General features: G+C 49.8%; 1 protein-coding gene and 1 long non-coding RNA gene across 4 annotated transcripts; one reads left to right on the top strand and one right to left on the bottom strand.

The window, feature by feature from the left end:
• Positions 1-830: 830 nt before the first annotated feature.
• TCF20 (transcription factor 20) lies at positions 831-94,173 on the bottom strand. Of its 3 annotated transcripts, XM_027540617.1 has the most exons (6): positions 94,090-94,173; positions 45,094-50,796; positions 16,250-16,343; positions 8,966-9,015; positions 7,831-7,958; positions 831-2,132 (listed from the first exon to the last, which is right to left on the bottom strand). In XM_027540617.1, the coding sequence occupies exons 2-5, from the start codon at positions 50,758-50,760 to the stop codon at positions 7,875-7,877; spliced, it is 5,895 nt and encodes a 1,964-aa protein (XP_027396418.1). In that variant the 5' UTR covers positions 50,761-50,796; positions 94,090-94,173; the 3' UTR covers positions 831-2,132; positions 7,831-7,874. The 3 variants fall into 3 exon arrangements, with proteins under 3 accessions (XP_027396418.1, XP_027396417.1, XP_027396416.1); XM_027540615.1 differs by lacking the exon at positions 94,090-94,173 and having other exon boundaries at positions 2,045-2,132; positions 7,831-7,925; XM_027540616.1 differs by lacking the exons at positions 7,831-7,958; positions 94,090-94,173.
• Positions 93,551-100,725, top strand: LOC113892152. The gene is made up of 3 exons (XR_003510979.1): positions 93,551-93,729; positions 97,146-97,257; positions 98,119-100,725. It is a non-coding gene; the product is annotated as an uncharacterized LOC113892152 (long non-coding RNA).
• The last annotated feature ends 21,171 nt before the right edge of the window (positions 100,726-121,896 follow it).

Raw genomic sequence — 121,896 nt, 5'->3', positions numbered from 1 at the left:
CAGTTGAGGCTTCTTACAGAAGCCGGAAAGCTAGAGTTGGGAGTGAGGCGTGGAATAGGGCCACTCCCCAGTGAATGGTCATTTCAGGAGCCAGTTTGAGGAACCATCACCAGTGTTTTACTCAAAGTATCATCAGCCCAGTCAAAAGAATTTAAAAAAGGCAAAATGAAGAACCAACCATCTGCTGTCAGGAAAGTATTTTCCTGAAGATATGTTCAAGGTTTGTGGTTTAAGCCCAACACCTGCAATCTCTCAATCTCATCTGAACTGTGTTAATGCCAAGACCAGACAGGATGCCAAGGAAATAAAGAACCATAATTCCTATGCAGGTTCCGTGGCCCACACAGCATACCCACCCACACCTCCATCCTGGTGGAGCAAAATGAGAATTGGACCACACTGCTGGATGGAGCCATTGTAACAAAATTAATCTGCCATTTCTGCAGCCTCAAACTGATAAGCACACCAGAACTCATTTATAATTGCTTATTTCTACTTCACAGCATTCCTTCCAGTGTTTCTGTTCTTTAAAACAAAGTCCATTAACATTGCATTATTTTTTAATAAGCTTTAAAATTCACATTGATTGGAATTTTGTCCTCCTCTCAAGTAATCTGGCCATCTTCACACACGGCTGAGTTCGACCCACCAGGCTGAGCGGCTAGAACTGTCCTTGGTTGGGATCATTCCAGGGTCTGCTGCAAGGGCCCTGGGCCTGCGGGAGGCCTAGGTGGCTGGGCCAGTCTGATGGCAGCCACCTCCGCAGCAGAATCAGAGCCAGCCTGACGGCTGGAATGGGAGGAGAAAGAGACACGTTTGCTTCAAACAAAAAAGGAAACAAGGTTAAAATGAAGTTTATTATTTTTTTGATTTTTTTTGTTTTGTTTTTTAAATAAAACTGTTTGTGAAACAGCTATTTTATCCCCACGGCAGAGTGACCCCTGAAAGATGCACTAACCCCTTCTTAAGGCCTTAACAAGATTTTTTTTTGTACTTTTTTCTTTTTTTAAAACTCAGATATTTAAAAATTATACAATTTACAAAACAAAACAAAACAACACAACATAGAGAATCATGTAGCGGGGGGCTGCTCAACTGGCAGGCTCCCTTATCCTTTATAAAAGTGAAAGCAAAGAAGAAAGGGTGGAGTGGGTGCTCCTGGTCAGCTTACCCCCCCCCCACCCATGAGCACATGACACCGTCCTTCCCTGTGTCCACTCCTACGGCCTAGGTTTGTCCATCCGCCCTGGGGGTCAGGGCACAACAGCTGCCTGGAATGTGCCCAGGGGCAGCCATCCCTTGATCCTGCCGGCCAAGCCGCTTTGGTGGGACCCTCGGGGCTCTCACCGGCCAAGGACCCAGGACACAGTTGTGACCGTGGGGCCTCCGCCTTGGGGCATCCGCCAATGTCCCCTCCCCCGAAAAAAAAAAATTTTTTTTAAATAATAAATAAATAGTGTTTCTGGAAATGAAAAAGATTTATTTTTGTGTTTAAACATCATTCTCCCATTCTTGAAAACACGGACCATCCCCCACTTCCCTCCCCCTTGACCTTCCCACTTTTGAGACAAATTACTGACAAAGACATGGTTTGGTGTGGTTCGTCTGTTCCTCTGACCCTGGGTCTAGAGTCTCTGAATTGTGTGAGCTGGGCCAAGGATCTAAGCCACCCCTGTCCTTGTGAGATCAGAGTTTGTTCAGTTCAATTTCACATTTAAATTTCACGTTATTGGAACAAATTTGGAGTTCTTTAACTAGATAATTTTAAAATAGAATCAAAAGGGATAGCGCACCTTTCATTTAAACAAAGTCTTTCCAGACTAAAAATAGATTTATATATATATATTTTTATCCCTCCCTTTTAATTCCCCCCACCCTTTCCCATCATCCCACCCCTCCCCCCTCCCCCCACACGGTCACTATGGAGATTGTGTCCATGGAAACAGCCATTCCAACGTCTTGGGTCTTTCTTTCCTGTGGTGTCACCGGTTTGAGAGTGATGTAAGAACTTAGGAAGGAAGTGCTGGCGCGGGCAGGCACGCGGGGTGGGGCGGGGTGGGGTGTGGCTGCACAGGAGGACCGTTTCCATTCCATCACGAGTATCCACCACCTTCTCATCTCCACAGTCTCACCTGCAAGACAAGCAGACACTGGGTGCTGGGAACCTCTTCATGGTGCTGCAGCCCACAGCCCCTGCTCTGTGGTGGCGCGACTCTGCAGGGACTGGCAGCCGGGACCGGAGACACCCAGGGCCCGTGGTAGAGCCGGCTGTGTGGCTCTGGGCCTGAAACAGGGTAAAGGCAGCAATGACCTGGCCAGCTGCACTGGGTATGGACTCGGAGTGCCCCTCCCCAGTGTGTGGAGGGAGCCGAGACCAGGAGAGACTCCCCTGACCCCCGAGGTGGGGCTGCCTGCAGTGGGGCAGCTCTTGGGGTGACCCTTGCTCAGGATGCTGCCCCCTGGGGCCTATAGCAGGACTCAGCACGTGGGCCTGGGGACCTGTCCTCACAGAGGTGGCTGAGCACCCAGCTGATGTGGAAAAACCGGCTCAGGACCACAGGACCATGCCCCGGTCCCCTCCAGCCACAGGCGGCGCTCTCACAGCTAACAGAGAACACTCCCGGGAGCTCCAAGGGGAGGGCGGCTCTCAGGTCACCCTCTGGGGCTCCCCAGGCCCTGCCACTGGCGTCTGTCTCTCCTTCTGGCCTGGGCCCCAGGTTTACGAAGACTCTCCTGGTGGCCACCGAGGGTACGCGGGCTTGTACCAAGGGCCTCCTCAGGATACTTCATGGGTCCTTACGTGTGCAAGGATCTCAGAGACACAGCAATTTCCGGGAATTCAGTCCAGAAAAATTAGGCCAAGAGCCACGTGTGGTGACACCCCTGTGTGTGTGTGTGTGTGTGTGTGTGCGCGGGGGTTCACCTGGCTTCTTCCTCAAACCCTTTCCAGTTCCCTCCACCAACCAATAGACCTCAGGAAAACCCAGGCATCACCAGTCCCTTTTCTGCTTCTGTAAAACTTACTAATACACAAACTAGTTAAGGCTAGCCTGTGTATACAAGCTAAGAACAGACATTCCCGCCAGCCCTTGCCAGAAAGAGATTCCTAGCTGCTTGGCAGAAAACATGAATAACAGTAAGGGGCTTGCAGGGCAGCAGGACAGCATCGTCGCCCTCAGGCAAAAGCAGACCCTGGGCCTCCAGCTGCCGGGGCCAGGAGCTGAGCCACCCTGCCATGGGCCACAGAGTGGCTTCCCCCGCACCCAGGGGGTCACCCCAGCACCCCCTCCCCCAGCACGGACTCTCTCCACTCTGGTTTCCTGATGCTAAGGCTGCCAGGAAAGGGGGAGAAGCAGCATCCTTCTCTGGTGTCGCCCCAGAAACCAAAGGTCCTCTATCAAGGCGATGCCAGGGCAGGGCTGCCAGGGGGCCTCAAACAAGGACCAAAGGGGTCAAATCTTGCCGGGGATGTGGGCCATGGGCGGGAACAGAGGACAAGTGCCCGCACATCCTGCAAAGCTCAGCTCATGGACCGAGGGCCAGGAGCAGGGTCTGCCCTCTCCCCAGCACTTGGCAGTCTCCAGCCTGCACCCTCTAGAATGCAGGTGGTCTCGGCACCAGGGTCTGCCTGGCCGGAGGGCTCCGCAGGCTGCTGGCCTGGGCTCCTTCCCTTGGTGCCACTGGGGGGCCTGGGCATATCCGTCCATATCCGCTGCCAGTGGCCGGCCTTCCGGCGTTCCCCGCAGGGACCTCCCCAGGGTCTGATACCTGACTGACCCTGAATATAATGGAGCCTTAACTTCTCCATTATTCCTAAAAACTATTCCTTTAGTAAGAAGAATGGGAAGAAAACTCTCGAAACATCTAGTAGGGGCCAGGCACTATGCCAGGAGCCCTACAGACACTTCTTCACTGGAACACTGCGAGGCCTGACCACCACCCCCCCCCCAACCCCCATCATCTTGGAGACAAAGCCCTGAGGGAGGGGACCTGTGCAGCCCAAAGCCCTGGGCTGGTTAGACTTGGGACTGGGGCTCACGGTCAGCAAAGCTCTTCTGACTGGGCCCCTGGGACTCTGCCTTGGAGCCTCCATTGCTCAGGTCTGTCCAAAGGCGCCGGAGGTGGCTGAGGAGACAGCACCAGGGCAGAGCCGTGGCCCGTGAGTGAGCGGGCGGCCCTCTGTGCTGAGGCCGCTCTCTTCTCTGTAGTAAGGCACCGGTGTGTTCGGCTGTTGGCGAACAATCGGGCCTTCATCCCAGGCCAAAGCATTCCCATCAGCCTCTTTCTGCTGCCATTCAGCTTCACCTCGGCCGCCTGGACCTGGGGGGGACCTCAATCTGGCTGAGGCTGCCCTCGCCTTTGTAAGCTGAGACCTGAGCCTGCTGGGGAGCACGTGAGGAGCCTGCACCCGCCCGACGCCATCAGGTCAGCGCCCTCCTCCCTGGGCCGCCCCATGAGGACAGGAACTACCCTGCATGCCCTCCTCCCCCCAAATCCTGGGCCAGTGCATGAAGAGGCCAAGACAGCCGCCCCGTCCTTGTGGGAGGACAGTCTAGTGGAGATGCAGACGGTTTGTGAACATACCAGTGACTCGAAACCGTGGTGACGCCAGGGAGGTGGCAGAGTGGGGACAAGGGGACTGGGAAGGCTGCTCTGAGGACGTGCCCTGAAGCTGAGACCCAAAGCGGAGACAAGGCACAGCACCACGGCCCAGGGAGCCGAGTGTGGGCACAGGACCCCTGAGGGAGGCGGCCAGGTGCTGAGGAGTCAGAGGAGGTGACCCCAGGGCCCTCGGAGGTGAGCTGAGGAGCTGCACTTGGCCCTACAGGTGGCGGGAACCTCAAGTCGAGGAGAGACAGGAGCTGGTGCAGAGCGGCAGTGCATGTGGGGCCGCGGGGTGGGCGGGAAGGAGGACCCGGGACATGACCCTGGGCACTAACCTTGCACCCAGGACAAGGCAGAGCTGGACGGAGGTCACGGCTTCCCGCCACTGGGTGGGCCGGGTGGGAATGGGGCCTCCATGTCTACAGCCAATGAGAACGAGGGACGGGCGAGGAGCCTCGTCCACTAGCTGCCTCGAGCCGGGGAGAGGGCGGAAGTGGCTGGCCAAAGCTCCCGCACCTGCAGACCCGGGAGGGGGCCGCCCACTGACCTTTCCTCCTGGGCACAGCTGGCCTGGCCAGGTACCTCACGTGGCAGTGGGAGATGAGAACTCGCATCTCCATGCCCTCAGCCCTGGCGTTTTCTGCCAGACACGGCTGCGCCGGGCACGGTGGAGACATTTCTTAACTGCATCCTCACAAGGCCGGCCACCGTTAGTCCTCTTTTCACAGAAGGAGGAACTGAAGCACAGAGATGCTAAGTGGGCTGACGCTGTCACACAGCACTCTCCACACCACAGGAATAATCGCTGCCCCTTCCCCACCTTGTGATGGTAGACCTGCGCCCCCAGCACAGACCCCAAGGTGAATGCTCCCTGAAGGGAGGGGCTGCGTCCGCCCCTCACGCTGGGGCTTCCCACCACCTGCAGAGGGCGGGCGAACCCAGGAGAAGGGCCCTGCCTTGACAAGCACTTCAGGGGCACGAGACGGCGCTCTGTCCCTCCCTTCCCTCCAAGAGGGAAAGGTCTGACCTCAACAGACTTGAAACAACCCCAAACGGAGGGACAGGCCACTCGATCACTCAGCGCCTCGTTTCTTTGGTATAAACATGACAGCAACACCCACCCTGTGAGGATGAACCATGAGGCTTGTCGTCCTGTGAGAGCGGAGGGCTCTGGCAGCTGGCAGAGCCCAAGAATGGGCAGAGAGGAAGGCGAGGATGAACAAAATTAAAATTTCCAAGAGGAAACTGGGCCCAGACTTCCTATTTTTCTCAAACACAGCCTGGGATTCCAGGACAAGAACAAAAGGCCCCAAGTAACTCATGGTTCTTCCCCAACCGGCTCTTGCCAGACACTTCCGGGAACACTCCCCATGGCCTCCGTTCCAAGCGGCTCTAAACACCAGGGCTGGGAAGGTGGCAGAGCTGCTCAGAAACAGTGACACCATCAAGCCCAGGGACATGCGGAAGGGCCAACAGAAATGGGCCTGGAAATCCCCCAGACTGCTGCTGGCCTGAGGGTCACTGGACCCTGCAGGTTCTAGACTCGGAGAGCTCCTCGTGGTGGCCAGCTTTCCGCCCCCACCCCCGTGCCCTCCATTCCCACCCCCACCCGTGGAAGAGCAGGAGAGAAAAGAGAGAGTGCGGAGTCCTCACTGGACACCTTCATGAGAGCACTGTAACCCCCACGGGCTCATCACCCAGCCGAGGGCCTTCTCTGGAGGCTGGTACTGGGACCCACCTAAGAAACAAGTGACTTGCCAGATGAAAACTGCCACGTCCCGGGATGAATTTTAGGCAGACTCCCACCCCTTGTAACACAGATGCTCAGTCGTGTCTGACTTTTTGCGACCCCATGGACTGTAGCCCTCTAGGCTCCTCTGTCCATGGGATTTTTCAGGTAAGAATACTGGAGTTGGGTAGCCATGCCCTCCTCCAGGGGATCTTCCTGACCCAGGGATCAAACCCAGGTCTCCTGTCTCCTGCACTGCACTGCAGGTGGATTCTTTACCTGCTGAGGCCCCGGGGAAGATTCGTAACAAGGGGGAGGGAACATTCCAGAGACTCAGGCACACAGTGCTGCCCCAGAGAGCCAGGCCTTGCACACCAGTGTGTGGGTCGCAGACGCCTGGAGTAAACACAGATGCTCTCACCTGAAGAGAAATAATCCCTTAATGAACATTTCTGAGACAACTGGCTGCCTGCCCCATCCTGTAGAAGCAAGTGCTCCAGGTTAGTTACATTTTGCTTCTTCTTCTCATAATCTGTTTTGCTTTTCCCTCAGTGACTCAGTACGGACGGGGAGGATGTGGAAGGCCGGGTGGAGGTGGGCACTGCGGGCCCATTGCTTCAAGAGACCCAAGTCATATAATCCTGCTCTCACAGGCACACGCTACCAGCCCCGACCACGAACCCACAGACACACTCATGGAAAGCACAACTCAATCTCCTGAGAATTTTAAAAGTAAAATTAAATGTGCTAAAGTCTGCTGAATCTTTGAGGGGATTTTCCTTCCCTTTGCACTTATATGAAAGGAATCTTTCATAGCACCGGGAGGCAGGGGAAGATTTCACATAACAAAACTTGGGGAATTTTTGTTTTTCAAAGGAGAACTCACTCAAAGGTTTAGAGCTGTGGTGGTGGTGTAGTCGTTAAGTCGTGACTCTTTGCGACCCCATGGACTGTAGCCCACCAGGCTCCTCTGTCCACGGGATTTCCTAGGCAAGAATACTGGAGTGGGTTGCCATTTCCTTCTCCAGGGGATGTTCCCGACCCAGGGATGGAACCTGCATTTCATACACTGCAGGCAGATTCTTTCTGTCTGAGCCACCAGGGAAGCCCAAGCTTTAGAGACATCAAGCAAACTAAAAAAGAAAAGATCTCTGGTGAGAAGCCTTTCTGAGACGGGGAAAGAGCGAGGGCTGCAGGCAAAAGCAGCCCCACCTTAGAGGCTCCATCCCGGAAGCCAGCTGCCCCCAGGAGCCCCACCCAAGGCCTGCCTTCAGTAACAGCCCCCTGATCCCTAGTGGACGATGGAACCATTTTAAAGCCCCACATTATCTTTCTACACGTATTCTGGGGGGCTAAGCAACAAACAGAGAAGTGCTTTATCCACCGGTTGTTGGCCTCATGCAATTAGATACCCAGGTGCCGCCTGGCCAGGGCGAGCAGGAGGCAGAGGCCACGACACCCCATCGCAGTCCGCAGGGGCGGTGGCCCCGACTCACCTGTGCTTGCTGTACTTTCCATTCCCACGAGCACACTGCCCCCCTCACCCCCGCTCCGACTGCTCTGTGCTGAGGCTGCCTTTCGCTGTCTTGTTCTGCAAGGGGGGGACAGGGCATGGGAGGGGAGGCTGACGCCGGCAAAGCCAAGGAGACGAGACAGGAGGGACAGAGAACGAGCGTGCGGGTCAGGGCGGGCGGAGGTGAGGCAAGGAACGCACATGGAAAAGGAAAGAAAAAGCAGAGAGTCAGTACTGCACGACATACAGGAGATACTCAAGACAGGGTTTGCTGACGCAAAATGTGACCCTTCAAAAAGGGAAGTTTAAAAAAAAGTACAAATGAAGTAAAAAATAAAGAGAAAATTCTAAGATCCAAGGATCCATCTTGGGAAATAATTTTTAAAGAAAAGCATCAGTAAGCATCCTTGAGAAGCAATTTGAGGGCAGACTGTCAAGATGACCTCTTTCTAGTACCTTCTGGCCCCACTGAGTGGAGACTGAAGACTGTGAGCACGAGTGGCCACCAGGGGTCAGTGTGGCCTCAGCCGGAGGAGAGCCGCCGCTGCAGGAGCGCCAGGTGGAGGCCTCCACAGCCCAGCCCTTCCTGGGGGTCCCTTCTCCACACCCTCCCCTCCCCACACCCGTGAGTGGTGTTTTGGAAATAGGCCATTCACACACTCCGCCCGCATCTTCCTTCCCTTCCTAAATTTGAGAGGCGACCAAAAGACCAACTCTTGAACCAAATGCAGACACCATGGGCTGCACCTGTGGAAGCAGAACCTGGCGGGGATGGCGTTTCCCCGAGAGCCGGGCGTCAGCTCTCTCTAATCGGGGAAGACGCCTCTGCTCTGCATCCAGGCCTACAGCCAACCTCACCCCACGCCAGTCTGTGGTCTGGGGTTCCACTAAACTAAGGCGGAAACCAGGAGTTACGTGCATTTCTCTGAACAGACAAACACCTTCTCCCCAGCTCCGCCACCACATGGTGCTGACCCCACATCACAGGGCTCCCTCCTGTTTGCCCCTCCACCCACTAAGCCCTGGCCTGAGACTGAATATCAGGTCTCCAGGTCTTTCAGGAGGAGCCCCCGACCCCCTAGTCCTGCAGGGAGCACCGGCTCTGCAGGCTGACTCACCTTGTGCTTGGGGCACCTCACCGAGAAGTTCTCCTCGTGGAGCAAACAATCTGCAAGACAGAGGGGACAGTCAGGAGGAGCCTGGCGTGGGGCACAGCCTGAGGGGCGTGGGGTGGGGGTCACACATGGAGGTAGAGGACCGCGCACTGTGATTTCTAATAGCAGAACATGAGAGACACTCCCAAATAGCCTATGGCACCTCACCATGGTGGACTATCAGTCGGTTAGACAAGGTTTCAGAATAGGTAACAGCATGGGGAAACGCGATGCACGCTGCTCGGATACACGCGTGTGCAAGTACAATCCCGTTTGTCACAATGTCTCTACGCATAAAGGACAAAGGAGATCTACCAAAATATGACAGTATCCGAAATCTTACTCTTTGGATAGTAAGATTATCAGATCAGATCAGATCAGTCGTCAGTCGTGTCCGACTCTTTGCGACCCCATGAATCCCAGCACGCCAGGCCTCCCTGTCCATCACCAACTCCCAGAGATCACTCAGACTCACGTCCATCGAGTCAGTGATGCCATCCAGCCATCTCATCCTCTGTCGTCCCCTTCTCCTCTTGCCCCCAATCCCTCCCAGCATCAGAGTCTTTTCCAATGAGTCCGCTCTTCGCATGAGGTGGCCAAAGTACTGGAGTTTCAGCTTTAGCATCATTCCTTCCAAAGAAATCCCAGGGCTGATCTTTAGAATGGACTGGTTGGATCTCCCTGCAGTCCAAGGGACTCTCAAGAGTCTTCTCCAACACCACAGTTCAAAAGCATCAATTCTTCGGTGCTCAGCCTTCTTCACAGTCCAACTCTCACATTCATACATGACCACAGGAAAAACCATAGCCTTGACTAGACGAACCTTTGTTGGCAAAGTAGACACTAATTTTATTTTTTCTGTATTCCCATGATCATATCCTGTTGTTTTAACAATCTCCAGTAAATGTTCTTTTTAGAATTTCTTATCCTAGGCTAAGCCCACTCCACAGGCCCACGCCAAGGCTTCCTTGTGAAAACACTGAATCCGCAGGCCTCTTTTCTCCTGTCAAGTCACAGGTCAGAGGCAGAAAGGAGGCCAGGCCCAGCCCTGCTGCCGCCCTCTCCCCCGAACCATGGAGATGCTGGAGAAGCTCCTCAAGCCACGCTAAAGGCTGCAGGGGAAAGTGAAACCCCACGAGGGGCTGTGAATCCTCAGCCCCAGAGCCAGAGGTGGTGGCAGGATGTTAATACTGGTCACACGTTCTCAGAGAGCTCCCAGACACCATGGCAGGGGGCGGCATGGTACTTAGCCTTGTTAAATTTACAATTTAACTCAGCTTTAAAGCGAGGTCCAGATGAGTGGCCTGTGTAGCCACAGATTTCAAGTGAAATAATAATAAGCAAGGGGATACGCAAATGGAAACTTCTGAGACTCTCTACATTTTATACAAACCAACAGAGACCCTCTCACAATCTGGCTGAGCCACCTCCCCTCTGGAGTCCCAGGATCCTCGGACTGGGTTGATTTAGTCCTCTCAGCCCCAGGCAAGCCTGAGGGCTCGGGCAACAGCAAGTGCTGCTCATCTGTGCCTCACCTCACACCCTCAAGCAAACAGCACAGCAGTAAATGAAATGAGCTAATTTACAACCCACAAGTACACAGTGTGACCCAGGCTCCTGCCGCTCCAGTTAGCCGGAGAGCTCCCGGACAGCAGGGGTGGACAGCTGGAGCCTGAAGGAGGCGCCTTCGCCTCACCTGGGCAGTGGCCACAGCATGCCAGCAGAGATGGCACAGACCATGCGGGGCGAGGCCACCCTCCCACCCCAGGGGTTTACAGAAATGAGGAGGGGGTGCGTGAGTTGGAAAAGATACCATCAGGAAGGCAGAGGTCTGAGATGGCCCTCACACAGCCATGAAACAGTGACCAGCAGCGATGAACCATTAGTAAAATGTGCTTCTAGTTAGGAAACATGTTCCCTCGAAGTTAAAAAGCAGAAAAGAAATAAAACAATAGAAGTGAACGCTAAAGGCAATTTGGAACTAGTCCCTGGTACTTCTGGAAACGGAGTGTCCTTAACCAATCTACGAAACCTTCTCACAAGGCCTCCCACGCGGGCAAAGGCGCTCCTCATTCTGGTGAGGTCACAGGCCCGCAGGACATGCACTTCCCCCTCCTGGCAGGACGAGAAGCACAGCTGAAGAGCGCAGACACCTGCAGGGGCCGGGGAGCCTCTTCTAGACCGCCTCCCGCCAGCCTCCCCAGGGGAGAGTGAGGAGGGGCGGGAGGCTCGCAGCAGGCACGGCGGCTCGCTGGCTTCCGTGAGCCCCTGGCCTACCCAGTGCAGAGGGCCCGGTCAGCACTTTCCCACGGTGAAGTCAGAGCACCACACAGGCCAGCAGAGACTCACCAGGCTGCCGAGTCGGCAGGGTGGCTTCCAGACACAGACGCCAACAAGCGCTCCGCTTTGAGAGTCCTCTCTAGGCGTAGGGGTGGAGGACTCTGCTGAGCTTCTCGCCACAAGCTATGTGGAGCCTCAGATACCCACACGCACCCACATACGCTCCAGCTAGGGTGGTGAGCCCAGGGAGGGATAAAACAGAAGGCCATCTCGTGTCCTTGGGGTCTACTGAACCCCAGCAGCCTCCAGCTCAGCTACGGTCTCTCAGGGCTACACCGAGTGCTCACACTGGCAAAACCAGGCTGGGACTGGGGGGTCCGCCAGCCTCACCCCGCCTCACTGAGCAGCCTCACACCAAGCAGCAGTCTCCTGGGGCCGGAGGAAGTGGGAAGAGGGCAGAGGAAGGCCTTGAACTGGCTTCTGTGACGCAGACAGCTCCTTTCCAGGGAGTGGCCAGACCACCAGTCATTTTACAGAGCCCATCAGGGACTCTAAACCCCCTGCCAAGATCAAAGTCGGCAGAGAGAGCAGCTTTAAAATGCTGCAGGAAGGGGGGCCGCAGGTGAAATTCCCAGCTGTGTTTCCTCTTGAAGCCCCTTTAGGCAAGACCGCTAACGCACAGTGGGATTACTGCCGAGCCACCGCAGGCCTTCTGTCTCTGGCCTCTGTGTCGTGGCTCGCTGCAGTAAATACGTTTCATCTTTTTCTGTTTTAACTGGTGCTCATGCTCTTATTACTGCCTCTTCCTCTGGGAGATAAATCTCGTGTCTGTGACGTAACGAGCAGCACAAAAGAGTGAACCACGACGTCACGAGTGTGTGACCGCGGTTAGCTGGAGCCACAGATCCTCAGGTTTCCATGGAGACGTGCCCAGAAGTAAAAGTTTTCCTTTCACTACCAACGGCTCTCTAAGGTTTGGGCAGCTGGCAAGAAGGCAGAGATGAAAATGCTAAACTGTTCCTTAGTCTACACAGAGACGGGGGACTTGACTAGAGGACTTATTTTTATTATAATTAGAAAGAAAAGAAATCAATGAAGGCTTTTCCAGACACAAAAACTCACCACTTACAGAATTCCTGGGAGGACTGTGAATAAATCCAGGCATCAGTCCGCAGAGTGACACAGGCTCTGAGTCACTATGACTCAGGTCATCAGAGAGACCAACACGTGCCCCAGACATGGTCACCCTGCGAGGCTGCTGCTCTGGGGCCAGTCCCATGTTGAGGAGCAGTATGTGCAGCAGCTGGGGCAGCAAAGCCAGAGGGCCAGGGCCCCGACCCAGACGGCCCCCCTCTGCCTGGACACTCGGCCACCAACTTCTGCCAAACAGAGATGTTACCAGTTTACCTGGCAGGCCACACCAGACAGGCTCAAAGAGAGCGACGAGGAAGTCATTGACTTCCTAACCCTCAGCTGGCGAGGGAGCTCCCATCAGAGGGAGGAGAGCCCAGGGCCCTTCCCAAAGAACCCCCACCGCCCGTCTTGACCAAGGCGGCTGGGCCTGTGCTGCCAGCCACCAAGGGAAGTAAGACAAAATAAAACCTCAGTCTCTCCCTTCCACTAGCTATCTTCCAAGTGCTCACACATGGCTTGTGGCTGCTGCATTGGACAGTACAGGTCTAGAACATTCCCCCACCGCAGCAAGTTTATCGCGCAGCACTGCTCAATCCCTGGAGGCGCTGCCTGGAGGCAGGTGCCCGAGTGCACCGGGAGCATGCCTGCAGGGGTGAGGCGGCCCACCTGGTGCTCCTGCGCAGAGCCCTGTGCAGGGGACCTCCGGTCACTGGCCACTAACGGGAGAGGTAATTCCTGCTGCCTCTCCCCCATAAAACTTACAAACCACTGCCCAAAACCCGAGACTTAAAAATCTTCATTTAAAGACCACGAAGCTTAAACTGGAAAAAGAAGCAAAACATTCTGACAGAACCCTGACTGCATCATGAAAATGAGCAAAGGCAGTGGTTGGCCCCGAGAGAGAAGGGTTTAGCGGCTGTTCTACAGAACACCCTAGACCATGGTCCAGGTGAATTACAGCTCAGATTCAACCTGGAAACATGCAGAGGAGGACAGGACGGAAGGGACGGACTGGAACCCAAACTCCCTGAGCTGACATTTCAAGGCTGTCTTCTCATGCCCACTTTCCCCTCTGGCCACACGGGGTCCTGGCCACCGGCTGCCCTTCAGCGTGTGCAAACACACTTTCACCAGAATCTAACTTCAGCATAAAGTTAGAGCATTATCTTTCTTGTTTTTTGGCTGTGCCATGTGGCTCGTGGGGTCTTAGCTCCCAACCAAGGACTGAACCTGGGCGCCCGGCAGTAAAAACCCAGACTCCTAACTCCTGGACTGCCAGGGAATTCCCTTTCTTATTCTTTTCAGCTGCAGCCCCTACAGAAACCTGGAAAGGAGAGAAAAGGGAGGGGGAAAGGAGGGACGATGAGAGGCAGGGGGGCGCGCTTCAGCAAGTATAGGTGAGCGGGGTGAAGGGTGGTCGAGAGGAACTTGGACTCCTTGCCTGCCAGATCCGACTCCAAGTGCTCTGCGTTCTGCATGGCTGTTACCTGCTCAGCCCCCAGGCTCCGTCAGCACTCTCATCTGTCTGCCCCTTTTCTCTTCCTCCATCCTGACTGCCGGCATTATGAGCAACCTGCCAGGTGAAGGTGTCAGACCCATCTAACACTCAAAAAGTAATTGGTGAAGACAATCAACAAAGAGCTATGAGTCAGGAGAAAGAAAGAGGATTCTCCCAGGCACTGAAGCTCTGAGTCAGACTCGAGTCTCCTGCACTGCTCACCGGATGGCACTTCTCAGACAGAAGGGATCCTTCTTCCAACACCTGTCACAGTGCAAAACACCACTCTGATTACCTCAGAGAACTGGAAAAATGTCTGACAAAATCCAACACCAGTTCATGATAAAAACACACATCAAACTAGGAGCAGAAGGGAACCTCCTCAGCCATATCAAGAACGTCTCTGAAAATCCCACCGCTATCATCATAAGGGGTCAGAAACAAGGCAAGCGCACCAGTTCTTGTCACTTCTACCCAATGTCATGTGGAAGATCCAGCCAGAGAACTAAGGCATCTATCTGACCCGAAAAAAAGTAAAACGACCTATTTGCAGGTGACGTATCTTGTCTATAGAAATCCACTAAACCACTATTAGAACTAATCAATGAGTTGAGCAGAGTTCCAAGATCCATGATCAATACATATACCTCAATCAATTATACTTCTATACACTCACAGTGAACAACCTGAAAACTGACTTAAAAAAACAATTCTATTTATAATTGTACTAAAAATAATAAAAATACTTAGGAATAAATTTAACAAAGAAAGTGCAAAACGTCTACTCTGAAAATTATAAAACAGTATTGAAAGAAATTAAAAACTGAAATAAATGGAAAGACAGATACCTCATGATCATGGATTGGAGGATACATTATTACCAAGATGGCAGCACTCCCTAATTGATTTTCAGAATCAGTGTAATCACTATCCAAGTTTCAATGGCTGTTTCCTCTCTCACCCACAGGAATGGACAAGCTGATCCTAAAATTCATCACTGAACAGCAAAAGATCCAGAACAGCCAAAACAATCTTGAAAGAAAGGAACAAACTTGGAGGACTGACACTTTTCACTTTCAAAGTCTACTACAGCCACCATAGCCAAGACGTGAGGTGCTGGGGAGTCCAGAGAGAAGCCTATGCATCTACAGGCAACTGGTTTTCGACAAAGGTGACAAGGTCAGTGAATGAGCAAAGAGTAGCCTTTCCCACAAATGGTGCTGGGACAACTGGGATCCATGTGGAAAGGAAGGAATGAACTGGATACCATATACAAAAATAGCCAGAACGGATCAAAGACTCGAGTAAGGGCTAAAACGAAAACATAGATATAAGTCTTTGTGATTTTGGATTATGCAATGGTTCTCAAATGTAAGAAAAGCAACAAACAGCATAAGCAGGAAAAGAAAAATAGACTGGATTTGCTTAGCGTCATTAGCCACCAGGGATGTGCAAAGCCAAATCCAAAATGAGATGCCACTTCATGCCCACGGGGATGGCCACGGTGAAAAAGAAGATAAAACAGGTGCTGGTGATGACGGAGGAGCCGGAACCCTCACACACTGCTGGAGGGATGTAAAATGACTCAGCCACCTTGAAGAATGGTCTGATCAGTCCTCAGGTGGGTAAACAGAGTTACCACGTGACCCAAGCATTCCACCCCTAGGTGTATGCCCAAGAGAAACGGAAACACTAGGTATACACAAAGACTCGTCTGTGAAAGTTCACAGCACCACTGCTCACAGTAACACAACAGCGGAGAACCTAAATGCGCATCAATGGAGTGATGGAATATGGTGTAGCCTTACAATCAAATACTGTTTGAAAATAAAATGAAGTACTGACACATGCTGCCATGTGGATAAATCTGAGAATCATGAAGCGGAGTCACGCAGAAGCCCGTCACGAAGACCACATACTGTGTGATTCCACGCACATGAAATGTCCACAACAGACAAGTCCACGGAGACAGAAAGTAGACTCGTGGTTGCCGGTGGGCAGAAGGTAAGAGAGACCGCCAGTGGGCAGGAGTTTAAGAGGTGAGGAAAATGCTCTAAAATTCACTGCGATTTGTGCCTGCACCACTATGTGAATGCGATGGTAAAAATCACTGAACTGTACACTTAAATAGTTGAATCTGTTACGAATTACAAAACCTATATATAAAAAAAAATCACCCCATTTAATTCATTTTTAGTACCTTCTCTGCGTTCCTTCAGCATTTACAAATAGAACAGGGTTAGATGAGACAAAACAAACAATAAAGAAGACAGAGAGTCACAGTGCATGTCCTACCCTTCAGATGTTCTGAACAAGGGTCCGTGGTCCCACCTTACCTGCATCAATGGCACACGGGTAATGGTATCGGAAGGAGCAGCCTTTGTTGTAGCAGCCCAAGGTGGCGCCTGCCTCCTGGCAGTGGGAACATTTCTGCAAGGGAGGAAGAAGTCAGGCGTGTCAGCATCCCAGACACCCTCTTTTCCAGGCCTGCCCCAGACCCCGTCGGTCAGACCTCAGCGCGTGTCTCTGCGGTTACTGGAGTCTGGCGGCAGGACGGGCTGTCAATTTCTAACCGCCACTCGCTGACCACATCGTGGACGCCATCCAGCAGCAGCGTTTCAGGCCAGGCCTCCCGAACGTCCACAAATAAATCAAACAGAATGCACAGGCCCCCAGCCCTGCCTCTGGTGTTCCTGCTGCCCGCCCGCCCATGAGTCTGCCTGCCCTCCCCTCCATCCTCACCGCTTCGGTGAGCTGCTTACAGATCCTGCCTGTCTATTTCTGCTGTGGAAGTCTGGGGTAGGAGGAGAGGGTGAGATAGTAGAGTTATATATAAGTCTTTTAGAATTAAAAGTGGAATTTGGTTTCTAGTTCCTATTTTTGTAAGAAGAATTTATTTTTATTCTGCTTATCCCAAATGCCCAATACAAGTATATTTCTCTTTTCAGAAAATGCGGGCTCCTGTGTGCACACGGTATTTTTATACCCAAATCCTATTTTAAAGGCACTAGGAAACCTGCCATGAATTTCTGGCTGAGACATGATCCTATAATTGAGACGTTCCTCCTCCTATGTTCAGGTTTTCATGAAGTGGGGCACACCTCTAGCGTGTGATGCAGCTGCCCGTGCGTGCTCGTTCTGTGTCAACAAGAATCACATTTGTGAAATGAGCCCCACTGGCCCCACTGAGCAAAGGCGCAGACTCTTCTGGTGGCTGAGGCCACATAGATGAGGCTACCTGAACAGGTGGACGCTTGTTCTTGATTCTAGGAAAAATAAAAGTGCTCCATAAGCAGTTACACTTGTGGAAAATGGCCCCCCCGCCCCAACACACACCGCACCCCTCCAGGGACAAAGGGGACCAGAGGGCACCCTTCCATCTTTGCTCTGTTGCCTGGGATGGCAGCCCGTCAGGGTCCACGTGGCTCACAGGCCTGCAGCAGTCGGGAACGCCTCACAGAGCGGGGCTCGTGAAGCCCGCCTGGACAGAGCCATGGGGTGGACGCCCCTAACCCACAGCGGCAGCAATAGGGTGACAGTGAGCTGGATCGAGCGCCCTGATGCTGATGCCGACGGAGAACTACACGGATGCAGCCACAGCGCGGCCCAAGTCGCCCTGCACCGTGCGGCGGCCATCGCTGGATGTGCCCCGTCTGGTCGTAGCCAGCCTGTGACAGCCCCGATCTCAGACGAGGTGCCTAGAGCCTCAGAAGGGGAGAAACCCTCGCCCAGTCAGAGCCAGTCCTGGCTGACCACACCTGGCCTCCTCCAGAGGCAACCGGGGCAGGAACAGGGTGCTGAGAGAGCCCTGGAAGAGCGACATCCTTCCGGGTGCTGACAACCACGTGCCCTCACTCCCTTGCCAAGAAATAAGACTTCCTGGCCCAGGGTAAACCAAGGGCGGTTGGCAGCGTCTCAGGCAGCCCTTGTCAGTGCCACAGGGTCCCTTCAGAACAGAGGTCTCAATCATCAGCCGGAGAGAAGGAACGTGGCTAACTCCTCCATGGCCACCCACAGGCCTTTCTGCCACACCCCTTCTCCTAAAGGAGCCCTGAGGAGTCAGCCACCCAGGGGGCTCACGCTCCGGGCCCTCCCTGCCCTGGTGGCCATTGAGGAATGGGTGTGTCAAACATTTCTGGCAGTAAAGTCTGAAGAGAACAATTTCTGAGCAAGTTTAGGCCTCTACCCAGGGACAGGAAGCAGGACAGTCAGTCGCCGTCTCACTCGGCCTCTGTGAGGAGGGGATGGTGAGATCTGTCACAACCATCTCGTTACCACAAGGAAACAGCCCGGGAGACAGAGCCCAGCGTGCTGAGCACCATAGCACAACAGAGCGGGCGGGGTCTGGATTTCTGGGACATAATTGAGCACAGGACCACCTTGTGTCCAGACCTGTTGAGGAGGAGGACACTTTTCTTAAAACACACACACACACACACACACACACACACACACACACACTCTTTAGTTTAACTCTGTAACTTGCAGTCCAAATATCCTGACAAGCAGGAAGGGACCCAGTACTCGAGGTCTGGCTGTATTTGGCTACAGGTGTGGACTCTGGAATCCAAGTCATTCCTTAGTTAAGTGACTCCACTGCTGCCCATCTTTGTGCTGTTCTTGGTCAAAGTCCTAACCTTCGTCTCTTCAGTCTGCAGACGTGGACCTGCTGGTATGATCTCCCTCACAGAGATGTTGGGAAGGTTGAATGTGTTAATCCAGGCTTTTAACAGTGGCTGGATCAAAAGTGCTCAGCAAACCTGACCCAAGACACCCATGCGCCAGACATAGGCCGACAATGAGCCACCAGCGGAGGAGCCTTGTCATCCCCTTGGGTCTGAACACTGTCCATTTCCTTCCCACCTCAACACATGCCCCAGTGTCCCTGGCAGGGCTTCACAAAACTTCTTGCCCAGACAGAACCAGCCCACAGGCCCCATTTTTCTCATTTAAAAAAAAAAAAAGCAAACTCCCTCACCAGGAAATGACACCAGTAAAATGATGCTTCTTCTAATTAAAAAACAAAACAAACAAACAAACAAAAACATGCAATTAATTTACTGTATTACTTCCAGAGGAGAAAGATCCTGCAGGGCCTATTCGGGCCTTAGAGAAAGGACCTTATAGCATTTAGTTCAGGGCTTCTTAAAGTGTGGTCCCTGGACCAGCAGCGTTGGCATCACCTGGAAACGTGTTAAAAATGCAGATTTTGGGATTCTGGGCAGACTGTAGAGCAGGTAGCACCGGGAACCTGTCTCCACGCCCAGACAGTTACTGCACTGGTGGAATCTATCTGGCCTAACAGCTCCAGAGCCCTGGAGTCTGCTGAAGGCCTGCGACTCCCAGGGAGGCATGGACGGAAAATGGCAGTGGGTTCTGCCCACCTCCCGCTCCCAGCCAAGGGCAGGCAGCCTAACTTTATAGCTTTGTAAGTTAAGGAACCACAAAAAGAACACACTAAACCCAAAGCTAGCAGAAGGAAGAGGATAATAAGGATTGAAACAAAGATGAAAGAAACAGAGAAGAACAGACTATGAACAGAGAAAGACCAAACTGAGGATGTCACTACTGATTCTACAGAAATAAAAGGATTAAAGAGAGTACTGTGAGCAACTGTGCACCGGTAAGCTGGATAATACATGAAATGGACAAATTTCCAGAAACACAAAATCTACCAAGGCTAAATCACAAAACTCCCGAAAAAGAAACGCCCTGGACCTGATGATGGCTTCACTGGTAAATTTCACCCAGTGTTTAAGAAAGAACTAATACCTGTCCTTGTGAAACTTCTCCCAAAAACTAAAGGGAAGGGGATATTTTCAAAATCATTCTAATGAGGCCAGCACTAGCAGATACCAAAGCCAGAAAAAGACAAACACACACACAGAGTCACACAAACCCTACAGACGAATATCCTTTATAAACACGGATGCAAAAATCCTCAACAGAACACTAGCAAACAGAATTTAACAGCACATGGAAAGATTATATATCCTGACCAAGTGGGGCTCATTCCTGGACTGCAAGGATGGTCCGACAGACAGAAATGGATCAGTGTACACGCTACATGCCGTCTATGGGGTCGCACAGAGTTGGACATGACTGAAGTGACTTAGCAGCAGCAGCAGTATGATAAAAACACTCAACAAACTAGGAATAAAAGGATACAAAAGAAACATATGAAAAACCTACAAGGAACATCATATTCAATGGTGAACGACCAGTAGTGTTTCTTCTAAGATGAGGAGCAAAACAAGGACACTGGCTTTCACCACTTCTAATCAACATAGTAAGTTCTAGCCAGAACAATTAAGAAGGAGAAGGAAATAAAAGGGGTTCAAACTGGAAAGAAAAAGGTAAAATTATCTGCTTGAAGATATGAATATTATGTTTATAGAAAACTCTGGAGTTCACACACACACATAAACCCCTAGAACTAATAAATGAAATCAGCAGGATACTAAGTTAACACAGAAAAATCAGTTGCCTTTCTATACATGAACAATCTGAAAAGGAAATAACAAAAACAGTTTGATTCTTGATAGCATCAAAATAATAAAATACTTAAGTATTAACTATGAAAGTGAAAGACTTGTGCAATGAAAACTACAAAACATTGCCAAAAGGAATTAAAGAAGATACGAATGGAAACACAGCCTATGCTCATGGATTAGAAAATTCAGTATTATTAAAATATCTATAGAGTGACCCACAGAGTCAACACAATCAAAATTCCAACAAAGTTTTTTGCAAAAGTCAAAAAAGCTATCCTAAAATTCATGTGGAATCTTTTTTGTTGTTGCTGGGCCTCATATCTTGCAGGATCTTAGTTCTCTGACTAGGCATCGAACCTAGGCCCTCAGCACTGAAAGCATGGAGTCCTAACCACTGGACTGCCAGGAAATTCCCATGTAGAATCTTAAGGAAACCTGAATAGTCAAGACAATCTTGAAAGAAAAAGAACAAAACTGGAGGACTCATGCTTCTAACTTCAAAGCTACAGTAATCAACAGCATGGCACTGGCATTAAAAACAGAGATATTGCCCAACAGAAGAGAATAGAGAGCACAGAAATAAACCCTTCCATATATGATCAAACAATTTTTGACAAGGGTGCCAAGATCATCCAATGGGGAAAGGACAGTCTTTGCAACAAATGGTGCAAGGAAACCTGAATATTCACATGCCAAAGAATGAAGCTGGACCTTTTCCTAACAGCATATAAGGGATTAATATCCAGAATCTATAGAGAACTCCTAAAACTCCACCAAGTAATAACAACAAAACCCCCAAGCAAAGCAAAAAACCCCAACCTATTTCAACAATGGGCCAAGGACTTGAGAAGATACTTCTCCAAACAAGGTAGACAAATGGCCAAAAAACAGGAAAAAATGCTCAACATCACTCATCAGTAACGAAGTGCAAATCAAAACCAAAACGAGATACCACGTCACACTCATAACTACGATCAAACAGGAAACAACAGTGTCGGCAAGGCTGTGGAGAAACTGGAGCACGTGGGCACCGCCGGTGGGCATGTGAAATAGCACAAACACTGGGAGACTTACAGCAGATCCTCAGGAAATTAAACACAGCATCACCATGTGGTCCAGGAGTCCACTTTGGAGTGTATATCTCACCAAAATGAAAGCAAAGTCTAAAAAGTATCTGCACACCCTTGTTTGTAGAGCATTATTCACAACACCTAAATGTGGAAGTAACTCAAGTGTCCACTGATGAATGAACGGACAGTGAGTACAGTATACACATACAATGGGATATTATTTGGTCATAAAAAGGAAGGACATTCTGACACATGCTGCACCTTGCGCACATTGTGCCAAGCGAAGTAAGTCAGTCAGAAAAAATCAAGTAACACATGACTCAACTTATATGAGGTATTTAGAATAATCGTACTATACTGGTGGTTGCCACGGTCTAGAAGGAGGAGAAACTGTGGAGTCTTGTCTAATGGATACAGAGATTCAATTCTATAAGCTGAAAAGAGCTATGGGAATGTATGGTGGTGACCAGTGTGAAGGTATTTAACATGACTGAACTATGTACTTAAAAACAGTTAAACCAGGACTCCCTCGGCCATCCAGTGGTTAAGATTCTGTACTCCCAATGCAAGGGGTGTGGGTTCAATACCTGGTCGGGGAACTAAGAGATCTTGCACGATGTGTGGCACAGCCAAAAACAACAACAAAAAGTGGCTAAACCTACAGCTAACATCAGACTCAGTGATGAACAGCTGAAAACATTTCCTCTAAGATCAGGAACAAGACAACGACCCCCACTCTCTCCACTTTTATTTTAGTTTTGGAAGTCCTAGCCACAGCAATCAGAGAAGAAAAGGAATTCAGGTTGGAAAAGCAGTAAAACTGTCACTGTTTGCAGATGACAAACTAAACATAGAAAATTCTACAGATACTAATGGAAAATTACTAGAGCTCAGCAGTGAATTCAGTAAAGTTGCAGGATACAAAACAAAATTAAGACACAGAAATTTGTTGCATTGCTACAAATACACACTGACAACAAAAGATCAGAAAGAGAAATTAAGAAAATAATCCCACTTATCATCACATCAAAAGGAATAAAATCAGGAATTCCCTGGTGGTACAGTGGTTAGGACTCCATGCTTCCAATGCAGGGGGCATGGGTTTGATCCCTGGTCAGGGAAGATACCACATGCCTCGGGGCAACTAAGCCCAGCATCACAACTACTGAACCTGCACGTAGAGTCTGTAAGCACAACTACTGAAGGCAACTGCAGCGGGGCACAGCCACGAAAAAAAGAGTGAAATCAGAACATTATCTAACTATACACAAAAATAAACTCAAAGTAGATTAAAGACCTAAATGCAAGACTGGATACTATAACTCCTAGAGGAAAACATGGGCAGAACACTCTGTGACATAAATTGCAGCAATATCTTTTTGGATTCGCCTCCAAGAGTAACAGAAATAAACAAATGGGATCAAATTAAACTTAAAAGCTTTTGCACAGCAAAGGAGACCATAAACAAAATGAGAAGAGAACCTACAGAAGAGGAGAAAATATTTGAAAACGATGCAACTGACAAGGGATTAATTTCCAAAATATACAAACAGCTCATGCAGTTCAATATCAAAAAAATAAACCACCCAATCAAAAAATGGACAGAAGATCTAAATAGTCATTTCTCTAAAGAAGACATACAGACAGCCAATAGGCACATGAAAAAATGCTCAACATCGCTAATTACTAGAGACATGCAAATCAAAACTGCAATGAGGTACTAACTCACTCTGGCCAGAATAGCCATCATAAAAAAAAACAAAAAAAACACTGCAAATAGTAAGTGTTAGAGAGGATGTGGAGAAAAAGGAATCATCTGGTGGGAATATAAACGTATAGCACAGGGAATGATGCTTAATATTTTGTAACAATGTGTAAGGGGAAAAAATGTAAGAACATATATATAATGTACACACACACACACACACACACACAATATATAACTGAATCATTGTGCTGGACACCTGAAACTAACATGATATTGTAAATCAACTATACTTCAATAAAAAATAACAAAAATGGTTAGGATGGTAAATTTTATGTTGTCTATTTCACCACAAAACAACAAAAATTCAAATTCTCAAGCCCCGTGTCAAGCCTCCAGGCAATTCTGATGCTCCAATACAGTTTGAGAATCACTGGTCCAATTTCAACTCCCAAACTTTTTAGATGAGGGAAAACAAAGATGCTATGACTGGCTGAGGTAGAGTTCCAGGTTTCCTGGGTGCCAGTGAGTGCTTTTTCCATTATGCTTCTGCCCCTCGCAGACTCACGCAGACATGGGCCACAAGAGGTGGACCGGACGCCCACAGATGTCCGGCCTCATCCTCAGAAGCTCTGCCTCATGGCCACGGACCCTGCAGATGTGGTTCAGTCAAGGACCTCAGATGGGGAGTGTTTGGTGGATTATCCAGGTGGCCCCAATCTAATCACGTGGGTCCATAGATGGAAAGAACCTCTCCCAGAAGAATCAGCATCACAGGCGCCAGGGAGATGGCGGTGACGAGAGCAGGACCAGAGAGATGCAGCGCTGCTGGTTTTAACAGTGGAGGAAGGGGCCGTGAGCCAAGACGCGGCCGGCCTTCAGAAACTGGAAAAGACGAGAAAAACTCTGGAGCCTCCAGAAAGGAGCGCAACCCTGCCAACAGCTTCACACGAACCTAGTGAGAGCGTGTGGGACTCGTCACCTACGGAGCTGCAAGATAACACGTGTGTTCACCACTGCGGTTGTGGCAGTACACTGCAGGAGTGACGGAAACCAGTGAGGGGCTCTCCTGAGAAACTCACAGCAAGACAAGTGACTGCTGATTTTCCTCTTACGTTCCTCGATGGAACAAAGTTTCACTCACGTTTTCTTAGGCAAATTCTGGCGTCAGATCAGTGACACTGGAACTATAAGGGGCCCGGGTCTGTCTTCAATGACTTTTTTTTTTCCTGGTTCAAGAAACAGACTAGAAGCAAGATGACCTGCTGCGGATCACATAACTAGAAGTACCAGACTCAGAACTGAAGATTCTCTTCTTCTGAACTCCAAGTTCAACCACTCTTTACACCACACAGTCTGCCTTCTAGTCCCCTTCATTTACTCAACTACCTAGCATTTGAAAAGTGCTTCCTACATGCCAGGTGCTGAAGACAGAAGCTAAAAAATTTCTCTAACAGCTTCTATGTCTGATCACCCTTTCTATCCTAAAATCAATACCCAAGCCAATACTGCTTCCAACTGGATTTCTATTCTTCACTTTTTACCTGAAGAAGTTAGGATACCACTCTCCCATAGTGCAGATAGTGTGATAACATCAGTGCACAGCTGAATGTCCCTGTTTCTGCTGCCACCGTTGTTACAAGTTGGATAATATTCATTCCAGGAGAGTTAAGTCCACACAGTACCACTCCCCACGCAGGGCAGACACGCAGCGGGACTTTTCAGTCATGGTTGCTATTAATAACTCAAAGTACTTTTTCAAACAAGCCATGGTCCAATTATTTCAACAGTGAACCTTTCATTTATTTAGCGGGTAGAATAAAGGTTATTTTTTAAGCAATTCTGCATTTTGTGATACTGTAAATCTTGGGAAATAAACTATAAAATATGTCCTTAGCTTTAGGACATGTTAAGCAAGAGCAAGTGGCCAAACACCCTCCCTAACCCTTTCGCCAGCCCTTGTCACTGCCCAGAGGCAGGGCTCATTGACTGGAGGTGGCAAAATGCAGGGGCAGAATCTCAGAGGGAGAATTTTACATGCCTCTTCACTCACAGAAACGTCTTTCCTGTGAGATGTAGCAGTGACCTGAATAACTGCTTTGTTTTAATGAGCATCTCTGAGCAGCCTCTGTGCACCAAAGCATTTGGGTCAGGGTCTTATTAGTGCTGACGACAATCAGTTCTATTAGAGCTTCAAAGATCACATAGGTTGTCAGGGTCTTATTAGTGCTGACGACAATCGGCTCTACTAGAGCTTCAAAGATCACATAGGTTGCCACTACTGTGCCCAAATGGCTTCTACCCAGCACTGCACATACTTCTGCTCGTGCTTACAGCATTAACCTCTTCATATCCGCCCACCTCCCAGAAACTGCGAGACTCATTCTTGTATCCCCAGGGCCTGGCACACTGCAGGAACCGTGAATGCGGCCGGACGGAATGAACACGACGCCTGACACACTTGAGCATGGAGAAGACCAACGGGGCTACTCTTCAACGTGAACTAAAAAGCTGCTGCTGGTAGAGCTGGGGACATGTGGAACATGGTACATGTTAATTTCTGGCCACCAGTGAGAGCTTCCTTTCCTCTTAATTCCACCTTCTGTATCTAGGACAGACGTCTCTGCCCCCAGCGGTCAACTCCAGCCACGTGGCAGGACAGAGTCCACCTGCAAGGAGCTGCCCTCTGTGTTTTGGGTTCTTGCTTCTTCGGAGTTAGATAATCTCTTTATGTTCCCCGAAAGCCCATGAGACGAGCTGGGAAGTTCTGCGGCCACTCACCATTCTCACAGACATGGATGGAGGGCGCGGCACCAGCACCTGGAGCTCACCCCATGGCCCAGAGCGCCATCAAGGCTTCTGCCCGCCTCCGAGGGGAGAGACACTGGGTCTTTCCATGTGCACTTACTCCATGCTACGAAGAGGTGTATATTACAAAGTAGCATCTATGTCTCATGCGTGTTCCAGCAAAACCATTACATCCTGAAAAAATTATGGCAATACTAGTTTAAATGCCATCGTTCATGTCAGCAGCGTGCACTGGCTAAACAGCTAACTGTGTGCACTAAGACGAGAGCTTCAGGTCCGTCTGGCTTTTTAGAATAAACACAGATGGTCTGATGAAAACACTACCCACGTGTGAAGCAGCACAGGGGCCAAAGGTGTAAAAAGCCAAAAAAAGTTACCACCTCAATTTCATCATCTGCAAAGTGGGGATAACAACACCGCTGACCCTTGAACAAGTCAGGTTTGAACTGCTGGCGATTATATGTGGATGGTTTCGACAGTAAACACTACAGAACTACACGGGCCACGGCTGGTTGAATCTGCAGAAGTGAAGACACCAAGGATGTGGAGAACTGACCATCAGCTACACTGAGGTTAACCCCTGTGCTCCTCAAGGGTCTACTTGTCTTCCTTTTCATAAAGTTGTTCAAAGTAACTGTGAGAGTGTTTCATAAACTAGAAAGAGTTTATATAATTGTTAGGGCTTATAAAAACAAGTCGTCTCTAACGTGTCATGTTTTTGGTAGTTACATCAAAAATAGACATAACACAAACCAAGTAGATCCTATTAAATTAAGACAAATTAAGTTTAAAAACTGCTTTTTGGAACGAATTTTTTCCTTTAGAATACTGCCTGAAACATGCAGACCCTGGGTGGTCCTGAGTGTCTGCTGTCAGTCTTTCTGTAACTTGATTTGCTGTGTGTCTGTTTCCATAGTATTTCACCTCTGAGCGTGTGTATGAGCAGCTGTTGGCCAAATCTCTGAACACTGCATCTCTTAGCTACTGTTAGCTATTGGTGGAGGGTTAGTTGCTAAGTCGTGTCTGACTCTGTGTGATCCCATGGAGTTACCTACCAGGATCCTCTGTCCAGGGGATTTTCCAGGCAAAAATGCTGGAGTGGGTTGCCACGCCCTGCTCCAGGGGATCTTCCCGACCCAGGAATAGAACCCAGGTCTCCTGCATTGGCAGGCAGATTCTTTACCACCAGCAGGGACTCTCACTATCAGCTATTATTTTCATTTCATTTCTCTTTCTACTTCTATCCTTGAACAATACAGATTCTTGGGAATTTTAATGTTTTGTGAAGCACTTCTGCACTGGAAGGGAAGGTGTAAATAAACAAGGAATAAGGCAATCAAGTACAAATTAAACAGTAGCAGGAGGCCAGTGTCATAGCCGAGCACAAGCTCAGTGAGGCAAGGGCCCCTCAGGCTGGCCCGCTGCCTGTGCCAGTGTCACCGGCTAGCCCCCTGCCACGGTTCTCCAAGACTGTCCCCGCCCTTGCTATGCAACTCCCTCACTCACGTTAGAATAATCTCATTCCCGCCACTGCTTCTGGACCCCTCACTAGGATGGGCTGAGGCCCAGCGGGCAGTCCTGCTCCTCCTCAGGACGCACCTGGGCTGGCGGTTCACCCCCCACCCCCAGGACAGAGTCCTCTGCCTCGCCTGGAAACCAGGAGTGAAAACACACACGCACAACTCTCTCTAACCCGACTGTGATCCTTCAGATAGAAAAATCTGGACTGAAACTATTCATTCAGATTCCCATTCCCCTCCCATACAAATCCAAGTCAAAATGAATGGTTCTGCTGCTGCAAATAATAGTTTCTGAAAAATATGAGTTTCTCTGAGAAAGCTTTTTAAACCACATTATAAACCTATAAAACATGTGGCTGAACGGGGGTTGGAGGTGGGGTGACTGGCCTCAGAAGTGGAGCCCAACACAGACAGTGTGGCCACGGTCAAAAGCAAAGTGCGGCTGTTGAGGCAGCGTCTCCCAGGACCGCCTGGCCCCTGTTCCCTGGGTTCCCTTCCTGCTGTCTCTGCACTTGCAGATGGGTTTACCCCGAAGTTACGATGCTTTGGATCATGGCACGAGGTGTGAGATTTAAGGACTGTTTTTCTGTCCTTTCTTATTTTTTTGCACTTCATCTGCTGAACAGAAGAGGCCAGAATTTACCCTCAACCTTGAGCACATGAAAAATATTACAGTGCACACGCTTTTCTATGACGGATTTGTTCACTTTATCATTCAGCAAGCAAATAATGAAAACATTAGGGTGCAGCTGGGGAAGGATGTCTTTTCTCTAGAAGATTCTATCACACACCTATCTTTTCTCATGCTTGCTGTTTCACAAGTCCGAATCTCATGTGTCAGGTGTGTAGAAGTAAGGCACACCTGTTGTACTTCCATCAGATGCAAAGGTCAGTAACCACTGGCTGACAATAAAAACCCAGGCTGGTGCTTCTTTACAGAATCATGAAGTACAAGTCACTCTACTAAAAATGAAGAAAGGATTCTGACTTCCTAATGAGCTGCTCTTGGGACTTTTAATTTGCCTTATTAACATGTCAATTCTGCATCTACAGCGTAAAACTGCAAAGCCGAGAAACTGGAAACACGGGTTAGAAGAAAATTAGTAAGAACCCAATTAGTTTAGTCTTTACTGGCTCAAATGTTCTCTATTCCTTATCTTTCCCTCTAATATTCCAATTGCTCTACAGGTTGAAAGAGACTCTCAAGGTGCCTTTGATTATCAGTGGCCTTTGCTTTGATATTCTTCTTAAATGGTATGAGCTTCAGAAATATAATCATTTTTCCTTTCTATTCTTTCAACAAATTTTACCTGCCTGCGTGCCAGGGAAGGGGGCTGAACAGAATATCAAAAGCCTGCCCTCAGGGGGACTTACAGAAGGGCTTGCAGGTAAGACTCCAAAATTGTAATGTGTCAAGATATAAATAGTACTTTAGAGCTTAGAATTGGGGTCCCTGACTTAGTGAGGCAGGTCAGGAAAGCACTCAGATGTCAGGGCAGAAGGAACAAGCTGCCTTGTAGGAACAAGCACTTTCGTGTGTGGAGGGCTGACACAGTGGAGCAGGTTCTGAAGGGGTGGAGAGCTGATGAGCAGAAAGGTGGGATCAAAGATGGCCCACTGTTGAGTTAGGGGTGTCATGGAAGAGTCTGGGGATGGGGGATGGGGGTGGAAATGCATTCAAGAGGCTGCATTTGGAGATTTTGAGATAAAACCAATAGGATTTGGTGATAAGTGACAGCCATGGAGGTCTGAGACAGGGGTCTGAGATGTGTCTCGTGGGTCCTAGGTGTGTGTGGAGAAGTCGGGGGACTCTCCCTGGGCAGGCATGGTGGAAGGGGAGCCCTTCCAGCATCTGTGCAGCTAGATTCTAAGGAGGGGAGGACGCAAGGGGCCTTTGAAAAAGTCCATTTAAGAAGAGAATGCTTTGGACTTTGGAATGATGAGGAAAGGGTTTAATTCCACATGACATTTTCTGGGTAACTGAAGGTAAAACTAGAAACCTTTCTGGAACACATGGGTCTACATTATTTTGAATTAAACTGATTATTCTCTATTGCCCCAGTGACGATTTTATTATTAGGGACAGTCTTGTAAGGTATAAGGTAGAGACTAGGCTTTTTTTTTTTAATCAAAGTGACTCCCAGATATAACTTAAACCTTGCTTTTATAAATAAATCCCTGCTAGTAAGCTTTTTTCCTGATCATTTTCTTATTTATCCTAAAGTGGAAGGAAGAAAAAAAAAACCCAGTTAAAGACATGTTCTGGTTCGTTGCTGACATTTCCTGGATTTGCCTGCCTTACATTCAGCTGGCTCTTTCTCTCCATTCTTGCCTCAAATACAGGCAGCCTAAAGAGAGACAAGACACAAAAAGAGAAAAATGGAGAGACAGCGGGCGAGGAGAGGAAGCTCCGAGCTCCTTCCTGGGCCGAGCTGTGCAGGGAAGCCGCATGGTGGTGGGCTGGCAGGCAGCGAAGGACTCCGCAGGAGAGGAGACCAGGGCCGCCGGCCACCCCCATCCTCCGCAAGACCAGCCTGGGGCCAGGTAATTAGTTTAAGCCTCAATTCCCCACCCCACCCCCAACAGTAAACTGGGAACAATACCCAGATGGGGAAAAAAGGAGGAGGATGGAGAATCTTTCAAGAAAATTAACAAGAAAAACAAACCAGGAGTCTCCCCAATCAACCCAGAACATGGTTGACAATGAAGGGAAAAAAAAAAAAAGAGTTATCTGTTTAAATGACGTGGAGGGGATTTCTAAGACACTGTATAAAAACAGAAGGGAAAAAGAAGGCCCAGCAGCGTTCCTGGGACAGCCCCGAACAGGAGAGCCCTGTGGGCCGGCCGGGAAGGCTGGGCACTCGGCAGTGCAGACGCGGGAGGAGGAAGCCTGTGAAGCACGCGCTGCCAGCGCCTGCACCCGCACTGCTGCCGTGTTCGTGCACTGGTTTTGAACATTTATCTTTTCATTACAATAGCATTTTTTAAAAACCGGCCAGGCACATTCTTTTTCTTAACCACTTTTTTTTCCTCCATCAATAATGTTCTCTAAACATGTACTAGTATTAGTACAGGTCCGAGTAATTATTTCTACCAAGGTGCCCACAAAGTTGAAAGTTTTAATTACCACATGTGGTATGAACTTCAAATGTGGCTGTGGTGGGCACAGTACTGGCTGTTCACTGTGGGTTTTAAATGCTCTATAATTTCCTGTCTAACTCTAATTCTCTTGTGTTTATAGTCTCCAAGTTCAGCAATAACACATTTACAGAGGCAAAGTCAAAGCGATACAAAGCAGGTTTCCTAAGAAAATACATCCACTCACCACGATTTAAGTTAAAACCAGTCTTCATCCCCACCCCCTTCTAGAATATTAAAGTATATAAAAGGCTGGGTTCAACCATTTTTCTCCTGCTCTTGAATTGTATATTGTTACGTTAACATGTATTCTTCATAACTCCACTTAAGAGAAAGTCAATACTGGCCTCACTAATGAAGTTTCTTTGGTTTAACCAGACTTTGGTTTTTTCCTGAAACATAGTTGCATTTTTTCTACCCACAGGTACATATACTCCATTAAAATAATTCTAATCAGAGGCTTTCTTTGATACCTGGAGAAGAAAGCTGTAACTCTGTAGAGAACATTATATAGTTTGTCTAAGGGGAGTCTCCACATGGTAGGAAGAAAAGGGATGTGTGCCCTTTAAGAAGTTAGAAAGGAGGTTTGAGGCAGTAATTAGCACGTTTGCTCTGAACAGCAGCTGAGAACCTGAGAAAGGCCAGCCCAGCGGGAGGAGGAGCACTTGGCAGCCCAGTGAGAAGAAAGACGGGCTTTTCTCTAAGTGCACAGATAAATGCTTATACACAGAGTTTAAAAGAAGACTACATACTAGCTTATTTTTTACCCCTTGCTCAAAGAGTGGATTGGCTCGCAAGGAGAAATGACTGCTTTCTGAATCTAAAAAGACATCTTTTAAAAGAAATTACCTGTTAGGAAAATGACTCCCACTCCTTTCCAAGGCTCCTCCAACCCAGGAGTTGGGTCTATGCATCTAGAGAGGTGCTTGTGTTTAACTGTTTTATCATTTCAGTGCAGGAAAGATGGCTTCCTTTAACAACATCTCAAACCTGCCCAGCTTATCCTGGAACTTCTATCTTCGAAGACCTTCCAGACTCTGGGAGATCTTTCCCCTTATTCATGGCCTCTCTCCCTACTTGCATTTGTTTTATCCCTTCTTGACCAGATCTGCCTCTACCTCATCCATCCCCGACTCCCCAACGGAACAACGGAGTTCTTTCTGCAAGTCCAGATCTTGCCAGGCAAGGCCACCCTATTCCTGGAAGCAGCAGGTTCTTCAAGCAGAGGGCAGCTTGAACAGGCACAGAGGGCAGAGGCACTTGTACACAGGGACACAGTGCCAGCAGAAAGGAATTTTAAAAAATGGGGTCGTCTTGGCATATTTAAGCACATTAAGCCGGTACAATCATGCACAGGGTCACTGGTCTCCACATCCAAGAGCCAGATCCCACCAACCCTGTGAGTGAGCTGCACGGGGCCACTTAGTGAGACAGGGCCTGTTCTTCCCAGAAACCTCACACTGGAAGGGAAAACTTGGTCCACACCTAGCACGGAAACTTCGCGACTGAGTTAGCCGAGCAGCTGACGACCGAGCTTTAGTCAACTAGCTGAACGCTGAGTTTTCAGGGTCGATTCCAGTCTGCCGCCTGCCCTGGCATCACCACCACCCAGAAAGACTGAACGTGCAGCAGCCCCGTGTTTCTTCCACCCAAGGAAGTCCAACAGCTATTGGCTCAATCCACCTTCATGGATGTGGACACTTTTCTTCTGCAAGAGCAGGAAGATACTCAGCAAGAAGCCACTGGTCACTTCAGCAGATGGAAGAAATGGGAACTTGGAAATTATATGGCCAAGGTCACAATTAGTTAAATTCAACAACTACCTTCGCCACCACCATTTTGCCATTTTTTAATGTCAAGTGACTGCTGGACATATTTTATCCCTACAACAATCTGACAAGGTAGCTCAGTTTCTACCTCCACTTCATAGGTTAAGAAATTAGGCTGGCAATGGGAATTTGCAGTATGGCTCAGGAAACTCTGTGTCAACCTAGTGGGGTGGGATGGGGAGGGAGACGGGAGGGAGGTTCAAAAGGGAAGGGATATATGTATACCTATGGCTGATTCATGTTGAGGTTTGACAGAAAAAACAAAATTCTGTAAAGCAATTATCCTTCAATTAAAAAATAAATAAATTTTAAAAAATGAAATGATGGGGGGAAAAGACTAGAAGAATAATTAGGCTGGGATAGGCTAAAGTGACTTGTGTTCTGTTATAATTTTCCAAGAACTCAATCCTTATCAATATTTGGATGAAGGAAAAAATGAGATCTACAAAATTCTGTAACCATTAATGCTCCCCAACAATCTCTTTCCGTGTTTTCAGAGGCATCAGTGGGGTAAATCCGAGAGCCTCTTCCATTCTCCACTGGTCCCTGTTCTCGGGGCAGCCTGTGAAGTGATGTGATGAACAGGGATGCAATGAAACGTGGTTCCACCACATATATGGGTTTTCTTCCATGAGTGAGATTACAAAAGACAACAGAAAATGGGGCTACGCAATTCCCAAGTCAAAGTAAGGAGCTAAAGGCAACAACTGGTATTCAATGCCTGTGTGTATGTGTGTCTCTCTCTCTCAGTGTGCGTTTCTGGATCATTTCCTGGGCTTCGGAGAGTTAAATGGGAAGGTTGTGAATGGAGTGTCTTCCAGAACTGAGCGATGAGATCTTGTTGGCATATTCACCTTAAAAGGAACTCTCTTTTTTCCAAAGTGGGGGTGGGGTAGGAGGAATTCCCCTGCTGGAGAGGCAGCGCGCGGAGGGGAGGGGCTTTCCTGAGGAAGAGGTCTGCAGCGCCGCAGGGCCTTGCCTGCCAGGAGGCAGCAGCAGCTCACAGGGACGCCACCTACTACCACACGGTGGCTTTGCGTACCGTTCCTCAGGGCTGCCTTTACAAGGCATTAATATGTTTTGATTCCTTCCAGAGAGAACTCTATCAAGAAACAAGCAAAGAGAACCATCTGGCAATTATCCTATTCCTTACCTTAATCAGTTTAAAGCAATTTTTGAATGAAAAAATGAAGTCACTCTCAAGTAAACCAAGGACCTACATCTGACACCCGTCTGAACCAAGATTTAAACTTCTTAGACTACTTTCCAAGTCTGGAACCACCTGGCATCTCCATGGAGCCAGTCACAGGGAATATGCCTGACAGTTGTTAAATGAACATACATTTTCCTAAAACTCTTCCACTAGCTGCTTAGTGAAACAGAGAAGAAATTAAATGCCTTCAAAGTTGATGTCACAGGAGAAAAGGTAACCCTCCTACACTGTCTGAAGGAATGTAAACTGGGGCTGCCACTTTGGAGAACAGGATGGAGGTTCCTTAAAAAACTAAAAACAGAGCGACCACATAATTCAGCAATCCCATCCCTGGGCACATACTCAGAGAAGACCGTAACTCGGAAAGATACACGCACCCCAATGTTGACAGCAGTGCGATTTATAACAGCCAAGACACAGAGACAACCAAAGTGTCTACAACAAGACGCCACACACACACACACACACACAGAGACAACCAAAGTGTCCATCAACAGATGAATGGATGGGAAAGACGACACACACACACACACACACAGTGAAATATGACTCAGCCACAAAAAGAACAAAGTAATGCCATTTGCGGCGACACTGATGGACCCAGAGACTGTCGTACTGACTGAAGGAAGTCAGAGAAAGATAAGTACCGTGTGATATCGCTTCTAAGTACAATCTAAAAAAGGGTACAAGTAGACTTCTCTACAAAACAGAAACAGAATTACAGACGTAGGAAAGCAAACTCATGGTTACCAGGGGTGAGCCAGGGAGACACACCAGAGACGGCGTTCGACATACACGCACTGCTATACATAAAACAGATACTAATGAGGACCTCCTGTGGTGGCAGAGGGAATTCTGTTCAGTGTTCCGTAATGACCTATATGGGAAAAGACTCTAAAAAAGTGACTACATATATACACACGTATATGTGTAACGGAGTCACGTGGCTGTACACCTGAAATGAACACAATGTCGTAAATCAACTATATCCCAAAAGAGAGAAAGGCTGGCGTCACTGCAGTCTCCCCTCAGAATGCACCAGCACTTCAGACTCGAAGTCTGTTACTTTGCTGACCCTGGCTCAGGCATCTGCTTCTGCGGCAGCTCCTTACTTCCGTTCCCACGAGGCGCATTGCTTGACAGCAGTGTGCTGTGGATATATTCACATCTAGTGTCAGCTGTAAGCATACACAGACTACCTGGCTTCCTGGGAATTTTCTCTTCAGGCTGACTTCTACCCAATAAGCTTAATGACAGGAACACGTCTTTACTAAAATGACATGGGGGGACACCTCCTAGGACTGACATCAGCCCACAGTACTTGTTTTGTCTAAAAACCACAACTCAAAAGCCTCTAGGAATAGTCTGGAACCCACCAAGGAAGCTACCTGATCTCCAGTGAAGTTAATTTCACCCCAACAGTCCTCTGTCATCTTCCTATTTATAGATGAGAAAACCATCTAAGAGCCCTCCTGATGCCTCACTCAGGTGGCGCTCCTGAAGAAAGGGCTTTCACACATCTGACATTTCCAGGTAACCAAAGTTATTCAGACTGGGAAAAAGATGCACAGAAAAAGGCACCACCCTGAGGAGAAACTTTAAAGTTCTAAATTAAAGATCATCAGGCATAAAGCTTTAAAGCAGGAAACAGCCATACCACCAATACAAGAAATAAAATTAAAAAGAATAAATTAAAAAAATTTAAATATCCAATGTCATGAGACTGCAGTGAAACACACACTCACATGGATGAGCGTAGTTTGGTATGATCCTCTTCAGTTAGACCACAAGATAATGCCTGTCAAAAACCATAAAATGGCCACTTTTTGATTCAGTAGTGGACATCTTAAAAATTTCCCCTAAACAAAACTCTATGAATAGAAATGTATACTCATCTGTTTGCAATAACAGAGGAGCCTGGCACGCTGCAGCCCATGGGGTCACAAAGAGACAGAGAGGACTGAGCGACTGAAGAATACAGACAGGAAACTAACCGGAACCTCCATGTCCAACAAGAACACCTGCAGAAATTACAGTGCATTAAAACAACAAACAGTAACACTGCTATTATTTACCTTTATGTAGATAAGTAGCGCCTTTATAAACGGTATTTCATATGTGCACAACGGGGGAGTAAGGCTGGGAACTTCGACCCCAGGGACCCTGCCAGGTGCCTCCTCCAGGCCCCGAGGCCAGTCTGCCCGGTTCTCTCTCCGGCTGCCCTCCTCCATGTCTCCTGTGAGTGCAGCTGCCTCAGACCCTCAAAAGGCAAGTGTCCGTCCACGGACACAACCTCGGAGCCCAGCGGACCATCTGGTAAAGTGCATGCACTCTGTCTAGTCTCAATTCAATACACAGAAGGCTTAAGCTACATCCTGGAACTCTGAGAATATGGGTGCCTCCGTGCACCACAGGGCCTTTTTCAGACCCACCTATCAACCAGCCCTTCCTCACCGTAACTATATGCAATTCGGTATTCCACTGTGCTGTCCATAATGTCAGTATCTTGGAAAAAATTATTCAAAAACCCAAACCAGCAAATTTCCCCTTCTGCCCCACCCCATCCCTCCACAATCATATTTTAGGCAATGATTACAATGATAAGCTTAATTTCTTTCTTTGACACCTTTTCAGGGTTCGCTACATGAGATTTTTAAAAAATGACACAGATCTCATGATTTCCTATTTCCCCTCCACTTTCTTGCAACTTAGATTTAAAAGTTTTCTAGTTTTCCTATTAACTCAAAAAGCTAAATACAATCAACAAGTCTTCATTAAAGAGGCCTGGAGTGCTGACTCCTGTGAACTGCTCTCGTATGAGCATCTTCGGTCTGCTACGCATCAGCCACAAAACGGGACATGGCCCTTCTCTTTCTCAGCCTCTCTGTGGTTGCTGCCCTGCTCACACTCACACGCCCACTGACCTCACTGGCTCTTACCTGCCAGGCTGGTCAGTTTCTAGATGCTATGAACTTTAAATTCTAAAACGTTGTTAGCATATGCCCACTCCTCTGATTCCTTCACCACCCCTTCTTCAGCCCTTACCATCTCCTGTATAAATTAAAGCCACAGCCTCTCACACCTGGTCAGCTTGCTCATCTCTCCCCACGTCCTTCCTGAATCTCTTTCATACACACACACCTGATCATATGATACACGCTTAGAAACTGTCAGTGGTTTTGCGTTGCCCATAAATTAAAGGCTATGACAGAGGCCTCTGCCATCCATACACAAGACACATATTGACTATTTTTGGTGGGAGACAGAGTGTGGCTGTCCCGAATCATTCCATGAATTATTTTGCGTCTCTGTTTATAGGGCTGACCCGTCAAAAATGCTTATTCAAAGAACCTTATTACTAGGTAGACTCTTTACTGTGGCCTTAGGTAATCACTATCAACACTGACCAACCCACAAGAATATTAATGCTTTTACTGAGTGTGCAGGCAGATTTTATTCTCTTCCTTCTGCTCCTCTCCTTTGAGGAGTCTAACTCCGGAGGGTGTTCATGTGGGCTAAAGCTATTTCATGAGACAGTAATTAATACTTCACCTTACATACCAGAATCCCTGCTCCCCTCAAACGAGAGCCTCCCACAAGAGTAATAAAAATGAGGAGAAACTGTTTGTTTTATGTGCGGGGCCACTTTGCTATCCAGGAGGATATGTTCTGGACACTGCCGGGACGAACCACCAATTGTGCTAGTATGAAACGATACAAACCAGCACTGAGTGAGTTCACAAAGGGATACATCTCCGCCAAAACAACACGCGAGAATGGCGCTCGAGGGCAGACGCCAGCCCACGGCACAGGCCGAGCCCTTCTCCAGGCGCTCTCCAAAGAGCACCTTGTTTCACGCTCAAACTGATTTACGGCAGGTGCCGTCTGCTTCCATACTTCACAGGTGAGGAAAGTCAAGTACAGAGGTCAGTGGCTTGAGCAAGTGACCAGCTAGGAAATTCCCCAGAAGCAACGTGATTCCAGGGCTGACCTAGCCCCCTCCACACAGCCCTCAACACACACGCGCATGCACGGTGGCTGAGCCACACAGCGAAGGCAGGAAGGGGAGGAGGGTCTTTGGGGGCAACCAGTAAGCTGACTGGATTTTCCCTTCTCAGACTTCTTTCCAATACATGGGAAGATGGGAAGAAACTGGCCTGCACCTGTGACCTTCAGGGTCCTGTGAAACTGGCCTTGGCGTAGGGAGGGCAGGGCTGGGGGGCGCGGACGCCGCACCTCCGTCGTGCAGGAGTTGTGTGGGGCGCCGCACTGCTTTCTGCAGGAAGCACGCAGGCCTCCCTGAGGCCAGGAGCCCCTGCACATGCTTCTGTTCGCACCCCAGCCCTGGGGCCGGGCCGAGACCCCCTCACCTGCGAGGGACAGAGGTCCTCAGCTCACCCTAACGTCAGATTCTTGGCTTTCTAACAAGGACTCGGACACCTGCTGAACTGAAATGAATACTTAACTTTTATGTGCTATTTGATCCTGTGAGCTCTTTAACATTAACAATATACCTAGTTTAACCTCTCAGGGATGAATTATTCGGCCTAATATACAGTGACCTGTCAGTATTCTTATTTACGGTCCTTTAGCATTTTCAAAGAATAGTCTGAGCCTTATAAGTTTTATTTAAAAATCAGGGGTAAAACTTCTCTCATCGTCCCTCCACCCCTAAAAGAAATAAAGAAACAGACCGTAGGAAAACTCTTCCAATGTGTAAGGTAATATAAGCAATAAGATTAAAAACTTCCAAGTTTCACAGGAGAGTCCCTAGAATTCAGAAAAGCCAAATTCTGAAAGAAAATTAACCCTTTCTCTGGAGGTTTGGTCTCAAGGCCATCATGTAGGAATAGAAAAAAAGATACCTATCACACGGATAAAATGTTAAGAAGAATAGGAAATAAGATAATTACACAACCTTCCGCTGCGTGATAACACGGCAACAGAGAGATGAACAAACCTTGGTGCCTTAATGTTACCACGGACAGGCTGTGCCAGCTGTGGTGACTGGGGGCTGGGGGTGGTGGTGTGTGAGGAAGACAGAAGAGGAGGAGGAGGACAGAGAGTAATGCAGAGACGAGGGGGATGGAGAGGAGCGTGCGGGGCAGGGCAGGGGCAACGGCAGGCACAGTCATAGGGGAGGCGGGAGGCTGGAGCCAAGGGCAGAGGCCAGGAGTCAAAGGACGGCTCAGGAGGACCCGCGCTGGCGGCCGCGCCCTCGCGAGGCTGCTAGCTTACAGAGCACACAGACGGGATTCAGGGAGAATGTCTTTATTTTAGGGATAACAGGAGAAACTAACCAACCCGTTTTTGACATTTTAACATGCAGTCAGTCACATGTTCAACGTAATCAATGCATTAGTACTTTTACACTTGTCAAATTATGTTTTTTGTCACAGTTTAAAGTAAATTAAGGGGGATGTTAGCCTGTTAGATGTAAGAGGGCAATTGTTACTGCCCCTTATTTAGTTACAGACACTCAGAAATGTAAAGAGAGCGAAAGCCCTTTGTACAGGAATGTTCTAGCTTTCAGCTATTTTCAGGTTAGTGTAACTGAGGCTTACAGGGAGAGGAACAAGTGTGTTTTGAAGACTTTGTATTATTTTGCGAAAATATCACACTTGTCAAAACACCTGATAAATACCTGGGCCAAAATGGGTCTTTAGTCAAACACACGTGGCCTCATCTCACATGGCGGGACTGAGGACACGCCGAGCAGACCGGAGCTGAAGGCGCCACTGAACCTGAGGGGAAACTGGGCCCAAAGTGACCCGACAGACTGAAACAGCGTCCATCAGACTAAAAAAAGGAAGTCAAGTCAGTGTCGCTTTAATTTGTTCTCAAGCACATTATGGAGCATAAAAGCTAGACAAATAAAACTGAAAAGGATCTCGCAGTCATAGTGGAACATCAGTTCCAAGAGCCAAGAAGCATAACTTTTTAAAACAGTTTAAAAACCAACGCATCACTCGGGGCAGCACTTCCCAGGCGTGTGTCACTAAAGCCCAGCCAGCCTGTGTTCTGATGTGACGGACTGGTCTTCTCTCTTCCAACCTAACACTTCCCAGGTGTGTGTCACTAAAGCCCAGCCAGCCTGCATTCTGACGTGATGGACTGTGTCTTCTCTCTTCCTACCTCACTGGGAGGCTCGTGAGAATAACACAGATGTGCAGTGTATTGAAAACCTAAATTCCATATACCAAGCTAGCATTCTGTTCTACAAGAGGGATGGAAAATATAGAATGGGGTCAAGGGAAGAGAAATGTAATATTCTTAAAGGGCACTGGTAGAGTGAGTGAGTACAATACAAGAAGATAAAGCGGCAGTATGAGATTTATTTAAGAGACTGGTCAAGAAAGCAACATAACCTTCAACATGTCAATTACATCTCAATTTTAAAAAACAAAAGTAGGCCAACTGTTATGAAACCTGTTACTAAAGGAGACAGCGGAACCTGCAGTCCTGATGGCGCCACCGTGGAACCTCAAGGTCCAAGTTGGGGTCTCTACTGTAAAGAGAAGTGTAGGGTCAAAAAAACCTGTTTTTGTGCCTTTTACCTTTAAGTGAAACATCCCAACTGAGACAATTAAGGCTGCAATTAATATTTTAAAAATAAAAGCTACTTTCAATGTTCTCTACCTAATGTGCTACGTGTCATTTAAACCATATGAGGGATGGGTTAAAGAAAGAGACTGCTTTCTTACATGCAGTGTATTTGTTTCAATTATAATGTTCCAGATTTTATTTTGGGATCAAAGCTGACAAGTAGAAGACTAAACTGTTCCTTTCCGAAGACAGGATTCCTGACTAGGAGTTCCTCACTCCTGAAGATGGAGGGGCTGTGATTTAGGGTGTAATTAGTACTTTCTTAAGTAGGAAAGGGTACTCTCGACCTTCTATGAATTAGGCTTGAATTGAGACAGAGGATCTAGTGATCTGCTGAGAAGGATTTAGCCTGCTGATTTAGGATTCAGGCCATCACTGGACAGGAACACACACCAAAAACTAACAACAAACCAGCCCACCAAATACTGTAAGCTTCAGAGGAAAGCTGGCCATCAACTGGGCAAGATGATGATTAAGAGGTCACGAAAAGCAAAGGAGAAAACGAAAGATATAAGCATTTGAATGCAGAGTTCCAAAGAATAGCAAGAAGAAATAAGAAAGCCTTCTTCAGCGATCAATGCAAAGAAATAGAGGAAAACAATAGAATGGGAAAGACAAGAGATCTCTTCAAGAAAATTAGAGATACCAAGGGAACATTTCATGCAAAGATGGGCTCAATAAAGGATAGAAATGGTATGAACCTAACAGAAGCAGAAGATATTAAGAAGAGATGGCAAGAATACACAGAAGAACTGTACAAAAAAGATCTTCATGACCAAGAAAATCACGATTCACACAGTCAAAGGCTTTGGCATAGTCAATAAAGCAGAAATAGATGTTTTTCTGGAACTCTCTTGCTTTTTCCATGATCCAGTGGATGTTGGCAATTTGATCTCTGGTTCCTCTGCCTTTTCTAAAACCAGCTTGAACATCAGGAAGTTCACGGTTCACATATTGCTGAAGCCTGGCTTGGAGAATTTTGAGCATTAAGAGACAGGAATACCAGACCACCTGACCTGCCTCTTGAGAAATTTGTATGTAGGTCAGGAAGCAACAGTTAGAACTGGACATGGAACAACAGACTGGTTCCAAATAGGAAAAGGAGTACGTCAAGGCTGTATATTGTCACCCTGCTTATTTAACTTCTATGCAGAGTACATCATGAGAAACGCTGGACTGGAAGAAACACAAGCTGGAATCAAGACTGCCGGGAGAAATATCAATAACCTCAGATATGCAGATGACACCACCCTTATGGCAGAAAGTGGAGGAACTAAAAAGCCTCTTGATGAAAGTGAAAGAGGAGAGTGAAAAAGTTGGCTTAAAGCTCAACATTCAGAAAACGAAGATCATGGCATCTGGTCCCATCACTTCATGGGAAATAGATGGGGAAACAGTGGAAACAGCATCAGACTTTATTTTTTGTGGGCTCCAAAATCACTGCAGATGGTGACTGCAGCCATGAAATTAAAAGATGCTTACTCCTTGGAAGGAAAGTTAGGACCAACCTAGATAGCATATTCAAAAGCAGAGACATTACTCTGCCAACAAAGGTCTGGCTAGTCAAGGCTATGGTTTTTCCTGTGGTCACGTATGGATGTGAGTGTTGGACTGTGAAGAAGGCTGAGTGCCGAAGAATTGATGCTTTTGAACTGTGGTGTTGGAGAAGACTCTTGAGAGTCCCTTGGACTGCAAGGAGATCCAACCAGTCCATTCTGAAGGAGATCAGCCCTGGGATTTCTTTGGAAGGAATGATGCTAAAGCTGAAACTCCAGTACTTTGGCCACCTCATGCGAAGAGTGGACTCATTGGAAAAGACTCTGATGCTGGGAAGGATTAGGGGCAGGAGGAGAAGGGGACAACAGAGGATGAGATGGCTGGATGGCATCACTGACTCAATGGACGTGAGTCTGGGTGAACTCCGGGAGTTGGTGATGACAGGGAGGCCTGGCGTGCTGCGATTCATGGGGTTGCAAAGAGTTGGACATGACTGAGCAACTGAACTGAACTGAACTGAGCTCTCAGAACCAACTAAAGAATTTTGTACTGACTTGGCCAAAAAATTTGTTACAAGAAAACCCATAAGAACTTTCTGGCAACCCAATACTTTAGGGTCTTAAACGTTATGTCCCTTCAGGACTGTCACAAATGCCACTGTGGGGGAGTTCCCTGGTGTCCCAGTGGTTAGGATTCTGGGCTTTCACTGCCAGGACCCACATTCAACCCCTGGTCAGGGAACTGAGATCCTGTAAGCCAAGCAGTGTGATCAGAAAAAAAAAAAAAGCTGCGTGTCTAAGAAGCAAATCTACTTCAAACTTGGGGTTTAGGAATGACACTGATGGTGGAGAGGGGAAAGGGGAGGAAAAATTCCTGCAAGGAAGTAAGGGGATAGGGAAAAGGTCTAAGAGGGGAAGGCAAGATCCTTGTGAGGCAGAATTAGAATGTTCTCATCTAAAATATATGTAAATTTCACACTGATTACATCCTTGACTATAGTTTACGAGTACTTCCTTTTTCTCAGACACTGTTATAAATTCTGGGGATAATGCAGTGATTAAACAGAGCTTTGTGGGGAAGATGTAGTGGGGAGGGAGAGGACAGTATAAAGTGTCCAAGAATACTATGATCTTGGCTGATAAAACACTTACTAAGTATGACTGGAAGTCATCAGTACCTGTGTCAAGTATGTTTTAAATATAAATCAACACAAAAATCTCTCATCTGACTATACATCACAGACTAAACAAACATGTACACATCTGTTTCCTTTCCACACACACAAAAAAAGGAATAAACTTATCAATGGAATAGACAAATTAATGAGGACATGAAGAAAGGGCAGGGAAACAACGCACAGGAGATGTCCAAATTCTAAAAACCAGAACCAGAACAGACAGAACAAGCGCTTCAGCTGACGGAAAGCAAACAGAAAACGCGTGCAGGAGGGGAGCCGCTGAAAGCCAGTTGCCTCGCGGCCTGAGCCTGGGAACTGCAACGCTCAGAAAGTGGGGGTGGGAGACAGGGCTGGAAACCAGAGCATTCACTCCAAGTTTTTATGAGGAGCTAGGTCCCTGGCACCCGACTCCAGGACTCTTGCCTGGAAAATCCCATGGACGGCAGAGCCTGGTCGGCTGCAGTCCATGGGGTCGCTAAGAGTTGGACACGACAGAGCGACTTCCCTTTCACTTTTCACTTTCATGCATTGGAGGAGGAAATGGCAACCCACTCCAGTGTTCTTGCCTGGAGAATCCCAGACGGGGAAGCCTGGTGGGCTGCCATCTATGGGGTCGCCCAGAGTTGGACACGACTGAAGTAACTTAGCAGCAGCAGCAGCAGGTCCCTTACTTACCCCAATTTAACCAGGTAACTGTCCCCTCAGAGAAACAGTCAGAGAAGAAAAAAGTTGTTGAAAATATCAGAAATGACGATAAATAAAGGTTGATCAGATGAAGAAAGCATGGAGAAATCAGAACAAAAGGAGCTAGAACACAGAACGAGAAAGAAAAGATGAAGCCAGAAGGTTAAGCCAGGAGGTACATTCCTAATTAATAAGAATTTCAGCAGAAGGAGAGAATAGAGAAAACATAAATTATCAAAGAAATAACACCTGACAATCTTCCTGATCTAACAGCTATGAGTTACAGATGGCAAGATCTCATAGCAGCCACCCAGTACATGAAAAGGCCAACAAAGGCCTATCGTTTGAGATTTCAGAACTCTAGGGAAATGAGAAGATCCTCAGACTTTCAGAGGAGAAAGACTCAATGCAAAATTAAGGCCTGAAAATGAGAGCAGTTCCAGTCAACTGTAACACCTCCTCTAGGAACTAGAGAACAGGTCAGGAACCACGACTCTAAGACAGTGAGAGACAACTAGATTCTATACCCAAGCAACGTTCTGTTAAACAAGAAGATGGAAAAAAGACATCTGGATTCACGCAATCTCAACATACTGCCTCCCAGGCATCCTTTTTCTCATGAAAATGCTAAAGCATGATGCACACCATTAAATGTGGCCCAGATCAAGTAAGGTGAAGACATGGGTAAGAAAACAGCATTCAACAGAGGAAAGAAGTAGATGATGACGACGATAAAGAATGCCCCAGAAAAACAGACCTGAAGAACAAAAACCCCCTTGGAAAGTCTGCATCCGAAACGTGTGGTCCAAGAAAATAAAAAGCAAATAAAAACACAAATGAGTAATTCTAGGGAAGTAAAAAGTTTTAAAAGAAAGAAGTTATAACCACAGTATTAATTTCATCGATATTACAGAGACAGATGTTGAAAAATGAAAGAAAAGATCCACAGATAACTCAAACAGCAGTAAAAGCTTATTTTGCTCAGAAACAGAGGAATCTGGCAGAGGTCAGGTTTGAGAAGGGGCGTGAAACACTGACGTTTGTTTTAATGAGCCGGAGGAGACTAATATGACCCTGCATAACCTGTGAACACAAATTACTGATGAAAATAAAAGCTAAACAAATGTCTAAATTACTTCATTTTCTGTCCATCATTTAGGCCTAGGGGCTTTATTATTATTGATGTACTTACTGTATAAGTTACAGGTATACAACACAGTGACTCAGTTTTTAAAGGTTACACTCCATTCAGAGTTATTACAAAGCACTAGCTGTATTCCCTGTGCTGTCCATTAGTCTTGGGGCTTTACTGTGGAGGAATTACCGTGCAACGTGCAATTTGTAAGAATAAGAAGTACGGCTGAAACAAATGAAGGTGGAAGAAAAAGAACCCAAAGGAAGTAACCGAGAGCCGCGGCGGGGGGATTTCTCGTACTCACCATCTCTCTGGCTATTTCCAGCGCTTCCTGCAGGCCATAGAGCCGGCCACAGACCAGGTAGATTCCATTGGCCCAGAGAATACAACCCTCGTGGACCCAAAATTCATTGCTGTCGAGAGGTAGTTCAGGGATTTGTAACTCCAACTCGGGGCCACCTTCTGAAGTGGTGGGCACGGAGGGCTTTGAGTCCAAAACAGTCTTTTCGCTGCTGCCCTCGGTGGTGGCTTTTTTACAAGGGAGCCCCCTGGACAGGGACCGGGGGCCTCCGGCACAGTCTTCCGAGCGGTGTCGCCGCTTAAACCTGGGGTGCGCGGCCAGGCTCCTCTGCTCCTTCTGCTGCTGCTGCTCTTCCTCCTCCTCAGTGTCCGTCTTGGAGCCGTTCGAAGCGCTTTTGTGCCGGACCTTCACCTTGCTCTGCGTTTCCGCGGCCCTCTTGGGAGGTGGATTCTTGGGGAGAGTGGCTGCATAATCTTGGGGGTAAAAGGGTCCAAAGAGGTCGCCCATGTTCCGGTAACTGGCCCACTTGCCGCACAGACAGCAAACCAGGTGCCCCATCACAGAAGACTCTGTCACCACGGGGCCCTGCAGCACGAAGGACGAGGCTGGGAGAACCTTGCTCTCGGTGCTGCTGGGCGGAGGCGTCAGGGACCGCTGGCCCTTCCGCCCCCTCACCAATTTGGTCTGCTCCTCCTCCTCGGCGTTGATGATTGTACACACGGCTCCAAGTTCACACTTATTTACTACGTGGATATAAGGGAAAAAAGACTTGTTCTTGGCATCGGTTTTATCCAGGGGCTGGGTGGCGTACTTCAGCTTGATCTCCGGTTCTTGGGGTTCTACGATGGGAACGGCCTGTTTGGTTTTCCGCTTCCTGGGCTGCGCCCCAGGCTTCCTTCGCTCCCTCCGCTGCCTCTGCTTTTTTGGCTTTGGCTCTCCATCAGCAGAACCCTCTGGTATCTGAGGGGGTTGAGGGGGTGGCGGCGGGGGCTGCTGTTGTTTCTTCTGCTTATTTACACTACCAATGGGTCTCCCTTTCTTCTTTCCTGAGGGGAAGTAACCCTTCGGGGGGAAGCCCTCCTGTTTGGGGGAAATCGTCACGGCATCGCTCTCTTTCTCTTCAGCCTTGGGGTTTGCCTCGGGAGCCAACGTGCCCACTGGAGGTACATTCTTTGAGTCAGGAAAGATTAAAGGTGCTGTCCCGCCCAGGGACCCGTCTGGTCTCCCTTGGTTACTCCCAGGCTTCTGTGAGGTTGTGGATGCCATGGCACCAGGGGGCTCCTTCCCAGCGGCGACCGTGTCAGGGTGCGTCTCCGTCTTCACCTTGTCGTCCCCACCACCGCGCCACTCCTCCGAAGACCGGGCCAGAGGCTTTTCTCCGCTCAGCTCCTGGCCTGCGGGACAGGCCAGCTCAGCTATCACCTCGCCTTTTCTCTTCTCCAGCTCAGTGTCTGGAACGGCACCGCTCCCACCTTCCGGAGGGCCGCTTTTCAAAGACAGGATGTCGTCAAGAGTAACTGTGTCTCCCCCAGCCTCTGCGCTGTTCGAGGACGCGCTCCTCCTAATGTTTGGGGATGTGATCTTCTGGACGATAGCTTCCAGTTTCAACCCCCGGCCTTTCCTTGGGGGCAGGATTTTGGTCTTAGCAGGACTTGTAAGGGTGACCGCAGGGCAGTTCCTACTATCTGGACTTGGAAGGTCCTTGGAGGACTCCCTCTTAGGGATGGACTTGATCTCCTGACTGTGAGAAAGATGGGCATAGGAATTGTACGCTTTGTCAGTGCCTTCTTTTGACGGGTGAAGGAGGCGCCCTTTATCTTCAGTGTTACTGTTCTTCACATCCTGTGACTGTCTCTTACTGGGAATGGGAGAGATAAAAGAACGGACACGCCTCCTCATGATTAAGGGGTTTTGAGAAGAATGATCCTCTTGACCTGGAAGTCTCAGCATAACATTACTCGGTTTGGATGACTGCGTAGACTCTGCGAGCCCGTGTCCGTCGGTCTCATGGGGTGGTCCGTACCTTTTCTGATTGGACATTCCTGGGGGGCCGCTGCTTTTGGCTGGAGAAGTCTGCCGAGAGAGATCCCAACAAGATTCTTGCTGTAACTTCTGGGAGCCGTGCTTCAGTTCAATGCCTTTGTTAGAAAGACCATCACTAGACATGAGGCAGCGCCCACCGTCCTGACCGCTGGGGTCATGGTACGTCCCCATCGGTGGGCCATACATCATGCCATCTTTGTCATTCTTCAGGGGGCTCCGGACTCGGTCGAGAAACTGCTGCTGACGTGGACTCTTGCGGGGTCCCTCCTGCCTGTGCTGAGCCGCAGCGATCACTCCCTGAGCAGAACTGCCACCCCAGTCCTTATATTCCTCTTGCTGCTGTTGGTACATCTGTCTCTTGTAATGGAGCTGGGAATTCAAACCTGCACTGGGGTCCCCATAAGCATGAGCACGCGTGTTTGTGTGATAAGCAGAGGCCAGGCTTTCTGAATTGGGAGAAAAGGGAGCGTGCAAAGAACTCCTGTTGGCCCTCTCGGAGAAGGTCATGTGTGGGCTCATGTGATGAGGGTCGCCCCCTGGGCCTCTGCTCCTCCCAGGGGACATCTTCAACTTTTCTGAAAAGTCATGATACTGAGAAGGGGACCGACCCCTCATGCCCTCCCGACTGCCAACTCTGCCGGGGACTCGCCGCATTGGTGTGGGTCTGCTGTCCTGCGGGCCGTAGTCTGAGATGGAATCATGGGTCGCCGCTCCGGGGCTGGCATTGCCTCGGTAAGACTCGTGCTTGATGCTAGCAGGGTGGCAGTGGTCTCCCGATTTCTTGTTGTTGAAACTAGCTTGGGACTTGGACTGTTCAAAGTCTTCCTCTTTTATCTGCCCACTCTGGGATTTCAGCTTTGTTTCCATGGACACCAGCCCACCTGGAAGAATGACTGACTGACTTAAACTGGGATTGAGACGCTCATTCCTCCCAAGTCTGGTGTCGGCGCCCATGTGTCCTAGCGAGTGAGCCCCCGGGTCTCTGACAATCTGTCTTAGTGGAGAAATGTCACAGATGACTGATCTTCTCTCAGAGAGGGAACCCCCGGGCTCATGGGCTGACGATGGAGGCTCTATTTCAAACTTTCTGGGAATTGGGTAGTCGGCCAAATTGATCTGTTTCATCTCAGGAGCTGTGCCACTTGACTTTCTTTCCCAGGGGCCCCAGTGGGGGTTTTCTAACAGGGACCCAATGCTTTTGTTCAGAAGGCCCCTGCTAGCTAACTCATTGGTCTGACTCACTAAGACATTAGGCCTTGTGGCTCCTTCGAGGCTGCCAGCCATGGCCTGGTGCTCCTGAGAACTCCGGGAGTACCTCCTGTCGGGGTGGTGGTGGTAACCCTGAAGCACCTCCTGCAGGAGGCTGGGGAACTTCTCATTTCTACCCTTTCGCTCCCCGTGGCTGGTGAAGTCCCCTTTATCTTGTCCTGTAGGATACTGAGCAAAGCTGCTAATGTTTCTCGGCACAGCTGACCCAAAACTGTCTTTGTAACTATAGCGCAGGCTTCCAGGAGATTTGCTGGGCTCAGTCCTGCCTGTGAAACCAGAGCCCCCTGCAGGGTGCCCAGTCTGGCCATTCCCTTCCCCATTGTGGTTGGAGTTACTGTCTCCACTCTTGTTTCCTTTACTGCCTCCTCCCGGAGGCTCTGGCTGTGGAAGTGATGCGTGGCTGGCTTCCTTTGCCCCCCCGGTGCTGGGTGGCCTCTGTGTGGCTGCAGGATCCTCTTCCTGGGAGCCTTTGTCCTGCCCACCAGGCTTTTCCACCCGGCCTGCCATAGCTTCCCGGGAGACAATCACCCCGACTGTCTTCTCGTTGACTTTTGGGTTGCCCTCAGATGACAGTGGTGTGTCCTTGGCACCCGGCGAGGCGGTCTCTTCTCGGACTGCAGGACTGGTGCTGAGTCGGGGGGCTTCGTTCTGAGCACCCTGTGCTGGTGAGGAGCCTGCCTTTTCCGAGGCCCCGCCCTTGTAGGTGGTGTCCGAGCTTGTGCTCTGGCCACTCAGCTGCCTCACCCTCTCGCCTTGATCCTCAGAACTGCTGGAGCAGCCTCCATCCAGCGACTCTGCCATCGGGGACTTCAGTTGTTCTTCAGCCTGTGAAGAGCCTTCCGAGTTTGGGCAGCTGTCTGTTTTCTTGGATGACGAGGAAGGCCTCTTGGAGGTCTTCTTCTGAGGGGTCAGGGCGTCGGAAAGTAGCATGTGCTGAACCGTATTAGGAAGGTTGGCCACCTGCGTACTCAGGGCACTCAAACTACTCAAGCCGGGATCGGTCAGCCGCTTTTCAGGCACCCCTTCCAGCCCGAACCCTTTGAAGCCCGCAGTGTGAGAGTTGGGACTGGGCATCATCGACGGGGTTGGGCTGAGCTGAGGCATTAACTGCAGGATTCTGTTTCTGGAGCCCATTGGCACATTGCCTTGCCCACACTGGAGGTTCTCCCCGCTCTGTGTGAGAGGAGACGGGGTAGAGCTACAGCTTGGAGACTGAACCACGGAGGCAGCTGGGGAAGGGTTAGAGATGGGGCTGAAGTTCTGGTGAAACTGCATGGGGGACCTCACGGGAACCTCGGGCTGGCTGTACTGCCCGACCTGGCTTTGCAGGGGCAGCTTGGTGGCAGCGTTGGAATACTGCATCACGTGCTGAGGGGGGTGCTGCTGCTGCTGCTGCTGCTGCTGTTGTTGCTGCTGCTGCTGCTGCTGCCCCTGCTGGGTCCCTGGTGGAATCTTGGCCTGTTCGAAATTCTTCATAGATTGAGGCTGATAGCTGTAATTGGATTGTGTTCCATAAGCCTGTGCGTTGGAGCCCACGTTATGCCCTTCGTACTGTGATCCGGCGTTCACACTGTAACTGCCGTCATAGCTCTGCCCAGACTGGCTGAAACGCTGCGGTGATGGGAAGGAGGAGGAGGCGGCGGTGGCAGAAGACTGGTAGTGCTGGCCGAACTGCCCCACTCTCAGCTGGTAGCCGGCGGCCGAGGCCGGCAGAGTTGAGGGCCGCTGCATGGGCTGCAGGTGCGAGGCGCCAGACGCCGGCTGGCTGGCGGCCTGCGGCAGGGGCTGATGGGACTGGTAGAGCTGCTGCCGCAGCTGCTGCACTTGCTGCTGCTGCTGGCTGGAAGGCTGCTGCTGGTACTGAGCGCTCCCCGGAGAGAACGGCCCCGTGTAATCCTGCGAGTAATGAGACACACCGCCAAGGGCAGAGTGCTGTGCTTGAAACTGGCCCACGTGACCCTCACTGCCATACTGATTGCCAAAGCTGCTCCCCTGGGGGGGTCCGTAGCTCTGCACCGGCCCGGAAGGCCTTCGCGGAGGAGGCTGCGGGGTTCCTGTGGCCACGGGGTCCTTGTTGCCTGCCATGTAGTAAAAGTCTCCAGCCTCCTTCCTGAAGCCCTGGTAGCCCTGATGGCCGGAGGTCTCGCTGGCCATCGCGGCCGCCGCCGCCGCCGCTGCTCGTCGTCCACCACCGCCGCCGCCGCCGCTGCCGCTGCTGCCACCACCAGCACCCCCAAAATTCTGGAACATCTGGGCCTGGCGAGGGCTGAACTCCTCTATCCGGGATGAGCCGTGCACCTCCTGGGGGTAGCTCTGCTGGTTCCCGTGGTAACTGCTTTGCTCCCGGAAGGACTGCATACTGCTCAGCAGCGCAGCAGCAGGCCAGCAGCCCTCCTAGAACCAGAAGGAGAAAAGAGAAGCATTAGACACACATCTCCCCAGGACAAACAAAGCCAAGTTTAGAGACGGAGAGGACACGGAAATTCAGATGCCCAGGTGAAGTTAATTATATCTCCTTTATTTCTTATCTGGGCTTCCCTTATGGCCTGAGACTGAACCACGGAGGCAGCTGGGGAAGGGTTAGAGATGCAACTGGTAAAGAATCTGCCTGCAATGTGGGAGACCTGGGTTCGATCCCTGGGTTGGGAAGATCCCCTGGAGAAGGGAAAGGCTACCCACTCCAGTATTCTGGCCTGGAGAATTCCATGGACCGTATAGTTCATGGGGTTGCAAAGAGTCTGACACGACTGAGCGACTTTCACTTTCCTATTTCTTATCCTATCCGTTTCTAAAGACGCAAATACACAGAGAAATGGCCATAAGTGCCAGGCCAAAGTCTGTGGTAGTAGGAAAAGAAAACACTCTGGGTAAACACAAACTACAGTACACTTCACTACAGTAAAGACTTCACTCTTAAACAAAGGAGCCCCATTCAACTGGGTTAAAATATGGGGCTATATTATTATTGTCAATAAAATATCCAGCTATTTTAGAATATGTCTTCCAGTTATGGTGGGGGAGAGGTGAGAAAAAAACACATTCATTTAGTTTGTTCCATATATTATTAGACTGATCACTGAACATCACGTGAGAGCCTCACATAATGACGAGGCAGTCACTCCCCTGGCCTATTCCCTCCCCAACTTAAAACAGAAGTCAGCTTCGTACATCCTAATGCATGATCTTGAAGGTTTACTATAACTACCAACAACCTGTGATGCTGGGTGACCCCAGGACACTCAACTCTTATCACCGCATGGGTGCCTTACTGCTTCAGCCAGACATAAAATCTTAGGGGGTTAACCTCTTCTTGACACTTAAATATGTCCAAGACCCGCCCCCCCACCCCACCCCGTGCCCCCATCCTCAATTCCCATGCAAATGGACTAAGCAGCATCAGCCAAAGTTTCAGTGATGATTCTTCTAGATTTTTCCGGAGGTGTGCAAGAAGTTTTAGCATCTCTGACCTCCATGTGGTTTCTGACTCGCTAATATAGTGTTCACAAAGTTACTACGGCCATTCCTATGAAGGAGGGGATTCAAATAAGTCACACAGGAGGGCAGCAAAAAGATACAGAGGAAAATTAGACTCCACCGAGCTTAGGACCTAGACTCTTCCCAAAGTCATCTGACTCGGTCAACACTGCCTTGCCTTAGTCAATGTAATTTTCATGTAATGTAATAGTCCTCTTACACAATTAATCAAGAGCTCATTTTATTTTGCTTTTCACCTGGGCCTGTCTCCTTCTCAGAGTCAGAGATGAAGAAGACAAGGCCAAACTGCTCCAAAGGATTTTAAAATCAATTATTCAAAACAGAAATTACAAAACACACATGGGTAGGTTAAGACAAAGTTTTCCTACCTTTTAAATTCCCTCTCAGGGGAGCTGAAAAAGGAGTTGCCAGCAGGAAAGGCCGTGGTGCTTTTTAAAGGTTAAGTAGATTCCTCATGTCCAAGCCCTGCGGTAGCTCCCCATCGCATCCCAAGTGGAGCTGGCCTGGGAGGGCTGCCGCCACCTCATAACCTCTCTGACCTCCTCCTCTGCCACTCTCTGCTCTAGTTCTGTTGTCGTCTCCTTGCTTCTGGGACAGGCCACCAGCCTTTCCACATGGAAACTTACTAGCTCTTCCTCCAGGCACCGGCTGGCCCCTTTACGTCCTCCCCAGCCTCTGGACAAACGTTCCCTACTGGTTCGGCCTTCCCCTGGCCAGCCTATTAAAGAACAGCTCCCTCCACACGCTCACCTGGGCCTGCCTAATTCCCATGCTAGTTTCTTAGCATGTTCATTCCCAACAAGCACAGACACACAGCCCCCACCCCAACAGAACGCAAACTTCCAAGGGCAGAGACGTGGCGCCTTGCTGTGGTCCTCCTGTCATGAAAACAGTAAGGAGCACATGGCAGGCGTTCTGTAAGCCTTAGAGAACCAGGCTACAGCTTCCGTACAGTGGCGGCAGAGTGCCACTGATTATGAGAGGAGGGCAGAAAGGGAAGGTAGAATATGATGGATCTGAAAGCTAGATGACGCTTAAGACTCTGCCTATAAAATTCTCCAGTTCCAGGGGGAAAAAACCCAACTCAAGTCCACATGAGGGCTGTGAGGAGAATGCAGAAAGCAAACAGGGATCAGAGCTGAAGACGGTCAGGTAACTCCAAACTCTGAAAAGCTTGAGCCACTTCTTCCTGAAATATCTTAAGTCTAAACAGCTAGACAAGAGTCTACTACTTGGATATTAAGTTTGATGATATGATCACATGACCCAAAGTCACCCTTAAACGTTCAAGTACAAATAATCTCAGCATCTAAAGGAAACTGCTTCTCAACCTCCTAGACTGCTATTCTCTGTGCTGCAGGATCTGCTGGGCACCAGGTAACTCCTACTGGAGAGTCTGCTGCAGTGCCTGACACTGTACCAGCACTTTACAAGCACCAACTCATCGAATCCTCACAAAACCAGTATCCTCATCTTCCAGGAGAGGAAACTGAAGCCCAGAGTTCACAAGTCTGGCCGAGCAGTCTGCCCTTCAGGCCACGTTCTCAGCACCTCAAACCAGAGGACGGAAGACGTGGTCAGTGACAACTGTACTGGTCCAGTCACAGGTCGGCCTGGAAAGGGGGGCCTCCACCTTCTCTGTTTCCCTCTCATAGGAAATAAGCCACCTGGGTAGAAGTTAAGATAATCAGGACCGCTTCTGTCCACACAGGTTATCTTTCCTGTTTGTGGTGTTCTTCTACCCTGGCTCTCAGAGCCAAAGGCCTTCTCTACATAATAAAAGGCAGCTGAAAGGCTGTGGACAGAGGAGCTGGCCAGCTACAGTCCATGGGGTCACAAAAGAGACAACGTCTGTCTGAGTATGCATGGCTTAAACAGAACAAAGAGACTAAATCTGGCAGTTTAATGGAAAGCTTCCTTGAGAGATAATCTCTCCATAAATAAACACCTTACAGGTAGTTTAATTAATCATTCTGCAAATAAAATCAGGCTTCTGAAAACTGAATATATAAACAATGTTGCCACTTGCTCCAAATTTTTCCTAAATAAGCACTGCTAGGAAGCAAAGAACCCTTAGCATCAGCACTCCCCACCCCTGGCTGCCAGGCTCCTTGGAAAATCCCATCTTCAGAGAGGGAGACAGGTGTGGGTGCGGTTCCTTCAGAGGTCTGCTCTTGGCCTTACTTGGAGGTCTCCTGTCCTGTATAACGATGTCATCCTCCCTACTATTATAATTGTGGTTTTTGGACTAGATGAGGGTGAAAAAAATCACTCCCCAGTGTACTAGCAATTGAAAATGTAAACCCAGAATATTTTAGTTTCAGCACTGGCATACAAATAAGCTACTAATTGCCAGTGATAAATGCAGAGACGCAAGAGATACGGGTTCAACCCCTGGGTGGGGAAGATCCCCTGGAGAAGGAAATGGCAACCCACTCCAGTACTCTTGCCTGGAGAATCCCATGGACAGAGGAGCCTGGCGGGCTACAGTCCATGGCATTGCAAAGAGTTGGACACAACTGAAGTGACTTAGCAGGCAGTGGGCAGGCAGGCAAGCTGCTAACACATTGATCCAATACTGTCCCACCATTTAAAAGAAGCAAAGCTGTCAGTGTAATCAGTTTTACGGCATCGTGATTAACAGTGATAAACATCTGAATCTCCTCGTTTGAATGAGTATACATGTGGTAAAGAAAATGAGATACTTTAAAAGGAAACAAGCCACACAACTGAAAAGTTTACTAACGCTACCTCCCCCCCCAGTTCTCCCCTTTCCTGGTTTTCTCCCATTTTCCTAACCTCCTGAATGGTTTCAGGAGGGCTATGGAGGCGCACTGGTGAGGTCCCGAATTAAGCCTTTTTTGTTTCAGGGGCCATGACCCAGAGTCCACGTGAGACCTCAGGACAAGCACTGCTTCCCGCCTGTGCCCACACTCCCCACCCTGCGCCTGCGCCAGCGACCTTGCTATCTAGTAGAAAACCGACACTAATCTCTGTCTTCCTTCCTGTGTCCAACACTGTCCCATTCCCCAAACCATTCTCTTCTCCACAGTTTTCCAAACTCTCTTCAGATAGTTTCCTTGAGGGATCTTTTCAAGTACCTGCTTCCTCTTTTATTTCGGGTTAACCCTTGATTTTCTGCTCATATCATTCCTTGCCTTGAAAAAAATGTTTTAACCCCAAGATGTTAACAACACATAAGGCTCTTGTCTGGTGGATTATTCTGCTTTCTCTCCAACCTTACTCCTCACCCACCTCCATCCTACTCTCTGTTCTGGGAGGGTCACCCACAGGGACTCAGGAGGCTCGACCATCCCTCTGGCTTCTGGTCCAGTTGTCTGGGAAGAGGCAGGAAGGGGTGAGAGGAGGAATTTACCATCCTGGTGCCCCCACTACAGTGGCTGAGATGCCTCCTCTCCAGCCTCCAGAACAGCTTCCTCTTCCTGCCTTCCAGGTGCAGGGGTAGCAAGCCTACTGGTGCCAGCCCAGGAGACGCCGCTTTCTCCACTGGTGTCCCCAGTCCCTGCTCACCCTTGGTAAACAGTCCCAGTCTGCACTGTGGACAACTCAGCAGCACTGTGAACACCCTCTTTCTAAGCTCGCTGCAGATCAGAAGCTGGAAGCTACCTTTCCAGAACCCTTTTCCAGCATAATCCAGACTGGAGTTTACAAAGAGAAGCACAAGAAAGATTTAAAGGCAGAAGAAAACGCAAGGTTTTACACTCCCAGAGGTGGTTGCAGTAGACACGGATTCATGGCAGCTTCCCCATGAGCTCCTGAGAACCACTCACTGGGAGGCTTCAGTTTGAATGGCCAGGAGAGGCTTCCCTGACCATCCCAGTCGTGGTTCTCCCAACAGCCGGGCAGATCCTAGTTCCTCTATCACAACTCTTCATATCTGGAACAGAAGCTTCCGGATGCCTGAAGGAAACAAACGCTCCTGAAATGATTCCGTTTCTGTGTGCCATCTGTTTCCTACCAGGACTCCGACTAGTACTGCTCCTCTCTCAATCCTAGGATTTCAGAGTAACAGTTTTATTTGGGGAGTGAGAGACTTCTATTTCATGCAGTATACCACAAGGTCTAAAAGTTCTCCCATAACAAAACACCTAGAAACGTCAGACACAATGCACAGCCAAGCTGTAAGGAAGAAAGAAATGCCCAGGATTCTAAACTCGTTGGAACCCTGACCACGAGGGATGGGTTGGGTCAGGTCTACAGGCCTTATTAATTGCCATGAACATGGTAATGCTTTTAATGATCACACAGAGACAGCAGACAAGGCCTCCAGCCCTCTTTTGGTGGTGGTGCTGGTGAAACAGAACAGTCCCTTTTGCACATACAGACTCGAGACAGTGCCACTTGTGGCTGGATTAATCTCTATAAAGATGACAAGATACATTTTTAGGCAGTCACCAACTCATTCTCAATGACAAAAATGTTCTTTCCTCAACTGACCCAACTTCCTATTCCCAAGGAGAACCACGAACATCTCTTAGATACTCTAAGGAAGATGCCCTAGAGTGACCCCAAACTCATTTTTTGCTTGAACTCTCTGTCATTAAGGTGTTATCTAATCCTGCAACTTCTCGGCCACCTGTGTTTGCCCTTTACCTCTCCAGCCTTGTCACTGCCGTTTTCGTCTTTCTTGGACTAGAATAACATCTCTCTTCCCCAGGACCAATCTCTTGGAACAGCTTTTCTTCACCAGCTGTTTGGGTAGCACTGTCTCTCCACATGCCTGTGGCCCTCCGGCATCTTCTCCTCCCAGTTTCTGCTCCTCTCTGCCCTTTCAAACAGACCTGCTCAGATCCCTCTGTGCCGTCGCCCTGCCCTCACCTTGAGGCCATCTCTGAAACATCCCTAGGTCCATAGTTCCTTCCTGCTAAGTCAGGTCACATGGTTCCCAGAAAGAGTGCTGGAAATGTGACCTTTTCCACAAGTCTTCCTTAAAGCAGATCATCTGTTGGCTTTTCTCTGTTAATAAAACAAACAGTGATGTGCATTTGCCTTTGTGCTTAGTCGCTCAGTCGTGTCCGACTCTGTGCGACCCTATGGACTGTAGCCCACCGGGCTTCTCTGTCTGTGGCGATTTTCCAGGCAAGAATGTTGCCTGGAGTGGGCTGCCATGCCCCCTCCAGGGATCTTCCCAACCCAGGGATCAAACCCAGGTCTCCTGCATCACAGGCAGATTCTGTACCATTTGAGCCACCAGGGAAGCCCTTTCACCATTTGGGAAGGATTTGCCTTTAACCACTATCTAAGGTATATGCTATTGATGATAATATCTACCATTTATTCTGTGTGTGAGGTGCTGATAGCTTTACATGTATTTCAACTTATGGGGAAAAAAATATATATAAATTATGTTATTTGCCAAAAGTCCCTCTTCTAGGGTAAACTGAAGCTGATAACCTATAGCTCAGGTTCTTTTGGTTCCAAAACCCACTTTCCCTTCTCTCACTGTACCATAAACTGAGCAGGGAGAACTTGTTCTAGGTTTTATAAGTTTCTAATACTTTGGGACTTCCCTGGCGGTCCAGTGGTTAAAACTCCGCACTTCCACTGCAGAAGGTATGTGTCTGCTCCCTGGTCAAGGAACTTAAGACTCCTCACGCCATACAGCATGGCCAAAAACAAAAATCCTAACAGACAATAACTATAGCGATTGCCTATTTTCTTCATGTCTAACACAAGTCACACACTGCACGAGGCACTTTATATAAATATTAATGTATTTAATCCTCACCATGCTCTAAACAAGTATTAGTGCTCCTTTTTGTAAAGTGAGGCTCAGAGAAGTTAGAACAAGCAAAACATTCATAGTAAACGTCCAGGTGGGATATGGAATCCCCACCCCAACGCAGTCTGTACTTCTGGCAGAAGCCTTCCGAGAAACAGCAGCAAGACTGGCACAGATTGGGAAGCATTTGATAAAGGAATCTGACATTTCCTAGAATTGAGTTTACTGTCTGTACCTGGATAGTTCTATGCTATTTGCTCTATGTATGTGCAAACATGGGATCTTAAGTAGATCAGGCAAAAAGATTTGCTTGAAGATTTGACTTGGTATTTCAAATTCTATGTTCTATTTGCCGATGAACAGAGCTTAGATCTTTCTCAGTGGCTTACAGGTGTCTCAGGACAATCAGGCCTTAAGAATAAGATAATGTGCTGATGGTGCTGGCTTGTCCCCTGGTTTGGGAGCCTAGAAAACAGCTTAAGGAACCAACTCAATCAAAATGTGCAAGTCAGTAGTCTAGAGGAAAAAACACTCACTAGAATGTCACAGGAGGTCCGTGACATTGTACAGGAGACAGGGATCAAGACCATCCCCATGGAAAAGAAATGCATAAAAGCAAAATGGCTGTCTGGGGAGGCCTTACAAATAGCTGTGAAAAGAAGAGAAGTGAAAAGCAAAGGACAAAAGGAAAGATATAAGCATCTGAATGCAGAGTTCCAAAGAATAGCAAGAAGACATAAGAAAGCCTTCCTCAGCGATCAATGCAAAGAAACAGAGGAAAACAACAGAATGGAAAAGACTAGAGATCTCTTCAAGAAAATTAGAGATACCAAGGGAACATTTCATGCAAAGATGAGCTCGATAAAGGACAGAAATGGTATGGACCTAACAGAAGCAGAACATATCAAGCAGAGGTGGCAAGAATACACAGAAGAACTGTACAAAAAAGATCTTCACGACCAAGATAATCACGATTGTGCTCACTCACCTAGAGCCAGACATCCTGGAATGTGAAGTCAAGTGGGCCTTAGAAAGCATCACTATGAACAAAGCTAGTGGAGATGAAGGAATTTCAGTTGAGCTATTTCAATTCCTGAAAGATGATGCTGTGAAAGTGCTGTACTCAATATGCAAGCAAATTTGGAAAACTCACCAGTGGCCATAGGCCTGGAAGAGGTCAGTTTTCATTCCGATCCCAAAGAAAGGCAACGCCAAAGAATGCTCAAACTACTGCACAACTGCACTCATCTCACACGCTAGTAAAGTAATGCTCAAAATTCTCCAAGCCAGGCTTCAGCAATATGTGAATCGTGAACTTCCAGAGGTTCAAGCTGGTTTTCGAAAAGGCAGAGGAACCAGAGATCAAATTGCCAACATCCACTGGATCACGGAAAAAGCAAGAGAGTTTCAGAAAAACATTTATTTCAGCTTTAATGACTATGCCAAAGCCTTTGACTGTGTGGATCACAATAAACTGTGGAAAATTCTGAAAGAGATGGGAATACCAGACCACCTGATTTGCCTCTTGAGAAACCTATATGCAGGTCAGGAAGCAACAGTGAGAACTGGACATGGAACAACAGACTGGTTCCAAATAGGAAAAGGAGTACGTCAAGGCTGTATATTGTCACCCTGCTCATTTAACTTCTATGCAGAGTACATCATGAGAAACATGAAGAAACACAAGCTGGAATCAAGACTGCCGGGAGAAATATCAATAACCTCAGATATGCAGATGACACCACCCTTATGGCAGAAAGTGAAGAGGAACTAAAAAGCCTCTTGATGAAAATGAAAGTGGAGAGTGAAAAAGTTGGCTTAAAGCTCACATTCAGAAAACGAAGATCATGGCATCCCGTCCCATCACTTCATGGGAAATAGATGGGGAAACAGTGGAAACAGTGTCAGACTTTCTTTTTCTGGGCTCCAAAATCACTGCAGATGGTGACTGCAGCCATGAAATTAAAAGACGCTTACTCTTTGGAAGGAAAGTTATGACCAACCTAGGTAGCATGTTCAAAAGCAGAGACATTACTTTGCCAACAAAGGTCCGGCTAGTCAAGGCTATGGTTTTTCCTGTGGTCACGTATGGATGTGAGAGTTGGACTGTGAAGAAGGCTGAGTGCCAAAGAATTGATGCTTTTGAACTGTGGTGTTGGAGAAGACTCTTGAGAGTCCCTTGGACTGCAGGGAGATCCAACCAGTCCATTCTGAAGGAGATTAGCCCTGGGATTTCTTTGGAAGGAATGATGCTAAAGCTGAAACTCCAGTACTTTGGCCACCTCATGCGAAGAGTTGACTCACTGGAAAAGAAAGACTCTGATGCTGGGAGGGATTGGGGGCAGGAGGAAAAGGGGACGCCAGAGGATGAGATGGCTGGATGGCATCACTGACTCGATGGACATGAGTCTGAGTGAACTCCGGGAGTTGGTGATGGACAGGGAGGCCTGGCGTGCTGCGATTCATGGGGTCGCAAAGAGTCGGACACGACTGAGTGACTGAACTGAACTGAACTGAGAATGTCACAGATCTAAAAAGTCTTCTCTAAGGGTGAAAACCTGGATTATATTAGCCATGCAAGCTACAAAAAACATCCACCTTCACCTGTGATCAAATACATGCTGGCAAAAAGTGGGGACACAAAACTACAGCTTTAAATTTTCAAAAGAAGAAATGATATGATACCTGATGAGGTTGGGGTGAAGCTGGTACAAATAATAACAAAAGCAGCATGAATTATTACAACCATTTGAAAAACCATTTGGTAATAAAAATATTAATATCTTTCAACCCAGTAATTCTATTCACTAGATTTTTATCCTAAAGAAATCTCTAAACAACCAAGTAAAAACCAAGGTACCAACATATTCACTCTAGTGATATCTACAAGCAGTAAAGACAGGCAAGAATCTAATTTTCTATCATCTGAAAATGATTAAATATATTATGGTATTTTCACTCAATGAAATGGTACATACTCATTGAAAACAACTGTGAAGATTCTAGCACCATGGGAAATGCTTATTTTATATACTAAGATGGAGGAAAATAACCTGTGCTATGGTCGCACCTATCTAGAAATCATTTGGTCCAGGGCCAATCAGCACGGAAAAATGAAAACCCTTCCATTATTCAAGGTGGCAGGATTGTGGATGCGTTTTTATCCTTTTCATTTCTATTGACATTAATTCTTGTGTAGAAAATAACCACTTTAAAATTTCATTAACCTTATTTTAAAAATACACCTCTCACACTATCTCAAAAATACCTTATCCAGGGGCAGGTGGGGGAGAGAGGCACTTGCAGAAATCCTGACTTCAGAAAACCCGGCACTAACACTGCACAGGCACTGAGGTGCCCAAGTCAGTGTGCACACACCAAACACCATCTCTGAGCTGCTTCTCAGAATTAGGCATAAAAACAACTGAATTCCACCCCAGAGTGGGCAGTCCTATTTTTAGACATAATCTCAAATAGCAAAGGGACTGCAGCATCCTAGCAGTGCTCGTTTCTGTAACAGCGTGGAGACGCCACACACCTGCTCCCGGGCAGGCCAAAGGGGTCCCAGCACCATCCACGAGACAGCTGCCTATCCATACCTGCAGTATCAGCTTAGATGACCCCCTCTGTGGGCAGGATGGCCAAAGCTGCTGGGAAAAGGGCAGGGCCACGGGCGTCTCTGGGGCCCGCGGAGCACAGGCTCCCTGTGGGTTTTTCCTAAGTTAAGCCTGAGGGGTTCTGAGATGTTATTAATTTTTTCCCCTCACTTAAAGGCTGTATGAGTACATAATTTCTAAACCTTCACAGACAAAAAGGGTCACAGAAAGCAATCCCTGTCACCACTTGTAGGCAAAAACAGCTCCATTTTATAATAGCAACAACAACAAATACCAAAGGACTAATTAAGTAGAAGAAGGCAAAAGCTACATGTATAGATAAACTACTGAAGGACCCCAAAGAAGAGCTCAAAAACAAACCACCCACCAGAGAGACACACAAATGTATCCACACGCAAAGACTCAGTATCACACACAGGTCAAGTCCCTACAGACTAGCTTATAAAACTAGTTAGTAACATGCCAGTCAGAATCTCAGTAGGGTCTCAGAATACAACTTATTCTGAAATAATTTCAAATGGTACAGAAAAGTGCAAGAATAGTACAGGGCTTACATAGCCCATTCAACAAGATTCCCCAACTGATAATATCACTTCATTGTTAATTTAATATTTTATATCATTCGCTCCATTACCTACACATACTCATTACCTATACAGTCAGCCCTCTGTTATCTATGGGGTCTGTATCTGTGGATTCAACCAACCACAGATCAAATGTATTAGGGGAGAAATTACGGAAAGTTATAAAAAGCACAACTTGAATCTGCCACATGGTTAGCAATTACTTATACAGTACTCACATTAGGTTTATAACTATTTCTGTAGCATTTACATTGTGTGAGATATTGTAAGTAATCTAGAGATGATGTGTGGAAAGATTTATACGCAACTACTATGCCATTTTATATAAGGAACCCGAGCACCCACAGTTTGGTGTCTGAGGGGGCCTTGGAACCATTCCCCTACAGATACTGAGCAAGACGATACACACCCTGTATAAACACCCATTAGCTTCTTCCTGATCTCTTTGAGAGCAGCCTGAAGACTGACGCCCAATCTCCCCCAACCCGTCCAGTGTACATTTCCAAAAACAGGAACATTCATCTACATAACCAGCATGAAACCCTCCACACCAGGAAATTAATATTCCTTTACCACTAAGCCTCCTGAGAAGATCCCCCGGAGAAGGAAACAGCAACCCACTCCGGTATTCTTGCCTAGAAAATCCCATGGACAGAGGAACCTGGTGGGCTACAGTCCATGGAGTCACAAGAGTCAGACATGACTGAGCGACTGAACAGCAGTGTTGCTGTGCCACCAGCCCAGAGCAGAGCCTGTTCCACTTTTGCGAACTGCCCCAGCAATATTTCCTTTCCCGTCTGGCCCAGGACCCCATCCAGGGGCACAAGCTGCCACGCCTCACCAGCGTCTCGCCAATGTGAAATGGCCCCCAGTGTTCTCCTGACTCTCGTGTCCCCGACAGAGCATGGTCCTCTCGTTCTGCAGGATGCATGTCCAGCCACATCCCCACTTTCTTGGCAACGATACCAGAGATGTGGTGCTGTGCTCTGCTCAGGGCACCACATCAGGGAGGGACGGCAAGTGCACACTCCACTGGCGATGCCAATCACATTCACCCAGTCAAGCTCATCCCTGCCAGGCTTCCCCACAGCAAACTTACCACTTTACCTTGGAAATCAATCAAGTATCTTGTGCCAATAGCTTGTTCTTTGTCAAACCTCCACTTATTGATGACTCCCCTGTCAGCCAAGCACCACTCTGATGGGTTGTTGTTGTTTAGCTGCTCAATCATGTTTGACTCTGTGACCCCATGAAATGTAACCCTGCCAGGCTCCACTGTCCACGGAATTCCCTAGGCAAGAATCCTGGAGTGGGTTGCCATTTCCTTTGCCAGGGGATCTTCCCAACCTAGGGATCGAACCTGCATGTTCTGCACAGACAGGAGGATTCTTCACCACTGAGCCATCTATGATGGATGCCAAATGGTGATTCTCTGTCCATCATTATCTGGCAGAATTTCCCCTCCTAACCCACATATCCACTCACCTACTTGATTCTCAAACTATCCAGCTGTGGCCAGTGGAGGCCTCTTCAAAGTGGCCCCTGTACCCTTTGGACATGTTCCCTCTCTTGAGCACGCCCTTGCTTCCTGGCACAGGTGTTTCAGGCTCATACTGCCACCCCCAGGAACAAGCCATATCTCCAAGGACACGATTCATTTTAGAGAAGAGTAACGTATAGAAACAAAGATCTGGACGCTAGGATTGTTCACTGCTGCTGGGGTGTCACTGCCTCCAGCTGAATACCATGTATGAACACCCACACCTGTAACTATCTCCATACCCACAGCTGTATATATGTTTACGAACCATGGGTTCATCTTGAGACCTCCAATTCCAACCCAACACCCTCTAGGATCTCTCCAACCTTTTCTCTCCATGTTTGCAATTTCCTCTTCAAACAGTTAAGGCACCTGGCTCCCATCAGCCTCAATATATACTTACATACTTGCTTACTCAATTTGCTTATCTTGCTCTTTAGTTCAGTAAAACTCATCTCCCAAGCTCTGCAGCCTCATCCTTCACGTCTCACCATCAGCTCCTCAACCAGAAGACTCTCCACTGCCTCTGTGAGGCTCTGATAAATGAATTATAAAGTTCGATTAAAGGAAATACATGAAGCTAGTCAAGAAAATTTGGGAAACTATGGAAAGTCAGAAGATACTTGCTCTACCATGGATTGTAATTTTTTCTAAATTATAAACAAAATAAACTAAAGGGTATTGGGATAACATGCTACCTTTCTGGTGTTTTTCAGGGAGAAAAATAATTGTGTTAGACCCATCTCATGATATCCATAAAAATAAACTTCAGGTGAACTAAAAAGCTAAACATCACACACACACACAGAGGCAGGGCAGTTCTAAAAGAAAACGTTAATAATTCAAGGGAAACAAGCAGACATTCAGTATTGAGTTTATAAATGCCATTCCTCACTAACTGGAACCCAGGCTAGAAAAATGTCTGATTCTCCAAGGCGCAGACAAGCACAAGGCATAAACCTATAATACCTGAACCATGCCAGAAAGCCAGGATACACTTTCAGCTGACTGCAGATACGTCAAGACGAGACTGAGGGGGTTCTCTTCATTTGGTGGGATCAAGCTTTTATTCCTTTTACTGGATTAGATGAATTAGCAATGGAAAACTTCCAAACTAGTTCTGTAGCTCTGTATGTATGGACATGGATACAATTTAGAAACAATATACACAAAGACAGTGAAGAGAGTCCGACACGACTTGGCGACTGAACAAATGCACGGAAAAGGCCTGGGGTTTGGAATACGGGTCTGAGAGGAGGGAGGGGGACACTCAGAAGGGTCCGGGGCGACACCGTTAGGCCTGGGTGATGGGCACACAAGTGCCTCTAGCCTCTGCGCTTTTCTGTGTCTGGCGTATTTTGTAAATAAACAGAATCCCTGGTTTCCCACTTAACCAGTTTGAGGAAACATCACCAGTTCATGGCATGCAATTTAAGATCCTTCAGCTTCTGACACGAACAGAATTTCTAGCTCCACATCTCATGACCTCATTTTGCACTTCCTACTCCAGTGGGCTTCCCTTGTGGCTCAGCTGGTAAAGAATCCACCTGCAATGTGGGAGACCTGGGTTCAATCCCTGAGTTGGGAAGATCCCCTGGAGAAGGGAACAGCTACCCACTCCAGTATTCTGGCCTGGAGAATCCCATGGACGAATTCATGGGGTTGCAAAGAGTCGGACACAACTGGGCGGCTTTCACTTTCAGTCCAGTGGACAGTGAACTTCTCTCCATTCCCCAAAGGTGCGTTGACCTCCAGGTCTTTGTCCAAGCTGTTACCTGTCCGGAAGGCTAGTTCTCTGCCCACTTTCACCATCCGATTAATTCAGATGCTTCTATGACGACCTGGTCAAACATCCTTTCTTCGAAGCCTCCTTCCAGTGAGTCAAGCACTCCAGTCTCTCTCCCCACAGCTCCTGGGAGCATGAAGTGGTGGAAGGGGCATGCCTGGACCTTGAACTCAGACACAGATAGATTCTGAACTGCGTTTTGCAGCTTAATGCTAGTGAGCTCTTGAGCAAAACTGCTCACTTCTTAAGCCCTGGTTTCCTCCACAGAAATGCCCTTGGCGTTTGCCTGTGGTGAGGTGAAACATACAGAGCGCTATTCCACTAAGACGACTTCTGATACTGGAAGCAAAGCAAGTCCCTCCCCTCTTGTCTTTTATTACTGACACATTTCAAAATAGCAAGTGGGGAAAATGGCTGGAAAGGATACATAGCAACATTAGGGGAGGAATGACTTTTTAATTGTTTTTATTTTTAGTAAGACTATAGTCATGTGTTATGCGAGAAGGAAATGGTAACCCACTCCAGTATTCTTTCCTGGAGAACCCCATGGACAGAGGAGTCTGGTGGGCTATGGTCCACAGGGTTGCAAAGAGTTGAACACGACTGAAGCGATTTAGCACGCACACATGTGTTCCTTACACAGAAGTACGGTTGTAAAACGCATAAGGTAATCGAAAGCCCCTAGCAGAGCGGCCTGGCAAACACCAGCTAACCATCACTGAGGACTGCTGCTCTGAGGGTGAGGCAGGCTGCGAGGCCTGGAGTGCGGATGCAGGCTAACCACCTGAAAACAGGAGTAAGGAGGCCCCTCCCTCCAGGGGCCCATGTCTAACACGGGGAACTTTACACACATGCACAGTCAACCTTCAGTACACATTCTGAGCAAATATCACATTCCAGGCACCGATTCTAGGTTCTGGAGATACAGCTATAACAAACAAGTCTCGAAAGTCCCGACCTACCACGAAACCAGCACATAAAGACCGAACAATTACAAATAGACTTGGGTTGGCCAGGAACTAAGCAATGCTTAGGGAAAACTACGGAGAAGGCAATGGCACCCCACTCCAGCACTCTTGCCTGGAAAATCCCATTGACGGAGGAGCCTGGTGGGCTGCAGTCCATGGGGTCGCTAAGAGTCGGATAGGACTGAGCGACTTCACTTTCACTTTTCACTTTCATGCACTGGAGAAGGAAATGGCACCCTATTCCAGTACTCTTGCCTGGAAAATCCCATGGATGGAGGAGCCTGGTGGGCTGCAGTCCATGGGGTCGCTAAGAGTCGGACACGACTGAGCGACTTCACTTTCACTTTCATGCATTGGAGAAGGAAATGGCAACCCACTCCAGTGTTCTTGCCTGGAGAATCCCAGGGACAGGGGAGCCTCGTGGGCTGCCATCTACGGGGTCGCACAGAGTTAGACACGACTGAAATGACTTAGCAGCAGCAGCAGGGAAAACTAAGGGAGGCTAACGGGACAGAGAAGCGTAGAGGGTAAGGGTGGGACTTGAAAAGGATGGTTTACACAGGACGACAACCCTCCTTAAGGAGGTGACAAGCGACTGGAAGGAGGGGTGGGGATGGGCTCTACAGAGGCCTGTGGAGAGGTGGGCAGAGAGGCCAGGCAGGGATGGGCTTTCCCGAGAGGATCAGCAAAGTGGCTGATGTGGCAGAGGCCAAGTGCAGGGAGGACAGAGGGGGTGCAGCCAGAGAACGGGACCCTGAGCACACAGGCCCTGCTCTCGAGGGGTCCACAGACCCGCGGCACGGCCGTCTGGGTTCTTTTTGGGGATGCAGAGTCTCGGGTCTTGGGGAGCGACTGAACCAGAAGCCGCGTGTTAACATGCTCACCAGTCAGTCACACACACCTGACAGTTTGAGTACAGATGAAGGGCCTTTTAAGCCATGTAAGAACATCGGATTTTATGAGGCGGCTTTGGAGGGTTTGAGCTAGAGAACAACACCCTCTGGTTTCAATTCTCAAATGGCCAACTCGGCTCTGGCTGTTTTGCGGAAAACAGGCTTTGGGAGGGGCGAGGGCAGAAGCAGGGAGTTAGTGAAGAAGCTATTTTGGTCGCCTGGGTAAGGGGTGTTGGCTGCAGAGACGAATGTGCTGTTGATGGAGGTGGTGATATGTGGTCAAAGAAAGGACACGTTTTGAAGTCAGAGCCAATGGGAATTGCTAATGGATCAGAAGTGGATGTGAGGGACTTGACAACGATGACAAGCTGCAGCAGCCATGTGACAGTCACCGCTCCGTGTCCTCTACAGGTAAAAATCTACTCAGGCTCCACAGCAGTCCCAGGAAAAGGTACAGCGGAAAACCCTGCTTTATTAAAATGAAGACAGTCGGGCAGAGGGAGGTTCAGTGACTGCCCAAGGCCCGTCAGACGGCAGCACCAGGCCCACGGAGTTTGCACTCAGCACTGTCCCGTACGGAGCGGCTGGGACCACGGCACCATCTGTGGAGCGGGGCGAGGCAGGGAGGGGAGGGGCTGAAGGAACCGAGGGTGCTTTTCTGGACACATTAACTCTGAGATTTCTGGTGACGTCCACGTGCAGACGTCAGGTAGACAGCTGGCGTGTCTGGACCTCAGGGGAAGGTGGGGATGGAGATACATATGGGAAAGTCATCAGCATAGAGATAGGACTTGAAGCCAGAAGAGTGGATGAGATCACCCAGAGCAGTTTTTCAAACTGGAGGTTGTGAAATCAATTTAGTGGGTCATGAACAGCATTAAAAAAACAAATGAAATAGAACGGAATGGAAAATAACACAGACGACGGCTCAGAGTAAGACGAAGCATGAGAACTTTATTGGGAAGCTTTTGTTTCAGGCTTGAGTTTAGCTGCAGAAGGAATGCAGTGAGCATGTACCAGGCTGGCGTGTAGTTTGGTCAAACAACGGTGAAAAGCCACTGGTCTAGGGACCGAGAGTAGGACTGGTCCCTGAACCCCACCAACATCTGGAGGCTGGGAAAGAGGAAAGGAGCCGACAAGGGACAGTGAAGGGAAGACACGGCTAGAGGAAGAAAGGCCATGCGGGTCCCCAGAGCTGCAGGGGGGGGGGCGGGGCGTGCTTGTGGGAGCCCACACGGGTGTACACTGATTATGGGATGGAGAGGTACGTGGGCGGTCAGGGGAGGGGGACCTGTTTGAGGCCTCACAGCTGAGGGCAGAATGAAAGGCGGAGAGAGATGACACTAGGCTTTTCAGACCTTGATTTGTGGGGACAACAGGGTATCCAGTCATAATTTCCATAAATAGCAAATACTCGGCTGTTCAGCCGGTTTTTTTTAAAGCATTTACTATGTACTGGGCCCTTTACCAGGCCTGGAAGCACAGGGATGACTAAAACTCTGCTGTCTTTTTTAAAAAGCTTACACTCTGGAAAAGGAGAACACTGCGGTACAGTGAGGTCAGGGCCACGGGGCAGAGCGTGAACAGGTTTGACGAAGGCACCAGTCACTCTGCTGGCCAGCTGAGGCCCACCACTCCACCCGGACCGACTGTCAATCCTGCTCTCCTACCTCTTGACTCATGCTTTGCCCCTCCCAAACACTTCCCAAATCAGAGTCACTCTTCAAGGCTTGGATCACACCAGCACTTCCTGTCCACACGCCACATCAGTGCCCAGTCCCTGCCTGGTCCGCACTTCCCTGCCTCAGGGAGCACCTCATTTCCCCAACGAGGATCACACAACGGTTGGAAGCGGGTAATAAACCTTTTCAACATCTGCCTAGCACTTGAACAGCCAAGCAAAAACTTGCTTCCCCACTACAAGCCGACTCATGTTATTATTCAGCATTATTACTGAAGCAGAGCTGATCACACACTTTGGCCACCTGATGTGAAGAGCTGACTCACTGGAAAAGACCCTGATGCTGGGAAAGACTGAAGGCGGGAGGAGAAGGGGACGACAGAGGATGAGATGGCTGGAGCGCCGACTCGATGGACATGAGCTTGAGCAAACTCCAGGAGTTGATGTCCAAGTGATGGACAGGCAGACCTGGCGTGCTGCAGTCCATGGGGTCACAAAGAGTCAGACACGATGGAGTGACTGAACTGAACTGAGAGCTGATCATGTCACCCCTGACTCTCAAACCTTTGCTGGCTCCTAATTATTAGCACAACACACAGTCAGCTAAGTCCTGTCTTCTAGAAACACTACACAGCCCTGCCCTTCCCTGCCTCCCAAACTCCCTAATGCTCCAACAGACACAAGCAAAACAAATATGAAAAAGATGTACCGAGCTGAAATTAGAAAGAAAACATTCCTCAAACTGTTGACAACAGCTGTCTTTGGAGTAAGACTGCAAGGGACCTTCTGGGAACTGATTTAATGAACATGTGAACTTTGAAACAAAAGTTAAAAAGCAAAGAAATTTACTGACTGCAGCTGGTAACTTATGGAGTGTTTACCCTAGGTACTAGACAATGTATTACAGTCTCACTTCATTTTAACAAGTCTGTGATATAGGTAATAGCCATTCTGCAGAGGGAGAGACGGAAGCCCAGAAAGTTGGAAGTAACTCACACAAGGTTACACAGCTCGTCTGTGAAGAAGAAATGCTGGGATGTGAACCCAGGTCTAATTAAGAATGTGGCCTTAACCTCTCCTGTCCTTAGTCCTGCTCTGGGCATCACCCAGCACCCCTCATGCACCGTGCAGTCCTTCCCTTGTTCCAGCTGGCTCTTCTGCCTGAATAAGTGAGCTGTGCTGACAAGCCACTGGCCTTTAAGGTCCAGGGCAAATCCTGCCTTTCCCCGGACTCCTCCCCTCCCTAGAGGTGCTTACCAACACTGCTCAGTGATGTCCGACTCTTTGTGACCCCATGGACTGTAGCCCGCCAGGCTCCTCTGTCCACGGGATTTCCCAGGCAAGAATAGTGGAGTGGGTTGCCACTTCCTACTCCAGGGGTTCTTCTCCACCCAGGGATTGAACCAGCACCTCTTGTGCCTCCTGCATTGGCAGCTGAATTCTTTACCACTGAGCCACGTGGGAAGCCCTCACCAACATTCCCTGAGAGTAATTAAACCCTCTACTTCCCCAATAGAGGAAACATGCGAGCATTCAAATCCTGGGTGAATTAAGTTGACAATGTAATCTCTTTCTGACAGAAGCAAAGAAAACAGAGACCAAAAGTTCTCATCTGTGAGGGAAGTTAATCTTAAGAAGGGAGTTTCTGTGAGCCCTCCCTCACCCCTTCCCCCACTTTCAGCCTCAGCTTCCTGCACTTATTAAAGGAGCTGAGCATTTTAGATCGCCACTTCTGACGAATAAAAACCACTTACTATTTAAAAATGTAAACAGTGTAAATCAAAAGGTTTTCTTTTTAAACATCTCTTTAAAATTGGTTACCTTTTCCCAAAGGCTCTGACCTTTGAAAGAAAGTACTTTTTAAGTTCAGCACAAACTGTGAAAATATTAAGATACTTTACATACACATAAACTTGGAGAGACGTGACCCCGTGAATCAGACATGCCTAAAAATGCAGAAAGCTCTTTTAACACATCTGACCACATCTGAATTTATGAGCAGAAGTAAGGCCAAACAAACAACACACAGTAAAACAAAAGCACTGCCCCAGCAATCTTAGAAAGGAAATACAGGATGGAATGAACAGATTCTAACGTGTCCTTGGCCTTCCTGGGCAGAGCGATGAGAAACGCAGTCAACCGAGCATTAAGACTTGATTTTACTGGAGGTACCAAGACCATAGGTCAGCCTGTCAAACGAAGCAGAGGCAGAGCCTGAGCGCTAAGGGTACAGTCCACTCCCGATAAAAGCCAATGGGCCTTTTCACAGTTTATGGGATCCTCTGCGTATGGCTGGGGAGGTAGGCATGGGAGGAATACTGCCTGGATTGGATGACTGCTTCCTGTGAAAGAGCACAGGTGTCAGGAGAAGCTGGGGTGAGCCAAGTGTCGACAACTTGGACCACTGCCTCAGACTCACAGCTGGAAAACACTGAGGAACAACGCGTTAGTTCTCGGTAAATGCATCTATAAGCCAAGTGTCCTAAAGATCACTGCGTTTTCCACTTAAAAACAGAGAAACGAAAAATAAAACAAAAAGCCCACAAAAGTCCCACACCTATAAATAGCTAAACGATTGTTCTGAACATGCCAGCAAACTTCTAAACTCGAACTCCAGACTAAAGAGAGTCACTTCTAAGCCTCCAAGAGCCTCAAGAATCAGCAAATTAATTTGGGGTTGGAGAACTTTAAAGAAACAAAAAGCAGATCATTTCGGCAGTATAGATATCTCAGAGAGCAGCTTTAGCTCTGCACTATTTTATGTTCTCGTTTCCAAAAGGAAGCAGGGGGAGGGTGCCAAGTGCACAGCGACAGTCACGACAGACAGAAGCAGCCACTCCCAGCAGCTGTGTGCTGGCTTTCTCCAGAGGTGCGCAAGGCAATGGCCATGAAACCCTCCCTGACGACCCCCACCCCACGAGCACAGCGTCCTCTCTCCCCTACGGGAGACTGCAGCACCAAGCATCACTCTCCCCTAACCAGAGGCAAGCCAGATGTCTTGAAGAAACCAAGAAAAACATGTTTAAAAAACCTTCTGGAAATAGAATTTTATTTTAGCAAGCAAGATGAGCAAAAATACAACTTTATTTTTGCAAGGTACAATTGCTTTCCCCATTAAACCTGTTTTCAATGGATTCTCCTGGGTGATGCATTGGAAAAAAATACTACATTCAGAATCAGGAAACCTATATTTAAATGCTGGTTTTGCCACTTGTTCTGTGACTTGGGCAACTTCCTTAACTTCAAAGTCCCACTTTCCTCATTTGCAGAAACGGAGTTACCTACCTTACTGCCTCACAGGAATGCGCAATAAAAAATATGTAAGCCGCTAAGCACCATAGAAATTCAAGCGATCATTATCAGTATTACCATCATCTCTTTCCCAGATAAAAGTCTGAACGAACAACAAAATAGGCAAAAGACAAACAATGAGGAAAAACAATGGGAGAAGTTACTTATCAATCAAACAAAATACAACCAAACAAACCCTAAAAAACAAAACAACTAATGACTGATGGAAAACCACTTGATGATGGTTAATTTCTGTGTCATTCTCTCCTGCAATGCGGGAGACCTGGGTGCAGTCCCTGGGCTGGAAAGATCCCCTGGAGAAGGGAGAGGCTACCCACTCCAGTATTCTGGCCTGGAGAATTCCATGGAGTTCATGGGGTTGCACAGAGTCAGACCCGTCTGAGCGACTTTCACTTCACTTCACTTTACTTCTGTAATTAAGAAAGCTCCCATACTCTGGGGTCTATAGTCCATTCATAAAAATCGCATCACGGTTAATCAGTGCTCCTAATTCACAATCAAAAGGCCAATGGAGCGAATTCCTACTCTACAGGCAGGAGCCACCAGCCACAAGAAAAATCCCTTCCCTCCCCACCAAGAGGGGGACCCACTTGGAGGCAGTCAGTCTTTGACAGTAGTGGAGTGTCTCTTTCTTCCCTGACCACTGGCATGGAGTTAGCAAATACCAATCTCAGTTCTTCTGAAATAAGCCCAAAGAGAACAGGTGGCTAATAAACAGGCATCACCACTTGCAATACCAAGTTTTAAAAATAAAAGTCAAAACAACAGAAACATTTTCTGAAAAATCAGCAATTTCCAAATTTTCTAGATGGTTATGCTGCTGCTGTTGCTAAGTCGCTTCAGTCATGTCCGACTCTGTGCGACCCCATAGACGGCAGCCCACCAGGCTCCCCCGTCCCTGGGATTCTCCAGGCAAGAACACTGGAGTGGGTTGCCATTTCCTTCTCCAAAGCATGAAAGTGAAAAAGTAAAAGTGAAGTTGCTCAGTCCTGCCCGACTCTTAGCAACCCCATGGACTGCAGCCCACCAGGATCCTCCGTCCCTGGGATTTTCCAGCAAGAGTACTGGAGTGGGGTGCCATTGCCTTCTCCACTAGATGGTTATAACAGTAACTAAACTTTATCTGGTGATTACTATGAGTTAGGCAATATTCTAAAAGCTTGAGTTATTAACATATTTAATCAGAGCAACCACAGGTAAGCACATTCATGTCTTCATTTTTTAGACAAGAAAACAGAGGCACAGAACTTGCTTACAGTCACACTGCTAATAAGTGGCAGAGCTGGGATTCAAAAATCAGGTAACTGGCTTTGGAGACCATCTCCAGATGCTGATTGCTGGAGAATCCTCCAGCCAACAATGCCTGGTTTTCCTGATCAGCTGTGCTACCCTGTACTTGGTGTCACACTGAGTATGTAACCGAGACTACAGCATAGTGTCTCGCACCTTGTGGTCACTTGTGTCAAAGTGAACATTAGAATAACATGAGCCCATGAAAATAGGGTTTCCTTTTCTGCGTTCAAAAATGATGGATTCAACAATTTGGGGGAAAAAACTGGATGAAATACACGTACATCTTTTAAAAAGTAACAAAAAGCTACCAGGATAGTGAGGCATTACCTAGTTAATATCCTAGAAGGAATGGAAACCCAAAGATGTGACAGAGACTCGAGGGCACCTGCTGATCTGCCAGATGTGGCCAAGAGGCCCAAGGGGCATGTCTGCCCTTCCAGGCCCCGCAGAGGAGACGCTCAGTAACCTCGGCCTGGCCCCGAACCAGGGGACTGAGCAAACCAGAAGTAAACCAGTCTGCTCATGGACTCAGCATCCAATCAACTGGATAAAATCTCAAACTCTCAACCTGGATTAAAATAATCCTGGATTGCTAGTGCACTCAGGCACCTGAAAAAAAGTAAACAAAAATCTTCCCTGGAAAAAGACATCCAAGGCCTCTAATTATTTCTATAAATAATGTTTCAAATAGTACATCCAGCGCACACACACATGAATAGAGAAAACACCATGAGTAAAAACCATCGGAAAAGACACAGGCAGGTAACAGAACCGAGAAAAGGAGATCATTAAAACAACTACTTTACTCTGTTTAGGAAATAAAAGCCAAGCTTGAAGAATTTAGCAGGGAACAGGAATCCATAAAAAGCAACACAGCAAATTGGAAAGGTCCCAAACGTCTCAGTTTTTGTTGTATTTTTTCAAACTTATCCACTGAGTGCTTATTTCAGTTAAACACAGATTAGACAGAAAGAACTGGTTAGATTGGAATACAGGTCAAAAGAAACCACCCAGAATGAAAAATGGAAAGAGCAAAAAATACAGGAGAAAGGAAGAGTGCTCAAAAGGAAACCCTGAGAAGGTCTAGCGTATCCACATAAGTGCAGCTGCAGAATGAGAAGAGAATGGGGCCAGAGCAGTGCGTGAAGAGCTCCGCTGGGAACCCTCTGGGACAGAGGAGAGGAGTCAGGCCACAGACTCAAGAAGCCTGCTGAATACAAAATCAACGATCTTTATTATCCTGGAAGGTCTTCTAAAAATAATACGGCCTGTGCTATAAGGTTAGTGCCACAGCTAACTGAGCATCCACTGCAGTCCTACAAGGGGCCAGACGTGGACAAGAGAAAGACATAAGGCTCCTAGCCTGTGAAGAACTCAAGTCAAGCCCTTAGAATCACAATCATCTAACACTCTCTCCACATCTGCATTACTGAAAATAAAGCGGGTGGGATGGGAAGAAAAGGAAAAGGCAGAAAAAAATGCTAGAGAGAAGCATTTAAAAAGAAAATGGGTTAAGCTTAAAAGCAATAAACTAAAAGGTGCTTGCAGGAGTGAAAGTAAGGACATGCCAACGAGCCAAGGCCCAGGCCTAGACGCTGCTTCTGTTCCGTTCACCACGCTAACAAGGAATCCTCACAAGCTAAACTCAAGTCCTTGGCATGAGAAAGTCAAAGAATCATTTCTTTATACCTCCTCCTCAATCTAAGTAAATTTTTTTTTAATGTTAAATCTAAACAGACAATTCTTACTGAGAAGACCCTGATGTTAGGAAAGATTGAACGCAGGAGAAGGGGACCACAGAGGATGAGATGGCTGGATGGCATCACCGACTCAATGGACATGAATTTGAGTGAACTCCGGGAGTTGGTGATGGACAGGGAGGCCTGGCGTGCTGTGGTTCATGGGGTCGCAAAGAGTCAGACACGACTGAGCGACTGAACTGGACTGAACTTGGCTCTATTAGTGGTGACATTGTAATTATAATGACCATCTTCTCCTCTATTACTTTTGAGACAACGTGGAGAAGCTGGCTCTGGAGGATCAGGCAAAGGAAGGAGTGTTCCACCAGGAGCTAGCTGAGTGAAGAGGAGAAACAAGCAAAAACGTAATACATGGAATCCTCAAGTTATAGGAAAATCAGATTTATGAAAAGCCGAAGGTCTCTGCCTTCTAGAAAGCTCTAAGTGCGCAGGGAACTCCCTCATCCAGCAAGAGGGGTCAGGGAGGGAAACAGCCTGCATTGTTGTCGTTCCCACAAGCTCCCGTGGCACGTTCATCCCCACACAGGAAATCCAGTGGAAGAGGCACTGGCTGAAAGGTTAACACAGAAATCCTGCTCCCGAGTTGCAAAGCTGACATGCAAAGAAGCAGGTGATACAGTGACCAATGTGTTGATGAAATAAAACAAACCCTTCCTGAAGCCTAGCGCTACTGAAGTTTCAGGACAGGCTGTCCATCACTCGGTAGCACTCCTGTGTTTCTGTGTTGGAATATGACCTTCAGACTAAAACATAGAGACATGATTCAATACATAACTGTAAATGTCTGTCTCGGGAATAAAGTGGCTTAGAATAAATATCTTATGTATGCTAGGTCTGCCTCTCAAAGCATGGTCTCTCTAGATCTCATGAGTCTTGTGAGCTGTACAGACTTCCAAGAGATCAAGAAAGGATACAATGACTAAAATAAGTATACCGACATCAAACAAACTTCAAAATCCTTCAAAACTTCTTCTATTTCTGGGATGCAAGTACTGTTCAAATCTGCATACAGGCTTATTCATATCTAAACCAAAGTGTCTCAGGAATTCCCTGGTGGTTCAGTGGTGAGGACTCAGCGCTTTCATTGCCAGGGCACGGATTCAAACTCTGGTCAGGAGGGCTAAAGCAACGTGTCCAAACTTGTTCAGATGATACTGGAAAAAAAGCATCCCATAATTCCCAGACAATGTAAATCACATATCTAATATCTGATAAGAGTAAACATATAAAGAACTCTTGCAACTCAACAATATAAAGACAACAACTCAATAAAAAAATCAGCAAAGGACTTGAATAGACATTTTTCCAAAGATACGAAAATGGCATACTACAGGACATGAAAAGACGCATAACGTGATTCAGTTCAGTGGCTCAGTCGTGTCCGACTCTTTGCGACCCCATGAATCGCAGCACACCAGGCCTCCCTGTCCATCACCAACTCCCGGAGTTCACTCAGACTCACATCCATCCAGTTGGTGATGCCATCCAGCCATCTAATCCTCTGTCGTCCCCTTCTCCTCCTGCCCCCAATCCCTCCCAGCATCAGAGTCTTTTCCAATGAGTCAACTCTTCACATCAGGTGGCCAAAGTACTGGAGTTTCAGCTTTAGCATCATTCCTTTCAAAGAAATCCCAGGGCTGATCTCCTTCAGAATGGACTGGTTGGATCTCCTTGCAGTCCAAGGGACTCGCAAGAGTCTTCTCCAACACCACAGTTCAAAAGCATCAATTCTTTGGCGCTCAGCTTTCTTCACAGTCCAACTCTCACATCCATACATGACCACTGGAAAAACTACAGCCTTGACTAGATGGACCTTTGTTGGCAAAGTAATGTCTCTGCTTTTGAACATGCTACCTAGGTTGGTCATAACTTTCCTTCCAAGGAGTAAGCATCTTTTAATTTCATGGCTGCAGTCACCATCTGCAGTGATTTTGGAGCCCCCAAAAATAAAGTCTGACACTGTTTCCACATCTATTTTCCATGAAGTGGGACCAGATGCCATGATCTTCGTTTTCTGAATGTGAGCTTTAAGCCAACTTTTTCACTCTCCTCTTTCACTTTTATCAAGAGACTTTTTAGTTCCTCTTCACTTTCTGCCATAAGGGTGGTGTCATCTGCATATCTGAGGTTATTGATATTTCTCCCGGCAGTCTTGATTCCAGCTTGTGCTTCTTCCAGCCCAGCCTTTCTCATGATGTACTCTGCATAGAAGTTAAATAAGCAGGGTGACAATATACAGCCTTGACATACTCCTTTTCCTATTTGGAACCAGTCTGTTATGCCATGTCCAGTTCTAACTGTTGCTTCCTGACCTGCATATAGGTTTCTCAAGAGGCAGGTCAAGTGGTCTGGTATTCCCATTTCTTCAGAATTTTCCACAGTTTATTGTGATCCACACAGTCAAAGGCTTTGGCATAGTCAATAAAGCTGAAATAGATGTTTTTTCTGAAACTCTCTTGCTTTTTCCGTGATCCAGCAAATATTGGCAATTTGATCTCTGGTTCCTCTGCCTTTTCGAAAACCAGCTTGAACCTCTGGAAGTTCACGGTTCACATATTGCTGAAGCCTGGCTTGGAGAATTTTGAGCATTACTTTACTAGCGTGTGAGATGAGTGCAGTTGTGCAGTAGTTTGAGCATTCTTTGGCGTTGCCTTTCTTTGGGATCGGAATGAAAACTGACCTCTTCCAGGCCTATGGCCACTGGTGAGTTTTCCAAATTTGCTTGCATATTGAGTACAGCACTTTCACAGCATCATCTTTCAGGAATTGAAATAGCTCAACTGGAATTCCTTCATCTCCACTAGCTTTGTTCATAGTGATGCTTTCTAAGGCCCACTTGACTTCACATTCCAGGATGTCTGGCTCTAGGTGAGTGAGCACACCATCATGATTATCTTGGTCATGAAGATCTGTTTTCTACAGTTCTTCTGTGTATTCTTGCCACCTCTTCTTGATATGTTCTGCTTCTGTTAGGTCCATACCATTTCTGTCCTTTATTGAGCCCATCTTTGCATGAAATGTTCCCTTGGTATCTCTAATTTTCTTGAAGAGATCTCTAGTCTTTCCCATTCTGTTGTTTTCCTCTATTTCTTTGCATTGATCGCTGAGGAAGGCTTTCTTATCTCTTCTTGCTATTCTTTGGAACTCTGCATTCAGATGCCTGTATTTTTCCTTTTCTCCTTTGCTTTTCACTTCTCTTTTCACAGCTATTTGTAAGGCCTCCTCAGACAGCCATTTTGCTTTTTTGCATTTCTTTTCCATGGGGATGGTCTTGATTCCTGTCTCCTATACAATGTCACGAACTTCCGTCCATAGTTCATCAGGCACTCTGTCTATCAGAAATGAGACACCACCTCATATCCACTTGGATGGCTATAATCAAGAAAAGGAAAATTACCAGTGTTGAGCAGGATGGAGAGAAACTGGAATCCTCATATATTGCTGGTGGGAACGGTATAGCCACTCTGGAAAACAAGCAGTTCCGCAAAAAATTATACACAGAATTACTATACGACCCAGAAATTCCACTCCTGTATACACCCACAAGAACTAAGAACAGACATACACACAGACACCTGTATGCCAATGTTCACTGCTGCTGCTGCTACGTCGCTTCAGTCGTAGCTGACTCTGTGCGACCCCACAGACGGCAGCCCACCAGGCTCCCCCATCCCCGGGATTATCCAGGCAAGAACACTGGAGTGGGTTGCCATTTCCTTCTCCAATGCATGAAAGTGAAAAGTGAAAGTGAAGTCGCTCAGTCTTGTCCGACTCTTAGCGACCCCATGAACTGCAGCCTACCAGGCTCCTCCATTCATGGGATTTTCCAGGCAAGAGTGCTGGAGTGGGTGCCATTGCCTTCTCTGAGTTGGAACACTAAGAGCTAACGTTTCACCATCAATGTTCTAAAATAGCTTTGAGATGCCCTCTGTGATGCTCATTTAATGGGACAAGACAATGGATGTCCTGACCCTAAGACTGCCTCCTGTTGTGTGATACCAACCTTTCTGTCCACCTGTCAGGACCACAATCTTGCTAAGACTGCTGGTTCTTACTGCTATCACTTCTCTAGAACCAACAACCATTTTCTAGCACCTTCCCTTCTCTGTGGCCAATTTTTTTACAATGTATAATCACTGATCTGCCTGTTTGCTTCCTCACTACACTACTGAACACCCTGAGGATAAGTGCTAAGACTCATCCCAGAGCCCTGAAAAACAACTGCTGATGCTCACCTGGTCATTTCTGGCTTTCTGTTGTACGCAATGTACGAGACCTGCTACACTTCATTCTTTACCTACCTCCATCCTGATTTCTTTTCCAAAAGGTTCCTAACCACCAAAACAATCTTTGGATAAGGACAAGACTTCCCTGTGCCCAAACCAAATACAGTTGGTTCTCTGTATCCACGAGTTCAGCCAACCATATGAGGGGAAAAAAGATTCCAGAAAGTTTCAAAAAGTAAATACTTAAGAAGTCTTCAGGAGATGAACCACCTGCAAACAGAAACCTCAGAATATTTTGTAGAACAGTACTAAGAACCACCTTCATTTGCAAAAAAAAAGACAGTTTTGCTACTGAGTGCTAAAAAGACATGAGCCATCAAGCCATGAAAAGACAAAGAAGAAATGTAAATACATATTACTAAGTGAAAGAAGCCAATCTGAAAAGACTATGTACTGTATGAATCCAACTATATCATGCTGTGAAAGTCAAAATTACAGAGACAATGAAAAGCCCATGGCTGCCAGGGATGACGGGGAGGGAGGGAGGAACAGGTGGAGCACAGAGGAGTTTCAGGGCAGTGAGACTACTCTGTAGGACCCTGTAATGATGGCTACAGTCATAGATTTCTCCCAAGCCACAGAAGAGACAATATAACACTAAGAGTAAAGTATAGTGTAAACTACGGACTTTGGTGAAAATGTGTCAAGGTACGTTCATCAATTGTAATAAAGGACCCACTGTGGTGGGAGACGTTAATAAACGGGGTAGGCTACACATGTGTGGGAGCAGAGGGTATATAGGAAATATTTGTATCTTCCTCTCAATTTTGCTGTGAATCTAAAACTGCTCTAAAAAAATAAAGCCTATTTTTTTTAAGTACTGGATATGCACTAAGCTATAAACAACAGCTATATCCAAAGAGCAGGATTATACACCTATGTACTGTTTGAATTTTATACCAAGAGCATGCACTAATTTTATAATAAAAACATACATTTCAAGAAAAAGAAAAAAAGTTGTTTCAACTAAAACACTATGCTAACATTCCTGACATTTTTCTTTAATATATATAATTATTTCCATGTACAACTATTTCAACAAAAGTAACTATTTTCATATGACTATTTTAACTCTAGAAGAAAAATACTGTTAAGAGTAGTACGGCTTTTTTTTTTTCAAATTTTTAGTTTAGCAGATTCTAATCTTATTCTTAAAATACTATAAAGTGTATCTCAATAAAATGTTAATAAGCTGAATCAAGTCAACAAGAGAACAATGCACTGGCTTACAGAACCAAGTCTTTGCTCATCTCTAGATGGAAAGACAGAATTTCCCATTGTCCTGTTCTCAAATGATTTAATGTAGAATGAACTAAAGCAGAGGGAAAACATTAGTCTCTCCTCCCCAGAACTGGTATCACCTATGAATTTGCTAATGAAATCAGATACACGACTTCTACACAGTCAATGTTGTGACTTTACATTAGCGGAGACACCCCTTGAGCTGTATTATTACAGGCTTCCGAGAAGAGATTTCCTGATGAATTACTCACTGAGGAAAGATTCTTGAGCAGATACAGAAGGACTGGTATCAAATATTAAGAATACGGCAAAAAATAGGGAAGTACAGATAATGCTTGGTCTGTTGAGAAAAGATTCAATAAACATATAATCAACTACTATAATTAAAAGTCAATTTCAATTCTCTTTAACATTTTCAAGGTTTACATCTTAAACATAAGCAAAAAGCATCAACAAAAGAAATCTTTTCTATATAAAAAAATTTCTAATGAAATCTTAAAACCTAATATTTTGGTTTTGAAAACAAGCTGCTGATTTTTTTTTTTAATCCAGAGAACAGTAGACTGGGCTGGCATCCTTTGAAAGCTGAGCAAGATAAGTTCAAGCAAGTAATAAACGCATGGAACTCATTAATTCAGAAAGGGATCATGAACAGTGAGCCAAAGGGGAAAAAGAAACTGAAGCTCCTATGGCACATTCCTTTGAAAGCTGGCAGGAAAACTCTACTTCTTTTATTAATTCACACAGAAACTATTTGCTGAGCACTGCCTACTTGCCAAGCACATTCTAGATGCTGGGGATATGCTGGGGAACAGAAAGGCCCTGCCCTCACACAGATGATGTTCTAACAAGCTGGCCCCAAAATGGCACTTCTGGACCCCACTCCATTTTTTTCTAAATCCAAACCCGAACTCTTCCCTGCAAAGGTATCACAAGGCAGGGAGTTCTGTGGTGTATCTACCCAAGCCACTAGCACTCCCTCTGACCTCACCTGCTGTTTTCCTTGTCAGAGTAGAGGAACAGCAGGCCGTCACTGTTTAACATACCCTGAGACCCTCATCAACTCATTGCTGAGAATATTTTATCAGGCTATATTAACTCATTTCTTTAACTGATATTGTCTCTGAATTTTTCCTCCATTCTTCAACTATTTTAGTTACTCTTAGAGAAACTTTGCAAGTTTTTTTTTAAACAACAAATTCAAATTTAACATTACTTTAATACCTACTATGTGAAGGGGACATAAAGAAATAAAGATTAACAAAGTAAGGTGGCCATCTAAGAATACAATACTGTGGTGAAATAGACACATTCCATATTAACTGTAACACATGACATACATCCCTATAACACATGGACAGACACAGAGGAGAAAGAGAGGCCAGTCCAGGGAGAGGCTCAGAGGCACTCACTCCCATGCACTGACAGGCAGTGTGCCAGCTGCGGGGGCTATAACATAAAAACAGAACACAGCCCTGACCACAAGGACCTTAGAGCCTCGTGCAGTAGTATCTGAAAATATTTTGCAGTTTTTCCAGCAAAAATCTTACAGGTACCCAAGATAAGGAGAGATGATGAGAGCTGCTTGAGCTGTGGAGCTGGGAAGATGATACACTTCTTCCACTACAGCCAGGCCACCTGGGTACCCAGGTCCGAGGGGATAAGAGTATCCCCCACCTTACCTGTGTTCACACAACACTGAGAACCCTGCCACCCACCTCACACAGGGAATGCGTGTAAGCAGTGGTTAAGTCAAGTCTGAGAGCTCTGGGGTAATTTACAAGCCACTGGTCTAATAAACGGGAACAGCAGAAGCGTATGGGGACGCAGGCAAGAGAAGCTGAGTCTAAATCACTGGAATCCAAATCTAGACAAACAACTGTCAAGGTCCGACCAGTTTCTCTAAAATCCCAAGAGGCAGCAAGCTCATCTTAACTGCTTTCTACTTTCCCCCTGCAGACCTTGTTTCCTCAGCCAGCTCTATGTGCCTATCACAGCAGTCTCTTCAAAGCTTCCCCTGTTCAAGCTTCCCGCTCTCCACCTTGCTCCTGCCCGCCAGCAGAGACCTTCACAGAGCTCACCGGAAAGCACTCTTGCCCGCTGCCCCCAGGCCCATGTGTATCCCACCCACACAACTTGCTTTTCCCCAGAAGAGGATATTCCTACAATTCAAAGCCAATCGCCTGGACCACACAGGGCCCTGAGATCTCCTGGAAGGTCCTCAACCCAGTGATCTTCTGCATCTTCAACTCAGCCCGGTGCTGGCTCCTTCCCACATCCGTTTACACGTGCTTAAGTTTTTCTTATGTCTAAAAAAACTCTTCGCTTAACCCCAGGTTCTCCCTATAGTTACTTTTTATTTTCCTCGGTGGCCAAATTTTACAAAGGCTTGACTCCAAACTTACTGTCTCCACTTCTTCACCCCACTTTCTCATCAATACACAACCACCTGGCTTTAGTCATCCCCTCTCCTTTCAAATGACATACTTCAGTAAGCTTAGCTACCGCCTCTGAGGCTCTTTCTTCATGCCAGGCTGTCTGGGTTTTCCTTCTCACCTGCTGGTTGCATCCTCTCTGCTCCTCTTTAAATGCTGCCCTGCTGCCTTAAATGTTCACATTCCTCAGAGTTCTGTCCTGACCCTTTGTGCACTTGTCATTATTAGCAGCAACAATGTAGCTGGGGCACAAGGTTGGAGGGGCGGGGCAGGCAGGAGTGTCAACTACAAGCCCCGTGAGGGGCTGAGTTCTGTGAAGTCTGTGTTACTGGTGGCAGACGCCCATCACTCAGGCAGGAAAGAGGAAGGACACTTTCCTACATACGGACATTCCCTGTTCACCCTGAGAACAGCCTCATCCACTCCCAGGCTGGAGCAGACACGCTCACCTCCACATCTCACCCTACAGCCCAGTCCCTTCCCCTAATGTCTGTTGTGTGCCTCAAACACCTGATGCGGTCCTTACAAGTATTCCCAATTTAAGTTCAAAATTAAACTGATCACTTTCCACCACACCCCAATCTGCTCATTCCCCACTGTTTTCTATCTCGGTGACTGGCACCGCCACGACCTGGCTTCCGAGCTAGAAGTCTGGACTCTCCTTGCTCCTCTCTCTCCCTCACAAATCTACCCCTCGTCGGCCTGTTCTCATCCCGTATCACCAGCATCATTACCTTCACTGAGTCAATACATAGGGCCTCGTTGTTTATTTAGTCACCAAGTCGTGTCTGACTCTCTCCCTCTTGCTCTCAATCTTTCCCAGCAGTGGGGCCTACTATGTGCCAAATCAACCCACTCCAGTATTCTCGCCTGGGAAATCCCATGGACAGAGGAGCCTGGCGCACTACAGTCCATGAAGACGCAAGAGTCGGACACGACTGAGTGACTTCACCACCACCACCTCCTCTGTGGGCCAAACGCTGCTGCTGACATTGAGTGTACAATGGTGAACAAGCCAGGCTCCATCCTGGAGGAAGGGACGGGCAAACAAATAAAAGGATGAAATAACTTCAGGTGGTGATAAAAGTTATAAACAAAATAGAGCGGGTTGATGTGATGGAGCACTACTTCAGACAGTAAGGGCTGGAGAAAACGCACAGAGAAAGAAATATTTAAATGGAACCCGGGGACTTCCCTGGTGATTCACTGGTTAAGACTCCCAATGCAGGGGGTATAGGTTCCACCCCTGGTTGGGGACCTAAGATCTTGTATGTGGCTTGGTGTGGCCAAAAAACTAAGATAAACTGAACCTGAATGGCAAACTGAAACAAGTCTCACACAGGTTTGGGAAGCAGGATGCCCCAGGCAGAGGGAAGGCTGAGTGAACAGCTCCTAAGGTAGAAATGAGCCTGAGGTGTTCAAGAAACAGAGGGAAAGCCAAAGAGGCTGGAACTGAAGGGAGCAAGGAGGAGGCCAGGTCAGATGGGCTCAGAGCCCCTTGTCGGTCACCATGAAAGCAATGGAAGGCTACTGAAGGGCTGCAGGAAGACAACTGACAAGACCCAATGTGAATTTTTAAAGGTCATTTTAGCTGAAAAGCAGAAAAAATTATTTGGGAGGGCCAAAAATATTGGGGGCTGAAAATCCAGTCAGGAAACTAGTAGTACAGTAGCCTGGATAAGAGGAGATGGTGTGGGTGGCAGGGGGACAAATTCAGAATGTGTTTTGGACATAAAATGAACAGAATTTGCTGGGAGATTAAATATTGAGAGTGAAAGGGAAAAAGAAACCTAGGACAACTCTTAGGTTGTTTTTAAGTATAACCTACAGCAAAATTACAGACAGTGTACCACTCAGTAAGATTTGATGATTGCTTATCAAGGTGCAGAACATTTCCATCACTCCAGAAAGTTCTCTCATGTCCCCTTCCCAGTGAACCCCCATCTACCCAAGAGGTAACCACTGATGTAATTTTTGGTATCACAGACTTTTGCCTGTTTTAGAATCTCTTACAAATGAGATCATCCATCATGTGCTTTTTTGTGTCTGTATGAAATTCTTCCTTGTTACACATGTCAGTAGTTTCTTTTGGTTGCTGAGTGGTCTTCCACTGTAAGAATATACCATTCTGTTTACCCATTCTCCCAATGACGGACAACTGGACTGTTTTCAATTTTCAGCTATCATGAACAAAACTCCTACGAATATTCTCGTACAAGGCTTATCTGTGGCCGTAGGTTTTCACTTCTGTTGGGTAAATACCTACAAATGGAACTGCTGGGTCACAGGGCAGACTTATTTAAGCTTTTAAGAAACTTTCAAAACAGTTTTCCAGCCGGGTGGCATCATTTTAAAGTCACGTCAGCAGTACAGGGAGTTCTGGCTGCCTGACTCCTAGGTGTTTTGCTTGAATAACTCCACCTGCAACACAACCAAACTCACACTCTTTTAGCTCTTCCAACATTTCTCTTCTTTTTAAGACTTTGTGAAGCTCCAATGAAGCTCTGATACTTTGGCCACATGACAGAAGAGTCAACTCACTGGAAAAGACCCTGATGACAGGATAGATTGAAGGCAAAAAGGGAAGAGCACAGTAGAGGATGAGATGGTTGGATGGCATCACCGACTCAACAGATACAAATCTGAGCACACTCTGGGAAATAGTGGGGGACGGGGAAGCCTGGCATGCTGCAGTCCATGGGGTCGCAAAGAGTCAGACACGACTTAGTGACTGAACGACAGCAGATGCACTCTAAGGACACTTTCCTCCTTACCCTACCCCTTTACTGCTATGTGCTTTCATTCCACAAATGTCCTGAAGGATGAGAAGAGGCTGGGCTGGCCAGTGTTCTGAGCAGAGGACAGAGCGTATAAAGAAGTCCCTGAGACGAGAAAGAGTTTGGGGCCTTCTGGGACAGAGAGAAAGTCAATGTTGCTCAAAGATGGCAAGCAAAAGCAGCAGACAAGCAACCAGGGAGGTGGGCAAGGGCCAGGGTATTCAGAGCCTTGTGAGAAATGAGAAGTCTGGATTTTCTATTTAGTGCTATGAGAAACCACTGAATGATTTAAAGTGGAGGAAAGACAGGTGACTCTGGCTGCTCTGGGCAAGGCGGAGTAGTCAGATGGGCAGAAGTCAGGGGGCCATTTTAAGAGGCAATCACAATGTTCCAGGTAAGAGATGATGGTGGCTCAGAGACTGTAGCAAGAGAGTGGACAGATTCAAATCATATTACGGCAACCGCACTGACAGTAATGTGATAGATTAGATGTGGAGGGTGGCGAGAGAAAAGGAGGAATGGGATCTGAGAAGGTGGTTAGATGTTAAAACCACGTACGCAGGAGGGAACAAATGGAGGAGAGTTTAAGGAGTATGTGTTAGTTTTGGACTTACAAAGCTCAAGCTACTGATGAGCTATCCAAATTGCAGCATCAAGTAGGAGGAGTTGGAGGAGCTAGGAGTCTGGCTGAGATATTAACATGATGGTCATCAACTTATGGGCAATCATCAAAGCCTAGTGATATCTGAGAGCACCTGGAGAGCGAGTGCAATGAACCAAGAGGATCCAGAGAATGCCAACAGATAAGCAAAAGTGGAGGAACAAACCACGGAGGTGGAAGAGACTGTTGAGAGAACGACAAGTGTCAGGACAAAAAAGCCAATGGCCCTCCTTTGAGAAGCCTCGTATGACCATTTGAGTCAGAATAATATGTCTTGGTTCAGTTCCATGTATTTCCCCATTAGAGCACTTCCAATAGCCCTGTTTTAACTGCCCTTCTCTACTGAGCAGATGGCTTCCCTGGTGGCTCAGTGGTAAAGAATCTGGCTGCCAAAGCAGGAGACTCCGGTTTGATCTCTGGGTCGGGAAGATCCTCTGGGGTAGGAAATGGCTACCCACTCACTCCAGTATTCTTGCAGGGGAAAGTCCACAGACAGAGGTGGGCTACAGTCCATGGGGTTGCAAAGAGTCTGACACAACTGAGCATGAGCACTGAGCAGATCTTTGAGGATGTAAAATCAACAGGATTGGCAGGAATCAGTCAGTAAGTTCAGTCACTCAGTGGTGTCAACTCTTTGCAACCCCATGGACTGCAGCCCGCCAGGCTTCCCCATCCATCACCAACTCCTGGAGCTTACTCACACTCATGTCCATTGAGTTGGTGATGCCATCCAACCATCTCATCCTCTGTCATCCCCTTCTCCACCTGCCTTCAATCTTTCCCAGCATCAGGGCCTTTTCCAATGAGTCAGTTCTTTGAATCAGGTGGCCAATGTATTGGAATTTCAGCTTCAGCATCAGTCCTTCCAATGAATAGTCAGGGTTGATTTCCTTCAGCATGGACTGGTTGGATCTCCTTGCAGTCCAAGGGGCTCTCAAGAGTCTTCTCCAACACCACAGTTCAAAAGCATCAATTCTTTGGTACTCAGCTTTCTTTATTATAATCCAAAGTAATGTCTCTGCTTTTTAATATGCTGTCTAGGTTGGTCATACCTTTTCTTCCAAGGAACAAGAGTCTTTTGATTTCATGGCTGCAGTCACCATCTGCAGTGATTCTGGAGCCCCAAAAATAAAGTCTGTCACTGTTTCCATTGTTTCCCCATCTATTTGGCATGAAGCAATGGGACCGGATGCCATGATCTTAGTTGTCTGAATGTTGAGTTTTAAGCCAACTTTTTCACTCTCATCTTTCACTTTCATCAAGAGGATCATCATCTTCACTTTCTGCCATAAGGGTGGTGTCATCGGCATATCTGAGGTTATTGATATTTCTCCCGGCAATCCTGATTCCAGCTTGGGCTTCCTCCAGCCCAGCATTTCTCATGATGTACTCTGCATATAAGTTAAATTATCAGGGTGACAATATATAGCCTTGACATACTCCTTTCCCGATTTGGAACCAGTCTGTTGTTTCATGTCCAGTTCTAACTGTTGCTTCTTGACCTGAATACAAGGTTTCTCAGGAGGCAGCTCAGGTGGTCTGGAATCAGCTCTGCTCTAAAGGAAATCAATTCTGAATATTCACTGGAAGGACTGATCCTGAAGCTCCAATACTTTGGCCACCTGATGCAAAGAGCCAACTCACTAGAAAAGACCCTGATGCTGAGAAAGACTGAAGGAAGGAGGAGAAAGGGACAACAGAAGATGAGATGGTTGGATGGCATCACCGACTCAATGGACTTGAGTTTGAGCGAGCTCTGGGAGATGGTGAAGGACAGGGAAGCCTGGCGTGTGGCAGTCCATGGGGTCACAGTTGGACATGACTGAACGACTGAACAACAAGCTCCGCTCCAGTCAGTGTCTTGGCACACAGCACGGTGTGGAATGCTTCAGTGGGCAACTACCATTCGCCTATAGCTGGTGCACTCCACTATATACTTTTCCTATTTTATTTCCTTTTCCCATCGGCCCTGAGGAAGATGTATCTCCATTTTACAGACAAGGAAACTGTAGCTCAAGCAAAGTGCCCACGCTCACTCATGCTAATAAGTGATGGAGCCAGATTGAGGCCACGCGTGTGTGTGTGTGTGTGTGTGTGTGTGTGTGTGTGTGTGTAAGCAAAAAAAGAGCAGCACAATTCTCTTTGTCCACACTCTGCTTCCCAGGTTGATGTGTGTCTTTTCCCTGACTTCTTAAGACTGGAACTACACAGGCTTTCCCCTAAATGAGTACATTACCAACCCAAGGCGGCCTTTCTTTTTCTACTCAGGAGCGAATGTTAACGACCAACCCTCTGTTCAGAGCATGGGCTACAGTGGAAAGAACACCAGCCTTGCTGGCAAAGAACAGGGTCCTAGCCTTGACTGTCAATGTAAAGCTACATTAACTATGGGCAGGTCACCACCTCCCTGGCCCCTTCCCTGAGCTGTAAAAAGGTTGTAAAGTGCTAGACGAGACGATTTCTTTCATCTCTCTAGATAACTACCAGAGAGCACAGAGAGGGTGGGTGCAGGTATCTGGGTGCCACTGGCTGGCTGGCAAAAGTGCGGAGGGCGGAGCCTCCCGGCCGTGGACAACAAAGCCTCTGACTGCGCTGTCTCCTCTCCCGCCAGTCCCCACTCTCGGATACCCCTGTTTCCTCCACCCCGCTATCCCACCCAAGGTCACTTGAGATCTTCTCTTTGAAGCAATATCTAGCAGAGTGTCCTGCATACAGATATCACTAATTTTTGCTAGCTTCAGTTGAACTTTTAACCAAGTACAATGACTGTTAACACCGCAATCCAACTTCTCAACAGAGAAACATAAACATAACTAAATGCTGTTTCTAATAATACCCAGCACTCATCAATGTAACAACACATCTCGGCGGTTTTGCTTTTTTCTTTTGCGGGGCTGGGGGCACCGTGCACGGCTTTTGCAGGATCTTCATTTGAACCCACACCCCCTGCAGTAGAGAGCAAAGCCCTAGCCGCTGGACCACCAGGGGAATTCCCTCCACATTTCTGGGTTTTACCAGAACAATTTCAATAAAGCACACACATTTCCCTTTCTTGCCCTTTATAAAGTACCACTAATAATCCCTCTCAAGTTCTCTTGACCCAAGTCCCCATTTACAAAGCAGAGATACAAACAGAGGGACGACTTCAACCCACCACTTCTATTCTTTGGATTAACTCCTCAGGATGTTCAGGACTAAAGCAAATCACCTACTTTGTTTAATGCCACTTTCACCCGTCCCACAGACCCAGTCTGACTGCCCTACTGGCAGACCATTCTCCTGAAGAAGGCACATCTTTATGACTACTCTGAGCAGCTTCCCTTGAGTCACTATCACATTGTCTTTTTATTCTCTTCATCACTATGGTCACTGCCAGACACACTTACTTACTGTCAACAGTCCGTCTCCAGAGCAGGCTCCTTCTCTATCTTGCCCACCACTGCACCTTCCATGTTTTAGAACAGTGCTTACAAATGCTTGTCAATGAAAATTAGAACATAGAGAACCTTAATGCATGTTTAGGGATGTGTTGGTCAAACACACAGAAAACAATCTTCCAATCAGGCTGATACTCAACTGTTGCAATAACTTCCACCCTTTCCCACAGAACAGCTTACATATGCAGACTGCAGTAAGGATATTTTCCCCTGTAGCTAATGTTTTCTCTTTCTTAACTTTCCCACAATGAAGCATCAGATAACAAGCCACAGATACACCAATAAGTCACTTTATGGTTCATCTTCCTGCTGGGCCATGCACATTACCTACAAAGTAAATACAACTCTAATGCAGAAAGTACTGATCATGTTTGTCAACATGAGAATCTCCCCACTCATACTGCATGTACCATAGGTATTAAGACGACCTTCAAACCTAATAATAAAAAAAAAACCTATTCAATCTAAATGCAATGTGACCAAATTATGCTTTATGAAAGGCTTGATTTCATTATATTTCAAATGTATGACTTTTATGTGTACAGTTCTGCTCCGATATAAATAGCATTATGCTGTTTCCCTTTATTTTGTTACTTTTACCTCCACAAAATGGAAATGAAGGCACACAGTCAAAAGCCCCAGACAGATCTAACGATCACCAAGGTGTCTTGAACACAAGCCCCCATGAGGAAGAGAGCTGAAGGCATACTGGGGCAGGGCTGTCTTTTATAAATGTACATTGTGAATCCCATCTGGCCAAAATGAGAGCAGGCACCAGATAATGATTCCTGTACATTGTAAACCAGTAACACAGACAGGAAGGGAGACAGCCTCTTATATACTGTGTCACTCTTTGAGCTGACAGAAGTTTTCAGCTCAAGACAGAATGGCAGAACTGGGTATGAAAGAGAAACTTTTTTGATTAAATCTCAGGTGCACCGGCAAAACTGGTCAGGTATGAGGAAAGTGAGATTTTAGGAAACTCGCAGGGATCACTAAATCACAAGGCACAGCCTTCCTGAGTCCAGGTTTCAAATCATTGTAACTTTTAAATTAAAAAAAAAAAAGGAAAAGATGAAGAAGGGAAACACAGCAGTAAATTTGGATTCCAAAGCCAATCCACTAGCTGATTTGTTTCTTGAGCTGGCAGTGAGCTATAACGGACCTAACAAAGGCTTTGGAGTCAGGGGGACAGTCACAACCAAACCCTGACCCTCATCAGCTCCTTGACCTCTCAGGAAAAGAAGAGGTGATATATCTCTCAGGTCTGCTGGGTGGATTTTGAAAGATAAGTTTAAAAGCCTTGGACAGAACATACTGGGGTATTTCTGGTTTTGTTTTTCAAAACAAATGCTCTAGCATCCTTTCTCTCCTTAGAAAGAGAAGGTTGAACTTAGAAGTCCAACTCTAATTTCTTGATCTACATTCCACTACACTTTATGAAGGTTAAAAAAAAAAAAAAGGTTACAAAATCTAAAATCCTTATCTCCTGACATCTTACCGCCTTGGCAACCCTCTCTCACAAATGTATACACAAATAAACATTTCCTCCTTAAGTTTTATAACTTCCCTCTTAAGTTACAACAAAAATGTAAATTTATGTGAGTAGGTAACTGTTTACAATTTAAGTAACTGCAAGGTTTTTAAAAGCCCACACAAAGCAAGGTCATAATTCAAATACCAACATAAATTGTTTATTTTGGAAAACTCCAAATAGTCAATCTGCACAGCCATATAAAAGCATCTACCTATGTGACAGGCCTGATGTCAACACACAAGGAAAAGTCTACCAATCCGTCTCCAAGGTGAGCATTATGAGCATACCTCCCAAAGCTGTGACCCTTTTTGAAATGTGTGCACAGGAAGAATTAAAAAGTGGTCTAAGAAAGACATGTCACACATTAGGCACATGTTCTTCAAGAATCCCAATACTGGAAATTTAAGACAAACAAGACCAACCTCTGAGGTTGGTCCAGAAGGCCTAGCCAGTCAAAGGCATGGCCTAAGGCCCTCACACACCATAAAATCAGTGAAATTAATTGGGGTTCTTCAGCATCTGAGAGGAAGCATCCAGCTACCATTAAGGAATAAACTGGGGATGCAAATAATTAGTGCACCCTGAGGTGATAGTTAATTCCACTAGCATGCCACTTCACAGGAGATGTTATAGAATTCCACTTTATTCCTTCTCTGAGAATACTAAAGCTGGAAATTTAGAAAGTTAGCCAAATATCCCTGGAAGGAACTTTAAATAAGATCCCTTCATAATACTCTGCATAGAAAGATCTTGGATCTCCTTGAAGCTAACCAACACACAGAGAATCAAATACACATTATCCACAACTCCAAGTAGTCAGATGATGACTGAAAAACCTTTTCCCTGATAACTCCTTCTTGCAAAGACAGAAAAAAATACAAGGCGCATTCAGCCCAGGCTAGAATATACTTTCTGTGAAGCACAGAACAGCATCTAGAATTTAAGGAAAAACTGCACCCTGACCAAGTCGTTCACTGTCGGAATACAGGCTGAAAACTAACAGATGAGACAGGCTTTTACAAGCCAAGTAAGGAACAGTCTGCATGCATCTCCCAGGAAGTCACCTACCACTAAACCAAAACCACAAGACAGGAGGGACTACCTAAAAGCCCTGTAACGTTTGACCTAGAAGGGAGCCTTTATTGAACCAGACAAAATTGAAGCGTTGGGGAGGTAGGTAACTTGGCCAGGGTTATAGTTTACTTGGTGGCAAAGCTGGAAGTAGATTCCTGGGTTTTCGTTCAGGGCAGTTTCCCAGTTCAGCCAGCTGCCACTCCCTTTAAGATCCTCACTGAGGGTCTTAACTGAGGATCCTCCCTTTAACTCCTCACTGAGGCTGTTAACCGAAAGGTCTGATTATCATTCAAAGATCTGCCTGTTAGATAACAGCTCGAAAATTCCATCCATTTTACAGAAGTTATCAGAGACATCTAATCTTCGCGGGGGGGGGGGAGGGGGGCGGTATCCTAATTTTGATCTGTCCCCTAAGGGCAAACTAAAGGGATGCAGACAGGGCTAGTATCCACAACCACAAATACAGACAATAACCCCACCCACAGGCCCAGGAAGGCGGCCGCTCCTCTGCGCCGCCTCCCCACACCCCCGCCCCGCACCCCTCAACTCGCTAAATTCCACTCCCATCCCGGCGCACGGGAGACATTCCACCTCCATCCTCTGCCAGAGCGGGCTGGGCCGGACCGGCCGCTCTCCTTCCACCACCACTCCCCACCGTCCCCAAAAAGATCAGAAGCCTAGAGCGCCAGGCACACCCCCCCCCAAAAAAAAACACGAGCCGTCCGCTCGCACACTGGGGACCACCGGCTGCAACACCCACAGCCCTGCTCACCGCGGCGGGGGAGAAAAACCCCACGCAGGAAGGGTATCCCGCGCTCGGCCCTCCGCCCCCGGGGGGGCCTGGGACCTTGAGCCCGGCCAGCCGGTACCTGCCCTCCGCCCCCAACAGGCGAGAAGCAGCCGCGTCCACATGGCTTCAGGTGTTCACATGGCAAGAAGCGGGCCCTCTGCCCTCCCCGCGGCGGGGGCGCGCGACGGCTCCCCAGCTACGCTCCCGCCCGCGGGAGCCCGGCCAGCCCCTCCCCAAGCCCGGCCCTCCGCCTGCCCGCCTGCCTCGCCCCCAGCAAAGCGGCGAGAGCTGCGGGATGTACCCAGGGCTGCCAGGGGGCACCCCCCAACCCGGGACGGGCGGCGCTGACCCCGTCGACCCCCTGGGCGCCGCCCGCTCACATCCGCCGCCGGTGCACCCGAGGGCGCAACGAGCAGGTACCGTTCTCCAGGCAACCTCAGGCCAGGACCGGTGCCCAAGCCCGGTCAGACCGAGACCCCCACCCCCCACCCCCGCCTCAGCGCCCTGATGATGCCAGGCCGGGCCCTTTCCCCTCAGCGCCCCGAGGCCAAGGCAGGCCGCTCCTCTTTGCACTCCCGGGTCCGGTCGGGCCGGCCCCTGAGCACCCCGAGTCCTGGCCTCGGAGTCCGGGGGGCTCGGCGCACTCTCAGGTCGGGCCGGGCAAGGACCTCTGTCTGCCCCCAGCCCCGGAGGCCAAGACACCCGGCCTGGCCCTCCCCGCAAGCCCCTCAGCCCCTGACCCCGGCCCCTCCCCCTCAGGCGCAGGCGGCGGTTACCTGCGGGAGCCCCCCGCCCGGTCCCTCGGCCTCAGCCGGGGGCGGGAGGGGAAGGAGCGGCGGCGGCGGACGGCGCCGCGCGGGGTGGGGGTGGGGGAAGCCTCCGCTGCCTCCAGCTCGGGCGCCCGGGGCCGGCGGCGGGGCGGGCCGGGGGGCCGCGGCCCCTCGACGCTCGCTCCGGCCCGCGCGCTCGCGCGCGCTCGCTCGCTCCCCGGTCGGGCGCGCCTCAGGGCGGGCTCCCCCGGCGGAGGCCGCGGCCGCCTCGCAGGGGCCGAAAGCCGCTCGGCTCGGGGTTTTTTCTCTCCATTCTCCCAACACACAGGAAATAACAGAGCGTCAGGTGACGCCGGACGGCCAATCGCGGGGCTCGGAGCCGCGGCGCGCGCGGGCGGGCGGGAGTGGGGCGCGCGGCGGGGGCGGGGCGCGCGGCGGGGGCGGGGCGCCGGGGGCGGGGCCGGCGGGCGCGCGCGTGCCCACCCGCGTGCGGCCGCGCCGAGGCCTGCGCGCGCCTGGCCGGAGACCTCCCCGCGCCCCTCCGACGCCCGCCCGGCGGCCGGGGTCGCGCTGAGGCGGCGGCTGGTCCCCCTCGGCAGCTGCGGGGTGCGGCGCGCGTGTCTCGCCGCTCACCCAGTGCCATCTTGGCCCGCAGATCCCGGCCGTCCTGGGAGTGGCCGCGATCCAACTTTCTGGGGAGTTGGTGGCCCGGAATCTCTCCTTGCGATTTCTGGAGTTCCCTCGGAGCCGCCAAAACCAGGATCGCGCCTCTGGCCCCTAGTGGGGAGCCCCACCCGCGCGGGGCCAGGGGCCCTGCTCTCTCACCCTGTAACCTGGCTTAGGGGGGCCGGCTCCTGCCCGCCCTAGCGCCCTGCGGGCCCGCAGGCCTACTTCCCTAACCGCCCTCCACCCCTTGACGCCGCGTGTCCTTGGATGAATGACTTGGGCCCTCTTGGGACTCAGTTTCCTCCGCAATAAAAGCAAGGATGAGGAGGCCCACCAACCTCGCCTGTAAAATAGATGCTCACCAAATGCCAGTTGCCTTTGCCTGAGGCAGCCTAAAAAAAAAAAAAAAAAAGCTGCCACGCCTGACTGGCTGGACCCAGGGTCCAGAATTAATTTGGAGATGAGGTGGAGGATTTGTGGCGCCAAGGCCTCGGGCCGTTCCCAGCCTTCTTTTGCAAATCTCATGTACGTTTTATGGAGCAAAGGAATGGTTGACTTTTTTTTTTTTTTAAGAAAATTTCAGTTGGTAAAACAACAGGAGATGTTTCTGCTGTGTGACCCACTGTGATCACCAGTGAGATGACCAGTGAGGGTCGGTTGTGTTTGGAGTGCTTGTGATCCCCTCTCTCGCTCACGCAGAAACCTGGTCAAATTCTCTCCCCACTCTAGGCCTGTTTCTGGTTGGTACAGTGGGAAGGAGGAGCATGTGGACTAGATGTCCCTAACGTTGACTAAAAGTGCTAATTCTAAATTAGGCCCCCATCTGCCCTAGATGTTAAGGGAGTATATGTGGCTTCCTTTCCTGGAGCAACCTGACTTGAAAGTAAACTGGAATTGGAAGAAGTGGGCAGCAGGTGGAGGCTGATAGGAAGCAGGTGTGGCCTGGGGTGCAGTTTCAGTGTATTTGAGGTCCACAGCTCCCCAGGGCCTGGCTGTGCTCTTTCACCTCTCACCCCACCTAGACAGAGGCATTAGCTTTGTCTTGCCCTGGGCCACCAGAAGAGGATTCTGGCTGTGGCAACACCTGCTGCCAGCAAAAGGATCCAAAGCAGGGCCTGAGTTGCTGCTGGCACCCCAGGAGGATGTGGCTGGGAGGGCCGTGATTTCTCCTGGCTTCTGTCCAATCATACAAAGTGGGGGCTGGCTCCAATGTGGGTCAGAGCTATTCTTGGACACTTGGTCCCCCAGCACCTCCTGCATGCCAGGTGGGGTGCCGGTCTCTTCCGGGGTAGAGATTAACAGGCCGCCAAGCCCTGCCCTCTGGCTGTTCCCATTGTTCTGTGAGTTTCATTTTCAAATTCTTTGGCACCAAGACTTAAAAGACCAGTGCTGGCTTTTGTTTGAGTCAGAGCTACAGAGGCAAAGAAGGAACTCTTAGCACAGACCCATGTTTTCTGGACAAACACAGAAAGATGTGAGAGAGCTCCCATTTGGTCTTGGGAGCTCCCTCAATTTCTTGAGGGAATTCGTGAAGAAAAGGGAAGCCCATTTCCTAAGTCTCCTGCCCTCATCCTTCTCCCCTTCCTGCCCCTTCTTCCTCCGCCCCTTTGGGTCTCAGACTGGGGGACCAGAACATGAAAGGGATGGCGACAAGCCATGCAAAGCCTCATTCAGAAGGGAAGGAATGCAGACAGGTAACTGAAGTCCAAGCTTTTGTTTGTTCCTGCCTCCTGTCCTGAGACTGACCCTACAGCCCCCTCCCCCGCCACTGTGGACCCTGCTGGAACAGGGCTAGCTAACCTCCGACCTGGAAACTTCCCCAGTCCTCAGGCCGGGCCAGCCTGGACATCTTCCCCTTAGTAGCCTATCACTTTTCCTTCCAGTATCATCTGGAAAGAGAACATGTGTGGGCATTATGACCAACAGACAGGCTTGGGCTGTGTGGCCTTGGACTACTCACTTCACCTCTCTGAACCTTGATAAAATGGGGATAATGTGACCTCACTCATAAGGTATTATGGGAATCTAAAGAGATGCATAAAGAATTCAGTACAGTACCAGGCACACATTAGCAATAACAACAGTTCTATGATGTGGACAGACAAGCAGACAGGTTCAGAGAGCCAGCCAGTATGGTCAAGACCCCATAGTGGCCGGAGCACAATTAACTGGGGGTGTCTTTGATCACATTAGCATCTTCCATTGTTCTCTCACTGTCTCATCTGTGAGAATCCGGTTTTTCCTACCACACTTGAAGAACAGTAGATTGGTTGGGGTTTTTTTTTTCTTTTTCTCCCTCTCTCTCGTCTAACCCAGTCCCCTCGAAAAATACTTATTGAACTGAATCAGTGGTTTCAATTCCAGAAGCAAAATTAATCCTTTCCCTCCTCCTCCAGCTCCGAGATGGCTTTTGGAAACCCCGTGTCACTCCCTTTATTACAAACTCCTCTGCCCTCCTCCAGGCGCCTGAGCCACTCCGGGATTACAAATGGAGCCTTCTGCCTCTAGGTCAGTGATTCCGCTACCATCTGTCAGCACGGATTGATTGAGGAGACTGGCCCTGCCCGGCGTATCAGTGACTTGTGCGAAGTGAGCCGGGTGCGGCGCCTTCAGCGGCAGGCGGATGTCCTTCCTCTGGCTCCCTGGCTCGCTCTCGAGAGCACACGTACCGCCCGCCCGCACCTTTATCCTTCAGTGGGCCCCAGCTCTCCTTCCTCTTGGGAGGGGCCTCCTGCCAACTGGAGAGGAAGGCGGAGGCCTCCTGGAACTCCTGCTCGCAGGCCTCCAGGAGAGGACTTACCAAAAAAAACCTCCGCTTACCGGAAGTGGGGGAACCCCCCCCCCCCACCGGCATCCTGCGGAGCCTGTCCCCAGCCAGGCACTTTCCCCACGCAGAGCGCAAACAGGAGGGGTGGCCAGAACCTCTGTGGGCACGCCTTCCTTCCACACAGAGCACCTGCTCTGTGTGTGAGGCTGCGGGCCCTGATGGAGGGAACGCAGACCTCAGACAGGTCTTTCCCAGGCAAGGGCAGGGCATGCAGGGAGGCCCAGGGGGTGGGGACAGTTCCAGATAGATAGTTGGGGGATCCCAAAATGGAGCCGCCTGCGGACAGCAGTTCCCAGAACTGTGTGCAGCGCAGGGCCATGGGAACCAGAGATGGGGGTGCAGAGGTGGGCAGGGGTGGGATCTACAGGGCCTTGTATCTGGGACACTTGGTTTCATGGGGTCTCCCAGTGACCTCTGACCTGGAGATCTGCCCCTCAATCCTGCCCTCGCCCTCATTCCCCCAGGGCCTAAGTGGTGGCCTCCTCCTTGGCCCTCGCTGGTTGCACTGGGCTGTCTGTGCTCACATGCATTCTCTTCCACAGGACTGTGAGCCCCCTCTGCTTCCCTGGGGTCTCGGGCATTCCAAGGCAGGGCCAGGCACCATCACCATAACAACGATCCCATTAGAAATGGATCCCCAGCCCAGAAGAATCCAGGCTCACTGGGAACAGGCACTGTGGGTTTGCAGCGACACGATGAGGTTGGTACTGTTCCCATCTCCACTTTACAGATGGAACCATTGAGACACAGAGAGCTCTACGGCTCGTCCCAAGTCACACCGCTCAGAAGAGGCCAAGCCGGGATTGGAACCCAGGTCTTTAGAGGTTGCACTCTTAACCACCAGGTTTCCCAGCACTCGGTAAACACAGGAAAGATGGACAGACACAGACAGTTGGTGGGCCCCAAAGCGTGCAGGCAGACGGGGAAAGAGATGGGAGGGGACACAGCAGGGTGGGCACCAGCCTTTCCCCAAAGTAACACTGTAAATCCCTGGAGCCTGGGCAGTTTGCAGGTGTTGGACCCTCAGACCCACACCTGAAAGACCAAGGCCTGCCCACCAAGCGGCAGGAGCTGGGCATCAGTGTACTCAGAACACCGGAGGAGACGCAGCTAAGCAGCGGCAGGCCCCTATCACAGGACAGATCACCCTTCAGCCCACTCCCCACTCCTGCCACCCGTGGCTTGAGTCTTCCTGGGAAGTCCCTGGCATGGTGGCCCAGCACAGGGCACTGAGCTGGGGGCCTAGCCTGGTGTTACTGACGTGTGTCCTTCAGCAAATTATCTGATGGCCCTGAGTCTCATTTCTTCAAATCAGAACGGGTGGGAAGAAGGGCCGAGTGGTCTGCCTGCCTCAGGTCCCTTACGGCAACCTCAGTCACTCCTCCCACCCCCAAACCTTATGAGGCAGGGATTGCCATCCTCACAGTGCAGAGCAGGAAATGGGACACACAGAGAGGTTAAGAAACTTGCCCGAGGTCACACAGCTAGCAAGCCGAAGAGCTAGTCTGAACTCAGCCTTCTGGCAAAGTGTTAAACTGAAGATGAAACAACTTAACAATAGTCTAAGTGACAAAGGCATGTTCTAAGCGCTTCACCTGCGTTAACTTGCTTAATCCTCACCAAAGCTCCATGAGGTGGATACTATTATTACCTCATTCCGAAGATAAGGAAACTGAGTCACAAGGCAGAGACGAAATCTGAACCCAGGCGGGTCTGGCTGCAGAGCCCCTGCATGGCTTTATCACAGGCGAACAATAGGGAGGTTCCTTTCCATCGGGATTATTTCTGCTTGAAAGCTCAAGACTTTTAGCCCCGTCCCTGTTGGGCTCCACGGGAAGGCAGTGCTGCATGCTGAGGCATGCTGGGAAAAGACTTTGTTCCGTCCTGTTCTGTTGACACGCTCTTCACTTTAAGCCTGAAACCCCAGCTTCCTGCGAAGATTTCAAACCGTGGAGAAAATCTTCAGCCATGATAACAGCCACGGCTTCCCGCGCCTCCCGTGTTCCCCGTGCCTGGGGCTCCGTGTATGTGTCCTCACCCTTGACCCGTCACAACACCCAAGTAGCCCCCCGCTTCACAGCTGAAGACACTGAAGCCCAGAATTGCTAACAAAATGCCCTCCCCCTCCCCCCCGGCCAAAGCACACAGCTGCCAAGTTGCGGCTCCGCGTCATTCTCGAGAATCCCGGATCTTTGGATCGCATTGGCCGCACCCCGCCGTGCAGGGCACGGAGGTGGCCCTGGTGTGCTGGGCTTCGATGGAGATGCTGCTGTTGCTCTTCAACCACACAGTGTCACAACTCCCGGGCCACAGGGAAAGCACGGGGACACAGGTGTGGGAAGCGTGGACATTAGCATCCGCTCCACTCCACCTCCCTCCCTCCAGGGACTCAGGCGTGGCTGCCCCAAGGTGAGAGCCTTCTGGAAGCAGTCCCGCCCTATGAGGCTCCACATCACTGTCTGCGTCTCCCCAGGAGCTCACAGGATAACTCCAAGGCACATGTGTGATGCCGGGGAAATAGAAAGCAGCCAAGTCAGTGGATTCTCCAACTCCCAGCTGGTCCTCTGGATGGCAGCCTCTCTTCCCGGCCCACCCCTCCCTGCCGCAAACTCATTACATTTCCAGAAGCCAGCTTTGACCCTATCCTCCCCCAAACCTCGGGCTCAGAGGTTGTCGGTGGGTCCCAAGGAGATTTCAGAATTCAAGTAAATTCTCAAAGCCCTTGTCTGGCCCCTGCCACCTCTCCAGCCTTCTCTCACGTGTCCCATCCTGCTTCTTTGCCAAACCAAACGAGTCGTGTCCCCACCGTATGCCTGTCTGCCTATCCAAAGCAGGAAGCCCTTCCCTCTTCCCTACAGACTGAAAGCATACCCTCTTTCAAGTCTCACGCAAATGCTACCACCTCCATGAAGCCTTACCTTAACACTCATCATAAATTCATTCAACAAACAGTATTTGAGCCCTCACCATACATGAAGTCTTGAGCTCAAAGGTCTCTATTGTCATGGATCCCCCTGGGATAGTCCATGTATAGTCCCCTGGGATCATTAGAGCAAAAACCATCACATAATGAATCATTTAGTAATAGCCACGAAAGAGACACAGAAGATGCAGGTTTGATCCTAGGTCAGGAAGATCCCCTGGAGGAGGAAATGGTAACCCACTCCAGTATTCTTGCCTGGAGAATCCCATGGACAGAGGAGCCTGGTGGGCTGCAGTCCATGGGGTCGCAAAGAATCCGACATGACTGAACGGCTAAGCACGCACGCACGCACGCACAATACACATCGATAAGAAAGTGGGCAGGCGCACAGAGGGTATGTAATAAGAGCCGGGTCTTGGGGGATCCAGGACATTTGAGCTGAGACCTGCAGGACAGATAGGAAGTTGCCAAGCAATGAGGTTGGAGGAGAGAGCTCCAGGCAGTGGGCACAGCACGGGCAAAAGCCCTCAGGCAGGAGGGAGCGAGCAGATTTCCAGGAAGGGAAAGGAGGCCAGTGCAATTCAAATGAAATGAGTAAGCTGGAGGTGCAGCTGGAGCAAAACAGTGCAAACCACGAAAGACTTGGGGACTTTATCCCAAAGGCAAAACGAGGAACTGCGGAAGGTTTCCTAGCAGAAAAAAGAGTCAATGTTCATTTATAAACAATCCCGCCAATTGCTCCATGGCTGTGTCTTCTGAAAAGCCCATGCTTTGCATCCAGCCACCCCTGACCCTTGGCTGTCTGGTCATTTAGGGGTGGAGTTTTCAATCCCTTCCTCCCGGACTGAGCTCTCAAGGGTAGAGCTGACCTCCAGTTCTCCAGCATCATCCCCCGTGTGTGGAGCTGCTCCAAAACCGTTTGTGGAATGAGCTAACGGACATGACACTTAGCAGCTTTTCCCCTGGAAGGGGCCAGGCTGCCTGGGGGGCCTTCCACATTCTCTGGAAATCACAAAATTCAAGGGTTTCAGTGAGGTCACTCCTCAGGGAGCCCTTGCAAGTACAGTCGGCATCGCACTGAAGCGCACGTCCAGGGCCAGCACCCAGCAATGACACCACACAGGCGTCTGCCTGTGACCGTGTCCCGAACGACCAGAAATAGAACAGAAAGAGGTGCTTTCGAGCTTACAAAGCACATTTCACACGCACAGCTTCACACAGGGTCAACCCTCATGGGTGGATTCGGTTCCTGGCCTGTTTTACAGATGGGGAAACTGAGGCCCAGTCAGGGGAGGGTCTCTGAAAAGTCATCTCAAAGCCAAGACTGAAACCTGACAACCATTCAGGCTACGTATGGTCCCCATGAGGTTAAGAGAGCGTTCCGGAAACTTCTTTTGAAAAATGCTTTAAAGTGACATATTTCATCAGGATGTCTGTCACGCCAGCAGTGGGAGCCAACACACCAATTCTCGCAGGCCGTTCCCCCTGCATGTCAGATCTGTTGCACGCTCAGCCCCAGGCCCTGGAGGCTTAGCCCAGGGCGTGGGAGGGGCCTGAGTGATGGAGCCTCAGCTCCCTGGGCTGGGTGCTGGCACAAAGCAGGTGCCTGGGAGACTCTGAGAGTTCCCCAGGGCAACCCAGGCGGATTGGAGGACTAACAACAGAGAACATTCCTACAGCTCTCCTGTGTGCCAGGAGCCACGCTCAAGAGTTACCTGCATCAGCTCAGGTCTTCCTTACAACAAGCCTTAAGAGGTGAGTACCAGTTACCTCCACTTCTGTTGTTTAGGGCTTCCCTGGTGGCTCAGAGTCGGACACGACTGAGTGATTCACACTTTCTTTCACTTATGTTGTTTAGTCGCTCAGTCATGTCCAACTGTTTGTGAACGAACTGTGGACCATAGCCCACCAGGCTCTTCTGTCTGTGGGATTTTCCAGGCAAGAATACCGGCGTGGCTTGCCATTCCCTTCTCCAGGGGATCTTCCCAACTCAGGGATCGAACTCATGTCTCCAGCATTAGCAGGAGGATTCTTTACCACTGAGCCCACCAGGGAAACCCAATTATCCCCACTTACAGATGTGGAAACTGAGGCTCAGAGCAATAACTAATTAGTCTTCTGTCCCACAGCCAGCGATTGGCAGAGCTGGGATTTGAGCCCTTTAAGAAACCCCACGCCCTGGCTAAGTAAAAGAAGGCAGAGACATCCCTGGCAGAGGAAAGGACAACTATGCGTCCTCCAGGACTGGGACCACGTGGGGCATCCATCCCTCACACACCTGATGACCATTACTTTTTCCTTTCTTTTCTGTTTTTTGCTTTTTCTTTTTTATTTGATGATCATTATTTGGGGCTTCTCTGGTGACTTCAGGACTTCCCTGGTGGCTCAGATGGTAAAGCGTCTGCCTACGACACAGGAGACCCGGGTTCGATCCCTGGGTCAGGAAGATCCTCTGGAGAAGGAAATGGCAACCCACTCTAGTACTCTCGCCTGGAGAATCCCATGGACGGAGGAGCATGCTAGGCTACAGTCCATGGGGTTGCAAAGAGTTGGACACGACTGACCTACTTCACTTTCTTTCTTCCTGGTGGCTCAGTGGTAAAGAATCAGCCTTCCAATGAAGGAGATACATGTTCAATCCCTGGGTCTGAAAGACCCCCAGGAGAAGGAAATGGCAACCCACTCCAGTACTTTTGCTTGGGAAATCCCAAGGACATAGGAGCCTGGTGGGTTAGAGTCCATGGGGTCGCAAAAGAGTCGGACATGACTAAGCGGCTAAACCACAACATTCTTGCTCCAGTGGCTCGCTGGCGTAGTAACTACCTCATTGCAGGCTTTGTGTCTCCCCAGCCTCCTTCTTCTCCCACCTCTACCCCATGGTCTCTGGGATCCCTTTACCTGTCCTGCTACCTGTGAGCTCCCAGCATTAGAATCTATCCCATCTCCTTTATGGTAGTTAGGTGGGGTGTACAACAGGCTTCCCAGGTCATTCAAGTGGTAAAGAACCTGCCTGCAAGTGCAGGAGACATGAGGTTTGGGCTTGATCCCTGGCTCGGGAAGATCCCCTGGAGGAGTGCATGGCAGTCCACTCCAGTGTTCTTGCCTGGAGAATCCTATGGACAGAGGAGCCTGGCAGGCTACAGTCCATAGGGTCACAAAGAGTCGGACATGACTGAAGAGACTCAGCACGCACGCATGAGGTATACAAAAGAAAGGGAGGGCAGAGAGCGACGCTGCCTTGAGAAGCTTCCTAAGCTCTGGAGCTTCAGCTTTTTCATCTGAGAAATGGGGACATTAACATCGCCCACCACAGAGGGCTGCATCCACGCAAGTGCTTACTCTGCGACCTCGCACCTAAGCACTGGTTCTCTATTTCTGACTTCAGGTGCCCTGAGGTGGGATCACTCATCCTGTGAGCAGGCAGGCTCACGTTCAGGCAGCATTGGTCACCCAGCACAACACAGTGGGACAAGGAGTGAGCAGTCTGTTCGACCCCAAAGTTCGAGAGAAGGGAGGCAGATGAACCATTTGGGTCTTCGAAGCAGCTCAGCGTCACCCTGCTGGGTGTGGCTGGACGTGGCTCCCAAGTCCTGTACCCGCCCACTCCCAGGACCGTCCCCAAACGAGTGGTGCACATTAAGTGGTGTGGGGGCAGCCCCGTGCCCTCCTGGGCGCCCCTGTCTCACTGGACCTGATCAGCCCCCTCCTCCAGCCCAGGTGAGGGACGCTGGTGGGGCAGGAGGAGCAGTGCGAAGGCTGGATGCCCACGTTGTTCAACTGTGGGCTGACTGCAGAATGAAAGGGAGGAAAGCATCCTTTCTGGAAAAATCAGTGGACAGAGGACACCCCCCTAAGTCACAACCTTCATGGAAGCCAGCCAAGAAAACCAAAGAGACCAGAGAAATGGGCGGCCGTTACAGCAGCTGAGAGGTGAACGAGCCCAAGCCCCCATCAGACAGACAGGAAGACTGAGACCTAGGGTGGGGCCACAACTGACTTGGGTCCAAGGCTCTGCCCTGTCTAAAGGGGTGTCTGTTCCCACATGGCCCATTCACAGTGGTGGGTGGGCCCTTGTGTTCCTCGTGCCGCACACTCCAGCCTTCCAAACCTTCTGGTCTGGCTCACAGTACCAAGGGTGCCAGCTTAGCCTTGCCCAGAAAACAGCAAGTCTCTGGGGCTTTTCCCTGTGTGCTTCTGGCTTCTGGGATCCCCTGCCCACCCCACCCCCACCCTCACATGTTAGTCAGTTACTATATTCAATAAGATACTACATAGTTATACAATAAGAACAGAGCCTGCCTGACTCACAGTAAGAGCTCATGTATGTGTGTGTGTGTGTGTGTGTGCGTGCTAAGTCGCTTCAGTTGTGTCCGACTCTGCGATCCCATGGACTGTAGCCTGCCAGGCTCCTCTGTCCATGGAATTCTCCAGGCAAGAATACTGGAGTGGGTTGCCATGCCCTCCTCCAGGGGATCTTCCCCACCCAGGGATCGAACCCGCGTCTCTTACATCTCCTGCATTGGCAGGCAAGTTCCTTACCACTAGCGCCACCTGGGAAACCCAAAAGCTCATAAATATTAGCCATTATTACCAGGCATGATTATCTTCCCCACTTTACAGCTAGGAAAACCAAGGTTCAGAAGGATTCAGTGACTGGCCCATAGACATGAGATGCTACACTCTCTTGGGCTGACTTTTTTTTGAGCTAACAGTTCTTGGGTGGCTTTTGGGGAGCCAGGCTCTGGGCTGACTCCTCTGTGAGAGTTATCTCCCCTAATCTTCACCACAGCCCTGTGGCCAGGAAATCGAGGCTCAGAGAGGGCAGGTGATTTGCCTGGGGCAACCAGCTGGTAAATGGCAGAGCCCAGGTTGAAGGAGGCAGCCTGGCTCATTTTGTGAACTGGAGAGAATAATGGCCCTGGCCTCTTGCAGGAAGTTCCAGTCACGTCAGGGTCCCAGGCTAGAGAAGCTGCTCCAGGAACCCTCGCTCAAGTTGGAGACCAGGCGGCTACCCTGATTCCCCGACAATGTTGGCCCCGGTTCAGGGAGGGGACTGCACTGGCTCTGGGCGCCAGAGATGTCCTGAGACTGCAAATCAGGAGACCCAGGCTGGTCCTTAAACTCCCAGGCAGTCCGAGAATCCCAAGAGTACAAGGCCACCCTGCGAGGCTGACTTGGGAGGAGCTAGAATGGGCCAGCTTTGTGGGCAGCCTGCCCGCTCCCATCAAGTCAGTCTCTCCCGCCTCCAGAAATGGCTCCCGCTGTCGCTCCCCCTTCCCCTTCCTGGGCTTCAGCCACTTGAGGTGACTGGCCTTTCACACCTGCAGCTCTGCTGTTGCTCTTCCTTCCAGTGATACACCTTCCTCTGCCTTAGCCTGGCAAACTCCTACTCATTCTCCAAGACCTTCAAATGGCACCTCCTCTCTGAAGCCCATCTTGAGTGACCTGTCAGAATTCACAAGGGGAACTTTTTGTTGTGCCTCTAGGTTGCCGGCCCAGCCAGCTCCCTCACAGCGACAGCTGCCATTCGCTGAGCATCTGCTGTGTACAGGCACGGCGCCTGTAGTCTCCTTAACCCCATAACAAGCCTGCAGGAAGAGCTTACTACTGGTAAGTCACTGCATCTCTGAGAGATTAAATAACTTGCCTAAAATCATATAGCTAGAGAATGGCCAGGGAGAACTGTAACTCAGGTCTGCCTGCAAACTCCTGGGGTCCATCAAATTGTGGGCATACAAAGGAGAGGGGCTTGGTGTGCATCTCCCCTCTCTGTAGGCCGGGGGGTGGGCACACAGCTCCAAGGGGGCAGGCTCTGTGAGCCTAGACTGGGTGAAATGAGCTGACTGGCCAGTTGGAACCTTGCCTGGTGCTCCCAGCACCTTTTGGCAGAAGGCTCTGGAGCCCAAGCCTGGAACGGACCCAGCACCTCAGCCTTGAGGAGAGTCTATCAACTGTTCTTTCCTTTTCCATCTGGCAAAGGAGCCTCCATAGGGCACCAGAGCCCTGCAAGGGAAGCCCAGGTGGGCAGCTGCCCCTCACACACAGCTCCTGGCTCCCCCACACAGGTTGCCTGTGGGCCTAGGACCTGAAGACAACTCTGGGGGAGATGAGCAAGCCCACCACCAATTTTCAAAGGGGACATTAGCCACAAGAGGCTCTCCAGTTCGGGGCAGATGTCCTGGCCACAGGCGTAGCCGTGGCTTGTCCCCACAGGTCAGGCTCCATGGGGAAAAAATCCCCTTCTGGCGGGTTTGTCCAAAGGAAGTGAGCCCGTGACCACTTCCGGGGTGCAAGGCGGGGCAAGTGTTCCATCTTGGTGGCCCACCTTCCTGGGATATAGGCAAGTCTGGACCTGCGCCCACCCCACCCCCCGCCCCTAGTTTCCTGGCACAAACCTCCTCTGTGCTCAGCTGTGGGCAGGTGCTGGGAACACTGAGGATGTCTTAAAATTCCTGTCACCCAGGACCTGACAGTGACTATGCTTCTCACAACACTGTGTATGTATGTGTGTGTGTGTGTGTGTGTGTGTGTGTGTGGAGGCGAGGATGGGCAGGCCCCCAGGTCATTCACACTGAAGGCAGCGAAGACTTCCTGGAGGAGGCTAACTGAGTTCAGAAGGACTTGACCAGGTGAGAAAGGCGGTGAGGAAGCAGCTCCTGAGGACAGAGACCCAGAATGAGGCCCACAGCCTGAGGCCTAGTGTGTGACAGGCCAGACCCAGAGGCTCACAGCCTTCCCCTCGACCCTCCATGTGAGGTGGGCTCCCACCTCGACTGCTCAGCTGGGGTCCTCCCATCCCTACTGGGGCCTGAGCTCTATGGCCCAGCCCTCTCTGTGTCCTCTGACCTGCTGTGTGCTTGCTTCTCCCTCTGCCTGAGCCCTGTTGGCAGCCACAGCTAAAGGGCTATGGCTGCCCTCAGCCGGGGTCAGGCTCATGCACTCTGCCCTCATGGCTCCATCAGAGGAGACAGGGGGTGCTGGGACGCTCTGCCATCACCCACCTAGCCACAGAACCCATGGCCTGCCTCCTGCAGCAGGGGCAGGCCCATCTCTGGCCTCTAGAAACCCCATCTGAGCCCCAGCCCCAGGCTGTCTGTCTCTGGTTACCTCGGGGAAGCAGCTTGGGTGGACGTAGCCTTCTGAGACCTCAGGCCGCCCCAGTCAAGCGCATGACAGGACGGCGACCCTGGCCTGGGGAGACAGCCAAGACGGGCAATGGCTGGGGGTCAGGAAAACCCCCGCCAGGGGCCTCCCGCAGAGTGAGGAGGGGGCTGGTGGGCCAGGGAGGAGGGGGAATCAGCTCCTCCCCGCCATGCTAGCCTGTCTGTCTCCAGCACTTCACTGTAAAAATAAATGGAAGAAGCACACGCCAGACAGGAAAAAAAAAAGAGGAAAAAACAGAAAAGCCCCAAACCACCCCACACGGGGCTCCCTTGGCGGGTTTGGGCCAAGGCCTTGGTCTGGGTTACTCACTGCCGCTTCCCCCGGGGAAGCTGCTGGAGCCAAATTTGCATTTACCACAAACAGAGACAACACAATGTCATAATCCTTCTCCTGTCATTCTCCCCTCTCTTCCTCCTCCCACCTCAGACACACACACACACACACACGCACACGCACACGCTAACACAAAATGACGGCTCCCTCGACAGCCTGAATGAGCAAAGCCCTCGATCGGCCTCTTAATTGTTGGTGTTTCTCTCCGGCCCGGCGCTCAGTGCCCCTCGCCCAACTTGGAGGGGACCACCCACTGCCCCCTCCTTTGTCCCGAATCACCGCTGACAAATGGCCTGCTGGAGGGGAAGAATAAGCCTTGGAAATAACGGTGGTGCTGGTGGGGTTGGGTGGGGGGAGCAGCCAGCCCCCACCCCCTGCCGCCTCTGCACCCTCGAGGCTGGGGTCCCGGCCCTAGGATGCTGGGCCGACTGGAGGGGACCGGAGGCGGTGGGCAGCGAGAGTGACTCGGCCCCTGGGACTCTGACCCGGAGCCCTGGCCTTCACGCCCCTGCCCTGCCTCTGCTGCCCTGGGCTCCCAGAGCAGCGCCCCCGGCCCGCCTCTCTCGCCCCTCCTCTCCCGGCCACCCTCCAGGCCCTGCTCTGAACATCCCCCGCGCTCCCCTCCCGCTATCGCTCTTTATGGCAGTTTCAAAGCTGCAGCCGCCACTCGAGCAGCTGCGGCCTTTGATGGGGGACAAGGCAGTGAAGGCCGCCCGGGAGGCCCCTGCCCGCCCTGCCCTGGCCCGCCCCGCCCCGCCCCCGCCTGCCCCCCCCCCGCCTGCCCCCCCCCCCGGCCCCCACCCCCCGGGAGCCTGGGCCAGGCAGCGCGGCGCGGCGGAGCGCCCAGCGGGCACGCCTCACACGCCAGAGCAAACTTTCGTGACCGGAGGGAGAGACACGGCACACACGCCGCCTTTACCTTTGCAGCAGCATCCTTCCGGCCACTTGCTCCAGACCTCTCCAATAGCTCCCCCGGCCCGGCGAGAGGCCGGGAGGAAAACAACTCCGATGCGAGGCTGGGGAGGAAGGGGGCGGGTTGGGGGGGAGGAGGAAAGGGAAACAAGGAGCAGAAAAAGGAAAGGGGGCAGTTTCTCTCGTCTATCAGCCTCCTCGCGGCGCCTCCTGCCCGAGCCGGCAAGTGAAGTCACAGGGCCGGGGCGGTGACATCAGCTGAGCCTCTGACATCACGGCCCCTGCCCGATCTCACCTCTGCAGGGTGGAGATGGAGGAGCAGCGGGGAGGAGGGATGGATGGAGGAGGGAGGGGAGCACCGATCCCTCTCCATCGCCCTCAAATGCGGAGAGCGTGCCAGCGTGGGGGGGGGGGGGAGGGGCAGGCAGCTCATCTCTGAAGAATTATGTTTTATCTCTATAGATAGGGGAGATTATGTGTCTATTTATAATTGGCCCTTGAGGGAATGGCTTAAAAGGGGCAAACGCCCTTCAAGGCGAGAAGCACAGCTCACCCCACCGTTCTTGGTGCCCAGCAGGTAAAGGCCAGCGTATCATGAGCAGGTAAAGGTCAGCGGTCATGAGCACCTACTATGCGCGGGAACTCGCACTCAGCCTCTTGGGTGGCGATGGCAAAGACCTGGTGTGGCTCCAGGAGGGGAGGGCCTCCCTGAGGCAGCGCAGCAGGAAAATGAGCTGGGATTTGAGGTCAGGGGCACAGAGGGTGAGAAAGGTCCGGTTCACAGCCAGCACAGGGGCCCAGAGCTTGAGGAGGGGACAGCCAGGCAGCCCTGGGGCTTCCGGAAGCCTTTCCCCAGCTGCTGAAACGAGGCATTGAGTTTGATCACTCAGCCTAGGCTGCCTGTTCCCTCCACCCTCCCAGGAACGATGGGCTTCCCAGGGGCAGGCAGAGTGCCCCAGATCGCATCTCCAGGGGTGGCAGCAGCAGGCGGCCTGCCCTCGGTGTGTGGCCAGCGGCACCAGTTCAGTGGGCTGAGCACCCACTGCCACGTGCAGTCCTGCAGCAGGCGTTCACGCCCCCTCCTACTCCGTGGCTATGCCTAAGAGGGAGACACCAAAGCCCTATATCAAGACGGGGAAACTGAGGCCCAAGGCACGGTGGACAAAACAAAGACCCAGGCATTTAGTGCCTAGGCGCCAGACCATGGCCAGATTCTTGGCCCTGCAACGCCCTCTGCCCGAGCCGCCGCCTTCATGGCTGTGCAGACCATCCAGATGCCCACTTCCTTTAAGGAAACTCACCTGAGCCTCTGCCCTCAGGTGAGTGGCCGCACAATCCGCTCTGCTGTGTTCCCTTCAGCTCAAGACCCCAGCCCCACGGTCCCCCAAGGCAGCATCCTCCTCCTGGCACCACGGGGCGTCTGGGCTGCTGACCACTGGCTGCCCCGACTCAGCTCACAGCTTTGTCCGAGCTCCAGGGCCTGGCATTGGCTGAGGACCTACGAAGTGCCAGGCTCCAGTTATCTCACTTCATCCCTCCCATGTCCCAGATGTCAGGGGTAGAGGCCAGGAGGCCGGGCTGCTCCCACCGTCTGGAAAGTCATTCCCTTTCTCCCAGGCTTTCCTTGAAGCCCAGAGTGAATGGCTCCACCTGGGTTCTCAGGACTCCAGCCATGCTTTGCACTGGTCCTTTCCCCACCTGGTGGCTCAGCTGGTAAAGAATCTGCCCGCAATGAGGGAGACCTGGGTTCGATCCCTGGGTTGGGAAGATCCCCTGGAGAAGGGCAAGGCTACCCACTCCAGTATTCTGGCCTGGAGAATTCCATGTACTGTACAGTCCATGAGATGGCAAAGAGTCGGATATAACTGAGCGACTTTCACTTTGACTTTCCCCCCCGGCCAGGGCCTGACATGGTGCAGAATCTACACCAGGCACTCGGTGAATTGGCCCTATTCACAGAAAATGTGCACACAAGCGCAAACCCCAGTGAGCAGACCCAGGAGAAACAACTCCATTCAGTCCCCTAAACAAACCATGTTCCCTCTCACCTCCAGGCCTTGGCACCTGTGGTTCCTCTGCTTGGAACATCTCACCCCACCCTCCCCAGTCCCTGGCCACAGGAGGGTCTCCACTGAGACATCGCTTCCTCTAGAAGCATTTCCTGAATTCCAAGTCCAAGTGAGATGTGACTTTCCATGTGTATCCCCCGTTGTAGCTCTTACTCTATCCTGGGAGGCAGCAGGAAGTGATGAAAAGGGGTGGGGCTTCAAGGCAGCGGGCCAGGGTTCAAATCCCGGCTCCCCAGCTCCCTCACTGCGTGACCCTAGACAAGCACTTGACTCCTCTAAGTCTGTTTCCTCCTTTGTGAAGTGGGGCCAAGAACAGAAGCACAGTGCAGACCCTCAACAGACCCAGCAAAACCGTTCCTCCCTGTTCACCTGCCTGCCTCGCCAGCCAGGCTGCTACACCAGCCAAGGAGATGGCTCTGTTTGGTTCTCTAACCCCTGGCGTGGTGCCTGCTCACAGTGGGCACTCAAGAAGTATGCACTGAGGAAACCAGGCAAGGTTGGTTGACACAATGGCTTTTCATTTTAATTCAGTTCAGCAGTGCCTGGTTTTAAATCTTGGTTCTACCACTTCCTTCCTGTGTGATCATGGGCAAGTTACTTAACTTCTCGGAGTCTCATATGTTCCACCTGTAAAATGGGTATAAGACTAGACCCTACCTTATAAGGTTGTTGAGATGACATGAGAGAAGGGATGCAAAATGCTTATTAGCCCAGGGTAAACTCGTAGCAGAAGCCAGATCTGTGTCGGCTACCATCGTTATTACTGGGCTCTAACACAACCTCCCAGTAATAATAATGGGAAAAAGCAGAAGCAGTGACAGATACCATTTTCCTGGGCTCCAAAATCACTGTGGACGGTGACTGCAGCCATGAAACTAAAAGGATGTTTGCTCCTTGGAAGGAAAGCTATGACAAACCTAGACGGTGTATTAAAAAGCAAAGATATCACTTTGCTGACAAAGGTCTGTCTAGTCAAAGCTATGGTTTTTCCAGTATTCGTGGACAGATGTTAGAGTTGGACCATAAACAAGGCTGAGCACCAAAGAACTGATGCTTTTGAGTTGTGGTGCTCGAGCAGACTCTTGGTCTTTCACTCCCTGGACTGAAAGGAGATCAAACCAGTCAATCCTAAAGGAAATCAACCCTGAATATTCATTGGAAGGACTGATTCTAAAGTTCGAATACTTTGGCCACCTGATACGAAGAACCAACCCATTGGAAAAGACCCTGTTGCTGGGAAGGACTGAGGGCAGAAGGAGAAGGGGGCGACAGAGGATGAGAAGGTTAGATAGCATCACTGACTCAATGGACATGAATTTAAGCAAACTCTGGGAGATAGTGAAGGACAGAGGAGCCTAGTGTGCTGCAGTCCATGGGGTTGCAAAGAGTCGGACATGACTTAGCGACTAAACAGCAACAACACAACCTCAAAGAGCCTCACCTTCCCACTCTTGAAGGAATGTAACTAACACTCCTTACTTGGCTGAGTTTCTGAGTGGGTAACTGCAGACAAGGAGGATGAATGAGCCGAGCACAGAGTGGGCGCTTAGTAAATACGGAATAAATACAGGTTCCCTTCCGTTTCCTCAAACTAGACACACACATGGACAGTTATTCAGTAACTTTTCACAAACATGAGTGAGGTGGGATCACAAGTCAGGAGCAACAGATGCAGAGACAAGGCTTAGGAGGGAAGGCAACTAGGGGAGGAACCAGGAAAGGCTTTGTGGAGGAGGTGTGTGATCTGGGTCAGGAAGGTGCAGGGAAAGCAGGGAGGTGGGAGTGAATGTATGGACAGAAGAGTTGGGGCACCCACCCCTGCAAAAACAAAGGATTTCAAAGCAGCATCTCAGAGGGTAGGGGAGATGTTTCCATTGTCTCTCTTTGTGAACTTGGGGTTTGGTAGCACAATGGCTGAGCTGGAGGGCTCCATGGGCACGGAGCCTCTGTGCTGGGAATGTTGTCATGGATACAGGCCAACAACACAGACAGCAGAATAACTGAGCTGGGGCGGGGGGGACGTGCTGGAATCATCTGCCCCAATCATTCTTTAGATGTAGAAACTGAGGCCCAGAGAGAGGAAAGGACTTGATCAAGGTCACACAGCAGGTCAGCGGCAGAGCTGAGACCTATGCTCAGTCTCCTAATGGCTAGGTCAGAACTCTTTTACTGACAACGGCAATGACAAGTTCATGGTACTTGTGTAGCGCTTATTGTATGCACCTGTGTCTTAGTTTCTTAGGAAGATGAAGTCATTTGAGCCCCACAACTACCCTTGAGTCAGGGACTACCATTACTTCCATTTTGCAGATGAGCAAACTGAGGCCCAGGGAACTCAACTGAGTTGCCTGAAGTCACACTGCTAATAGAGAGCAGAGCCAGGATTCAACCCCAGGCTACAAAGCTGCAGAGTCTGGGTGCTTAACCAGTACACTCAGCTCTTCTCAGCATGCATCCATCCCATCATGCATACGTGCACCCATCCATCCAGTCAAGCATGCCTGCCTTCATTCAAGCAGCATTTACTCTAGTGCCTACTGTTCCAGGCACTCAGGAATTGGCAGTGAATGAAAGCCAACCCCACAGAGCCCTGCCCGCCCCTCTGTGACCCCTGCCGCCTTCTACTGAGCCCAGCCATTTCAGCTCGCTAAAAACCGTCTGTCTACCTGTAAAGCCTGGTCTCAAATGTAGCTGCTCAAGACCACAGACTGCTGTACTGCTGGGAAACCACAAACCAGCCCCCCTTCAAAAGCCATTCTGTCACTTGCTTAGGAAAGGGCGAGTGAAGACGATTGATCCAGTATATACTTCTGGATAGAATGATGAGTTGCATGGAGGACCAAGGCCTCACTGGCAAAAGAAAAAAAATTCTTCAAATCAGATTTAGAAATAGTACACAGGGCTTGAAGTGACAGAGCGAAAAAGTGCAACGGTTGTGTTTTGCCACTACAAGAGCTTTCAACAAGTCCAGAGCCCTTGGCAGGGAGGAAGCAGGTCAGTCACATGCCCTGGACAGTCTATCAGGTAGCTGAGTACTCTTCCGGGGCTCCCAGAAGACCCAGACCTCCTCCTGCTTATAGTAGAACACCTGCTTGGTTCCAGGCCACGACACTGTTCTGCCCTGAAAGGCTGGCATGACTGTCCCACTTCCCAGAGGACGAAACAGAAAAAGGAAGACTTTCCCAAAGTCAGCACAGGCCTGGCTCTCCAAAGACTGCGGTCCCCCTCAACACTGCCACTTGAGTGCAGCCTTGGGCAGGCCTTGTGGCTTCTCTGATCCTCCAGTTTCTTCTTCCTTAAAGTGAAGACACTGAGACACAAGAGCAGAAAGCTCCCTGCCAGCCCTGGCATTTGGTGCTTTCATCTGATGAGGCTGCAAGATTGGGGCCAAGGACAGGAAGAAGGGCCAGGCAGATGTTTCCCCAACCCACATCACCTCCAACACCTTCATCCCACCTCCACTAGGACCCTGAGTCAGCTTGTAAACAGTACCAGAACAAGGGATCTTAAAACAGAGATCCAGTTCAGGGAAATGAGGTGTTTTATGCCCATCCTACAGATGGGACTACAGATTCAAATCTGTAAGAGAAGTACTCTCTCCCTGCCACTGCCTTCCCTCAACACGCTGAGAGGCTCTGAACCTCCTGTGCCGTTTGGCCATGTGAGAGGAACTGAGTGGCTACTGAACTCAGGTTATTAATAGAATTAAGTTGCTGACTTAATTGAGTTGCTGCTGTGTCTGACTCTTTGTGACCCTATGGACTGTAGCCCACCAATCTCCTCTATCCATGGGATTCTCCAGGTAAGGAGTGGGTTGCCGTTTCCTTCTGCAGGGGATCTTCCCAACCGAAGGATCAAACCCATGTCTCCTGCATCGACAGGCGGGTTCTTTACCACTAATGCCACCTGGGAAACACATGCATGCATGCATTACTAATAATCCCCAATATCTGCATAATCTCCACCTTTTGGCTGTGCCAATGCTCACAGACTCAGTTTCCTCTTCCACAAAGCGGGAACCCTCGTCATTATTCTTCCCCGAGATGGCAGGACAGGAATCACGCGTCCCATTTTGCAGATGAAGGAACTGAGGCTCAGAGAAGTGGCATTCAGTGCACTGAAGCCACAACTCGAACACAGGTCTGTGACGCTTAATGTAGGAGGCGAAAGGCGAGAAAAGATCTGGGGTGGGCTGAGATTGTGAACCGAGCACACTTTTATCTGCTGGCAGTCTGCCGATGGTCACAAATGCGGGGTGATTGGCCCGCCCGGGGGCCATCAGGGGCCTGCAGCCTGCCCCGGGCACAGCTGCCACCCTGGCAGACCCCCAAAGAGCCCCCCGAAGAATCTCTGCGCTCTCAAGCTTTTTTTCCCATTCCAAACATGCCAGAGCCCCACGGACCCCGGAGGCTGCTACTTAGCGCCAGATTAATCACACCGAATTCTCCATCCAGATATTGCGTGCAGGCCGAATTCCCACCGCTAATCGCCGTAATATTCTCCTCGGCGTGTGCAGGCGGCCGGGGCGATGTTCCAGGAATATTAATTCTCCACCGCTGGCTCACTCCCGCCACACGCATGCGCCCCCTGCACCGCCGGCTGATGTTCAGGGATCAGGGGGCTGGGCAGGGGGACAGGAGACCAGCAGGAGGCAGAGCCCAGGTGGGAAGCCCTTCCTGGGGCCAGGGCCCCCCTGGGTGGGAAGCACTGGCCCCAAGGCCTGGCTGACAGTTTAACCTGAGCCAGTGCAGGGCTAGAGGTGGCTCATGCCTGCGGCGGGGGTTGCCCCACTTACCCTGTCTCTCCTTCCAGTTTTGCCCCAGAGCCCCCTGTCCCTGGATCTGCAGTAGTCTCAGGGCTCCTGAGAAGTCACATGGTACGAGTCCTCTGATGTCCTCTCAACACAGCAGAGCTTTGAGGAAATGGGCAGCCAGGGACCAGCTAATCCCAGCCAAAAAAAAAGCACACACACAAAAAGGAGTGAAAATCTTTCATCTGCTCAAAATATAAAAATGTGGGCGGCAGAGGGGACTCGGGTGAAAGAAGTTAGGCTCTACTGTGGGCTGGTCCAGCCTGGAGGGGACAGGCCTCTGCTGCTGGCAACACGGACCCTTGCCTAGCACATGTAGGGGACCCCCTCTCCACACAGAGTGATCCTTAGCAGAGGAGCCCGAGAAAGGCTGGTGGGGACAGCGTCTAGCTTCTGGAGGGTCTCTAAGGAGAGCAAGCCCACTGGTTCTGGTTGAAGCATATGGGCATATGGACAAGACACTGGCCTGTCCTCAGGGAGTGCCCGGCAATCCAAGAAAAACAACAGTCCTCCTGAGCACAGGCCCTGGGAGCACACCTCCTGCCCACCCCGACCCTGGGACCCCCAGAACAGCACTGGGAAGAGCCACATACTCAGGGGCTTCGCAAAACACCCTTCTGACCTTTGTTGTTCAGTCGCTAAGTTGTGTCCGACTCTTTGCCACCCCATGGACTGCAACACGCCAGGCTTCCCTGTCCTTCACCATCTCCCAGAGATTGCTCAAACTCATGCCTGTTGAGTCAGTCATGTCATGCCTCTGATCTTATCCTGGTTCAAACTCAGTACCACCAGGGGAAGCAGTTTCACACGCAGTTCACCGATAAGGAGCCTGATGCGTGGCCAGGTGAAGTCAACAGCCCAGCCAGAGCGGTCCCCAGGCCGACAGAATCCAGAGCCAGTGCCCTCTCCTCTCCAAAGCACAGCCTCACCCCACACCCCAGGGCTCCTCTTCTCAGAAATGACTTTTAAGGTTCTTCCTGCTCCCACATCCTGACCAACAAACAAAAGCATTTATTGAGCACCTCCTGTGTGCCAGGCCCAAGGATCCAGAAATGCACGAGACTGTATTGTTCAAGGAGCTCACCGTCAGGTGGGAGGAGAGAAAAGTAAACCAGTGGCCACGCTCCAGCCCGAGCTCCACGGGAATGGGGCCTTCCCCTGTGGGCTTGGGGGTTAGGGCGGCCTTCCCGGGGGAGGAGGAGGAGGAGACAATCCTAGAGGAGAAAGTGGGGGCGGGGGAGGGATCCCTACACTGGTGTTTCTGGACCAGAGCGGACCGACCGAGAAGGCTGAGAGTGATTTCTGCGAGTGGTTCAGTGAAGGCAGCCTCCGTGCGTGGGATCAGATAAGAGCAGGAAGGACGTGGCTGCCGGTCGGATGGTGTGCTGGGCTGGGCAGGGCAGGGTCCTAGGCCCAGTTTGGGTCCAGGTGAGCTGAGCCAGCCCCTGGCCAGGCAAGGGCAGGGCCCTGGGCTACAGAGGGCTGAGGAAGGGGCCTCTTGACCCCAGGTCTCCTGACTCCTGGTCCAGGGATCTGACTGGGAGGTGGGCCTCTAAGAACACCCCCAAAGATGAGTCCAGCCTAACAGAGTGAGCAAAAGGGGGTGGTGTGAGGGTTTGGGGCTCAACCCAATTCCTTTCTGGCACTAAGAGATTAATAAGAGAATGAAGGTTTAAACCACAGAGGTGGGAATTCCCTGGTGAATTCCAGAGGTTGGGACTCTGCGCCTTCACTGCTAAGGGCCTGGGTTCAATCCCTGGTCGGGGAGCTAGGATCCCACAGATCGTGAAGGGCAGCCAAAACAAAACCCACAGAGGTGAGGGATGGAGTTCAAGCCCCCAGCCTCTCCCACAGCAGCCAGCTCCTGTCCAGCCCAAGGGACACTAGTTGCCCCCCATCCCCCGTGGACCTGAGGGGCCTGCCCGGGCAGGGGCCCAGTGCCTCTCACGCTGCCTCTTGTATCAGCCTCATGCGCGAAAGAGAACCAAGGGGACTCTCGCTGGTTTCTCGATGCGGACACGCCACTGGGAGAAAACCCGCAGGTGGAAATAAACACGCGTGGGCCTCACACGTGCCATGCGCTCTGCCCGTGATCACAGGGTGGCATCCAAAGAGGGGGCTCACCCAGGTCCCGCTGGCAGCAGGAGGGAGCGTTTCATGGCTCTTATGTTTGGGCCTGGGTGTTCAGTGTCCTGTCCCTCAGGCCCCACTGTTCCCAATCAGAACAGGCGCACAGAGGCCAGGATGAAGCAAAAGGACAGCTTCTCACTCTGCTCCTGCCCTCACCGTTGCCAAGCACCAGTCCTGTGCCTTGGACTCACTTTTGAGAAATGCAAGGCAGGACGGGGACTTAGCTGAGACCCAGCAGATACTCTGAGAGACTTGGCGGGGGGAAGCCAGGGCCCAGCCCTGCCCCCAAGTAACATCCCAGCCTGTTAACTATAACCGAGGTGTGCCACAGGACCCCAGGAGGGTAGACAGAAAGTTACCCTTGGAAAATCCCTGAAGGCTTCCTGGAGAAGGGGGCATTTCACAGCAACCTAGAGGGCAAGGAAGCCTGTGTGAGCTGCAAAGCTCCAAACACATAAGACACGGGGCCTTGTAACTTCAAGGGAGACTGGGTCCAGTTTTAGTTATCAGCCCTGACCTCCCTCCCAACCCCATTCCAGGCCAGCCCCTTCCCATTCTCCGTACCCCTATCTTCCGCCTCCAGGTACCTTATGACTGTGGCTAGTCTCTGTGAAAGTAAAGTCCAGCTGAATGACTAATGTGACCATGGAGGCACAGACACGTACTTGGTGTGCCCTTGGGCTCCGGTCCCACACACCATCTCCCCTGTGGCACTGCCCACCAGGAGTGGCAGGGCCTGGGTGTCAGGTGCTGGGCCCTTGCAGGCAAGACAGATGGACTAGCGAGTCAGGCTCTGAGCTGTCTGTCCCTAGACCCAGCCCTGGAGCAAGGCAGAGGACAGGGCACGAAGGCTGGATGAGCCAGGAGCCCAGTCAGTCCCCCACATGAGGCCTCTTGGTCAGGTCCGGGCTCCTGGAGGAGGCTGACAAGTACCATTCCTGAGCCCCAACCCCCAAGAGAGCCAACAGCGTCAAGCATTGGCCCTAGCTCCTCCAACCAGGGGAAGACCGGGGTCTGGGCTCAGCCTCCCCCCTCCTGACTGAGACAGCAAACCACCTCTCGGCTCCAAGGCTTAGTCTGTCCATCTGGAACATGGACTGGCCACACCTATCTTGCAAGTTTATTGTGAAGACTCTGATGAGTGAGTAACAAACAGGAGAGGTAAAATGCTGGCTCCTTCCTCAGGGCTGGGCATTTAAAGAGACCCAGGCAAATAAAAACAGGGCCTCTCCTGGTTAGGGGAATTCACACTGGCCTCCTTTATGGCTCATAACAGCCCAGAAAGGGAGAAACTACTCTTCTAATTGGACAGGTGGGAAACTCAGGGCAGGCAGGTGAGGGGCTCGCCCAAGGTCACAGAGCGCCAAGTTCCCAGGTGTTCCGTGCCTGACTCTCTTAAGTGGGCGCTTTCAGGCAAAGGGGTGGCAGAGAGGCCAGGGGCACCAAAAACCAGCCCACTAAACTCCAGCTAAGAGGCTTAGTTGGCCCCAAACCCTGAACCCTAGCTCAGGAAGAAGACCCCCACTGCCAGCCTCCCCAAGCCTGCAGCCCTCCTGGGCTCTGGCCTTGTGGGTGGGTGGGGGCTTGCCTTGAAAGCCAGGAGCTTTTCAGCCCTAGGATGGAAGCCAGGAAGGGGCTGGGAAGTGGGGAACAACCCCGCAGGATGAGCCTCCCGATGGGGAACCACCCCCTGCCAGCACCCTGCCCGCTGAGCCTGCAGTGCGGTGCATTAAGGGAGCTCAAGGCGCAGGCAGGCACCTGCCAATCTCAGCCCACGGCCCCCGCCCCGGCCCCCCTCTCCCGGAGGACAGATAATTCTCTCGCTCTCCCAGCCTGACAAAATAACTAATGCTAACTCAATAAAGTCCCCCTTGAAGGTTTTTAATTACCAGACTGTGCTGAAGACTAAAGACTCCGGAGCGGGAGGGAGGCCAGGGGGAGGAGGCCGATGGAGGTCGGAGGGGCGGAGGCAGGAAGCAACTCCCCTTCCAGCTCGGGGAAGAGGGCAGGGCCAGGCCCGCTGCTGTCCAGGGTGCTGGGCTGGGCAGTCACAAGGATTTTTAGGAGTCATATTCTCAACAGCGGCCACTGATGGAGACAAGGCTAGTTACCTACCAGGGACTTGATGGAGATCATTTGCTCTAAGCTCACAGCTGACCGCAAGGTAGCCTCTCATGTCCCCACTGTACAGATAAGGACAAGGAGGCTCAGGGGGGAGAGACGGGGGTGGGGGGCGGGCAGCGGTGTGCTGTGGTCACACAGCCAAGCCAGGATCGTCCAGCTATACTCAGAGACGGGCAGAGTGCCTGGCTGCTGGCAGAAGGAAACTCAACCCAGGGATTCGGTTGGAGGGCACAGGAATAACCCTCAGGGAAGGTCAAATGATGTGCCGTGGCTTCTATGCAATAAGATGGGCTGGGCCGAGGACCCAGACAGCAGAGCCAGGAGCTGGCTGGCTACAGGCTCTGCCCGAGGGGACCCAAGCCAAACCTAAAGGTGGGGGCAGAACATGACGTCATGGGGCAAAGGGGGGCGGGGCTCAGACACTCCCATGATGAACCCCCATGGCCACCCAGGGAGATGATGAAGGAAGGGGAAGGCACCTCAGGAGAAGGGGTGGTACGTGAGCCATGCCCTCCACCCTTGGCCTGAGCACTTCCTCTCTGAAAGACAGTAACACCTGACTGGACCTGCATGGCTGCCTCTGTTCCAGAACACCCCCAAGCCCCTCCCTGCCCTGCCCTGAAGGCACCCACCCACCCACTCCTCTCTCCTAAGCCAGGGGCTTTCCTTTCCACTTGCCTGAGCCTGTTTCCACCTCACAGTTCCCTCCCTTGGCACGGTCTGCCCTGATATCTTTACCCCCAGGTCACAGCCCAAAGGATCCCTCCTTGGATAAGCCTTCCTTGGGACTCCCTACCTTGGCCTTCTCGCTCACAGGCCCCCCAGAAGCTGCCGGCAGAAATGCCGCGCAGCCTCCAAGGGTCCCGACCCCACACCCATCGCCTCCCCTAGGCAGCCTTCCCAGGTCCCAGGGCAGTGACCAGCTCCCCACTCGGTACAGGGTGCTTGGGCATCAGTGAGGTGGAGGGGCTGAAGCCGTCATGCTGGGTTCAAATTCTGCCTTAGCAGCTTATGAGGCATATGAACTTCTCTGAACCTCAGTTTCCTCCTCTATAAAATGAGGGTTAAGCCCCTTATTTGTAGAGGACTTAGTGCCTGGTGAGTGCGTGGTGTTGCTTAGAATTAACATCACCGTCAGCCCATCCTCCTGCAGCCAGGTCTCTCCTAACTGGACGCTGCACCCTTTGGCCTCGGCACAGGCCCTGGACACGTGTGTTTCAGAGGCACCGGTTCGACGTCTGCCCCTGGGAGACAGGCCACGGAGGTCCCACAGGCTCCTTTTCCCAGATGAGAACGTGGAGGCTGCGGGAGGCTTGCTGCTACGCCGTGGACCCACTGCCCGCCTCTGCTCTTTTCGCTGCTGCTTCTGAGAATTTGCTCTTCCCAGCTCTTCGGAGGCACCAACTTGGGGGGCGGTGCCGAGAGCCAGCGCAGCTGTGCCTGGCTCCAGAGGGCTGCGAGCGGGCAGCTGGAGGCCCCAACGCCCAGCCCTGCCTTGAGCCTCCTGGCTGGGATCACAGCCCTGCGGCGTTCGAGCTGCTGCCCACCAGCCGGCCCCCTGGCATCGGGCCCGGGATGCCAGCCAGCCGGGAGAGGAGGCAGCTTGGCTGGCAGCCAGCTCACGGTGCCTGAGCTGTCAGCCAGGAGGCAGGCTCGGCAGGGCCGAGACCCCCCACCTCTGAATGGGGCCCCTGGCCAGGCTACAGGACAGGGCCAATCTTCTCATCGCCACAGCTACAAGGGGGCCCTGCGGGCACCTGCTCCATGCTGGGCTCAGGGACGTAATGTTGCCAGGTGGGGACCCAGGAGGACTCGCTCCCATGTACTCAGCTCAGCTTTTCACTACCGTGGAAGG

Source organism: Bos indicus x Bos taurus, chromosome 5 (genome assembly GCF_003369695.1).
Source record: "Bos indicus x Bos taurus breed Angus x Brahman F1 hybrid chromosome 5, Bos_hybrid_MaternalHap_v2.0, whole genome shotgun sequence".
NCBI lineage: Eukaryota > Metazoa > Chordata > Mammalia > Artiodactyla > Bovidae > Bos > Bos indicus x Bos taurus.
This window is presented reverse-complemented; position numbering and strand designations above follow the sequence as displayed.

Bases quoted from the DNA above. Each gene is read 5' to 3' on its own strand.
- TCF20 (XM_027540617.1), bottom strand. From the start codon at position 50,760: ATGCAGTCCTTCCGGGAGCAAAGCAGTTACCACGGGAACCAGCAGAGC. The intron at 16,344-45,093 runs GTGAGTACGAGA...CCTCCCTTGCAG, and splicing joins TGGAAATAGCCAGAGAGATG to AAATGTTCCCACTGCCAGGA. The intron at 9,016-16,249 runs GTAAGGTGGGAC...TCTGTCTTGCAG, and splicing joins CCCGTGTGCCATTGATGCAG to ATTGTTTGCTCCACGAGGAG.